At 43.1% G+C, this 126,694-nt stretch overlaps 2 protein-coding genes across 5 annotated transcripts; both read left to right on the top strand.

The window, feature by feature from the left end:
- Positions 1 to 11,681: 11,681 nt before the first annotated feature.
- Positions 11,682 to 64,140, top strand: TAF1B (TATA-box binding protein associated factor, RNA polymerase I subunit B). Of its 4 annotated transcripts, none has more exons than XM_030489571.1 (15): positions 11,682 to 12,938; positions 13,756 to 13,854; positions 14,352 to 14,439; positions 16,293 to 16,390; positions 16,681 to 16,776; positions 17,394 to 17,526; positions 21,780 to 21,936; positions 28,510 to 28,609; positions 50,665 to 50,812; positions 52,957 to 53,134; positions 53,453 to 53,499; positions 56,280 to 56,370; positions 56,801 to 56,871; positions 59,108 to 59,333; positions 63,466 to 64,140. In XM_030489571.1, exons 1-15 carry the CDS (start codon positions 12,921 to 12,923, stop codon positions 63,695 to 63,697), a joined length of 1,782 nt encoding a protein of 593 aa, XP_030345431.1. In that variant the 5' UTR covers positions 11,682 to 12,920; the 3' UTR covers positions 63,698 to 64,140. The 4 variants fall into 4 exon arrangements, with proteins under 4 accessions (XP_030345431.1, XP_030345430.1, XP_032775899.1 ...); XM_030489570.1 differs by having other exon boundaries at positions 11,683 to 12,938; positions 17,388 to 17,526; XM_032920008.1 differs by lacking the exon at positions 11,682 to 12,938 and adding an exon at positions 13,089 to 13,321 and having other exon boundaries at positions 17,388 to 17,526.
- Positions 64,141 to 72,026: 7,886 nt separating this feature from the next.
- On the top strand, positions 72,027 to 113,576 carry GRHL1 (grainyhead like transcription factor 1). Its single transcript, XM_030490832.1, has 16 exons — positions 72,027 to 72,046; positions 75,764 to 75,950; positions 78,773 to 78,843; positions 80,389 to 80,779; positions 81,592 to 81,668; positions 82,501 to 82,657; positions 83,180 to 83,291; positions 84,263 to 84,357; positions 96,871 to 97,029; positions 101,466 to 101,553; positions 103,807 to 103,946; positions 105,352 to 105,389; positions 105,491 to 105,576; positions 107,360 to 107,445; positions 109,204 to 109,268; positions 110,482 to 113,576. The coding sequence occupies exons 1-16, from the start codon at positions 72,027 to 72,029 to the stop codon at positions 110,594 to 110,596; spliced, it is 1,887 nt and encodes a 628-aa protein (XP_030346692.1). The 3' UTR covers positions 110,597 to 113,576.
- Positions 113,577 to 126,694: the final 13,118 nt, after the last annotated feature.

Genomic DNA, 126,694 nt, shown 5'->3' on the forward strand with positions numbered 1-126,694 from the left:
AAGGAACTGTATCCTGTCCCAGGCAGTCTGGTTTGTTTGCCATCCTTACCACCCAAACCACCCAAAGGAAGCTGTGAAGAGAAGAGCTGAAGCCCTCCTCCTGAGGCACATCTTACGCCTCTTCTCCAAATGCTGCTTCTGCCCACCATCCCATATCATCCAGCTGAGATGCTGGAATCTTGCCTTAACAAGACAGCACAATTTTCTATCTAACTCACTGTCTCACCACAACACAAAGGTGGCTGTCTACAGACTGTGAGATGACGCTGTGAGATGTGCTGTGAGATGAGCACAGTAACTGTAGGAGCTGTTGCATGCACATGGCTTAGTCACTCCCATCAATATTTCAGCAGGATGCATGTTTCTACATAGTGGTAAAATGCTGAAGTCACAGGTTCCACCATCGCTATTAGTCCTGGGGCTGCACCTTTTTTCCAGCATGAAGAGAATGATTTATGCATCTTATTTTGCTCGTAGGAGTGAAACTAGCAGTAGGTGCGCACATACTGACACTTTTTTACTGCTTCCCATTCTCTGAATTACTTATTTTTCTTTTTTTTTTAAGGCAAGCCCTCTGATCTCTGTGAAGCTTTTGCTTCAAGAATATCATCACCGAACTCCCCATAGCTGTTATTTATAGAGGATCCAGAAAACACTGGTTGTATTGATGGCTCTGCAGCAGCTGATGGCCAACAGCCAGCCTTGCAGCTCTGCTCCAGGGCTGCGTACAGCTGCACGACTTGTGCAAACCAGGGCTACATTTGAAAGCTTGAATACTCCTTTGTGCTGTTGTATTTGTTTCACCATATTTACTTGTTTCTAGTTTGGCAATCAAGCAAACAAATGTGTAGAAGTATAAATTGTATTGGAAGGCAATCTGTGTTAAACAAGGCAACATAATGATACCAGCCTCAGTGCAACACAGCAGCCAAATCAAACTTCTGTCACAGCATAGAAAGCTTCCTAGTTGTTTTCCCTTGAGAGCATTGAAAAGTGATTTAAAAGTATACAGTGTGTATCCATACTGATGCTTTAGAAACTGTAATATGCAAAGAGAAACTACCAGTGTAGGAGATGGGAAGGGCAGAACAGGGTTTCCTCGGGGCAGGTTTAACAGCAGTCACTGCAGCAAGGCAGATGGGGAACTACAAGAGCAACACTGTGTGCTGCAGCAAACCTCCACAAAAACCAAGTCTCCTCCCCAGGATTAAGGGTGTTTAGAAAAGGAAATGGGAACAGATATGATTTTTTTTTTTTTTCTACTTTCTCAGACAGGCATCTGAGAAATATTTTCTTTTTTGAACTATCATACACCTTTCAGTATGAGCAGGAAGGCAGGCAATTATGGAAATATGGGTATACTGTTTCAGCAGCTCCTATCACTTTGGGAGCAGGGCATGTTTATCACATTGCCTACTTTAGGCATCTAACCCAAATATGATACAAATGATTGAAATTAGGAGCTTGACTTTATTATAGATGTTCCTGATGAGCTGAAATGAGAGGACAGGGTGCACTTGCTGAGTGAGGGTGCTGATGGCAACACCAAAAACCTACACTGCAGAAACCCAAATATGAGTGAGTTTGGATAGAGCCATATCAGTAAGATCCTAAATACATCTGACACCTGAATGCAGATGGCAAGACAGTTTTGAGCCTCAGCAGCCTCCTGCCATCCACACCAAAGCACTCCACCAGGTCTTCCCCAGCACTAGGACGCTGGTGGCTGTCACCACTGCTTCTTAGCCACAGATGGCTTTTCCATGCAGCAATACCTGGGAAAAGAAGGCAAGAGATAAGAGTAAATAGGAAACTTTGCAAGGGGTTGTCAGTCGTTCCCAAAGGGTCCTTATAGTGAAAATCCTGAGAGCTAAGAAATTCCCTCCTTTGGGTGCTCCACTTTATCTTTGGGGTTGAAAAGCTACTTATAAGAGTGACCAGGAGAGAAAAGGAGTGAACACCCTTCTCTGAGGACAACAGGGAAGGTGAACAGTAAAGAGGAACCAGTTTAGCATACGCATGCCACAGATGACAGGTTCCTGCCCAATTGCTGTGTACTGAGCACAGTGACCACATCTCTAATGAACCTCAGGCTTTCCTGATGATAAGCACTCCAGACAGAGAGAACATGACAGACCCTGGGGTTCAGTGACAATCAATTCACAATTCATGAATAGACAGTTGCAAAAATAAGTAGCAAACATGAATTTTTCTGTATCTTTCTGGCTCAGACAAAGACTTATAAAAATATTCTGCGTTTTCTGGTTCTAGGAATGTTCTTCTGAGTTAGCCCTGGAGAATATTTAAATTGTGTGTTAATCCATCCTCAAGCCCTGCTTCTTAATACAAGACATTCCCAGAAAGTGATGGTTGAGTAAAGAGCAATGAGAATTGCAGCTACATATTAAATATATATACATATATATAAAAAAAAAAGTTAACTTTGCTTCTCCTCAGTCTCCTCACGTATTACTTTAGCTTCCTTGATGATGGAGTCTTTGGAGCAAGGAGTGCATAACCATATTTGCCTGGAAAGTGCCTGGCAAAGCCAGGGAGCAGGAACATTGCAGCTCTGCCAGCCCAGCACACCCCAGCAGCATCTCCCCAGACACTGGTGTGTGCTCTGCAGCAGCTGATCAGCATCTGCATGGGACACATAGACTGCCGACATCAGGGGAAGCTGTAAAAACCTGGACCATATTTTCCGTCTTTTATCGTAGACAGATTGTGTATATGTTTGCGCCATTCTTTTTCTCGATGGTTACACCCTACCCAAAGAATGATGGAGACACATGGATGGAGCATTCAGACCTGACTGCAGGTCTCTGATCTGTTTGCCGGGTCAGAAACTCTCTGCTACCCACCAGAGCGTACTTTTTCCTTCACAGGGATAATTCTGGGCTAGACTGTTTTGTTTCCCTGTGTGCTGCTACAGAGCTACTCAGCCATGTATGTTTTCCTGTGTGGGTGGAGATAATCTCTGTGCCTTTGCCAGCACTTTAACTCTTTTGAAGCTAAGGGTCACATACAAGTACTTTCTGCTGTCAGCCTGTGCTTCAAAGTTATTTCAGACTTGCTTTGAGAATGGATTATTTTAACACACTTTATTACATAATCTTGTTTAAAGAACCTTCCTGCAAGTTTAGAAATACAAAGTTAGCTAATAAACCATGTGCTGTTTTTTCTCATGACTTTGTGAATGAATAAGGGTGGAAGGTGGACAGATTTTCACTTCAGATGTTAATTCTGCACCAATTTCATGTATTTCCCTTGTATGTGCAAACCTTTTGTTTGCCAGGCAAAAGAATGCACTGGTTTACAGTAGAGAGGCAAATACAGAGAATTTCTCACTACCTTGCCAGAGTTTGAGGTGTCTCGAGGACCATCACCCCAAAGTTCAAAGCTCATGCACTGGTCCTAAGTGTCAGGCAACTAGCCCAAATTTCTTTGGAGAAGAAGGTGTGGATTTTGATCTGTCTCTTGGTATTTCCAAGACTTTCTTGTCTTTGGATGTTAGATAGGGGAGAACTGTGGTACCCCCCACATTTCTGGAATGCAGTCCCTGATGCAGAAGTTCTCATCCTATATCTGTTTCCCCTTTCCATTTCCAGCCTGTACACCAGTCCTTCTCTGCACACCCATCCAGTCCCAGGTGTGCTCCTCTGCCTACTCAGGGAGTCCATGAGACTTCAGACAGGGGAAACCACCAAGGGCTCCTTTATTCCATCCTCATAGGTCTGGTGTTGCACAGAAAGACAAGAACGAAGACAGATGAAGGCAAGCTGGAGTGAATGGGCTTTTACTACTGAATTCTCATACCCAAAAGGTTAACCAAGTTACAACTAAGTAAGGACTGACAGTAAGTGTGGCCTCCAACATCGAGGCCAGCAGCATCACAAGAGCTGAGCTATTGCCTAATCATACCGCATGTTTTCACAGGAAAGTGGAAAAGACTGAAATGTGTATGAGCTACAGAAAAACATTTTGACAACTGGAAATGCCTGTAATTTTCAACTTTTTAGCCTAGCAATTATTTCATTGTGGATTTAAAAAAATATTTCACGCAAAAGCTTTTATTAACTTTTCCCTCAACATTTCAATTTTTCAGCAGCAGAAATTTTATAAAAAGGGGGAAAAAATTCCCCTGCCACCATCCCTCAATTTATTTTTTCAAACCTTTTTACTTCTTACTTATGCCTTATCTCTCCTTCCTCATTCCCTGCCTCTTGAGACATAAATGCTGATCAGATGGGGTTTCCCTTCCAGACTGAGGAAGCTTTGTAGGGCTTCTCTCATTTCAGAGATCAGCTCCAGTCCCAGCAAAATGCTATGAGCTATAGGAAAAAAAAAAACAACCAACCAACAAATGTTGGCAAGACTGCAAAATAGAGTGTGTCTGTAGGAGGAATATATTCTCAGGCTGGGGAAATACTGAATTTTCACAACATTGAAGCAGATAATCTGGAGGAGGATGGAATTTTTTCCCTAGCACTCCCTAGTACAAATAAACACTGCTGAGAAAACAAACTTGTTTAGGTGAGAGCGGGTTGAATTAAACAGCAGTATCCATTTGTGGTCACCTAAAGCTGCTTCTATGCAGATCACTTATCTTTGTTTACTGCTCTAAATTGCCTAAATGGTGTGAGCAATTCTGGGGATGGGTGTATGCCGTTTATGCCTTTGTTTGGGTTTGCTTGCCCTTGTCATATGGCCAGGGATAAGATGAAAATAAGATTCCTGGCCTGACTTTCAGATCTCCTTTTTCTTCCTTTCCAACGATTGTGAAGGAATACTTAGAGTACATTAGAATTTTTAAATCAGTAAATTATCCCTTCCCTATCTTGGGTATATTCTTGAATTAGCGCATAGTGTCTTATGTGCATGGCTAAAAAGAAGAAATGGAAAAAAGATTGTGAAGGCAGCAGCAATTCGGGCACGTGGCCTTTTCACCACACATTATATTCATGTGAGAAAGCAAACATCTACTTGGCTACCATCAAAAAAATGCCTGAGTAAAATGAAGCTCCAAATCCCTGCTCCATGAGGCCACATGATTTCACATGCTACCTTCAGAGCATGATCAGACCACTAAGCAAAGGTGACTTTATTTCACAGGTATGTGCTGGATTTTCCTTGGGGCAAGGGTGGGATTCCCAGAGCATTCCATGTGTTGGGGATTTGCATCCCACCTTCCAGGTTCCAAAGTCTCTTCTGAGGAAAGCTCATTTGACGAGGTGCTCTAGGTAGGCTGCAGGGATAGGGAAAAATAATTACTACCTTTTTAAACCTCTATAGCAAATGTGAAATGTTTTCCGTGTGCAGACTGACCCAAGAAGTGGGGGCTGTAAGAAAATTACTTACTTATAAGTTTTTCACATGCCAGGAAGAGAAAAGAAGGTATAAATAAATAAACAAACAAATAAGTAAATATCACCACCACAGCAGGGAAAGAAATCCCTGATGCAAGAGTAACCTATAGCTCCAGAATTACATGCTGCAGGATTGTGTGCTGATCTGACTAAGAGAACTCGTTCTGTGTAGATCTACAGATCCATCTGCAAGTGGTGACAGCGATAGTTCTATTTCCCAAGGGTGAGCTAAGGCTAAATACATTCTTCCGTGATAATTGCTACAGTATGAATACATACACCAAGCCCGAGTCAGTGTCCAAGAGGGCATGATCAAAATCCACTGAAATGAGTGGAAGTTTTTCCACTGTCTTTAATGGGCTTTGGATGGGATCTTGAATCTTATAATATAACAATCATCCAAATGGCTTTATATTTAAAATCAGGAAAGCAAGAAGTACTTTTAATGGCACTAAAAGGCCACCAGATGGACAATTTCCAATCATAATCACTGTCCTCAAGTAAAAACTCCATTGTTTAAAAACTAAAAAGTCTTAAGATGAAATGTATCAATAAGCTGAAGAAAATGTGACCCATCCCTTGCTTTCCTCTTCTCATCCTCATTGCACAAAAGCTCTTAAAAATTGGTTTAAGTGTTTTTCTCCTGATTATAAACCCTTTGTCACCACTAAAAATGCATCCTCATGCCAAAAATTAGCTAAAACTGCACTGATAAAATGGGGCTGCAATTCAATTTGCTATACTGAAACAGGTTGTCACAGAGTCTCAGGTGCATCTCAGTCCTGGCCAGATTATTTGATGTCCCCATCCTATATTCGATACCTGGAACAAAGACTTGAGCAGTCCTCAGCATCGCAGAAGAAAAGCTTTCCTCTGTGACGCTTCTGTGTATCTATAGAAATAAGTTCTTTTAAGGATGCATTGTAGAGCTGAGATAAAAAGGAACCATCATGGCTCTGTCCCCTTGTTATTATGGTCTGCTTAGTAGCACCACCACCACATATGCCCCAGTGCACACAAGCTCAAAACAGCACTGGACCTTGCTGAAGCAAAATACACTGACGCTAGTGTGAAGCTGTCTAGGTCCCATAGCATGCTGTAACTTACAGGCTTAATCAAGTTTCGAATAGGGTTAGTGACCTCTTCTTTCTTCAGAAAGGAAGGACAGAAAAATAGATGGTGAGAAAAGGAGGGCAAAAGCCACTGGGGAAACAAGATTCTAAGTCAAAGCAAACCTATGCCTCTACTGCACTATATTTTCATTTTTATTATTATAAAAGCAATCACAACTTTTTATAGCTTCCCCCTTTAAAAACTAGTTCATAAACTGCGGGGGGTCTTAGAAATTTAAGTGCAATTTTTAAAAATGTAGTAGTTAGTTAGAAAATATATGTTTCTAAACTCCCCTTTTAAACTCTACAATCCTGCGTAAGTATTTACAATAAAACTACCATAAAAGCTGTGTGTTGTGGGTGGGGAATAGAAATTAAGAAAGAGATGTTTTTTCTTTACTTAATGGTGTATTAAATACTATTTTCAGTTTAATTTTCTTTGCAGAACATTCAATTTGCCAGGATCATGTCTAGTTCAGAACGGCATTTTTCAACCAAGCTTTTCAACCTTGAACACACATGTTGGTTTTAAAGAGCACAGCACCACGGCTAGGGTGATCCTACTGGTTCTTCTGGATTCTCCTGAACGCTATTGTGTTCTCCCGACAGAGACAACTTGGAAATTCAGACTTGAGTCCAAAGCTTGGGAACATTCTGAAGATAGGGGTTTGCATTCTCTTCATTTCTATTTCTTCTAGATTTAGCTGTCCTTCACCCCTAGGTATTCTAATGTGGAATCATCTATCATGGTTTTTTGGGAACAAACATTGGAAACCCCCTCTCAGTGCTCTATGGATCAATGTACTATGGCCTCTTGGAAGCATGATGGAATAAAGTATGGTAGAAAAAGATGCAGGGTTTTTCTGAGATTTCTATATTTTTGAAACCAGAATATGACTCCTTGCCATAGCCTTGTTGTGTCTTTTTATGAATTTTCTCCTACTGCCACACGTCACTATATATATATATATATATAATGGCTTCAAGGTGAAAGAAGGTAAATTTATACTAGATACTAGGAAAAAAAATCTTCACTATGAGGGTGGTGAGGCGCTGGCACAGGTTGCCCAGAGAAGCAGTGTTCAAGGCCAGTTTGGATGGGGCTTTGAGCAACCTGATCTAGTGGAAAGTCCCTTCCAACCCAAACCATTCTATGATTCTATGATATGGTTACATTTCACACGCTGCTTGCTTTGTAGCATGCTTTGGGATATTAATGGCTGTTTGACTAACAAGGATTTTGAAAGTAGTATGTTTTGAAATTTAATTTAACTTAGAGCTCTGCTAGTGTATAACCTATTATAAAAGCTCACTAGAAGATGGGTAAAAGCAGGTAAAACTGCTCAGTGTTCAAGTCCTTCTCTGGACTTGGTTCTGTCATGATTCAATAATCAGACTGACTACCAGCAGATTACCAAACATTTACCTCAGCAAAGGCTCTCTAGCACCTGCAGAATTACTCCAGCATCATAGTCCCTTCTTTTTTGTGTGAGTTTCTTTAGATATTTAAGATCTACCACTTAAAGACACTTCAAAAAAATTGTGTTTAGGTAAAATACATTTTAAAGACATCATCTAATGACAGTATGTGCTGAAGATAAAGTTGCTGCTGCATATAGGTACTAAACAATCAAACACCTCTTTTTTGTTAAGACCATATACTGGTATCCACATATTGGTACTGACAAGCAGCTGAGAGTTCATAGTGGGAAATGATGGGAGAGGATGCTAAAGGAGCCATTATATAGCCCTTATTGCAACCCCAGAACCCCAGACTACTCTTTACTTCTATGCAGGAACAATGACTGGTGAATACTTCCAGTTATGGATTATGTCCATCATTGATCCCGTCTTCGGTATTTCTCTGGTTGCAGAGCATGGGCCTGTATTTAGGCTCTGGCAATCCTAATTCTTGATGTTAATGAATGGCTGCAGAAGAAAATAAATGTGTGACAGAAACTTGCACATAATGATTCCAAAACTTATCAGCACTTTTGAGGACTTAATTAATTATATGGTGAAAAATGCCCCATGAGCACCACCAACCCTCCACCAAGGCTGTGTAGGATGTAATGAGTACATTTCTTTGCTTCCCTGATTCTGCTGCTTTCTGCATTTTTCTGACAGTTTTACATTCCTGCCTGCCACTGCCCACAAGTGTATTTCTTTGCTGCCCAGTTTTAGTCAGCAGAGGAGCTGTGTGATGCACTGTGCACCCACTGAATATGTGCAGACATGTGCACGTTTACGAGATTAACAGCCTCCAGGATCCCATTGGATCTGAATTCCTAGCAGTGAGTAGCTGTTCCCAGCAGTACTATTTGGAGCCCCTTCATGAATCCCAGCTCCACAAGATGGCTCTCGATTCCTTTAAAAATACCACTGCGCTTCTGGTTTAAACACATCCAAGAGTGATCTCAATCTTCAGGGCTCTACAGATGCACAACACTACAGTGGAACCCAAGATCCCCTTTAGTATGGTCTGTATTTTTCTTTCAGTAAAGCTGGAAACTAGACGAAGTTTGACATTATTGAAGTATTATAATTTGAAGGAATGTTTCATGTTAGCTGCTCAGTAAAGCAAAAAGGAGAAAATAAAAGCATTATACATGCCTGGAATGTGAAATGGGACATTCGGACACCTACTCCCTGCTCTGTTCCTTTTTGGCTGCAAAGATCACCTTCTTTCCTAGAATTCTCCTTCACCTACTCTGTATCTCTGTATGGTCAGGTTAACATAGTCACCAGGTACTGAAGCGTGCAACCTCTGCTAGTATGGACAATGAGATAGCAGCTTGGTGCTCCTCAGGAAAGAGATCCTGCCTTTGAAGGCCGGGACCCACAACGAGGTCTTCACTTGATTCCAGCCAGGATTTCAGCATCCTCAAATCACTTCATTACTGACCACATGTTAGCGTGGCTTCATATCAGATGAGGATGTTGAAGCCAAAGAGTTTTACCTCCTAAAGCAGCTCATCTGAATGTGAGGTCTCCCCTGTGGTCTGTGTCTCCAAACACCCCTGGGTGGGTGATACCACAGACGATTACCAGCTCTCTGTGGCTCAGAGAATCACAGGCAAAACTGGAATGAGACTGTGGCACTGCAGTGTGCCTGTGTGAGACAGGCTGGGCTGCAGCGTATGTGCAAAGCAGAAGCTGATGGTGCAAACCCCACCTTGATGTGTCAGACTGGATGAGTCTGCCCCCCATCCTGGGTGCATTATTGCTGCTTTTGGTAGTCAAAGTTTCAAATGCACGCTGCTCACATCCTAAGAACAGCTTAAGAAAACCTGAGTAAACTTTGGGAAAAGAAGTTTTCTGCTTTCTGTTGTTTTGGATATTTGAGGTAGTATTTTCAGGTTTTCCACAGCAGGTGTAGATATGGATTTAAAAAAAGTAAAGTTTGAGAGCTGAAGCTGTATAATAAACAGTATCACAAGGCAATGCTGGGTGTGTCAAAGCTGTAACGTTAAATTCATTCTTCTTGTTGCTTCCTTCAAAGCTCCACCGGGCTCAGCCGCTCCCTGGTTATCCTCCCCTGCCGATCTTGCTGCAACCCCTACGCTTCACTGCTGTTCTCACCTCCTCCTGCCCCTTCTCCTGCTGGCTCCTTATACAATTGTCTCTTTGCGCCTTCGCCTCCACTGCACATCTGCTTGGCACAGCTTTTCCCTTTGACCCTTCTTAGTGTGGTCTGTTCCCAAGATCGGTTAGAGCAAAGCCATCTGCTTCTTGGTTTCCTAATGTCCCCTTTGTTTTCTGTCTTTAAACATGATTTCTTCCATGGAGAGATGGTGCAAACATGAAATTGTGGGTGCTAATAACTGTGTATAGTTTCTATCAACTCGAATCTGGTAGATCTGCCCTGTGTTCATCTGCACAATCTCTGGAGTAGCTGAGGTTGGTTTTCTGCTCTCTTTGTAGTAGGTGTCTGACAATGGGTAAGGACTCTGGGGAGAATCTCTGCTATGGAAGTTCATATCCTGAAGCCAGCACAATTTCATGAGCAATGTCCCAAAGGATAGGCCAAGGGACATGTCTTTCAGTCCAATATGTAGTTTTTACATTTTCACATGTAGAAAATGTGGCATCAGCAATGGAACTCAGTTCATTAAAAATTCAAATCAATGGAAACAACAGGACATATTATTTATCTAAGCCTCGAATCAATCTGACTACTATGCATAATGATCTTAATTAGAAAAGTGAGCCCAAGCAGGAAGACAGTCTGTCTCCTGGCTTTGAAATTATCATACCCCTATCAGTATGCTTGGGTAACTTGTAATTAGGGACAAAGGTTACCCATAATTTTATATGCTGAAAAACCGGTTCTACACATGTCATTTAAAAAAATATTTAAGAAATAGATATAAGACTTGCTACCCCTATTATGCTTTGATTTTTTGATACTAGATTACTAGTCTGCACTAATTAGCTGATGGTCTTAAGAAATACTGATAGAAGTTTTGCGTTTATACAGAGCCTGATAATAATAAGTAACTAGTAAAATCAGTGTTAGTCTTTGTACAACTTCCCTTTCAAAGTTCAGTAACTTTTCCTATCTCTGTTTCACCTGCATGTAAAATGCACCTCAGAGAAGCAGCATGGGTTGTCCGGAGACTAAGTGCTTGCCTGTTCTAAAACTTCACTGGCATGTTACACCAGTATGCCCAGAACCACACCAATATAGTTACCTGTGCAGTCACCTGCACTTTTCTTCTTTTCTTGCTTATCTTCAACTGCTGCCACCGAATATGAAGTGTTCTGGTTTTGATAAATTGGCAGAATCCTGTGATTACACTTTCTTTCACATTTTTTCACCAGCTGTAATTAGGAAACAGAAGACCTAACTCTGAGGTCCATCCTTATCAAAGCAGTTTCTTCCATGCTTAATTTAAACAAGTTCTTTGATTTAGTTAAACCTGCTGAGCACTGAGCACCCTTGCCTGCTGACAGCATTGAGCCACGCACAAACCCTACTCTCAGTAGCAGCAATGCCTTATCTTCTGAACTGGAACTCAACTCTTTCTGTTTCATCACAGATACAGCTACCCTGATTTTCTTCAAGGTAGTATTTCATCTTAGAAATTCATTAGAAGATCAGACTCTTTCTGTCACACGAAATGGCCCTGCTTTCCCAGAACAACATTTCCACAAACAAAAAATATGGAAATTAAAATCACAGGTAGGATCTGTCTCATCAAAGTATTAGCTACATTTCTGTGAGGTTGACAATCACCTTTTTAACATGTCAGGAATTATATGTGTAATTCTCTTTAATGGGTGTTACAAATGTTCATCCCACACTGAAAAAAGATCACAGTCGGTATGAGTAATAACTTTTTTCTTGAACATAAATAGTTCCCCTCTAGCTCTGTACATATCCTCCAACATCAATGTAACCACAGCTGTCAAGGCAGCCTCACCTCCTTCTACGTATATTTTAGCTTTAATTTTTTTCCCATGCTTTCACTTAGTGGACTTTTTTTTTTTTTTTTTTAAGGGGCCTAAACCTGTTCTCCAATTTTGTGGGCAAATTCACTGCAATAACAGATCTCCGTGTTTAGACATCTTTAAACATTATTATTAGCATGCAAGAAATTAGAGACCTACATCAAGATCTGGAGGTTTGGGTTTTCTAATTGCAAGTGAATTTCAGACGATAGTTTCTCTCATTTAAGGATCATTGTTAAGTCCTCCTTTTGCACAGGCAGTAGCAGTCCGCCTTCCACCAGCTTCGGCACAGGCTCAGCAGTCGCCTGCTATGTGTACCTGGCCAGGGCGACCAAGGGCGAGGATGCAAGAGCTCAGTGCCCAGGCATGGCAATGGGCTGGAGCGGCATGTGTCCCTTCTGGTCCCCAGTGGGGATATGGGATATAGGGATATGTCTTTCTGGGACCCAGCGGGGATGTGTTCCATGTTTCCTCAGAGGTGAAGCACACGTCTCCTCCATAAGCACTCCACCTCCCCTCGAAGCACCCGTGTCTCTCCCGTTAAGTCTGCAATGTCCTCTGAGGTGAAGCGCCTCTGTCCCATCAGAGGCTTAACACCCAATGTCCCCTCAGAGGCGAACCACTCCAAGTGCCCTCAGAGACAAGCACCCATGTGCCCCGGAGCCACGGCGACGGGCGCAGCCACGCAGCCCCCCCCCCCCCCCGCCGCGCCACCTCAGGCAGAGACTCCCCAGCGCCTCTGAGCCGCCCCGCCGAGAGCTCTCGGGGCGGGGAGAGGGGAGACGGGACGGGACCCCGGGGTGCCGGAGCGGGCGGCAGATGGCGGTTCGCCAGCCGGCGGCAGGCCTAACGAACTGAGAGGCCGCGGTGCCCAGCCCCGCGGCGGGCCCGGAACGCAAGTGCCAGGGCTGCCGTTTCCAGGCCGGGCCGCTGCGTCGGCGCTCGGCGCGGCTGCCATGGTGTGGGCACTGGAGCGCCTGCCGGCATGGACGAGGAGGCCACGGTGGGGGTCGGGCGGCTCCGCGGCGCAGGGAACGGTGGGGGCGGCTGGTTTCGCTGGGCCGGAGGCGGTTGGCGGAGCGCGGCGGCTGTAGCCGCGTGGGAGGCGCTTCCCCGCCGGGCGTTCAGCGGCTGCGGGCGGGGGGGGGGGGGAGAGGTCCGGCGGCGCTTGGCGGCTCCGGCGGCAGAGCGGAGGCGCCGCTGGGCGCTGCCTGCCCCGGCCCCGCCTGGCCCTGTCCCGCCCCGCCGCCGGGCACGGCCGGGGCCCGGAGCGGCGGGCGGGGCCCTGCTCGGACCGCTCGGCATGGCGGCGGCAGGGCCGGTGCTTTGCCCGGCCGAGGCTCGGAGAGGGGTCCGGGGAGAGCTGCCCGTACGCAGAAGGCTCGTGTGGGTGCTTCTGAAGTGTCTCCCGGCATGTCTCCTTACCCCTTGTGCAGGCTTTCTTCACTGCTTGTGTTTCCTGACAGTTGCAGAAATGTATTTTCCCTTTCATGTCCCACTCTCTACTTTCTTGCTTCTGCTTCCGTTTCAGATGGTTGGCTTTTTTCAAGCCATGTCATGTGTGTGCTGGGTGTGATTGTTACTCCCGTTGTTCTAACGCTCACATGCGCGAGAGCTGGTGCTTGCCAGCTATAAAATTATTTGTTCACAGTTATTTATGACTGATAGCAAATGCTATGATTACTTGTTATCAACCAGAGCTAACACAAAGGGCATAAATATTCTGTATGAATAATTTCCAAAACTGTGCAGTATCCTAGTAATAACACCATTTGTTTTACTTGAACACATGTGAAACTGTTTGTGTTTTTCCCTTTTAGAGAGATTTTAATGAACGCTGTGCCCAGTGTTCAGAAGTGAACTGGGGTCTCACTGATGGAGGCAGATTTTATTGCAGATCTTGCCACAATGTTACTGAGGTAAAAAACCTAAACTACTGGTCTTGAAAAAGGTTTATTTTGATTGCTTCTGGGTTTTATATTAAGAAAATGTTAGATTTTTCTCCTTGGCATTAGGCGTTGAAAGCAGTATTGCAATTCTTCCTTTTCATGCTTTACTTGACACTTTTTTAAACTAATGTTCCTTGTAATCACAAAATTTAAAATGAGCCATCTTCAGGTGCTGTGTTGCTGTAGCCATAGTGCCAGCATGCTGTCTAGATGCCTTGGATGTGTTGCCTGGGTACTGCTGCACTTCAGTACAGTACCAGGGTAGGCCAACGCTGATGTATGCCCCTGTATGTCCAGGATAGTAATTTTCTATTTTTGCAGTTTCTGAATGAGAAGTTCAGAATGTTCTGTCTCCCTTTACTTTAGGAAATTTGGACAAGTTCCTCCATTATGTTTTATGATGGGGCAATCTATGCTAGTTAGGCCTGGGCTTGGTTTTTTTGCTAAGGTATATTCCTGTTTTGCAGAGAACTAGAGAAGTTGTAAACACTGATTTTATTACTAACACGCGAGTCCAAACAATCTCCAAAGGTTCAAGAAAGCAGGAAAAAACTGGTACGTATGAATTTATCTTTGTATTTTACGTAAGAGTAGCTGCTCAGCCAGGGTTCACCTAGCCCATTACGTCTTTGATGGTGACCAAGAGCAGATAGCTAGGAAAGACTGTAAGAGCGGGAACAAAATACAAACCCCAGATGCCGTCACATCCTTCAGTGGTCACATTTTGGTAACTTCATGAGCCACAGGCGACCTCTGTGAGCCTGATGCTGGATTTTGGGGGTTTTTTTTGATACAACAGAGCTCTATGTTTCTTATTGTCACTTTGATGTGTGGAAGCAAAGATACTCAGCAAAGATAATGGTGGTATGCATTCAGATGTGGTCATCCCTTTGTTCCTTCCTTGTGATGGCTATCACAAAACCAGAAGAGTTGTCTGTCATCATAAGTGAGATGTGACGGTGGTCCAGCTCTGAGAATGTCTGTTAGTCTGGCTTCTGGTACAGGTAACCTGTACACAAACCTACATGGAAGAGATTTCATGCAGTTACAATAGCTAAACCGATATTACATCTTTTATCCAGAGTAATCTCTATACTTTTATTTTAATGATTCAGAAGAATAGTAGTCATTATGTATGATGATATATGCCATAAGGACAAGTTACGGTAAGGCTGTTGCTGGAGCTAGATATGTGTCCTGTGGTGGCTGGGTAGATGTTTTACTGTTGTGGCCACTTTCAGAAAGCAAAAATGCATTACAATGCTAAATGAAGCACGAGGTTATCTTTGTCTCTGATATGCTGATCTATCTTCCCTCTGCTGTGGTGACAGTGGGTTACTACATTCATTCGAAAAGAACAATTGTGTGTAAGTGAAGAGTGAAAAGCAGAACAATCATAACACCTCCACTTGTCTTTATCCTGTATTACTCCTGAAGTCTGAGCTGTGCACCATTTCATTAGCCATCCCCCAAGCTTCTTAAGAAAAATCCTTAGCTTCGCACACTCCTTTCTGTGGGCGCAGTTACATTATGCTGTGGCACCTTATTTTCATGCATTTATAGGAGTCAGCTGTATCTGTGGTTAACAGTTGAAGCCAACATCATTAAAGCAGAGCAGAAGCTTTGGGTAGTTAACTTCTAAGATGGTGAGATGCAAGGCATGATTGGAAGGAAGAATAATGAAAAAGAGGCATGGAAGGAATGAAAAGGAAGTTGAGAAATGCAGAGAAATTTTCTAAAACCAAAAGCCTGTAGAAAAGGAGTTTGTAAATATAGAGAGGTAAGGATGAAAAGTAAATGTAATGCAGTCTAAGGGAACAGTGAATAGATTGGAGCAGGCCTGCCCCTTATGAAACTCATGTTGTGCTAGAAGCTCAGAATATCTGAAAAGGTTTCTTTCATTTAAATGTGTATGATTGGGTGGGAGGGAATGGTGAAGACTGTGGTGATATTGGTTGTATTTTTGCCTGACTCACCACTGTAATGTGTTGCAGCTTTCTGTGCCCAGGGATGAGAAAGAAGTTGTATTTCACTTTAATGGCAGGTTCTCGGTTACTTTAAAACTGGTCACTTAACCACTCTCCACTTGATTTCAAATGCCACACTAGAAGTTATAGTGAAATATGTTGTTCTTGGGAAATGTGTGGAGAACAGTGCTTGTTCAGTAGCTTTTCTTCTTGATTAAGACTGGGAATAAATGGAAGTTAATGGAGTATATTCAGTGTGGCTGGTCTATGCTCTAGGATCTGAAATAAATTATTAAATAGAGAGACATGTCTCTGTCCTGATACCAAGAGAACAGGATATGAAGTGGAACTAAGTGTGCCTAAGGTTAAAAAACCCCACAAAACAGTACAAACAGTAAAAATAAAACAATTTTTTTAATTTAATTTTTATTTTTAACTTAGATGGAGGCTGTGAATGGTATGTTTGTGAAGGCTTTCAGCTTGTACTCAAGAAACAAGCTGAAGCTTTAGAAGCATTAGGAGTATGTCCACAAATGAAGGTATGTAGGTGCTGGTGTGAGTTGTACACACCAGGTGTGTGTTACAGGAGGTGTTGTTTTAAAAGATTGTAATTTTTAAAGTGAATAGAGCAACTCCCTGTTTAAAAACATTGAGCATATGAAAACAAACTTTGCTTCTCTGGTAATTTTAAAACAGTTTATAAATCACAGTTATAAAATTAAAGCTGGAACATTATCCAGATCTCTGAGTTAGAAATTATGCTCTGTTCTCTCAGCAGTCAAGGACCTTGTAAACTTTGTATTAATCGCTATCCATTTGTATTTATCAGGATGAAGTTCTATGGAATTTTTGGAGGTGTTACCTTCAGAGGAGCAAACAGGCATACTGCATCCGACCAGCTGGGGAGACTGTCAAAGCATTATCAGTAAGTGAAAAGCTCAAATCCCATGAGATGTTTGGTACCTTTTTGAAAAGCAACAACAGAATCCTTGTTTGTTCAAGCTACATATCTAGCTGGCATTCATGTCACTTCAGTATGAGGGACGTCTTCTAAACAGGGTTCCATGTGCCCATTTTGTTGTTAGGTTTGGTTTGGGTTTTCTGTCTTTTGAGAGACAGATACTTGTCTAAGTACGGAAAACTGCTTATTTAAAAATACTGCTTTGTCTTGGCATAGAGAGTCAGTAGGTAGAGCAGAAATTACAATACAAAATAGATCAGCTACCATCCTTTCCTGCCTGCTCTCTTGAAGTCACTTGTTTCGTGAAGCTTTGATTCCATGTACTGCCAAGTTTTTGGTCATTGTACCAGACGGAAATGTAATGTCATCACTAGAAATCTTTTTATCTTGAGAAATCCTTTAAAAATAAGGTTTTTTGTAGGGTTTCTTTACACACTGCTGATGCATAGAAAATTAAAAATGTGAGCTGTTGGAGTTTAAACTTCATTTACGGTTGAACTTGCATCTATCATGTTTTATTTGGTTTCTTCAGATTGAAATGGTAACTGACAATAATACAATGACTTATTTACAAGCCACAGGTATGTGATAGCAGTACTGATGTGGACAGTGATCCAGAGAGGCCTAGCCTTCTTCACGTGCTGTCCCTCTCTGAAAGTGAGGGGGATCTGCAGACCGATAACAGCTTTGCCTCGTCAACTAGCAAGGTCTCAGGTAGGAGCAAGGAACTCAACTATCTGGAAGCAATTTTTGTGTAGTTTTTTAATAGAAATAAATATATATAAAGTATATTCATGTAGAATGAATTGGAGGAACTGGTTGGAAATGGTAGAGTTTTCAGTCCTGTTTGCCACTGGAGGACTTTATATCCTACCAGAAATAGAAGACTTTGCCTCCTCTCAAAGCCCACCCAAGGAGATGAAAGTTGAACAGGACCTGGAAATACAATGGGAAATGCAGGAGGAAGTTCTGTTTTGTAACAAGTTTGTGCCATGCCTCCTGTTTGCAGTGGGGAAAAAATTGCTATTGTATTTGCAAATCTAGATGTACACAAACACAGCAGCTTTGTCAGTCATGACTTTGATGTTAAAAAACCATGATTTGGTTCTTGAGGGGGGGGTGTTGTTTGGGGTTTTCTGTTTATTTGTTGCTTGGTTGGGATTCTTTTTTTCTATCGCATAGATATATTTAGCTTCCTAATTTTTTGCCTTACAGTATATTTTGGTACTTCTGTGTCTTCTGTCTCTGTATTCATAGAATCATAGAATGGGTTGGGTTGGAAAGAGCCTTTAGATCATCTAGTTCCAACCCCCCTGCCATGGGCAGGGGCACCTTGCACTAGACCATGTTGCCCAAGGCTCTGTCCAACCTGGCCTTGAACACTGCCAGGGATGGGGCATTTGCCACTTCTCTGGGCAGCCGGTTCCAGTGCCTCACCACCCTCACAGTAAAGAACTTCTTCCTTATACCTAACCTGAACTTCCCCGGTTTAGTTTGAAGCCATTCCCCCTTGTCCTACCACTACAGTCCCTAAGGAAGAGTCCCTCCCCAGCATCCTTATAGACCCCCTTCAGATACTGGAAGGCTGCTATGAGGTCTCCACGCAGCCTTCTCTTCTCCAGGCTGAGCAGCCCCAACTCTCTCAGCCTGTCTTCATATGGGAGGTGCTCCAGCCCTCTTATCCTCCTCGTGGCCCTCCTCTGGACTTGCTCCAACAGTTCCATGTCCTTCTTTGTCTTTGTTGTTGTTGTCTTTGTTGGTGTCCATGTCTTTCAACATGGTTGAGGACACCAGAACTGTATGCAGTACTCCAAGTGGGGTCTCACAAGAGCAGAGTAGAGGGGCAGGATCACCTCCTCCTGCTGGTCACGCTTCTTTTGACAGAGCCCAGGATACGGTTGGCTTTCTGGGCTGCGAGCGCACACCGAAGCCGGCTCATGTTCACTTTCTCATCAACCAACACCCCCAAGTCCTTCTCTGCAGGGCTGCTCTGAATCTCTTCTCTGCCCAACCTGTAGCTGTGCCTGGGATTGCCCCGACCCAGGTGTAGGACCTTGCACTTGAACTTCATGAGGTTGGCATTGGCCCACCTCACAAGTGTGTCAAGGTCCCTCTGGATGGGACCTTGACTTTTTACTACTTTATTTTTACTTTTTTCCTTATAACCCCTTCTATTTCGTCAGTTTCTCCTTTCTGTTCACAATATCAACTAGAAAATATTTATAGAATGCTAAACACTTTAATTAAAAAGTGTTCTAGAAAATTGGAGTGTTTTGGTACTACTGAGCAAGTGTAATGCCAGACAAAGCTGCAATGTCTGATATTGGAAATACATTTCAAGGCACATTTGAAACCTTTTGTTTGCTTTTTAAACTTCTGATGGTTTTTCTTTTTTGCTTTATTCTTTGCTTGCCTTTTCCTTCTTTGTCTGTTTCAGTGTTTGTTTTTCCCCTGTTATGCACTATCTATCCTCTTTATGTCCCATTTCTGTTCTTCTATGATACTGCCTGTCTACCCTCAGAAGACTGCAATCTTGTTGTTTAATACTCTCTTCATTTGTAAAGGCCAGAAATGGTAATAGAATAAACTTAATCTGGAGCAAATAAAATTAATAAACTTTTAAAAATCCAAAGGGGGGAAAAAAGTGGGAAAATGATGATACAAATTTTTGTGAATATAATGCAAGCACCTCTCAGCCTTATATATTAAAACAACACAATTTTCAGATAGTCACTGTTTGTACACGTAGCAGATCTTGGGTTTTACATGAATATTATATAAAGAGGAAAGAATTGAGTGAAAAATTTCTAGTGAAAATATTCCATTGAGTTTTCTTACCTTTTAGATGCCTAGAGGGACTCCTTTCTTCCTTGGTGCTTGTGCCTTGTCTAGTTACGCTGGTTAGCATTCCAGAATCGCTGGACAGTGTTAAGAAAGGCCGTAATTTAATGTGTTCTTGGTCTGTTGTTTCAGGGATTGGATTCAGCTGTTAAGTAGTCATACCAATAAAAGCACTTGAAATGAATTAAGACTTCAGCACATTCAGTGACACTAAAAGTACATTTTGGTGAAATCAAACGAACATAGAAATTGTTTTGTATATTCAAATTTAACACAAGTAATACTAAATGTGTTCTAGTCAATTATAAATTCTTGTGAAGATTCATAAGTTTCCTTTTCTGTGCTGTTTCTACTGAGCTGGTATTGCTACAGACTGGAAACCTCAACAGCTTTTTTTCCCCTAAGAGGCTTGTCCAACTAGCAAGTCTTTTTGTTATTTTTGTGTAGGGATAATAGCAAATTCCACTGAGTGTAGCACTGAGATGTTGCTAGAGAAGCCTATTAAACTCTTAAATTATTAGCTGTGTGTAACTGTGTGTTGTCATGCCTTGCATAAGCTGGAAGAAATAAAAGGAAATTGTGTTCCATCATTAAGGCCACAAATATAATGAGGATTATTTTCAATTGAGTTGAATGTGAAATTAATAATGAAGCTTCAGCCGTGAAGCTGCCTTTAAGCACAAAGTGTCCATGTAAAAGGTGAAACTGTTGACTAAAAGGATTAACTGATGTTCTTGCTTTTGTTCTCTGACGCACCTACGTGATAGACCTCATAAGATGCTCTCATCTAGACCTTGTCTCAGTCCGTACAAGTTGTACGTTTGCACTGGTTCTTTTAACCTGGTGCCATGTCCATTGTGCTACTGGCCGCCGTTTTAAGAGCCGGTAGGTGGCATCAAAGACCAGTTCTGCCTCAGGATCACGGTGTTTGCTGTGGCTTCATGCTGCACGTCGGTGGGCGCTGGACCTCTACTGCTGACCACGGGCACCGTACGGGCTTGGCTGTCACCTGCCAGCATGACCACGGAGCTGCCAGCCTCTCCGAAGCGTTAAGCTGTTTTTTGCAGGCTGCTTGTCATGGCCCTGCAGCTCCAGCCGGGGAGCTGTAGATCCAGCCCTCGCGTTCCTGCCTGAACAGGTGAACGGTCTGTGGGGAAACAGTGAGGAAATCTGTACAGAATCAATGCTGATGTTTTGTGCTGGTGTGCTTTAAATTAATTTTCCTTCGTCCTGGCTGGGTAATGCTGTAGGGAAGAGAGGCTTTTCTTTTTTATTCTTACTCCTTCCCCGACCTCCCAGGTTTTGCTGCTGAAAAGGTTTCCAACTCACAAGTCACTCTATTAAATTAAATTTCCTATTGCTGCTTCACTTAAATTTTAGTGATTCATATCAGTAATGAAATAGGGAGGTTTTGTTGTTGGTTGGTTGGGGTTTTTTTTCCAACCCTCTTCACCATTTGCTACGTTTTTGTTCTGATGGTGTTTCTTTTTTGCTGGATTTAGGTACGTTTTTTTAAAAGAATATCTACGTTTCCACAGTTAGGGATTACATGGCAGATGGATACACACCTTAACCTCAGTAAAATTTCTGCAATGTAAATAATTCTCTTGTTAGTCCTGACTGTGCTGAAGTTTAAAATTCTGTGCTTTAATCCCCAACTCTGAGGTATTGATTTAAGTACATAAAATTTTCCCTTGTTTCCCCACTGTTCCCTTATTGCTCGAATGGAAAATAGTATTTCCAGCTCCTAAATACTGTTAGTTATATGTTGTGTAGGTTAATATCCTTCTAGAACTCCAGGTTTAAGTGTAGCTCCCCAAAAAAGGTCCGTTTTCATGGGTACCAGAGGGAGTTTTGTCTCTGCATATAATCCAGTGTCTTAATCAAATGAATAGTGGTTTATGAAACGGGTTGTCATCTCATATTGTGGTAGACAGAGTTAAACTGTTTAGTAGAAAAATACACAAACTACCCAACTACGCAAAGTAGTGATTTCAAAATGTTACTAGTTTGCTGAACAAGGGTCCTTGTATGTGCTTTGTATCTTGTTTTCTGTATACTGTGAATCGTGTACATCACATCAATTCTTTTTTTTTTTTTCCTTTTCTTTTTAACATAAACCCAAGAATGCACCTCTTTGTGCTCTGGATCAGTAGATGGTAGCTTGTATTTAAAGAAGAACCAAAAGGAGAAACTGAGGATGACAATGCCAATGACCCTTTCATTCTGTTACATGGCATTACTCTGGCTGAGAGAACCAGTGACATTATCTGACCTCTTAAGGTATGAATAGTCTCTAGTGAAATATTTGTTGCTTTTATAAATATATTTTTTTATAATTTAAAAAAATCAGATCTGTACTATTTCTCACTAATTTGCTCAGTAATAGTGAAAAGTTCTCTGTGTTTAGTTGTCTTTTCATTGACATAACAATTCACACAGGTGCTTTTGGAGAACATTCTCCTCTGTTGATTGCAATGAATATCAAAGAGCTGTAAGGGAGAAGGGTTTGGAGCTAAAGAAGGTTTTTCTCCTTCTCCTTCAAAATTTCTTAAGATTCACCAGCACTAGATGTGCTGTTGTCAGCATGCCAGAATTAAATGAGTAAACATTCTCCAGGGCTTGCATCAGTGGCATCATACAAACAATAGCACTAGCATATAGTGATCTGAAAGGCAGCTAAGTAACTTCATGCAGTGGAGCTTGGACACAGAAATTAATATAGGAAGTCCTTTTTTGTCTTCATATCTTTTAATCTGTAATTATTAGAGTTCAGAATAACACACCTTTTAATGTAGTAGAAATAAAATCTTCTAATAATAGGGTTTGATGCTAAAGGGAGACCGCCAAACTGTTGCTGACAATGCAGTTCCATTCTCCCCCCTACAACAAGGCTGTGAACACTCTCCTTATTTACTTAAAGAATGAAAAATTGTTCATTAACTTTTCTTGTTAGCCATAAATATTTTAAATCGAGCCCAAATAGATTAAATTCAGGAATTCTTAGATTTTCCTTGCAAGATCTTTTGTATACTGATACTCCTTTTCAACAAGTGCTGAAATAGTATGTATTTCTAAAAAGATAGTAGAAAAAATGTTACTTTGCCAAAATTTAAGGAACAGAAAGACTCAAGTGACTGTATGTTGGCAAATCAAATTGAAAACTCAGGCAAAATAAAGGAAAAACTGATTAAAAATTCAGTTCAGTTCTTTAGTTTTTATTTTTGAAATATATAACCCGTGAGCTAAAAGGCAAGGCAATGAGTACATCATCCCCCACCTGTGGTGCATGTAACTCATATTGCTGCTGAAAGTGTGATGAATGTAAGGGAAGTGTACACCAGAGCCTGATACTCTACTGTGGCCTCTCTCCCCTTGAAGTGCCAACTTCCACCAGCAGTTTCCTACCTTTGTATGAGCTTTCCAATAAGGATGGGTATTGAAGAATGCTATTCTGCAAGTACTTTTAAAAGGGGAGGTTTGTATGTGCTCGAGTAGTTAATAGTAGCTAATTTATTTCTATGCAAAACAATGTTTAACCCTTTGACTTAACTTTAGGGGCTGGCTGTTGCCTTCATTGATCAGAATTGCACAAAATCATACCTGCATAACTAGATAGGCTGTTACATAAAAGAGACTTGTTAAATTTTCAGCAAAATGCCACAGTATTCAGAATTCACACTAGCACCCTGCCATACAGAAGTATTTATCGAATAGATTAAAAACTAGTAGAACTCAAAAGTAGTTTTCAATAACAAGATGTATTACTGACTACTGTCTTCCTAAGGAAGTTCAGGAGGAGTCAGAACAACCATAGCATACTCTGTATTTTTGTCACCGATTGAAAAACTAAATATATAAATCCTGTCTGATACAATGTTTGTATATGGCAAAAAATCCAAGTAGTAAATTACAATTACTGGCATGGATAAAATGGTTCATAGTAAAGAATTATTACTTAGCCCATCCTGTTTGGGGAGAAAAATAAATTATTATATATCTATTATTTGGTTACTTTATCTTGGAAACTGTCTCTCTAAAGCATGTGGAGTCATACGAGGCAAATACATCCTCACAAGTTTCTGTCTTAGGATGATTTGAAAAATCTGGTTTGAAAAAAAAAACAACCAACAAAATCAGCTGCCAAAGTCAACTATTTAGGGGAAAGGCAGATTGTGTTGTTTGTATATTAATGGTATATTGTGGTATTTGGCACTTTAAAAACTGGCAACTGCAGAAAAGATATAGGGAAATAATTCAGAACCTGGAGAACATCCTTTGTACTGAGGTCCTCAAGAGATGAGCACATTTGCTTGAAAGGATTTAGGGGAAACATGAAAACAGTAAAAAAAGCTGGAAAATGAGAGGAAAAAACAATCAAGTGCCAAAAATAGCAGAGAAAGGCATAATCAGAAACTAGTAATTGGAAATTGAAATAAGATGATTTGAATGAGAAGGTATCATTTCATTAGATAAAATTTGTGGGTGTAATACTTTTAAAAGTGGATAAAATGTTTCGGTGACTTTAAATGCACTGAACATAGGAACTGGATTAAATGCAGAAAGTGATGTTTAAAAGAATATAATTTGTATTGCAAAGTTTTACCATGATACGATAGTTATATAAGACCGTAATTACATTATCATGCTTCCCTCCCTACCCTTAAGGTCTCTTTCACAAGCTTCACGAAAAAGGGAAAAGAATTTTAAATTGCATGAACCATGATAAAATACTTGTTTGCTAACTTATGAATATTTAAGTTTAAAAAATCAGACATTTTTTCATGCATTAAGATACACAGATGAAAATAGTGACAGACCAGAGATGAAAACTGTGCAGAGAAAACATTAAGTATTCAGCATTACCTTTTAAATCTGTGTAGGCATTTTATTTTTTTTCTAATTTAAACCAGCTGAATTACAGTTGGGCTTAAAGTTCTGCCTTGTTTTTTCCTTAGTTTGGTTTTCTCCCTACCTTGAAGTCAGCTGACTACTGCTCCTCCCTTGTGATACATGCTTAGGCACTATGGTAGGGCAATCTGCCAGCTTTTAAAGGATTTACAACACCAAAAATACACTCCTCCTTGCTACTTGACACACTTAGCAGAAAAACACTACAATTACTTCCTCTGACAGGGACATTTTGGTTTAAAAATAACATTTTTAACAACCTGCTGCTCAAGTCTATGCAACACATTAAATCCTTTTTCACTGTGAATAGTCCCACAATACTCCATACAGTGTACATTATTTATCTAATTAATAAAATTGTTGGCTTGTGGGAGAAGTTTCAAGATGCTAGACTTTGAGATTCTGAGAACTAATGCTTTTCAAATGAGGTTATACCTAGCTGTACTGGCAAGACTAAACTTGTAATCGGTTTGTGGCATTACTCTGTGGCTTTAACAGATGCATCATTTCCTTGTAGCATGCAGAGGACCTGGGATTTTTTTCATACTTGGTCCTTAGTACACTGCTGCTGTAATTAAAGGAACATGGACTGTGTACTGCTAGTATCTGCTAGTCAGGTTTCCAAGCACTTCACTGGTAGAGCATAGGCCTGCAAGTGTTTTGATCGTCTGCCTGTAATGGTTTGGAAGAACAGCAGACAGAAGAAACTGTTCTGAAGAGCTATTCCAAATCTGGGCTTTTGGAGTAAGTGTTAAAAACCTGAATCATCAGCACATTGTATTCATAACAGGGTATTTACACTCTTTCATGTATTTTTAGAATGTAAAACCAACTCTTAACCTGTGAAAGAATAGCAGTCTTTTGTATGGAGACAGTAATTTCAAGCTGGGAAAGATGTCATTATTTTTTAAACAGTTGCAGTGCTTTGAATTAGTACAGCCAAGTTAGTGAAAAACAACCCACAACATTTAGATGGACACTGCTATTGTCTCTTGCGGTGTAAGGATGTGGTTCCAGCATCAGTTTAGGATGATCAACGTTTCTGTTGCTGTGGTCCTGCATAAACATCCCTGCTCTTTCTCTTGCCGTGGGTACCAGCATTCATCCTGTTTATGGTATATTAGTTGAAAGAAGTAGATCTGGAGAAAACTAATTGTGCAAAATAAAGTTTCACCAGACATTTTAGTGCAGGTTAATTTGCTTCATTGCAGTCCCTTTCTGCTTTGTGCTGGCAGTAATGCTTCTGCAGTCAGCTGAGTTTGGAAATCTGTCTGGTTGGAATCAAACCCTGGAAAACAAAAGACTAGTTCTCAATCTAATCCTCTGTCTGAGAAGTCACGCAAGTGCTTTTGTCAGCAGGGAGGAGTGTGAGGCAGAGGACTGGAGGGTCGGATTTCCCATCTCAGAGGCAGCAAGCTGTTAGGGTGGTTCGGCAGCAATCACCACTACACCACACCCGAAGGAAGGTCCTGATTGTTTGTCCTTTCCAGCTGCTACTGTGCTGGCTCAGGAGGTTGCAGCTTGCTGTGTCTTGGTACCAGCTCTTCAGATCTGACAACTAATTGTGTGATTGCACCTTAACACGTGTCAGCCAAAGCTTATCATAAGCTGAGCCTGTAATGGGTCACTCTTGCTGAAAGAGGAAGGTCTCACTTCCCTTTCTTCTTTCTTCTTTCCTCCTCCTGTGTGATGCATTCCCTTTCCCTCTGCCAACTCTTGCACTTGTTGGAGCCATCTGTGAGCCTCCTCAGCTGGTCAGGTGATGTTAAAGAAACTCATATTTCTGGCAGTAGGGTAAATGGGTAGTGTTTTGCTGCTGTTACAAGTTACATTTGTGGAAGAGGATGATGAACAACAGGAGCACACAGTCAGATGGGAAGGAGGGAAGTACTGCTAGTTATGTCGAGCTTTTAGGACAGCTCAGGGCATTTTGTGAAACCATACCTCAAGTTGAAGTTCTTCAGTTTAGTGCATATGACCTGCATATGGCTAAAATGAGCTAAGGAACTGACATGCAAGCTGCTTGGCAGATCAGGTGGGCTGGCAAGGACAAGCAACCAGTGCTGGGTTTGGATGATACCCTCACCGAGTGTGTGGACCAGTGCACATCGCCACTCAGGGTGGGGAAATGCTACTGACCCTGGTTGAGGAAAGCTACTGAAATTTTGTTACACCCCGCAATTTGATTAGAAAGGATTGTGCAATGACTTTTACTGCTTCATTTAAGAGACCAACACATAGAGCCTCAGAATAAATGTATTGGGAAATGTGATTTTTCAGATTGCTATTATTTTTCAGAAATCATAATATAAATGATGGGTTAATTCTAACTAAAAGAGAGAGTTTCGATTAAGAAATGCACTTTTCATTTGAATCTGGTTTGAATTCAATTTTCTAATTAAACTGAAAATTCAGTTAATGTTTAAAAAAATTAGCATGTGATTGTAAAGTTTGCAGCCTTCCAATAGAATTTTAGTCAACTTCAGTAGACATACACAACATAACATGCAACAAGTGGTGATGAGGGCACTGCACTGGGAGAGGGAAGGTGAGCTTGTGAATTGCTATGGGCTCGGGAGGGAGGTGAATCCTCCTCAACAGTGGCTGCTCTGTCTGTGAAGGCATTGTTCTGCCTTGCTTCTGTTCTTTTGTTTGTTTGTGGGGGGTTTTTTTGGTTTGTTTTGTTGGGTTTTTTTTCCCCTCCAGATTAATTTTGAATGGAAGTGGCAGATTGCTGTGCTTCACGAAACTTAGTGTTTCAGTGCGGGGGATTGGATCTAGCTAGCAATTGAAGTGTTTAGGTACTGCCCTGCATTGGGAGCAGTTGCAGACCCTAGCCTTGCAACCACTGTAGGAACCCGGAAGGGACTTGCAGATTTTGTAGACCCAAGAAGTGACTAATCTATGTAGCAAAATCAGGGTGATAACGCGCAAGGAACACAGCCAGCAGGAGAGAAAATAGTTATCAAATCTCTAATATCATTTAAAGAACAGGGTTTGCTCTGTTTGAAATGTTAACTTATTCAAGTTTAATATCCTCTTTTAACAAAATTGTCTTGGAGAAGAGACAGGAGGCAGTTCTAGTTTAGTCCTGTGGGAGACCATTAATCTGCTTTAATCTGGAATGAGAGTAGCATTAGTACCTTGTGAGGATTCATGGGTGTTCAGTGCTTGCTTTGCCTAGTGTGAATGGCAGCTAAGATGTTAGATAAGAGCAGGGGTTTGGTGTGGTGGTGGCTTTTTATTGGTACCTATGGTTAAGTCTTCATATATATATATGAAAAAGTCAAGAAAAATCCTAAATAACACTGCCAACCAGTTTTTAACAGCAAAAACAAAAAAAAGGCATTATTTAGATGAAAATAGAAAATAATAATTTTGTAGTTATTAGTATACAAAATAATTTCTATTCATACACAAAATAATACTTTTAAAGAATTAGAATACAGATGTAATTAATGGGATTTCAGTTCTGCATACCTGCTCATCATTCGATTACTTTCCTCCCTCCCGACTCAAGCTCCTCCAGCAGAAAGTGTGTGTTTTAAAAGTAAAATTTGCGTAAAGCTTTAGAATTTGGAAAAAAAAAAAAAAAATTCCATGCCATTCAGAGGAGGCTTAAGGCAGTTTCAGAAATGCAGTAGCTGAAGAATGTGCAGAACAAACTCCATATAAGCGTGTTGATTGTAAGCTTTCTGCCATAACATTACCATTTGTCCATCATATCCAAGCTTGAACTTAAAGGCCTGTTAAATGATTGAGCTGGTTTTTGATTGATGGAACATTTAAGGGTGTGTTGCTTCAGATAGAATTGCTTAGGCAGTACCATATCAATGTTACTTCAAATCAGAAGTTGATGTGTATATTAATTTTAGAATAAATGTATGGGGTTTTCATGCTAAATACTATTTTGTTTTGGACTTAATTTTTTTTTTTTTAATGCAGGTTTGTTGTTGAAGGTCATATTCCATATTTGAATGTTTTCCAGCATTTTCCGGAGAAGATGAAATTATGTGGAGTTGATCTTAAGATCTTTTGTGTAGAGGTAACTTTTTTTCTTCAAGGGAAAGATTAAAAAAAAATACTAAAATTTAGTTATCTTATGGTATTTTAATTTTTTCTTTTGTCACTGTACTAATAAGTTGATTAAATCTGTTCTGTGGTACAGTTGATGTTTCACGTTATTGGAGCCTGTGCAGAAACCAGTGCCCTCTGTGACTTGGAATGCTTTAATCTTTAACCAGTCTTATTAAGCTGATTACCTAAGTTAAAATAAAATCAATAAATACTTTTGGAGGAAAAGGTATTCAGAACTTCTCTTGGAACACTCAGAAATAGGACTTGGCTTCACATGTAGGGACAATATATTATCCTTTTTGGTGCTTCTTTAAAATATTTCTTGAATTTGTAATTCCATATTCTTTTCATAAAATATAGTTTAGATGCTATCAAAATTGTTTTTGTTCTTCCTGTACTGGTTTAAATATATCAAACCTAAAATCTAAATCTACTTAAGGGTTATGGCCCTATTAGAAGCTGAATAGTGATGGACAGTCTTGAGTAAAATGTAAATTTCCCTTATTTAAGGTTATTATGTATTATGGTAAAGATTGCCCACTGGTGTTTGTGTTGCAGAAAAGAAGTTTATTATGGATATTTGAAGTGTTCAAATAAAAACTTAGGTTTTAAGAGAAGAAAGCAGCAATTCTGCTAACAGGAAAAGCTAGGTTTTGGTCTGCTATAAGGTGTTTGTAGCCCAAGCCCTCAGTGATGATGTTGCAAGTAATGTTACCATTCTCCAATAAGTGGTATTTTTAATACCACTGCTTTCCTGTCTGGATAAATAATAATTATACCTCAACTGTTAAAAATCAGGGCATAATTTTAATCTAAAACCTCTTGATTTCTTTTTCTGTCTTGTATTTTTTCTGTTAAGGAAAGATCTATTAAAACGTGAGTGTAAACTTTAAAAACAAAACATAACTCTTAATTTGCAATATCTCTGTCCTTCTTTACCTCCCTCCTTTGGAGGAGTTTTTGTCTCTCAAAAATGGTTACATAGAACTTGTATTCTGGCCAGATCAAATAAAATACGCCCCCCCCCCATCCTACACATCACACAATTCATATGAATTGCAGCTCTAAAAGTTGTACCACACCTCCAAGTGGAAGATCTGGTTTGCAGAGAGGAGATGACAGTTGCCTCTGGAGGATCCTAGTGCTTTCCTTTGGGATAGAGCTGTTTCTGGCATGCAAGATGATCTGATGCCAATCCTGAAGGTGATGTCATAGAATGGTCATAGAATCATAGAATGGTTTGGCTTGGAAAGGACCTTAAGATCATCTAGCTCCAACCCCCCTGCCATGGGCAGGGATGCCTCACACTCGACCATGTGGCCCAAGGCTCTGTCCAACCTGGCCTTGAACACCGCCAGGGATGGAGCATTCACAACTTCCTTGTGCAACCCATTCCAGTGCTTCACCACCCTCACTGTAAAGAACTTCTTCCTTATATCTAACCTGAACTTCCCCTGTTTAAGTTTAAACCCATTACCCCTTGTCCTATCACTACAGTCCCTGATGAAGCTTTGCTCTCTGGCATCCTTCTGTCAGCAGTCTTTATGAGCTTACTTTCTCCCAGAGCTGTTGGTTCTGATCATTCTACTGTCCCTCCAGAAGCACATTTCCACTGTGGATTGTAGCATGTCCTGATGTGGGAGTGGGACTTCCCAACTCGAGAGCCACAAGCTGGTCAATTTAATCTCTTTCCACCTTTACATAAAAGAGGCAGTCTTGCCACTTCACTCTCTGTCTTAAACACTTATATAGCATATATGCACTTTCCTTTTTTCACAAACTGGTATAAAAACTCCCAGATCATACTGCTTATGATGAATCTGTATCTAGTGTGGTCTGTTGTTTAGGTTACAGGACATTGCTGATCTAAAGGCTGAATTCATGTAACTTTTGACTTCCATCTTGTTTGTGATACTGACACCTGCACCCTTCACTTCCGAAGTATAAAGTAAATACATGTACTAATCAAGTCATCTCTTAACTTTGTTTTCATTGAGATTGTATAGTTTCTTTTCTAGCCACTCCAGTATTACTATGGCTTCCTCTTTCTAGGAATATCTGCTCCCTGCAGATACTCAGTGTTCCTTTAGTAATGCATCCTCAGGTTTATTTAGTTTTAACATCTTTTACTACATCATTGGGCTGATAATTGCAATAACCTTACTGGCTGTTTCCTACATCTTATGTTTCAGAACTGATCTTGCTGCTCATTGCAGCTCTGAGATTACGAGTAGTTTGCCGTATCTAGTTTTGACATCTGAGTTTTGAGAAATTCAAGAGATGAGGTTATTGTCCTGGAGCAGGAAGTCAGATTGTGTAATAACTTCATCCTGAAAATGCAGCCTGCATTCTTTTCTCCTTGGTGTTCTGAATATAATGATCTATAGACAATTATCTTCAAAACCTTTGTGGGATTATGACTGTTAAGAATCAGGCGGGTAAGATGCCCTAATGCCATGCTGTGCTTCGAGTCTGGTGAATATGAGCTACAAAAATGTTCAAAAATCTTGATAACTGACAGGACTAGTCAACATGTCTCCTTTATTTTTATTTTGAACAGATTTTTAGTGCATTTAGTTGTGTCCTGTGCTAATACCCTGCAGCTCTAATTTGAGTTGAGAAGTAGTTATTTCGTAGTAGCTTGAAGGATTTAAAGTCATACAAAGTATCATTCTAAGTATCCATTAAGTACAGGTGAACTTGGTAAGTATCCATTAAGTACAAGTTTAACTTGGTAAGGCTCAGCTTGTATAAAAACGTTCTCAGTGGCTTAAAGTTGATTTTTTTTTTTTTAAGTGCCAATTTCCCAGATGCTGAAAATATACTGAATTTGTACAAGTTTGAGTTGTTATAGGTTGAAAAAAATAAATGCAATAATTATTACAAGGTGAGTCACGTCTACTGTCTATCTTTCCATGTAGTGACATGTGTATGTGTACATGCACAAGGGGTTTTTTATGCCTCGTCATCCATATGTGACTAGTCTCAGGCTTTCCAGCTGATGAACTTCTGTGCTGTGTAATACAAGAACTGAGTCCATATCACTGACAATTTTTCCCTGTCCTGTGTACAGTTTGGCAATTAGAGGTGATTGCAGCACCAGTCATACAAGGAGAGGCGGGGAGAGCTGGGTTTTTTATCACTGAGAAGATTGGAGGGGATTTCAGTAATGAGTATAAATACCTGGACAGAAAGGAGTGGGGATGGAGTCAGGCTCTCTTCTCAGTGGTGCGCAATGGAAGGACAGGAGTCAATGGGCAATTCCATTTAAACATAATGTTTTTTTACTGTAAGGGTGATTGAATGCTGAAACAGGCAGCCCTGAACCACTGTGCATCTCCATATTGTTGGAGATGCACAAAACCTGACTGGACACAATCCTGAGCAACTTGCTGTAGTTGACCCTGCTTTGAGCAGAGGCGTTGGACGCTCCAGAGGTCCCTTCCAACCTCAAGTATGCTATGAGTCAAATGGTATAGTATGCCTTGTATTCTATTTCACATTTTCAGTGTAGGTGGCAGATAAGCCTTTCATATTTTAGTAATTGAACAGCTAATAAGAAGGGCATAATTCTTCACTCTGCCAAACTGAATTCAAAATACTTGCCACAAGTATTATGGTATCTGGACACCTCTGTCCAGTAGCCTGGGAGCTCTGGGTGTGACTGCCTCATAAATAAAAAGGAGCCTCCACCTCTCATCTTTATCATGATGCATAACTGTTAGACACGTTTTAGGTCCTAGCTGGAGGTAAGTACTACCTCACAAGTAACTTATGAAAGATAAAAGTACTTTACAAAGATCTTTGTGTAAAGCGAATAGTTTATCTTCCATATGTGTTTTATCATTCCATTGCTCCAAGTGTCTTTTCTAAGCCTTCACTTGATTAGTCATCCTATTTATCCCTTCCTCTATTAAAATCGTGTTAGAAGTTAGCCTTTGGTAAATGAGTTTTACCTAAATGCACCATCAGAGGGTTCACAGGGCAAACAGCAGCAGTAGCAGGATGCTCCTGCTTAGTTCTTAGTTCAGAAGTTGAAAGTTCCCAATACAAAAGAAGAAAAGCAAGTTTTCATCTTACTCTGCAAAATTTCCTTTTCCTAAAACAAGTATTCTTATTCCATTTCATTAAAACCTTTTTTTACACCTCAAGAAAAAATAAGATACTTAAGTTTTGGGTTTTGTTCTGTGCAGCGTACCAAGGTTTGTTTGGTTTTGTGGGGTTTTTTTGCTATTTGCAATTTGTTTAACTACAGTAAATCTCTGCTGACCTTGAGGTTTGTGCCAGTAGCCAGTGGTCTTTGATGAGCGCGGTCATCTTTTCTCTTTGAGTGGAGGCCGTCTTTGTTTCCTTTTTATTGCACGGGATACCTATTTCTTTAAAAGCCTGCTGGTGCGGGAGTTAAAATGAATTTGTAAATTAGTAGTGGTATATATAAAGTTTCATGGCTAATTTGCTTTCAGCTTGTTTTATTTTTATTGATAGTATCTGTCATCTAGTGGAGCTACACACAAATTCTGTCTTCCATTTCTGCTTGAAGTAGGGATACATCCTTAAGATACACATCCTCTAGTTCGCTTTTGGGGATTTATCTTTATCGTCATACAAAATTAATTCAAGCATCCCTTTTCTCTTGAGCTAGCAACAGCTTGTCCTTGCCATAGATCTGTTTTTCCTTACATTTTTGTCTCAGGACTGTATACCCACTTATCTTTTATGTAATTATTTTGGTTTTTATTCTTACATTCTTAACATGCACATGCAAACTTAAATTTATGTGTATATATAGGTAAGCAGGTCACTCCCATGGCTGTTGGGCAACATGATTTACTAAAGTATCGAAGATAACAAACACGTCACTTTGGAGTATGTGCTGTGTGCAACAGGATAGGTGTAGTCTCATAAATATTTTTCAGATCCTGTTGTTCTCAAGAGCTTTGGGAATGGTCATCTATTTTGGTGCACAAGTATCTGGGCTTGGCGAGGAGCCCCGTGTGTGACCTCCATGGAGTTCCTTTCTCTCGATCTCTCCTCCAGCTTTAAAAATAACTCCTTCATAAAGTTACTAAAAATCTCTATTTTTTTTTTTTTTGCTCAGGAATGAGGGGCTAGGAGAAAGTTGAGCTTGGTAGGTGTGAGATCAATTCTGTTCAAAGTTGTCCGCCAATCTGCCCTCGAAGACAAAAGAAACGGTTATTTACCAAATTATCACTGCCATGTTGTCTGCCCTGGAGTGTGGTCATGGAAAGGCTTCTCCATATAGTCCTTTGTTTCTTCTTGGATTTTTTTCAGTCTTAGACAGAAGTAACTGCACAATTCTGTCTGTAACCTTTTGTCTTCTACAAGGCCACTGGATGCTTCAGTGTTGACGTTGTTGTTGATATACCTTGCTCTCTAGGAACCTGTATCTTAAAAATGCTTCCTTTTTTGTTTTACAGTTTAATTCCATTCATCTCTGTCTTCCTCTGTGGTTCTTTCATTGTAGTTTTGTTTTTTGTTTGGTATTTTTAATAATCCATTGAGTATTGATTCCTATAACAAGAAATGTACTTATGTAGGCACCTTTAACCTTACAATGTGAGAAAATTAATACCCAGGTTACTTTTTGGTTGGCTAAGTATACATCATAATTTTTTTTTTATTCCTCTTTACATATCCTGCCTCCAACTTAGCCATATTAACAGAAGCTCTGTTTAGTTTGAATGCTGCGCTATATAATTCACGTATTTCCATCCCTAGATGTCTTGATTCTTAAATAACTCCTAGTGTTACTCTAAAGATTTTTCTGTGATACAGAAATGCTTTCTGAACTTCCAGCTGAGAGGGATGTTAGCATCCTCCTTGCCTTTGCATGTGCAAATTCTTGAATGCATTCTGGTAAAGCAAGCAATATGTGGTGCTTGTCAGAAATCAGTGTTGTGGAGAAGAATCATGAAACTAAAAAGCATGTGTCAGGATTTTCTCCCACCTATTCTCCTTTCACCTAACTGAAAGGCTTCTTATTTCTTTCTTCTCCCTGATATATAATTTTTTTTTTTCAGGCTTAATAGCCTATTATTCTAGCTTAAAATTATGTCTATTTTTGTCTGTGTCGGATTAAGGCAGTAGCTCTGGGCAGCTCTGCATTGTGTTCAGTTTAATAAGAATTTTAATTCATGGTCCAGTATGAACTGATGTTGGCTTTGATGGGAAGAATTTGGAAAGAAATATTTGCTGCCCTAAGAAAAGGTCTACTTCATCCAAAGCCACCTTTTTCTTTAAACTAAGCTGGGATAGGTGTTGAAGTCAGTATAATGTATTTCTGAAGTAGACTGGAAAACTTCAGCTCTTTTGAGAATGTGCCACTTCAGTGCAGAGTGTTTTATTCTATTTGATGTTTTGGATTTATTGTATTTGAGCTGGAGGAGTTATATACTTCGCACTCATGCATTCAGACACACCCCCTCCCTAGCCTGGATTATTAAATTTCTTTCCTCTTTTATTTGGGAATGAAAGGCTTGCTTTAAACATTGAGAGACGATCATCTCTACACTGTCTGGAAACTTTCCAATTCTTTGCTTTCTTCTTTTACAGTATTCCATAGCTTGTATTTTCTTTTGTTCTTCTCTTCCGTTTCTTTCTTTACAATTTTTTTTTTTTTTTTTAATTTTGCTTAGTTTGACTCTTGGCAGCACTTTCATATCCGTATTTCCCTGCCACTAATCCTTCTGCCACCCATCTTTCGATGTCAGCTTCAATCAAATCTCACTTCTGCTGAGGATTTGAGAGATCTGATTTCTGAGGTGAATTTGCCAAGATACTCCTCTGCTATGAAGGATGCTTCTGTTTCGCTCCTTTGTTCTGCATGCTTTGCTTTCCAGCAGAGCAGCTCTTGAGTTTTGAGTACATTTATGAGTTACAGTCTTCTCTCTCTGCTGAGACTTTGTGTTAAGTTGATTTGGGTCCCCTTTAGCTATCCCGTAAAGAAGGAAAAAGGTTTTTCAGAGCAGCTCCTTGTGGGAGCTGGAGCTTCAGTCAGCTCTCTCCTCTCCTGACCTTTGCTTGACTGACAGGATATTTTTAGCTTCCCTTTTTTCCCATTACCATTGTATTATTTTGTTCAGGATCCATGCCAAGCTAATAATTCTAGAGTTACTGAATCTCCCCTTTTACATTTTTTAAAATACTGCATATTAATGTGGATTGTCCTTTGATGTTTAGAGTTTCTTAAGATTATTTGAAAACCAACATTTGTGTTTCTGAGAGCTCCTCAGTTACTTCCTTGAAGCTTCTTGTGTGTAAATTATCTGGGCCTCTCCTTTGTAAAACACTCAGTTTTATCAGATACTGCTTTGCTTCTTTTCAGACATAATTTTTCTTCTCCTTGCATATAATTGTAACGAGATGGGTTCATATTATTTTTCTAGTTACAGAGCAATTTTCCCTTGTCTTCACATTTGTTTCATGACTTACCTGTTTACCTGTGACATTGAAATTCAAGGGTTTGGGTGGGTTTTTTTAGTTTCCCTGCTGCTTAGTCTTCTTTCATTTCAGAATATCCGTAGTGCTGTTTTTCGGCTGGTTTTTATGCAGGAGAATGTCCCAGAGCACTATACAATCAAATCCCCCCTCTGCTTCAGAAGAGGGTTCTTCTATTTGTGATTTTCCCTTTAGTCCATTATCCCACAATAAAAAGTGTAGTGACCTACCAGGATTGTATTTGGAGAGGTCTAAAGTGTGTGCTTTCATATCTAGGAGCTACACATTTTTGTATCCTACTCGAGAACAAGGTTTAAACTCAGAACTTGTGTCCTTGTGCAGTGTTACTGAGTGTGGGACTTGTCTTCCAGGTTCAAAATGTTGATGTAGTGTTAATCATTTATGTTACAATCTGGCTGAATGTTGCTGAGTTTTACTATGGTAGGAAGGTTAAATATATCAAACCTCAGATTTAGGTGTCTGATTCTCTTCGTTACAGGCAATATTACAATTGGAATATGGTTATTAATACTTGAGCTGTACAAATATTTTGTGCCTTGTGACCATCTAACAACTCAGTTGCTCTGTAAAAACTGGTTTGAATTAATTGGGGATGTGCCACAAAAATGTACTTGAATCAATTCAGCATTGTTCAAGCATAGTAAAAGCCATTTTGTTTTGTAAATTTAGCTGACAAGTTTAAGTAGTTTAAGACACCTCCTGATTTTGATTTCCCTGTGAATGTTGGGGGCAGAAGAACTGTCAGGTAGCCTGGAGGAAAACATCAAACCAGAGGGTTTCTCATGGATTAAGAAAAGGCTGTTGCTCAGTATTCTTACGATTACCTGCTGTATACAACCACAATTAGGATTTGGTTGTAGTCTTCAGCTTTTGAGGCTAATGGCTCTATTTTAGAAGTAATTTGACTCTCAATCCTCATTAATTTCTAATAATTTCTGCCAGTTTGTTATAAAGTGTGAGGGGGTTCATGTAATTTGTGCTGCTAGGATTGGTTGAGTAGTTTGGCTATGTTCTGACCAGAAGTAGCATTAGTATTACAGGTTTCTTGAAAACTAATTCTTTGAATTTACAGTACTGAATAACACATGGAAACTGTCTATCACTTTTCTGTCTAGGTGTATTGCTTGGCTTATTCATGTTGGAAACACCTGTTTGCATTTTCTTGTTAGATACTTTTAAGCTGCTTCTGTTTTGTTTCCTGCAGTCAGGACATATCACAAATTCATGAAGATATTTTACTGTGTTTGAAGTGCCTAAACTTAGACAGATAGGAAGCTTTGAAAAGCAGCTTCCAGGGCTTCCTTGGGAGGCTTTGAAGAGCAGCTATCTCTCTCACTGAGAACATTTTCATTAACTTACATGTAGATAGTAAGAAGGATAGATGGAGATTAGCGGAGGAACTGTTATTAGAGTATTGATGCTTCTCTCTTCTTGCCTACGCTCAGTTCTTTTCCTGTAGGGCTGGGCAAGCTTGTAGAGTTTGCATGTTGCTTTCACTCACTGCGGTAATTCTTCTCACCTTGCACCAGGGACAAAGCCTGAGTACTTTTTCATCATTCTTTCGAATACAGAAAACATGAGTAGCTTCTCACACAGTAAGATAGATGAGCAGTGAACTTTGCTGCAGCACAGGAAAGAGTAAGGTCTGTACTCAAACCAGGGAAGAGCTTTGGAATGGCTATAGCAGTGGCTAGAGCACACTGCTCATGCCTGCCTTTCTCCAGATGGTAGAGCCAGGGGCTAGATATTCTGGGTAAACTCTTAAGCTTACATAGCATAAGCTTGTATGCAGCTCTAATATTGATCACTGAAAATCCTTAGAAATCTCATGATGACTGTTCTTAACGTCACTAAAAATACAGGTATTTGTCCAACTCTTCAGGCTAATTCCTCCCTTAGATTTGCTGATATCATTCCTTGACTTGTACCGTAAATCAGATGCAATGTGGCTGAGTGCTTTCATACAGCAAATGATATTTCATTCTTTGTGATTGTTTTATATCAACGATTCTGTTTATGGTACTATAATTTCACCAACTGAAAAGCACAAGGATTAGCATTTGCTTCATTACAGAGTTTGGGTATGTGAATAGAAGTTTATGAACTTGACAGTATTTCTCAAGTGCTGGTGTTTCTTTAGTTGAGGGTGTGGATTTAGTCTCCTAATTATAGTACTCTTCTAGGAGGGGCAGATGAAGTGAATCACTGTTCTAGAGCTTTATGCTTTTTGTCCCACTGTCTAAGGAGGAGTGAAATTCCTCTGTACACCTTTGTATTCCGAATATTGTATGAGGGAGGTCACTGTACTGACATTCTTACGGTGGAAATGATTTATACCATTTGGTGACTGCTTTGGTATTGCTAGTTTGATAGATGACAACAATGCATTCTCTAAACTGACACTATTGTTTTGAATGCTGCTATGCTAAATCATTTTCTAGGCTGAAGATGGTTTTTAAAATAAAATGGTCTGCTGACCATTTTTGATGAGTAAACCTTATAAGAAGGTTAAATGTATATCATTGATGCAAGTAAAGACTACCTACGCTTGCAGAAGTGACTTTTAAAGATGAATGATAATTTAAATAAAAAATCCCAGTGTAAACAAAAGTATACCACAAGTTGCTCAGTCATCTTCATTCTATTTAGTCTTGTTTTTTTTCACTTTTATTCTCTTCTTTCCTGATAAAATTCTTAATCTTATGATATGAGCAGTGTGGAACAAATCTTGAAAAAATGCTTTAGTGTGGAGGAAGAACAAAAAAAAGGGCACACTTTCCCCATTCTCCATCTACTGAAATGTATAATCTCTGAGCTTCACAGTTATGAGAATACAAATGGAGCAAATACAGCTTGAAATTTATGACATTGAAGTTTATGACATTTTCTTCCTGTCCAACAGTTGACTTAAAAAAACCCCTGAAGTCTATCTGGAGAAAATAATAGTAATTAAAGAAAAATTCAGTGGAAAGAAGACAACCTTAAAAGACAGATACAGTGCAAGTTTGGGTTGGTTTTTTTTTTTCTGGCATTGTTACAGTGGGTAACATGTATCTGAAGGGGGCCTATAGGGCTGCTGGGGAGGGACTCTTCCTTAGGGACTGTAGTGGTAGGACAAGGGGTAATGGGTTCAAACTTAAACAGGGGAAGTTCAGGTTAGATATAAGGAAGAAGTTCTTTATAGTGAGGGTGGTGAAGCACTGGAATGAGTTGCCCAGGGAGGCTGTGGATGCTCCATCCCTGGCGGTGTTCAAGGCCAGGTTGGACAGAGCCTTGGACCACATGGTCTAGGGTGAGGTGTCCCTGCCCGTGGCAGGGGGGTTGGAACTAAATGATCTTAAGGTCCTTTCCAACCCTTACTATTCTATGATTCTATGTTCATTTTTTGTTTTCTTTATTTAAAGATTATAATTCATTGACCCATGAGCTGCTATTAAAACAGAGATACACTTTTTTTCCCCACTCATGTCTGTTTTGTGCCCAAGCACACCCATGAAGTACATGTCTATCAACAGATTTGTCCATGCTATTACATTTGTGAAATTGGAAGTGAATTTATTTTTTAAAGAATACCATTTGTATCGTTCTCTGAAAGCTGGTGTTATCAATGCTATTATGTTCATGTACCAGCCCTCATTTAAATATCTGTGTGATCTTAATTATACAGGTTTCTGTAATCCCTTCATGATGCTGTTTTCAAATATGCAGTTGTTGTAGCCCAGCTACACTGGAATTATTTTCTAAAACTCCTGACTTCTAATAAAGGAATGGAGATCAAATCTGCTTTATGTTAATGTATAAATCTATCATGCATCCATATCTTAAACACTATGTGGAATTCTGGTTGAGTTTTTTGCTTTTTTTACTTTCCCTCTTCTCAAAGTTGCAGAAGAACTAGGAGGCTCAGTGTCATAAGAAGGATCATCAGATGTAGGGACAATTAATATTAACTACTTACCTTTCAACCTGTGAAGAAGAGGTGACTAAGAGGAGGATGTGGCGATAGTTTGTAGAATGTGTTTAGGCGGCAACTGTTCAATGTCTCTTCCAATAGAAGGACTGGGAGGTGTCAGAAAAGGTCAGAACTGGTCTGCAGGTTCAGAATCAAGCAGCAGGAAATGTGGTTTCATATGTTTTGTGGGTGACTGGTGAAACTTCTTGCGTTAGGATGTTCTGGACATTAAAAGGGCCAGATAATGACAGGATAAATGCTATAAAGGAAAAGGGGATCTGGAACTGAAAAATGCAGAGATCTCACTGCTGAGTGAGCCATAAATGGAGTGAAGCTGGACAGATGTCTGGTAGCGTCATTGTGGCTTAGTTGGTTCATGATAAATTCCTCCCTACGCATCTCTCCTGCTCGCTGCTGGATGCAAGGCTAAAGAGATCTTTGGGAGTGATGTGGTATAGCCACTTTTTTGTTTGGTTTTTTTTTTCTCTGGGATTTCAGTTAGGGTTTCAGTTCGTGGGTTTTGTGTTCTGGGAAGACTTTTTTTTAAGGTCGTAAAACTTCATGTTTCATTAACTAGTTATCTCACAACAGCTCTTTTTTTTAAAGTCATAGTTCAAGCTTTTAAGTTAGGTGAACTAAATACCGTCCTTTAAAGTTTTAGATTTAGAGATCTAGGGATGTTTCTCATTGAACTTGAAAAATGTTGAAGAATGATTAAATGGTAAAAGTATACAAAATTGATGATTAAAAAGGGTATCTTTAGCCTATGGCAAAGAATCCTAAGCAATGAAAACTACACAGTTTTCTTAAGCAAAACCTGTGCTTTTGAAAAGAGATTTTTCACAGTTGCAATTTTTATAGTGACTCTTTAGTTTGTTTTGATGGAGGAACTAAACTAATTGCATGTTTAAAAACTCACAATGCAGAATTTCTCACTGTTGGGTAGTAGTGATGATCCCAACACCAGGACGAAGAAAGAGTGCTTGCGAGAAGTCTGGCCTAGAAATGTGGCAAGAGGAGAAATGTGAACAGCCATGTAAGAGTAGATAATTTCTAGGTCATAGGGGAGCCATCCTGGAATGGCAGAGATGGCAGCTTAAGGGGCTTTGCACTTTACCCGTAATATTTCTAAACAGCCTTCAGTTCTGTGCGATTCTCTTTTGGCCCTAAAAGCAAGCACAGGGCTTGGATTTGTGACTAGATTAAGCTAATGCTATCTTCTTTTCATGTCTTTGAATAGCGATTAAGGTTTTAAAGTTAAGCGTATGGAATTTACAAATTACTGGAATGAATTTGCTTTTAGCTGAGACTGGTGTATAAGGTGATAGGATGTAATCATTAATTATTTCATCTCATGTTGCTTCTAAACCAAGATAGCGTTTAGGTTAGCATGCGGAAAAGTAGTGAGCTGCTCCATGTATCTTTTCCTTCTCTTTATTTGATATGGGAGTTTAAGCCTGCATTAGTGCACCCCACATGAAGCCAGCACAGTTGCAAGATATTTGGGTCTTTCTCTTCTTTTGGTGCTGGTCATTCCCTGTCGTCATGCAACCGAGAGTACCTGGTGGCTGCTCCTCCAGGGCTGGGCTCCCGGGGGTGGTGGTGTGCTGCTCTATCACTAGGTGGAAAACTGGGACAAAGAGACTTGCCTGAGGCAAGGGGTGGGTTTGTGGAACCATCATGAGGAAACCTGAAGATTTCCTAAATCCTGTCAAGTTGTCCCTGTGGTTTTTTTTTTCACACTGGCTTTTCAAAAGAGTTTCATATCACTTTATAATCTTCTTCTGGCTAATTCCAATGTCTTCAAGTCATCATGCAGCTTATAGGAAACTGCTGCCATTTGGATTGTCTCACACTCTAGGTTTGGTGGATTGCATATTTATATTTTAGTTTGGGTTTGATCAAAACAAAGTAATTCCTGACTAAATCTATTCATAAACTCATGAATGCAGGTCAGCATGTTTGCTCTGTTTTCTCCCAGAGTGTTCAGACTGGAACAATGCCTTTCTGCTTCCCTGGAAAGTGTATCCACCAGCCTGGCTTTTAGGCACGTTCTTCTGTTTGCTGAGATCCTTTTCTCAAAACATTCAAGGTCTGATGTGTAGGAGCCTCTTTTCCTGATGAAAATTTGAATGAGCTTAATTGTCATGTGATTTATTTGGGTTTTAGTGGTAACTATTTAAAGAATTCAAATTAAGACAGAAGCTGGTCATTCTTGTTTCATTTAAAAAAAAAAAATCTCCTAAAAGGTATAAAATTCTAGCCATACAAATTCTGCGAATCAGCTATGCTGCTTTTACTTTCCAAAACAAGCAGTGATCCTTGCTCTGGGTGCTGGTGTTTTAAGGTACCTTGTAATCTTAGTTTTGTGGCGTGGCTGCCTTTCTATCTGTGGGACCTTTTTTTTCTGTCTAACTCTGTAATTTTTAGTGCATTTTAACAGGTGCATGCAGTACTTGTCCAGGACAGAAAGTAGTGCAGAATGAAAAGAAGCATGGGTGAGGCTTTTATTTGAAAGAAAAAAAAAAACAGCTGAGGAGGAAGTTCACTGCTGAAAGGGTTATTGTAATCAAGTTTATCATGGGAGCTTGCTGTTGTGTAACAGAAACTCTAGCTTGTCCATACCTGTCTTTAAGCATTACTTAATGAAGAAAGAAAACAAACTACCAAAATATTTATGAAATTCAATAAAATTAGTTCCCAAACTCGTAAATCTTAACACATCGTGACAGTTCAGCTCCCTGCTGAGTGACTCTCTCCATTTTTTGAAAGACTACATTTTTCAGAAAAGTGCTATTTGTCAGAGAGTATGAGCAGTCTAATGCTCAAGCACATGTCTCTTGATTTAATAATATTGAATCTCATTTATTGAAAAACCACCTTAGTCAGGAATCATGTAATGAAAAAGATGTCTTCCTCTGAAAGTAGCCTGCTAGAAGGTCTGCGGAGCATCTAATGAAAATGTCTTATCTTTTTTTTTTTCTTTTATCTTTTTTAATTTTCCTACCTAGTAAAGAAGTAGATCTGGACTAGATGATCAGTTTTTCTCTTAGGTTTTTCTCTTGTGTTTGGGTTGCTGGCTCATCCACATGCCATCTTGAATTCTTCAGTAAAACCTGCCTGTGACAATTTAATGCAATCTAGTCTCCCAGCACACCTGGATTTTTTTCTCTCAAAATTGCATATACATTGTTTATTGAGTCATCTTCTAAAATTAATCTTTTATTTTTTTCTATACAAAGGTCCTTTTTACTCCCTTGCAACAATGATCTGGAGTAATTTGGGGTTTTAAGATGTAGGAGGTGTTTTAGCTGAAACGGTTATCAATGGAGAGAGGAAGAGAGAGGCTGCCAGTGTGAATTCTTCTATGATTTTCTAATTTTATCTTGACTTTTTTATTTCCTTATTTTCCTCTGTCCATCTGCTGCCAGGCAGATAACTTGGGCAACCTCTTTGCCTGTCTTCAGGGTGGACAAATTGATTTCATTCTCCTGTCTTAACCTTTCAGTTATCCTTTCTGCTCGATGGCAGGCCTGTAAAGTGGCAACTTTAATCGTGCACTTGGCCTTTTTGTGTCTTTTCTAGTGGAAGAAGTCTCACAAGCTGCGTATTTCTTAGCAGTTATCTATATGGAGTTGAAGCAGTTTCACCCGTCTTTGTTCTTTTTGTCATTTGGTTACCTTTTAATAATTCCAGGCACACCCTCTCGCAGTTACATCAGCATCTGTATGTGATTCATGGATATCAGGGTTTGAAGAAATGTATCCACTCGTTTAGTCCACATAAAAATGGCTGTGCCAAGTCAGACTCGAGGCTCATTGAATCTGGTCTCTTGTTTCTGATAGTGACCTAGGATAGGATGAGGAGCAGAGTGCTGTGGTTCTCCCCAGTATACTTTCACACTCTCCAGCAATCCACAGGTCTGGGACATTTCTGTACAGCAGTCATAACAGTGCTTATGATGTCATAGAATCATAGAATGGTTTGGGTTGGAAGGGACTCCTGAAGATTCTGAAGATTCCCTTTAAACATTCTTATGTCTTTTTTGTGTACCCTGTCCTCTGGCGAAGAAAACATTCATGAAGAGACTACACAGGATCAAACTGTCCAACAGCGTCGAGTACGTTGGTTTTTTTTCCAGCTAAGTTTAGTGAGTGTTGCTTATTTTTTAAAGTTTGTATTCATAGTAATACACAGTGTTAAAGCTCACTTAATTTGTGTGTGATGGCTGTTGCATTAATTTGCTGCTATTCCAGCAGGTGATGGTCCCTGAGAGGTAGATGGAGGTTAAGCAAAGGAGGGGAAAAAATGTTGTTTAAAAAATATCCATCAGCAATGTTTATTGGTGTGTATTTGTATGGGAGGTAGCAAGATTGGTAGTACCATGAGAGTACACACAAAACATGAAAAAAAAACCCATGTCTTTAGTAATGTAGGTGTTTAGGCTTGCTGACCACATTAAGGATGTAGTTCGTAACAACTGATTCACAAGGTCATTTCATTAAGGTTTAAATACTAATTTGGGTGTAAATTTCACAGCTGATACAGTTATTGTCTTTACTGTCAATTCTTTTATGTAGCCTGCATGCACGGTGGCTGGCATCATCCCAGCCACTGTTACACTGCAGACAACCAGATGTATCTGAACCAGTTGAGCAGCAGAAGCAAAGCGAGGTGAACCAGGCTCCACAGAGCACTTGACTGCTGTGCTCGCTGTTGGTACTTAATTTTACCTTAAGTGAATTTAAAGCTATCTTGGGTTCCTGGGAATGTGTATTTCAATGCAAGCTGCGTTCAGAGATGTTTACACACATTAGGGCAGCCATTTGGTTTATTGCTTTTACAATCAATATCTTTTGGTTTATGGATATGACTTGCTTTATGGAAGGATTGAACCAAATTCTGCATTGTGATGCAAAAAACCCTTCTCCAACCCTAATAACTTGATGTTTGCCAAACCTTCAAGTTAAATTGCTTTCTTAGTCCATTTCCTGACATGTTTGGTAGACTCTTTTTCAAACTTAACCTAGGTTGAATTTGTTATCTTGAAAATGGTGAAGCCTTACTTGGGTTTTGGAGAATTGCAAGCATATCCAAACTCTAAATGTCAAAGATTCCCAGAGACCTATGAAAAGCCAAAAATGAAAAAAATCAAGTTGGACCTTATTAGATTCCAGTATTAAATGGCCATTAAAAGAATCACTTGGGAAAGATGTCCACTGCTGAACATGAGCAGCACAGGTGAAGGCCAAGCCTTAGAGAATGTGCAGACATGGGAAGAAAGGGTTCTCAGGGTGGAAATTCACAGGTAGAAGGATTAAGACAAAGGGAACTGTGCTGCAACAAGTGCTGAACAGGAGAGGAGGATGGAGGTAGGGGAAATACGAAAGAGAGAATTTATAACAACTCTGTAATTAATTATTTTCAGAAAGGATAGCACAGTATCATCATAAAATAAACTGAACTGTGAATATTTAAGCAACGCTTGCTGAGATATTATCCTGATACAGGAGAAGGAAATGGCCTGTACAGTCATCTAAGAAGAGAGTCAGTCAGACCACATGTAAAACAAGAAGCTATGAAGCCTGCAAATTAACCTAGACAGCCATCCAATACATAGTGTTTTCTGCTTGTTGACCAGCAACATTCTGATATTGTCCAAACAAGTAGGAGAGGCTGCAATCATGGCTTACCTAGAACAATTACCTGTTACTCTGATCTGATTATCATGCTAATAGTCTGGCTCGTCTGCTTCTGAAAACCAGCTTGTTCTTTTCTAATACATGTGAAAAATGCCATGTAACTTTGAAAGATAAAGGCAACCAATTTAAATAGTCTAATGAATATTTATCATAATGGAAATCTTGTTCTAGACGCTTCTTTACCGACTCAACAGTGTGTATTTTGTTCTCCTATGTTCAGCTGAAGTTGGTGGGGGTGAGGAAGGGAAGAAAAGAAAAAAGTATTCTCTAGTACAAATCTTCTGTACAGCTTTCTGGAGAAGACCTGCAGCTACCTTATTTGTCACATGTGGCTATAAGATGCAAAGATTTTAAAGACAAAGCTGTTAAGAAAAGTTCTCAGTAACCTCTGTACCCAATTTAGAGAAGTTATAGACTCTGTCAGCGTTGTTGATCAGGCTTGAAGAAATCCCAGCTTGCGAAACACCTGAAAAGACTAGCAGGTGGCATAACTTTAAAAGGTTTTTCTGTCAGTCTTCCTGAAATTATTAAGTGCCCTCAAGGGTTTGTAACTGAGTTTTATATGTGGAGTGTTTCCCAGGTTCTCGAAACAAGGTGAGAGCTCAGTAACACTATGTGCTGACGGACAGGGGAGTTGTCCTAATATTTAGCACAGAAATACAACTTGAATTTTTTAATTTATTATTGGATAAGTGAAAGTTATACTTGGAGAGCATGTGGCATATGATCTAACACTGTCCTCTCTTGTCCGAGTACTCCTCCCTTGGGGTTTAATCATGGGGTGCTGGAGGCAGAGTTTTTTCACCTGAAGGAAGGAGGCCACAGCTCTGGATCTTGCTTTCCGAGTTGATTTGCTGGTTGACTTTCAATGCAACTTGTTTTATCAGGTTCTTTTCTTTTGGCAGAGATACAGAGCTAGGTGGAAGGTGATAATTTTTATTGATTTTGAGGTTGCTTGTTTGCTGTATCTTGCTTTTTCTTACTGTTGTCCTAACGTGCTATGCTGGTTGTGTGGAATTTGGGTGTTCTTCTTTTTTAACCCTCCCAGTATCTGTGACACTTTGCAGAATAAGAGATTTGCTCTGTGAACTCACAGCTCTTTCAGAATTAAAAGAGAGTACGAACAGGCTATGTAGTGACTGGGGAAAATTACCAGTGCTTGATTATTGACGTAAGTCTCCTCAGTCCTCAAACTTTCAGCGTTCAGCCCTTTGCTATGGTGTATCTGACCGAGATGTGATCTTGTGCTGGATCCAGCTTATGCTTGCAGTTTACAGTTCAAGAGATTACTGCATACTCCTGGAAGCATGGTGTTCGGTTCAACTTGCAATGTCATGACTCAGCTCTGTGTTGTAGAAACATGAGTACTATAGAGAATGTTTTTGAGCTTAGGGAGGTAAGCCCTGGAAAGCAGCAATTGATTTGGTGGATCTTTATGGTGGATTAGTATCCCCTGCCTGGATCTGCACATCCCAGTTGTGTTTATATCTTTGTGTAAACACACATCCATGAAGAACAGTTTTTGTCTGTTAACACTTCTTTTAAAATAAGCCAAGTGATAGCTCTTGGTATTTTATTTGTAGTTTTTACACCACTTGTGTTTGCTCTTCAAAAAGAGAAGCTGTGGCTGCCCCATCCCTGGCAGTGTTCAAGGCCAGGTTGGACGAGGCTTGGAGCAACCTGGTCTAGTGGAAGGTGTCCCTGTCTGTGGCAGGGGAGTTCAGCTAGATGAGCTTTAAGGTCCCTTCCAGCCCAAACCATTCTATGATTCTATATAAAGAAAAGACATCAGTTGTCATTTTAAAGCAGAAGCATTTTCTAGCTATTTTGAAAAAGAACTGTATTTGCCTTTTTTAAATTCCAAACCAAAGCTTTGAAACAACAGTCAGTGCTGGGCATGCGGAAGAAAGGATGATTCACTAGTGTCTATGATAGGACAGCTGTCTACCTCCCCTGACACAGTGAGAGAAGCTCAGGTAGAAGGTGATATAGGTGTCTACCATGAGTTCTCCAATTAAGAGCTATATTCCTTAAAGTAACTCTGTGCTAAATTAGACTGTTCAGATAACTTCACTGGTGATAGTTTAACATTTGAGAATGGGAATGCTTCAAATGACTGAATTCCCAGTGTCTTAATTTATTTTTGTCTGTGATATATTATTAAGAAGCTACTAATTCAACTGCTTTTCATTAAAGGGAAAAACATATTTCCTTTATATCTAATTAGAAATAGTATTTATGTAATGCTTTTGTTTGAATTATCTGGGACTTTAATTTTTCTCCAAATATGCTCAAGAGGAGTTACATATGATTCAGGTTTTGTTCCAAGATTGTTTTGTTATTCAATTTAGCACTGCTTTTTAAGAGGAATGGAAAGTACTGTGGGCCTGGTCTTCTGTAGAAGTCTGGTAATGCGTGTTTTTCTTGTTTCTCAAGATAGTCCTGCAGCAGTCTGAGCCAATTTTTAGTACTGTTTAGAACAACATATAATGAACATGATACAACTTCCTCACTGTTACAAGAAGTTGCATGTGTAATAGTAAGTAGTGACAGCAGAATTATTCATTTGCTTAAGCATGTGTTCACACAGTTAAGCAAGTCTGAGCTGCAGTCTGAGGGGAGATCATTTAGAAAAAGAAAAGGAAATGCTGGGAATCATTCAAAACAATAAAACTTGAGCATTCGCTACACAGCTTATGTTAAAGTAGATAAAACCAAATGATTGAGTAAAAACACATTATTTCAGTCCTCTTGTTGTAAACGTGATTGTTCTGGTTTTAATCAGGTCTAGGAAAAAACCCCCAACCAAACAAACAGAAGCCTGAATCCACTCTTGTTCAGGAAAGTTTTGAACCTGTGTACAAAGTGTTAACCCCTGCTAAAATCCTATTAAAGTGCCTTATGCACAAACTGACTTGATAAAATATGAATACATGATAAAGTGCTCTGCTGAATTAGAACCACCAGCTAGAGCAGAAGAAGCGTTGAAAATGGTGAAGTAGTCTGAACAACTAAAAGTTACCCCTACAAGAGGTAAATTAAGTAATGATTTAAAATACGGAGAATTAAGAATGTTTAATAAAACCGTTTAGGTATTAAGAAATGAGGGTCAAATCTTACAGTCCATACTTACGCAAACTGCAGGTCCTGCTGAGTTCATTCTGAATAAGCATGTCAAAATCTGTCTGTCAATTATATTCCTCTCTAGCAGGAAAACCTCAGTAGAAATTGAGAGAACTTTCTTCATGCAGTCAATAGTTTTGAAAAGAGAATCACAGATCTGTTGTCATGAATAAATGTTCAAACATGAAAGGTTCTAGAGAATGTGGGCCTGCTGCTGAATGGGAATGGGGACATGGTCGCAATGACCAAGGAGAAGGCTAAGGTGATGAATGGGGTTTTTGTCCTAGTCTTTGATAAGAGCAGCCTTCAGCAATCCCAGGTCCTTGAAACTGATGGGAAAGCCTAGGGAAAGGCAGAGTTACGCTTGGTGGAGAAGGAGCAGGTTATGGAATATATAAACTGACTGGATGTATGGAGGTTCATGGGCCACGATAGGATGCTGCCACAAGTGCTGAGGGAGCTGGCTGGTGCCATCACAAGGCCACTGTCAATAATTTTTGAAAAGTCATGGTGACTGGGGGAGTGTCTTGAGGACTGGAAGAAAGCAAACATCATTCCTGTCTTCAAGAAGGGTAGGAAGGAGGATCTGGGGCACTAAAGGCCTGTCAGCCTCGTGTTGATCACATTCTTGTTGATAAATATGATAAATGAATAAATAAAGATGCATTGCAGAATAACCACAGACACCAGTACATGCCGGGCGTCTGACTGGCTGGAAAGCAGCTTTTCAGAGAAGGCCCTGGGAGTTCTGGTGGACAAAATGCTGTGAAGATGAATCGGGGGCCAGCAGTGTGCTCTTGTGACAAAGACCAGCAGCATCATCTTGGGCTGCATTAGGCAGGTGCTTAGTGGCCCAAGGGAGCTGATCCTCTCTATGTGGTTCTGGTGAGGCACATCTGGAGTGCTGGGCCCTCTCCTGGGCTCTCCAGTACAATGGAGATATGGACATGGTGGACTGGGTCCAGTAAAAGGCCATGAAGATGATGAAGGGAGTGGAGCATCTGATAAATGAGGGGAGGCTGAGAAAGCTGGGACTGTTCAGCCTGGAGATGGAGAAGATTCATGTGGGGTACTGTGTGATACCTGCAGGAGAATGCAAAGGAGGAAAACCAGATCCCCCTTAGTGGTATCCAGTGACAGGATGAGAGGAAGTGGGCACAAACTGAAATACAAGAATCCATTTAAATATAAGGAAAAACAAAACATTTTTTCTTTTGTACAGTGAGGGTGGTGAAACATTGGAGCAGATTTCCCATAGACCTTGTGGAGCTGCCATCCACGGAGGTGTTCAAAATCCGACTGGACATGGTCCTGGGTAGCCTGCTTTAGCTGACCCAAGCAGGGGCTTGGACGCGATGATCTCAAGCAGTCCCTGCCAACTTCCACCCTTCTGTGGTTCCGTGATCTCTGAGCTCTTTAGAGAGTTCAGTCCCAATTGCTCTTGGTTTTTATCTTTGTTTTTTGGTTTTTTTCCAATGCTTTCTCAATTTGGGAGCATCTGGAGACATACTGATCTCTTCACGAAAAAAAATAGTGGGTTGGTTTCAGGTCTGAAGCAACTTCCTGTTTGTTCCTTATTGTTTCCTGGGCTTTAAAACTAGCACACGTTTTGCTTTTGCAGTACTGCAGTCTTGCTCTGTTCCTGCATGAGTGCTTAGTCAGAGTGCTAAAAGAGCCTGTATCGTCAATAACTTAATAATAATTTAAAATCATTAACAAATACGGTAATAAAGCAAATATATAACATCCTCTAACCCTTTCTTTCAGTCATGGCCTGCATATGAAGAAGTATACAACAAAATGCTTGAGCTTGCAGTGTTTTTAGAACTGCCTCGTTTTCCAGATATAACAGACAGCTGCTTTCTTCATCCAGACATGTTGTGCATGAAGTACTTGATGGAAGCTAATTTACCTGGTAAATATTTTCCCAAACCCAAACTGATAAAATTTTTCTTTGGTTTATTAAACTCTAGCAAAAAGACTTGAATTACTACTTTAAAAGTGCCTGCTCTTTTCCTTCTAGTTTATACCCATTTAAGCTTGAACTGAGACATAATTTCTGTAGAAAGCACCTTCATCAGACATTTAGAGTATGTATTACAGGCCCAGATATGCAGGGGCACTCTGGTGCTGGCTCTCCAAGGCTGTGGAGTGGATACTTAATTTCAAATCTTTTAGTATCCATGTGAACTAAGAGGCACTAGTTGAATTCATGTGGTTTATCAACTGTAGCTAAATGATTCATGAAGTTGGGACCTGATTGCTTGGTACTGGAATTGTCTGATATACAATATTGACTGTATATTCTATAATATTACATATTAGCATTCATTTAAACATTAACAAGCGATGCTGTGTGGCAGATCAGCTGTGCTCTCACTTGATTTCTGATTTAGTTTTGAAATCGTATATTGCATAAATATTGAATGGTTTTGCTTATCCCAAAATTGTCTTGAATGTTGAATTGCCAAAGGAAGACCAGTCAGTCCTAGTATGTGAACTGTCTCTTGAGCTACCATACTTCAAATACCACTGTCACTGAAGATGAGTTATACAGAGAAATAGCTTGTAAATTGTCATTACTTTTTTCCCCTCAACAGCATTCCAAAAATTAGTAGTCTTGGGGGGGGGGGGGGGTATTGTCTTATTTTGCAGTTAGTTATGTTGAGTAAAGCTACTTGGCTTTTCTGTTTACTGACAGTTGAATGAAGAGAAGATAACCAACAGATTTAGGGCTAAAATCCCATAGTAGAAATTCTGATTTTGAAGTTTTACACCAGTGGTCTGATCATATAGAAGATCACATTATTTTCCAGATTTTGAAGTACCAGTTGAATCAAAGAAAAAGCTAGGAAATTTGCCTTTTCAGATTTATTACAGAAAAATCCAAAGCTTAGTACTATTGGAAAATTACTATAGAAGAAGAATATATTGTCCTTTGCTTTTTCCTTGCACCTAAGCTTTTTATCATGTAGAAGGTTTTTTTTTTTACGAGTTGAAAAAAGACTATTGTTGGTGTCTAGCAACTCGTAAAAAAATAAAGCAAGCCATAAATTGGCAGTGTTTCTTAGGACAGTAAGTACTAATGAAAAGGCCATTTTACGTATCTGAAATGAAAGAAAACATACTGACAGTGTTTGTAAGAAAAATTGGTTTCCAGATTTTGTTTAGCTTTTACTGTTATGTACAAAAGGATTAAAAATGAGTGCCTACTGAACTCTCTGTAAGCAGCAAGAGAGTATAAAGTATAGCTGGATTAAGGTTGTACTTACTCATACATTGCTAACCTTTGTGGAATCTGATGGTGATGTAATCAACTCCTGTATTTCTTGCTGAACAGGAAAGGTGAGAAATTTGGGGGATTTGTATCTGTGAAAAATAAGCATAGAGTAATAAGAGACTGTATAGACACCTTACTGCTGCTTTTGGAGCTGTATTTGTATCTTTCTGACATAACCCACGCCAGCGGGTGCGATGAGGCTCTACAGTGTAAAGCCAGCTTTAACCTAGGCTGGGACTGTTTGTACATCAGCCAGGTTTTGTTGGGGTAACAGCAAGTGCTGCCCTGCCATGATGAGGCTGCTGTTCATACTCAACTAGCTTCCTTCAAACTAGCCCCTGTTCCTCTTTGCAGTACTGAATCCATCTTTACCTGAGTGTTTAGTCAACGTACAGGGAAAAGTTTTTGGCTTTTGGGTGTTTTTGAAACTCTATTTATGCTGACTTAAGATTTGCTTCCCCCCAAGAATGTTCATGATGGTCTAACAACATCATTTGAGTAACATCAAAATACTATTACAAATTTGATATTTTTTCCCCCTCCATGTGACTATGTAATAAATTACGACTGTTTTCTGTGCAAACACAGTGAAGGTTGGCTAGTATTTTTAAAAATACCCAAAATACTTCTCAGCCTGAAAAAATGCTGTCTAATGCTGTCTAATGGTCCTAAAAGACCTAAGCATTCTTTTCCTCACATGACCAACATATATGCACTTGTAGAAGTATTTCTAGCTTGTCTCAACTTACTAATTTTATGTTTTTATTTACATGAATCAGATGAATTGCATAATTGGACTTGTCGAGTGGTGAAAAAGATCGGTATTGGAGATGTGGATTTCCTGACTCTTGTGCCTGGAAATAAGTCAACAGCAAAAGTGAAATACGACATTCTTGCTGCAGCAGTTATTGTAGTTGTGCTCAAATTATTGTTTTTATTAGATGATAAGTATGAATGGTAAGTGTGCAGGCAAATCCATAGCAAAGCCCAGGCTTCAAGTAGTGCAAATGATTGTCTTGGATCGTTCTTTAGTAATATTATTTAGTAATATTAATTTATTTAGTAATATTAAGTTTACAGTATTTGAATTTCCATTAAGTTCAGTAGCATAAAACATACACCTGAAGGCATTTGAGACAGTAAATATTACTTATTTTTAAAAATCATCAGTTTGAATCTGAAACTTGGAATAAAATTAGGATGTGATTTTTGTCGGTTGTATTTGAACTTCATGTGAAAAGTGCAGTATTTGGATCTGATTTTTTTTTTTTCCAGGTTACTTTCAGACTTTGCTGAAGAAAGAAATAAAAACAACAAAGAAGGTACATAAATATTCTAGTAGAAGCAGTCTTATGATTTTGTAAATGAAATAAATTTGTAATCAGGCTTAGGAAGACTTGTCTTATTGATCATTAAAATGTGTTTTTGTCATTTATTCTTTTAGGGCAAATCTTTATTCAAAGAAAACAGTAGATCCTGTTCATGTAAAATCACCCCAGTTTACCTGCATAATTCTTGTGGTACTGATAGGGGCATTTGGTACACATTTCGCTTGGTGCCTTTCTGCTTCTCCTTGTGCATGTTTGCCTCTTGTTTTAGAATTTTTGTGCGTGCTAGGTGAAGATGAATGGATATGCAGTAAAGAGGGAGCACACTTTGATCGTAAATAGCAGATACTTATTAGGGGCACCAAACCATGTTTATGATAAAATCCAAACCTGTTTAGTCTTGTTAAATAAAATGTCTTAGTGTGTAACATATTTCAGATGTAATCTATTTTCTTAGTCCAAATAATCCTGAGAGAGTGCGGAAAAGCTAGCAGCAATTAAGATAGAGAAGATAATGGTGTGAACATGGTTCTTGGAGGGCAGGAAGACCAAATCAAAGATTAGAAATCCTCAGGAAGATGTTCCGTGGCCTGATCCAGATCACAGTTGAAGATAAGGTCAAAGATATGTTACAGTGGTTTATCTTTTAAGCCTTCCATCCAGGTTTGGGTCCATTTCGACCCTTCTGTTACTTTTAAAAGTTTAAGTCAATCATAAAAGCGGTGTTAGCCATGCGTGAGCACAATTACTGCTGTATCTAGAGATAGGCATCACTGTTAACTAAACCCAGTAATTCTCATTTTCTAATGGATACACAAACTTAATTTGGTTTTGTTCCCTCCCCTCCCCTTCATTTCCCTTGAAAACTTGAAGTACGTAATAGTGACACGAGTAGAAGTTGTGCAACTGCTTACAAGCTGAGGCTCAGAGCCATTAATGTCTTAATGGGGCTTCTCCTTTAATAACGTCTCGTTGCCCTTGGGAATTAACAGCTTAGTCTTTGCCCATTTTTTTACTTTAAAGTCTGCTGGTGCAAAATGATCCATATGCTCTGTTATGTTGCCCCTATCCTTAAAATGTTGGGGTGATAGTGAGCAGCGGCGCAGAGGAGCTGAGGTGAGAATTTCTGTTAGAGCTGTGGTTAGTGCCAGAGCTCAAAACTGCCTCTGGCATTTTCCTAAAGTTAGCGTGCCGAAACGACTAATGGTTAATACTGAGTTTTAAAGATCCAATTTATGTTGGCTCCATTCTCAATTTAACTATCCTTTCCCTAGTCTTTTTTTTTTTAATTAAAAAAATAGTGTTTCAGTTCCTACAGTTTTTCAAGACAGGCTGGAAGCTGTGCAGTAGATAGTTGTAGTTACCTAGTGTGTTTGTGTATGTTTTATGAACTCCATGCATACACAATACAATTTATGTTCAAATAAAACACGTGATTGAGATGTATGTAAGTATGTGTGTATCACAGAGCTGTGCAATTTCCACTCAGCTCTATGAACATCAGATTAGCAATACTGGCTAGGCAAACAGTTGTTATAGTGTAGCATCACATCTCCGATAATGGTTTTGTTTGAAACAGATGCTTAATAATTCATATGAATTTTAATAAAATTTTTCACCACCACCCCCCAGACTGCACTCCCAGCACTTTAGGAGTACTTACTGTAACCTCTGGGTTTAAGGAGTTCCTAAAAGAAGTTGCATCCACACCTTTGAATTTTAAGAACTTCTGAAGGGTCTTTCTTCCCTTCATTTGTCTGTTATTTTTTGAGTTCATCTATATTTTTAGCATCTTAGACATCCTTTGGCAGGATAACCCAAACAGCAAAAATGCAGACAATACAAAACATCTATAAGCTTGATTATAAGAACAGTGTATTCACCTTTAAAACAGTTCAAACAGCTAGCTGGCAAAGCTAAGCATGATGCAAGCATCACATGCAGTGCAGCTGGGGTGATGGGGAAATGCAAAACCCAGTTAATTCACAATGCAGATAATCCACCCACAGGTAATAAGAGTTGATTATATTTTAAATATATAAATCTACACCATAGTTCTATTTGGAATTCTTATACTTACTGTACCCAGTTGGTCTACTTCAGCCCTGTGCCTCTTTGGGCCATCGATGATAAATATGCTGCTAGAATGCCATATGCCTTAATGGTTTTGCATGTGCTGGTGAATGTTTGTTCACCTATCAATGGGTGACTTTCCTGTGCTCAAAAACATGGGAGGCTGACACAAAGTGAATACAGTTGTTCAGTTTATCTTTCCAGCCCTGTACGGTGTCACGGATAGCAGAAGAGACAGTGGAGAGATGATGTTGGAAATTTTACATCTGATCTTTACATTTTAAAGATCTTATTTCTTTAAACCTAAGCTTGATGTATAGTTTCATTAATCCCTTCAAGTCAGCTTTCAAACAGGTGAAGGCAACTTCACACTGTGGAGTTCTAGTTCATTTGATAGAAATGAGGTAGTTTCTAGGCTTAATTTTCAGAAAGGAGGGAAAAGGCTTGAGTTATACTAAACCTATGATATCTATTCTAAGCTAAGGGGCTTCTTTACACTTCTTATGACAAGTTGTTCTTTCACTGCATTTCTCTTTCTTACAGAATTGTTAGATCAATGATGTTTTCTTTAAGCACCTTGAATTCAGGATAGGTTTGTTAACAGGTGAAAAACGCACAGTCTAGCTGCGTGGAGACCACCTTCTGCGAACTACACATTTCTTTCACTTCTTCCCAACATAAAATGTGTGTGTTTTATTCAGGTGACCCATATTTTGAGTTCCAAAAGTGGTACAAGGTGATAAAATGTTCCTTGGATGCGAAGCAAAAGAAATTAGATGAAGAAAGAGCCAAGTAAGAGGTTTTTAAGTACTTTGTCTTCTTTAAGGTAGACAGTTCTACATTAAACCCTGACCCCCACAGAAATTAAAAAGGTTAGGGCTTTGCTCCACCTTTTCATCCACCAAGCTTGGGTGAATAGAGTGATTAATCCTTATCTTAAATTTCTGTTTACACTCGTAGTGTTTATCCAGCATATTAATTAAATGCTCACTTTCTGTGACACGTAGTTTATACAGCTGAACAATCAACATACCTCCGTTTGTCTACTCTGAAAAAAAAGACTTTCTAGATGTGCTGGGGGGCAGCAGCTTTTAATAGCACTAACCATTAGATTTTTTTTATTTAAATTTAATAGCTGTAGCAGTATTTGTACGAAATTACTATTCTTTTACTTATTTGCTCTGCTTTCTTTCTTAACAATTCTTATGTCTCTTACTGGTAGGTATTTGTGGAGATGTGAAAAGCCACTGTTTTATTCAGCCAAGATGAAATCAAAAGTTCTTAAGAGAAGACGTGAGTAAATTTTGCTTCTTCCCAGCAATGCAGAAATCTGCTCTAACTTTTCCCACCATAGAAAAACTGCAGCCCTGAGTGATAACATTTACATCTTAAAATACTTTCTCTTCTCTCTTTCATCTCTGGGTACAATTACTGTACTACTGTTTACAACCTGTGGCTGGAATTCTTCAAACAGACTTTTTCCTCATGCTTAACTGAAACTGCCTTTGCCAGTCTTCCTAATGAGCTACTGAACGACATCTCAAAATGAGTAGCCTGTCCCCATCTTCACTGGTTTGTCAGCTGCCCTTTTATAGCTGTGAGCTTTGTGAATTGTTATTGCTATTCTGTAGCTTTCCTGTCCCTTTTCTCCTTTACTTTCTCATATCCATTAGTATGGATACCCCAGTATGTCCTTTGGTAGACCTTGCATGTCCCTCTTCTCTCCCACTCCTTCTTGCAGTCTTCTATAGAAAGTGAGGAAGACTTGTCTGAGCATGACTTCACTTGAATAGCTAGCGATATGTGGTGAGGATGCAAGTACATCTACTTTATTTTAGTAGCTCTAGAAGTACTTAGGAGAAATTACTGGGGTTTACTCTGACATAAAAGCAAGCAGAAAAAATGACAAAACCCCTGCTTATCTGTGGAAATATGGAAAACCAGAATTTTACTCAACCAAATCAGTTCCGAAGTTCTTCATTCTATATTTAACAGTATCTAGTAAGCAGCAGCTATCTGGGGAGATATGTTAAGTGTGGCAAATGATATTTTTCCCTTTATCCCTTTATACTCTTCCATTTTCTGGAAGTGACTTGCTAAGGGACTTCTAAATAAGTTGTGTAATCCTATTTGGTTTGAATAACTCATGTTGGATTTTTCTTTCAAGAATGCAGTTGGGGTTTTTTGAATGTTCTTACTCTTCGAAATTTGATGGGTGTCAAGTTCAAGTCATGGTCCATGGAAAAATGTGTTTAGGTTTGTGTATTTCAAGCTGATCATTTATTTAGATGCCCCTTAATTCATGCATTTGTAAGAAAAAGTGAATAATGATTCATCATTAATCATTTCTGTGGCACTCTAGATTCCTCTTCTGGCTCTGCTTCTCTCAGGCTAGAAGAGGACCACTTAGATTATGGAGTTTTACTACTGGCTGTTGTGAGGAGGAATATCACATAATGCCACTGTAAATGGGCAAGACTCATCTTAAAACAAATTTCAGATAATAGAAACAAAGAGTGCTCTAGAAAGAACACTTATGTGCCAGATACAGGTTTTTGGAAACAATCCTCAGCCTTTGTTTTTGATGGGAGATTTTAGTATCCTCTTGAAAGGTAAGCTTACAAGTCCTTGGAATACTTTAGGATGTCTTTTCTGCCTTTTTTATTTTTTCAGTTTATCAGTGAGTTTATTCAGATACAAGTCATAAAAAGAAGTTCCAATAACAGTGGGTTTTAACCTGCTTTTTATCCTAGGGAAACAAGGCTTAGGCAATCATACTTGTGTGTGCTGATCTATCATCGTAACTTCTTTCCCTTCTTAGCCTCAGTGCCTTAGGAAAGTTTGTCACTCTTTCACTAGCAGCAGGGAAAGGTGGAGTGGGGTGTGTTGGTTTTGGGTTTTTGTTTGGTTGGGGGTTTTTTTTATTTTGTTTTTTTGTTTGGTAGGTTGGTTTTTTGTGGTTGGTTTGTTCGTTCTGGTTTTGGTTTTTTTTTCCCCAGTTAAAAATTGCACTATGAAAAGTTTAACCGTAAATCTGTATGTGTATGAAACCAGGCTTCCTTAATTCTGATACACAGAAAACTACTCAAACAACCTTAGCCAGTCTGAGAGACAGCATACAACCAAGTAAATACAGCAAAAGGCATCCTGGTGCCTATCAGCATAAAAATACCAGCAGTATCAACTAGATTTTACAGGTTTTAATTGGGGGAATGCTTTTGGAGTGCCCCAGTATTAATATCATTATGTATGAAAGACATGGCATTTTGAATCATCTTCCACAATCTTTTGCTAAAACATGTGACAGAGTTGAATTTTAAATAGAATGGGGAGAGAACATACAGACCTTCAAGGTTTCTCAGTATTCCACACAGAGGTTTAAAGAAAAAAAGAAATCAAAAGGAAAACAAAGCACAAATACCCTCTTTATTTTCTTTGTGTATTAATCGCATCTCAGCAGTACTCTAATACTTAATACTTTTGCCTTGGTGTGTTGTTTGTTTTTTTTTTTTTGTTTCTCTTTGTACAGAAATGGTTGTGAACTTACAAAATCAGTTTGGCAAGCTGGCTGGTTCCGTGCGACCTGCTGAAAAGCCAAATCCTTCAAGTTTTCAGTTAAGTTGGTCAGAAGAAAACACAGATGGGAGTTGTTTTCACGGGCATAGCCTGAAGGGAATTTTGCAAGAAAAATGTGGTTTACTTAAACCCATGAACCCTGACTATTGGCTGTGTACAGTTAAACTATGCACTGAGAGGTAAGTATTCAGATTTTTGTTAAATACACTTTGGAAAGTTCTCCTGAAAATAAAGTGGCGTGTATGGTATTTTTTTACAAATGACAAATACGGGGTGTGTACGCAGCTATGTATGTATTCATATATAGCTAAAATCATTTGTAGAAAGGGTTGTGTGGGGAATGGTTAGTCTCAGATTGGGAATAGACAAATTGTAATATGAAGAGTGATCAAAGTGAGCTTTTGATAAGAGAGATGAGACAAAACCAGCAACAAGAGTCACATGGCAAGAGTAGCAGCTAGATACAAGTACTCACTTTGCTTCCTTCTTCATAGTATTTTAGACAAAACTTGTGCCACAGCCCTCCAGAGAATGGGAAGACGGCTCCCTTCCTCTCCTCCCTGGTCCCCAAAAAGGCATAGGAAGTTAATTTCCTAAATCACTATGCTGCTGTTGTGGTGGCCTTAATCAACATGAAAGTTCAAATAAGCAATTAATGCCTCCAGAATATATTTTTTAAAAGTAATTGCAAGTGAAAAGGACTTTACCACTATTTCACCTAAGCATAGCAGCAATCAACAGTTGTATTTCTTGGAAGCACAAAAGTAAAAGATGAAATTTCTTTCACCAGAAAAGTAAAAGAAGAAACATGGGGAAATAAACCATTTTGTGCTATTAAGGAAGTTTAGTGTTTGTCTTTAGTAAAGAACTGTTCCCAAATCCTGCCTTCTCAAGTGAAAGGGATTTTTTTTTTTTCAATTAAGGTTATATCAAAACCGTCATTCTATTTGTTACTAAAATTGTTGTCTTTAAAGGAGAATGATATCCCTGCTAATCCAGCCTTGTACAAAGTTACATGGATATTTAAGCATCTGTCTGGTTTGTGTTGAACTTCTTGTTCTTCCTTTAATACCTTCTCCTCTTGTGATAAATCTGCAAAAATTGGTGAGTTTTCTACTTGGTGGGTGCTGGCAGAGGACCATCCCTGGCAGTGTTCAAGGCCAGGCTGGACGGGGCTTCGAGCAACCTGGTCTAGTGAAAGGTGTCCCTGCCCATGGCTGGGGGATTGGAACTAGATGATCTTTAAGGTCCCTTCCAACCCAAACCATTCTGTGATTCTGTGACCATGGCCAGAGACAGAGGGTAAAAGCCCTGCTGAGTGAGTGTAGGAGTTCAGCAGTGTTTACTCCAAGGAACAGGAACTATCTGAACTCCCTGGATAGTGTAGATATGGCTTCTGGATCGTGCACCAGAGTTCGGTTGTGCCATTGGTTGTATCATGAAAGTCTAATCCAGATGAGGAGTGTACCGTTGAGTATCGGTGAAAGAGATGAACTTGGCTTGGATTCTCCTGAATTTCTCATGTATGCAGTTGGAGGGTGTTTTCTGGAGAGGAGGTCAAGTTGCATTAACGTGAAATGAGATTTCATTAGTGCATTGAATAACATCTTAAATCTTTATCTGTTTATACTTCTAAATGGTATGCTCAAGAGAGCAATAGCCCCTACAGAGGCTTAGCAGTACGTTCCTGATTTTTAAAACATTAAATATTCCCCTTGAAAATAACTGGGTTTACATTTATGCAGTCTTTTCTGTCTTTCAGTGGATTTATTTGCTTATCTTTATTTTCCTTTTCACATTACCTTTCCCATATCCACTGTGACAGAAATGGGTTGGAATAATGTAAGCACAGTGTTATGTTACAAGAGCTTTGGTTGTATGGACTCATTCTTTTGTATGAATAAGAACTTTTTTTTTCTGAAGGGAGGAGAGGTAATAATCCTTTTACCACAAATTTGCGTAAATCTTATGCACACACTGAATGAGTGGATATTTCGGTGTATGTTTGTGTGAATAATCTTTCATGCAAAGTCTGTTTTTAAGCCTACATTTTCATATGTAATATATTAAAATGTTAATGGCAAACTGTCATAGCCTTCATGAAACAAGATTTGAATTAAAATTCTTACCGGTTAAATTTCCCATTATATCATTTGCAATGCAAGTAGCTAATTATACATCTGACACTTACTTAACTTTGGAAAACAACATCTACTCCCGTAAATATGAGGGTTTATTCTATACATGTGTATGTATAATAGAACTGAAAACAAAACTTACAAATTCTCTTTCTCTAAAAATCAGCGTGGTATAACTGGGACTACTGAAATGCTTTAATCCTGAGACTAAAGTATGATTTCAGTGTGGGCAAACCTGAGATCAGTCAAATGGTTGGTGAAATGCTTTTACATTTTCTTTTATTTTAAAACTTTCAGCTTTAAACTGGATTCTAAATTGATGTGTTGAGAAAAATGGATTTCCTTTATTACATCTAAATTTAAAATCACCTGGGTTTTTTTTTTTTTTAGCTCTTCAGAGATGCTTTTAGTGTAAATAGCATGAAAATAGCACAAAATGGGGCAGAAAGGCTTAGGTACTCTTGTGAAAAGTATAACTCCAGTTAATAAGTGCTTTACAATGTCAATGTAATTATGCATTTGCCTCAGAATACACAATATCACTAATCTGCCCCCCAATGAAAACTGAGATTTGACACCTAAATTGCCATAAGACCTGTAATTTTGAATCTCAGGGTTGATTAGGGCATAGCAAAATATCTTAATTCATATTAGCCAAAAAAAGCAGATTTGGTTCAACCCAACATTTCTCAATGAAGCTTGAATTCAGCCAATGCATTGAGTTGAGGGGACAGCTGGTTTGTTCTGATGCTGCTGAAATGTCTCATTTAATTTAGTTTCTATAATAAGTCGCTGGCAGCTTTCAGGGATTGTGAGGTAGGGCAGAGGATGGGATCTGCAGCACGAGAGACCTAGTTTCAGATGTCCAATCTGCCAGACTTCAGGAGGCTTCAAACAAAGACTCCGTTCCCCGAAGTGCAGCTCGCATGGCACTGCAGGATGGGTCTGTCTGTTCCTCCAGTTTGAGGTAAAATGTAAATGCATGTTGGGCCAGAGGGAGCGAGCAAATGACTCTATAGTCTGGTAATTAGCACACTTGCTCATAAATTGGGACAGAGAGATTCCAGTCCTTGTTCTGGTGAATATTTAAGACCGCTGCTCTGAATCAGACAGAGGGGAAATTTTAAACCCTGCTTCTCCACATCCCAGGGCAATACAATACCTAGTAAGCTAAAAGATGCATAGGACTTATGGGGAATAACAACTGATTCCCTATATCAATGTAAAAGACTTTAAAACAAAATTGAAGCAGCTGGATTTTACACTATTTTAAACTTACCACTTTTAACAAAAACAAATTTGAGGCTAACCCGGAACAGGATATTTTTGCAACCTAAGTTGCTGAACTTAACATTTACAGAGCTCTCCCTGCAGTCTGTCTTCTGTGGCATCATTTGTGCAGTCTGACACTTGTTACCAGCAAGTTCAGTCCGCTATTACCATTATATACTTCATCAATAAAATCACCTCATCATTTTCATTAACATTTTCACCATGAAAGCTACAAAATAATTAAGCAGAAGGCTGCTATAGCACTTACTACTTCCTGTTGATCTGGTCAACGTTTGCCCCAGTGTTTCCTATGTTACTCCATTGACTTGAATTTCGCTTTTCTTTCTTGTTCTAGACAGGTAATTTACATTTAGGACAAAAAGGAAATGGACAAGAAATGATGGGTTATAAACCCATGGCATAGTGTCAGCAAGAGGAGAGAGGACCCTACAGAGGGTGTGGGCAAGGAGTAGAGAACAGAGCCTGGGGGGTCTGCATTGGATAGTCTTACAAATTTTAAAAATAGGGTAATGGAACCATTTTTCACACTTTGCTGCGTTTGCTAAAAGCTGGTAGGATGAACAGTGGTTCAATTTAGTCCTGAAAGACAAAGAATGTATTGGTTATGATACTGTTTCACAGTGCAAGAAGCTATACAGGTTTTTCCTTCTTACCATGTCTGCACCATCTCTGAACATGTCTTAGTCTGGTCCTGTCCTTCAGGGTTTTGCAAGAGTGGGTCCCACCACAGAATTGATGTTGAAGACCAGAATTGTGATTTATGCTGTTGGTAAAATGTAGTTTTCCTCTAATTAAAATCGAATATATAAATGCTAGCTAAATACTAACTAAATGTACTTGTAATTTAGGGAGCTTTCTTTTTTTTCCCCTTTCTTTTCAGATCATGTGGTCATCTGGCTCATTACTCCAGAGAAGAGGACTTTCCCCAGAGTTACCATTTTGTACTAAGGTTATTCTCCTTTCTTCTGAGGATACAGCCTTCTTATATCCATGACGAGGTGTGTGTGATAGAACAGAAACTTTTTAATAAAAAATTCTATAAAAAAGCCAAAATACAGCACAGGTCTAAGGAAATAAAAAGGCCTAAAAATAACATTATTAAAACCATGTAAACTAGTTGGTTCGATCCCAAACCATGATATTACATCTAAGGTGGAACTGATCCTTTTGCCTGCCTGCAAATTTTCTGTTAAGATTGTACTGCTGAGACCTACTACTGTACTTTAGTTGTAGTGACATTTTATCTATAATTGAAGTCACTGGTTTCCAGCTGGGAAAGTTACTAAGGAAACTGTTTATTGCAATTTATTTCCTCACTTTGCATCAGAGCCAACAGGAAGCTATGAAATTACCATGTTTTTTGGCATAGTTATACATGCTTCGAGTGTACTGGACAGCACATTGGCATCTAATTACATTGCGAGACTTTGCAATTAAGATATTTATTTTTTTACCTACTATTGTATGACAGCAAATATATTTCTAGAAAGTAATGTTTACTTTGTTTTGAAATAGTGTGTTAACAAATAAAAGGAGCAGTTGGTTGATGTTTTCACTGCAGTGAGTTTTTTTAGTCATTGTTTCTAAACATGCTATTCTGGAGCAACTCTGGCACTGCTTTCTACATTTCCATGCATCCTGTATGTCTCCCAGGCTCTTGATATGCCCAAGCCTCTCATTCAGGTTCATGTTTCACTCCAGGCTTCACAGATTTTGCAGCTGCTTTTATGCCTGGCACTGCCCATCCTGTTTCTTGTGCAACGGTATCTGCCAGGTCCTCCTGTCATTCTTCTTTTGCAAAGCTATTGTCATTTAAATTTCTTCTGACCGCTTTGTAATTCAGCATCTTCAGCAGCTTGCACCTTAGACATTCTACCAGTTTCTCATGCTCAGTATTATTTATGCGCTGTGCTTTTAAACTGTCCCAGACAATGTGTAAATGAAGTTGGGTGCTGCCACTACATTAAAGACACCATAACGTATGTATATGTTGAACAGAGATGTTGAGTAGATACCCAGATGAATAATGCTGCTTTCAGTTGAATGAAATAAAATTCAGTAACTCCAGCCATCAGTATGGACAGAGTACAGAAGTTGCCAAATGCATTTGATCAAAACCAAAATCAGTAACTGTTTCTAAGCGTTATTATAGAAAAGAAAAATGGTGCCTGCAGACTTTACAAAGAGTAATGTCTTCCTTCCTGAGCAAGGGCTTCAGTGAGATGCACTGTGGGAAGGTAATCAGTTCAGTGAGTAGACTCTGAGTATAATGGAAGTGTTCAAAATCTATTGCAGTTCAATCCATGAAGCCATTGTCTAAAAATTTTGAACAGGTGAATGATAGAGATGTGCTGCTCAGCCTGTCTGGAGCAAAGTGATAAAGTAGTATGCCAAGCACAGGCAGAGCAGACAGGACTATTAAAGGTAAGTTGTCGTAGTTACTTCAAAATGCTGGCAAACCAGGAGGCTTTTCCTGCTCAGTAGAGGCAGGAGGTAAGTAAGCATGGTGTCCTGATTTAAGGTCACAGAAAAGACAATTTGGGTGAAAGTTTTTACTTTTTCAGATCTTTTATATAGTTATTGTAGAACAGGGATTTAGAGCAATGTTCCTAAAAAGTGATTATAACATGCAGATGAGAAGTTATAGTTTTATCCATACGAGCTAAACTGTGTTTGATGATGGAAAAAGAAAGAGCAGACTGGGTTGCTGCTTGTTGGATGTGTTAGGGATTTCATAAGTGGGTACAGTTTAGTAAAATCTATTGCCACGTTGTGCCTACATACCTCAGACTTCTGAGGAGACATGTCTTGAACTGATGTTTACATTAATGGACTCGGAATATACCATTTGAAGCTCATGTTGTGTCTGGTGTTTGTGTTTTAAAATTAGCCATTATCTATTATGTTTGACCTCACCTGAGTGAATTGCTAAACTTTGTAAATATTTGGCAAAATTACTCATTGTTCTTGTTCTAGATGGGTGTTTGACTTAAAAATATACAGAAGGGTAATACACATTGTCACAGTGCTTGCTCAAGCGACTGAAAGTGTCTCATTCTTTTTACTGTAATATCTGTTAAAGGTTTGAATTAACTATCTGAAAGACACCTTGTTATTCTTAAAGGATTCATTTAATTCAAAAGTCTTTATTTGAAAGACTTATGCACTTAATTATAGGTATACCTTTCTTTTAAAACTACTGTAGTAGTAAAATCTGAGCTTCATAAATTAAAAATACTGTGCTCATTGTTACATTGTTACAAAAGTAACAAAGTTCCCTTAGATGTTAGAGTAAATTAAGGCTGTACTTTAATAAACTGGAATAAAGCTTGCAGTTAATCATCAAGAGCCGTGTGCCTTCTGGACACATAGGTTAAGAGTCAGATTTAAAAGTAAAGGGTGTGCCCCTAAAATACTTAATGTTAGTTCTATCCAGTTTAATCAATCAACACTTATGTTGGAGTAATGATGTTGAAGAAGCTGACAAGCCACAAGAGTGCCTTATCTTCAGTGAAGTGTAGTTGAGCTCTCTTGGGACAACTACTTTGAGTCCAGTTAATATAACCCTGAGGTGGAGCTGCGCTGGTTGAACAGACAGCTACTGGTGGATAGCTGAAGGGTAGGGTGTCTGCCACAGCCCAGCCCTTCCAACCACCTCCTCTATCTACTTCTAATTTACAGCTCCTTTCTGTAACTATTTGCTAAGAATGTCCAGGTAAAGCTCAGCTTTCTGACTGATAGCTACTTTTTTGTACTTCTTCCCATGGAAATTTTAAGTAAAGAGACTCAGTTTGTTTTGTTTCTTACTCAAAAGTTGAATGAGTTCTTAAGTAAAGAACAAGTAAAGGCAAGTGGGTTATTTTAAATTAAACTTTTAAAGCAATATATGTTGAGAAGACTTAGAATAGTTTTATTAACTTGGACAATAGGAAATCAGTTATTCTGAGACCTAGATGTGCCTTCTGAAGTGAATTTAGGCTTTTTTTCTAGTTTGTATGCTATATTTTAACACACTGCTTTTTTCTATCTTTCAGAGTGCAAAAGTAACCTTGCTTTATGAATTCTCCCAAATAATGCAACCTTTCTGTTGTTTCAGTGGAGAAATCATAGAATCACAGAAGAGTTTGGGTTGGAAGGGACCTTAAAGCTCATCTAGTTCCAACCCCCTGACATGGGCAGGGAACTTTCCGCTAGACCAGGTTGCTCAAAGCCCCGTCCAACCTGGCCATGAATATATATATATGGAAATATGACAGATGTCTGCTTTTTTTTTTGTCTTTTGAAAGGTACAGCCTTCAGCAGAATATTTTACCTTACTGGTTCTTCGCTACCTCAGTGTGTCTGCATTCTCAATGGCAACTTAGTCTCAGTAGAGTATATTTTTCTTTTTAAGGCTTTTACAATTTTCCAGACATGAAGGAGAGGTGTTTGACTTTCTCCTTAACCTCTTACACAGAGGGGGGGCCCTGAACCTGATTTAACCAGAGAATGAGAATCAGCAAAGTCCAATGCCTGCAAGCAATGCTAGTCTAATTTATTGGGCATACTGTGTTGTATGGGCTTCACTGCAGTTACATATTTCCTAACCCATTTTTAGCATGACCTCTGAAACAATCATGTTTAGAAGATTTGAGAAAGCTTCATGCAATGTTACAGGCAACACAATGAGTAACTCACTTTCTCACAACTTCTTGGAAAGCTCAAAAACCCTTCCTCAAAATTACTTTTCTCCCCTTACGGACAAACAAGACTTTTGCTGATGTCCTGAAAAATTATTTTGGGGTATTTATGGTAAGTTGTCAAGAGGATGCTTTTGCCACGACGGGAGCAAAAGAGCCAGAACCCACTGAGCTTTTGGGAGAGGTGAGGTCTGAAAATGTTAAGTCCCTGAGGAAGGTGTCTGCTCCCTGGTTCATTTGCCCTTTCCCTGTGTCCTTTCCCCACTTCGCTGCATTTGTCCTTGCACTCAATGCAGAATGCTTGCTTTACGGTATTTCCTCTGCAGTTACTGGTCTTTTTGCTTCTCACCTGTGAAGCTCCTTTGTTCCTGGTCAATTAGATGAAGGAGAGAGAGCATAAAGAGGATGCCAGGATGTCGAAACAGGTGCATAAAAGAGCTTTCCTCAGTGCTGCTTGTGCTAGAAACAGTGAACAAGAGAGTGAGTAAGGATTGGCAGAACAGGAGATGATGAATGCTTGTGTCCTCATGTGAGGTTATAGCTGCCCTTGTACAACTGCTAATGGCAGCATTTCCAGAGCCAGAACACTCCTTGCCAATCCTCAGCACCTACATTCTGCCTCCGGCAGTACGTCAGGGAGTCCTAAAAGAAAATATAAGCACATTCCACTTGATAATCTCATATGGCTGCTCTGTATTGTAGAAGTATTCAGTGCTTATAGACCACCCTGTTGTACTAGTAGTGGCTATGCTCATTAGTTGCAGACCCCACCATTGCCTCATGAGAGTGCCACCTCATGTGTTTAGTGTCTGTGTTGCGATCTGATAGCTTGCTCTGGATCCTGGGATGCTTCTGGGCCACCTTTCCATGGAGGACACCTGCAATAGCTGCCTGATGGAGCATTGCATGCCTCTGACAGGGCTACTCTAGTGGTGCAGTATAGAGGCTGGTGGAAGAGAGAAGGGTGAAGATGCTGCCACTTTACAAGCCCAGGGAAGAAAAGAGTGTTCTAAAACGATATCCAAGCGCCCCAGCTCTCAAAGTCAAGACATCAGACTGCAGGGCTAGTGAGATCCTGGTGAGCCATCAGCTCCTCACCAGCTAAGGCAGGCTTCACTTCTGCAGGCAGGCTGGTTCCTGTGCTGCTGAGCAGGACCTTGACAGTGGCCCTGTGACCACCATTTGCAGTTTGCTCTGATGCTAGGATGTGAAGCCGTTCACCTGGCCCTGGATCTCACCTGCACAGTACATCATGCTGCTTCGGTATGAGCTCCGTGGTCCTGCTAACTCCTAACTGGGCAATGGGGTGGTTTCCGTGCTGCGGAGCAAAGCAGATTAGGTGGAGAACAGCATGCAGTGAAAAAGCTGCACACGCTGTCCCCTTGCTACACCTCTGTCAGCCTGTGTGGCAGGACCTGCGTGCACACAAGTCAAACCAGGGGAAGCACAATATTGAGCAGAGACAACAAATGTTCAGCGAGACTGGATAACCTGCTAAAGATCTTGTCGATAGAATTCCAGGCTTCAGGATAACTTTAACATATAGGCTGCTGCAAGATTGATTAATTTACACTGTAGTGATTTCAGAGGGTACCCAGGCTGATGGAGCTGCATCTCCCGCCCCTGAATAGTCTGTATGCTCTCAACAATGTCTACATTATCTTTAGGACTAAATACAGAATCAAAAGGGAATTTTAAAGAATGCCTGCAAGATTACATATGACTGAAGTGAAAAGCAAATTGTTTCTTTAACTTTTCCATATTTCACATGTTGTGCTTTCATTTATTTCTTCACCTCCCCTCCCAGCTTTTTCCATCTTCTCTTTCCAGCTTCCTTTCCCACTGTCACTTGTCTGTCTTTCCACTGTGCCTGCTTTCACCTCACTTCCTGTAGTGAGTTCATGAACATTTTCATGGGCTTTTCTCTGGTTTTCCACCCCTTTGATGCCTTCGGGCTTATTCTGTGAGGGTCAGTGATCAGCTTCGCGCTTACTTTTCTAGCTCTGTCGTTAGTGACCATGGGCCTGTTGGAGAAGAGCAAAGCTTGCCTGGTGTGCTGCGTAAGGGAGAATACAGAAGATTCACTGCTCCTTACAGCAAGCTCTGCTGCATGGCCCTTGCATCTTAGGGGTTCAGGTTAGGTAGAAACTATCTTGTTTTGACTCCCTGCTGCGTTTTGTGAAATCAAAAGTGCTGCTACAAACTTGATGCAACTTGTTTATTGCACAGGCATGAATGGCCGGTGCGTGTAGATGATAAGACGTATGAGATTTTAAAGCCTTATTTGTTAGGTAAGTCATCACAGTAGCTAATCCTTGTCCAGAATAAATCCCAGTTTCTCTAGATAGCGATGTCAAAAGATAAGACTAGGAAGAGGTGCAAGCATGTTGAGACAGCGCTTGGCCACATGGTTGCAAATGGCATGTAGCTTCAGTGTGGTTCCTAGTGTATTTTGGGAGGGAGACAAGTAAGTGAAGAAGGTAAGGAGAGAACACTGACAGCAGGACCAAGGCAGAGGCAAAAGTAAAGGGAAGGGCATGGGAGGTGGAGGGGAGCAGCGAGACTGAGGCAAAAGGGCCGAGCGAAGGAAGAAGTTGGAGGGAATGCCAGTCAGCGCAGGGCAAGGGGAGTCCTGCCAGGGCGCTGCCGCACCAGGCTGGCATGGCTTTATGCCCAAGCCAAAGCTCTGCTAAATCCTTTTGTGCTTCTTGCCTGATTTTATTCAGCAATGATGCAACCCAGTTGGTGACATCACAGAAATACACCTACCAGTGGTGTTATAGAGTCTAGATTGTGACCGGCAGATTAGTCAGTGGTGTCACAATCCGGTGTTTATATCATTGTCTCCTGAATGTGGAAGCGATTGTTATGTCGATAACTTAAGTTTTCATCAGCAGATCAGGCTATTAGGAAAAGCCATCCCTTTTGCAGAGGCAACAGCCTTGATTTACTTGGAACAAAATCATGGCAAATTCTAGTTAAGTGGAAGTACCAAGTGTGGCACATCATTAAGATGTAAGTTTGGGTAAACATGTGACTGAGCTGCTGCATCTGGGTCACTTACAGCTACAGGGGAGTATTATATTTTATTGTTAATGGAAAGTATGCACATGTGCCAAAAAGCAGCGATTGTGTCTGCACATCCCGGGATTCTACAAACAGCAGCAGGGAGTGTGAAGCACAGTGAATAACACCCAAGAATGCTACCAGTCCTTCCCACTGCTTGGGATTTTGAGCTGGTTTTATAATTTGTATTGGAAACAGAGCAAGTTATACTTGTTTGGAAAAATGATATGTTAATCAGATGACAGTATTTTTTCATATGTGAGAGCAGATAAGAAATTTTCTTCTATGTAATATCAAATTAGATTTTTTGAAAAGGGTTAAAAATACAGAATACCTTTCATTGCATGTCATAAACAACAGTTTACATCAGTTTGTTTCACATTGTAGGGCAGGATCCTACTTCAGTAATGATATTTATCTTTTGCCATCCTGGTGGCAATGTCTGCAGATCCAAACAAACATTTTGTTTCTAGAATGCTAGTTGAAATCCAGCCAGAGGATATTAAGCAACTTTCAGGATTAGACCCTTAGTGAAAGTTTGTTCCCTTCAGTTTCATATTTCCTTCGGTTGGCTGCTTGAATTGTCCTTCTATAATTTTGCATTGGAATATATCCTGTACAAATAGGGAAGAGATTCTGACCTAGAAGGAGAGACCTCTTATTAGTCTGCATACTTCTAAATTACAGTAGCTATCTGAAGCATCTTGACATATGATAGATAGCATTGTTGCTATATGGGTTGGATTCAACTTGTTACTTAAACAAGCAACCTCCCACTCTTATTTCTCAAGGAGAAACTTAACAGCTTTCCGATTCAAACTCATCCATGCCACTTTGGATAGATCTGGTGTATTTGTAATGTTGCTGCTGTTAAATCAGAGGATTTAGATGCATTTCCAGCAGTAACTCCGTTGTAAACCTCCCTTTCTCTGCAAACCTAGGTTCACCTGTGAGGCATGTAACGATGCTAGTATCTACTGTACTATGGCAGCCAGTGCAGTGTAAATTCGTGTGCCTTGTTTCGTTTTCCTAAAAATGGGGTTAGTATAGGAGATATAAGGTGGTATGAGATGGGAGAGGGAGAAGGGAAACTCTTTTTTAGTGTGAAAAAGCTGCCCGGGCGCTTCCCGCGTATCCCACCTGGGGCCTTAGCCTTAGTCCCGTGAACACGTGCCGGGGGATGGGTGAAACCGGACGGAAAAGGTGTTTTGTGTTGGTTTTTTACCCCAGGAAAGCGGCCTTTTGACAGCGGGGCGCGCTGCCGCCTCAGAGAGCCCCCAACGGCGGGTGAGCACCTTCCCCGCTCAGTTTTACTCGCCCCTTACTTGCGCTGTGCCCGGTCCCCCGCGTTGTAAGGAAGGGACAGCGAGCAGCGCTGCCGGGGCCGGCCTTGGCTCGGCTCTGTCCGGCCCGCTCCCTGTGGGCGCCTCAGCCGGCCCCCGTCCCTCTCGGAGCGCCCGCCCTCCCCGCTCGGCCTCCCAATGGGGGCGCGGCGGTGCCGCCCCGCGGTCCGCGGCAGCCAATGGGAGGCGTAGCGCGGCGCTCGTCCACCTGCGGCTGCGGGAGCCACCTGAGCGGGCGAGAAAAGCCGACAAAACCCGTTGGTGCGGCGGGTTGCGCGCTGCTCTCTGCGCTCCCCCCGCCTCGCCCTCCCGACCAGCCGGGCCAGTTCTGCCGCCCGCTGCCTCCGCCAGACATGACACAAGACTACGACAAGTGAGTGAGCCGGGCGGGGAGGGGGACAGCCGGGTCCGGTCCGACCGGTGCTGCCGCCCCTCAGGGGGGCTGCAGCGAGAGGGGCTCGCCGCCCGGGGCTCGCCGCTCTCGCTGGGGGCCCGCCCCCCTTCATCTTCTCAGGGGAGTGACCGAGGGCTGCGGCAGGGCGGTGCGGAATGGCGGGGGGGGGGGCAGGAGGTGGGAGTTGCGGGGGGGTGTCGGGGGGGATGAGCCCCACGGGGGTCCCGGCGGCGCAGCGGGACGACCCCGGCGGGGACCCCACCCACCCCGCGCGGCGCGGCGCAGCGAGCGGCGAGGCAGGGCCGGCTTTGAAACCCGACACCGGCAGCGAGGCGTGGGTCAGCGCCGCCGCCGCCGACCGCCCCCCGCCGCGCCGCGCCTTAAAAGCGGGCGGCGGCGGCGGCGAGCGGGCCGCGCCGTCGGGAGGAGCGGGCGCCTCCGCAGCGCCGGGCTGCCCCTCTCCCGGGGCTGAGGGAGGCGGGCGGAGCCGCAGCGGCGCGCTGTGTCCCCCGCCCCGCCAGAGCGCCGCGCCGCTGCCCCCATGGACTTCTACGAGGCGCACCCCTCCGGCAAGGTGGATTTCGGCAGGTAAGGGGTCGGCCGCCGGCCCGCAGCCGAGCCCCGAGGGACGCTCTCGGTGAGCTCGGCTGCAGCCGCCTCGTACTGCGCGAAAAGAGTTAAAACTGAGCTCGAGGTGTGTTTGCTGTAACTTCACGGTGTTGAACGCCGAGGTGTCTTCTGTCTTCTTCAAACGGATCCCTTGCCGTGTTCAACGACTTGGGTTTGTTGCCACACTTGTCACCGTGTCCCTCTGGCGACAGTGGCCGTGGACGCTGCAAGTGAATGGAAAATGAGATAACTCCGAAGTGAGTTGAGGAACCGATTATAAAACTACTATGTTTTGAATGATCGGTGATTCACATCCGCTCTTTTTTTAGGGAGAGTGTAGGATTTTTTACCAAAGGTTTGTGTTTGTTTGTTTTTAATACATTGCTGTCTGGAAAGAGGACTCTTAATGCAGCAACTCAGGAACTTCACCCTGTGATTAGGATTTTTCATATGTACTTCTACCTCTGATGACACTTAATAGATGAGGCCATAGCAATTTAGGTGCGTGCGCTTCACTTCTGGCACGTAGAAGCCGGCGGAAGAAATCCTGTGTGCTGCCTCAGCATTAAAGGTGTGCTCTGTGCAAGAGCAGGTATAAAAGCACTGTGCGGCTGAGGATCGGTTACTGACTGGAGTTAAACTGCACGGTGAGGGAGAGGCACGATGGGGTTTGGGCGGTGAAGTAAGTAGGAGTAGTTTCTGTGATCTGAACACAGAACATTTGCGGGCTGTGGGATCCTCACTGGCAAAGAGAGAGTCTGCTTTATGTAATACTGCTTCCACTTTGGTCACAGAGAAAATAAAATTCAGAAGTTACTAAAACTGCAGTAGGAAATTTATTTCCAGCCTTTGCTGGACTTGTCTATTTGTGAGCAGACCCATGCACCAGTAATCTTGAAACATAAAACTTAGGATGTTTGTTTTCTCTTATTAGTATGTTCTCATTTCCCTGAGAGAAGCTGTGGTTCTGTTAAGGGATTGAGTTGCTGCCAAACCTTATGTTTCTCCGGATAATTCTGTAGATAATTCTTTCTACGCTGCTTTTAGGGGGGGTAAGGTTACCAGTAGGGCGATACGCGTTATATTTAGGTGTTGCAATGGCAAAGAAATCACACGAAAAAATATGTAGGTTTTGCATTTGCTACATTTGTGGTTAGTGGCTGCTTTATTTCTTGGTGGTTTTGGTCCTCCCTTGTCTCTTTCCTTGTGATCCTTGCGCTGGCTGGAAGGGATCAGTTTAGTGGTTGTAGGAGTTCCAGCAAGGCAGGCTTAGCTCTTCACCTGGCCAGGGATGGATCAAGTGAACTGCACCCACGGTACTTTGCCGTTTTATGAGTGACTTTAACTGGATGATTTACCCATTTCCTAGATACTTGAGGCTTCTTTTATCACACTGTTTAAGAACTGGAGCTTGTACCAAGTCCCTAAAGAAAATTCTGCTTTGTCTTCTGCTTTGTTAGAGAGTGGATGTCCTCAATACCAGAGTTGTCTGTAATTTGCATTTCGGTATCTGTGTCAATGTGTACATGTGAAGACCTAACCCAAAGGGCTTGGTGCAAGAGCTTGTCGTCTTTTTGTCGTCCTTGTTTGCTTTTTTCCAACTGTATAATACTGATTGATAGCCACAAAGTGCTCTTGCAAGTCCTGGAAACTCCCACGTTTTAAGTGTCTTCAACTCAGCCGAGCTGTCCTGTTGAAGCTCAGCGAAGCTACTTGTGTAACTGATAAAGGATCGAATGTGTGATTTCCAAAGTGCTTTGCAATCTTTTTGGTAGAAGGTGGTGATAAATGTAGGATACTGTTAAGGTGATTATAGTGATTAGAGTATTTCACAACTTTTATATTTCACAACTTTTTGTATTTGTAGTATATTTCAATCTGAATGCATATGGGTAAATACATTAAAAGAAAACTATGGGGGAAGGGGTGTGACGGTGGGGAACTGCTTTTTGTGGGGCTTTTCTTAAAAATAAAATTATTTGTTTGTTTTAAACTATTACCAATTCATTACAAAATGAGTTTGGGGTTATTTAAGAAAGCATAAAGCCTCCCTTCTCTCTGCACCAATATGCAGTGTGTGAGTGTTGCACTCGCACTGGAAAGAAAATTGAGCTGCTTTACAAGGCAGATTTAAACAACGTTAGCTTGAACTGACTTGAAAGATGAAGCATATATTTTACCAATACAACCAAAACATATTAAGTTGTCTAAGCTGGGAGGACAGCATTTTCTGCAAGTGTCCCACTTTCGCCTGTGGGCAGAAGTCCGGGTCATCTTGGAGCTTTCCTGTTCCCAGCAATTTCAAAATGCTCAGAGTAAATATTGTAATTTCTTTTTTTGTACACTACAACATAAAGGGAAAACTGATTTCCCTCCATCACTCCTATTTGGTTTTTTTCTTTTTTTTCTCCCCAGTCATCTGTTGAGGGTGTTTCAAACTAGTGTCACAGGTTATTTCAGCAGTAACCAGGCTTTGGGCTTCCCTTCTCAGGAAAAAATTCACTGTGATTTGAAGATCCTTTGACCAGTTTCCCTGTGTAGTATATAATGAATCGGCAGCTTTTGGGTGGTGTTTTCAGGTATACTCTGAGAACAAAGACACCTTCTGAAAGCTCTGGGCGAAAGAGGTGCTTCCTTAAGTCACATTTTCTAGTTCCACGTGGGGACTGGAACTAGAGACAACTACTAGAAACAGCAACTGGAGCAGGTTGCGGCTTGGTAGTATTACATAGGATGTGCTGGAGGTTTTGTAGGTGGTAGCCTAGCAAGCGCATGTAACTCTTCCTGGGTTGGATTCAGAGCATGAGCAGGTCAGTGCTCTTAAACAGCTTTGCCTTTTTGTATAGGCTGGTGTAATCCAGCTGAGTTTGGTCAAATTAATCCTGATTTACACTGAGCATGAATGAGATCAGAATTAGGTTTCTGGGCTTTTGTGTTGACTAATCCTTGCAGCGCACTGAATCAGAATATGAACCCCGTGAAACTGGGGCAGCTAATTTTGAAGAACTTTAGGAATGTTTTTCATGTGTTCTAACAGGTGGCTTTTTTATTTATTTTTTTTTTTTCCTTTTTTTTTTATGATTCAAGTAAAAGACCCGTGTTGGTTCTTCAGAATGACTCTCTCTACTCTCAGAGACGTCCTTACACCAGTGAAGATGAGGCCTGGAAAACCTTTCTTGAAAATCCCCTTACAGCAGCTACCAAAGCTATGATGAGCATCAATGGTGATGAAGACAGCGCAGCTGCCCTGGGACTGCTGTATGATTACTACAAGGTAGATTGGCGTGGGTACGCTCCGGCAGCCAGCGGAGCTCTTGTTCCGCCTCTCATTTGCTAGAGGATTTTACGGAAGCTGTGAATAGATCATGAGGACTTTAAACTATGTGGGCTTTAAAGGGAAAAGAAATCCACCTCCCTTTTTCTGAAAATTGGTTTATTTTTAGGTCAGTAAAATAAGATCCACTGGATCTTAATGTGGTGTGTCAAGAGCTTCAGTAGAGCTTTGCCTGTCAAGTCCAGGTTGTGCAGGTGGCAGTATATTAATAGAAATAGTGATGAAGAATGAGCCTCTGGGAGCATGTCCCTGTGTGAATGTAAATACGCATCGAGAAGAAAACTCCTCTCCTTTTGCTCATCTGATCCCTGTTCTGGTGGGACTGTTTGCTTTTGCTGGAGCTTTGATGTGCTAGCTTAGTCTCAGCTGATACTAAGCTATAACTACAGATCTTTGGTGGTGTGCGGGGCAGAAGTGTCTGCTTGAAGGAGTTGCTGTCTGCATCCTTCTAACCTTCAGCTGCTGTGATCTGTTAATCCTTTGACAGTTGTGGTTGTCTTCCCCAGCATTCACAGTCTTCTCGGAGACATGTGCCTTCCTAGATGCTCAGAGGTGAATTGAACACAAGTCAAACAGATAACCTGTGGGTTTGTGTGGCATACATTTTGCCGAGCTTTCTTTACCAAATACCAGCAGTCTGAGCCAGGGTAGTTATCTCCAGTCCACGTCCAAGTCAGTGGAGACCAGCGGGCATTTCTAGGCAGGCAGGCGTCCTGCTCGTGTGAGGTGCTTGCATTAACGGTGGCCTGGCGCACTGGGTGGAGATACCTGTTTTTCCTTTGCTGAGTGAGCAGGGAGGCCACGAGGCTGACTTGGCTTGTGTGCCTGACACTTTAGTTGGTGTCTTCTAACAGTAGTGAGTGCAGTTGCCAACCACAGTATGTTCTTTACGCGGTAAGAGAGGTTGCCTTGTGCATCTAAAATCCTTGCCTTGCACTTTTAAGAGTTGTACGTGTCTTAAGTATTGAAATATTCTTGTAATGCTTAATATAGGGATTAGCACTCCACACACACAGCAGAATGCCACGGACCCACTGATGTGGATGTTATTCAGCTAGTTTTGTGAGAAAACTGGCTTTCTGCTTTGTGCCTGTGCCTGCTACCATTTTTTGGGAGAGGGTTGGGGGGGGTAAGGAAGGGGGGAACCAGCAACAAACCCCAGCCACTTTCACCAGAATAATTTTAATCCACAAAATCAATTTTGATTTCTAAGCAGGTAGATTACAAAGAGAACGTTGATGTTGATCCTTCATGCTCAGCAAAGCAGAAGGGATTTGCTGTACATTATTGTCTAATTTGGGGTTTCCTCTTCTGTTTGGGTATCAGTGGGTGTACAGAAAAATCAGCGTAAGAACAGGTATGCTGCATGCTTCAGTGAGGCAAAATGGTTCGAGGTTGAAAGATTTATTGAGGGCTGTTATGAAGTAATGCTATAGGGATGATGTCTAGGCATTTCTAATACGCCCCCTCTGCAATACAAAAGGCAGCTGATGAGATCACCTTTGTATTAAATAAAACAAAACACAGACAACAACAAAAAAAACCCAACCCAAAACCAAACAACTCAAGGTTTTTTTTCTGTTTGACTAATGGGCTGCCCTGATAGCTCAGCTGTGGTTAACCAGGCCTTGCAGGAAACACACTTCCGATCAAATTCTGGAGTTTAGGAGTGTTGGCCAAATGCAGTGGGGAAGACCCTTATTTTTCAGCGACTAGTTAGCCTCCTAGCAGTCTCCAGCTAGAGGTTCTCCATATTTTGCTGGTTACCGTGGAAAATCCAACAATTCTGATGTTATTGGAGATTCCAAGTTACGTGGAAGAGCCAGGACTTGGGTTTTAGTCGTGGACTGTTTAGAGAAATGTGCTGTTCATGCAAGTATGCCATCAGCATTGGAATTAGCAGTAAAGTGGTGGCTCCCCACGTTGCACCCAGGCTACCTAACAAGGGCAGTATCTGAGCAGGCTTCAGCAAAGGAAGGTGGTTGGAGTTTAGTCCTCCTTACACCAGAAGGTGTTTGCTTTGCTCATTCAGGAGGTGTGTTGAGGGTGACAAAAGTCGTGGGCACTATGTGTGGGTTTGCAGAGGAGCTTGCATGTATTGCTGTAGGGTCAAGGTGGACCTGAGCACCATGGGCATTTGCCAGTGGTGGCAAGAGCCGTTTGGGTTGCTGGAGCGCTGGCTGTGTGCTCCGGTGAAGCAAGCTGCCACAGGTCAAAAAGCTCATCATCTTCTGTGTGGCTTCTGAATGCAGTGTGCATGTGTCTGTGTGTGGATGAGGTGGCTTGTGTTGTCGGTGTTGTGGTATGTGGTGTTTTCAGGGCAAATCCTATCCATGGTGTAAAATACAAAGAGCAGTATTGAGCAGTCTAAAATCCAGAGCGGTGGCGGTGACCTTTTGTTCATAAAAGATTTAATACAGTTTGGGCCAGTGTGTTGTACATAGACATGCACAAAAATGAACTGTAGCATCCCAATGCACTTACTGAACCTGCCTTGAGTGGTCTTTGAGGAAGTGGCCTAGAGAGCGCATGTTCTTGGGGAAGGGGCCATGGAGCAGCCTTGAGCTACACAGGAATTCATGGGGCATTGCCTGGCATCCCAGAGTGTGTGAGCATCTGTAATGCAAATAATGATGGGTATCAGGCAGCAATGCTTTCTTAGTTTGATCAGATGGCTCTGTTTAGAGGAGGTAGTTTTTTTGGTTTTTGGTTTTTTTGTATGGGAGGTAGAATGCAATTACAGTATGACTTGTATTTCCCAGGTTCCAAGGGAGAGGAGATCTTCGACAGCTAAACCAGAGGTCGAACATCCTGACCAAGATCATAGCAAAAGGTATTAGTTTTTATTATTGCGTGTCTCCCTTCCCTCCTAAACCACCAAAGCTGCTGAAGGAAAGTAACTTGCTGCATTGCAGTGTTGTGCTGGAAGAGAGGAATTGTTTGCTTTTACTCTGTGCCCCTTTTACTTTGTGCCCTTTGCTTCTACTCTTGTGCTGCCCCAGGAACAGGATGGGGATTAGACCGTAATGTGGAGAGCTGAGGCCCAAACTGCTTCTCGTTGCCATCCACCTGTTTTCTATGTACTGGTGTCATACAGTCAATGTAGCAAAATCTGCTCTCTTCAACAGCGGGCTCTGCCTGGTAGCACAGGCACCCCTCCTGAAGGCTGTAGAGGTGACTGGCTGACCCTTTTTTTTTTTTTTGCATGTGGTTGCCTCAGTTGCTCACTGCTGCTTTTGTTCTCGGGCACCAGCAGCATTGCTTCTTCATGCATGGGCTGATAGGGAAGGACTTCAAAGTGCTTATGATTTAGTTTTGGTTTTGTATTGTTTGGGGACTTCTTTTGTATGCTCTAGAACTCCTTTCTTTCTTCCTTTTCCTGCCTTCCGTCTTTTGTGCCTCCTCAGCAGAAGATGATACTGCTTAGGTAAATATTACAAATGTGAGGTTCATTCAAGCCAGGCTTCCATTCCTACCATCCTCTTCCTTTGGACGGACTAGAATGCTTGAAGGACTCAAAGTGAGGTTTTGTGGCCTGGCTGAGCCGATTAAATGACTTGTTTTGAAGAGCAGTCTGGTTCTCAGTCATGTGTTCACACTGCTCCCTTGTACCAGCTGTGGTCTTGCACTGCCCATCACCCAGCAGGTAAAAAAAGAAGTGGCTAGCTTTCTGCCAGTGGAACAAGCCAAACTGGCTCACCAAGGAGATTGGGGGAGCGTCAGAATTGGTGCAAAGGAGAGGGCAGGACCACGTTGTGGGGAGAGAGAAAGGGAGGGCAGGCTTTCTTAGTGGCTACTGGCTGTGAGGTCAGCTTAGCCACAGATGTCGGTGTTGTCCTGGCAGAAATGAGTGTGGTGGGCTGGCGAGTGGCAAGTTATGCAAAGCACTCCAGGAGTGTCAGTGTGGATTTTCTCAGAGGTTTGTGCATGAAAGAGGGGTGCAGTTTCCCTATTAGTGGTTCCCGGGTGGCGTGCCGTCCCAGGGCAGAGGAGCAGCAGCAGCCTTGCTCTCAGTGCTTCTCCATCAGCTACAGAGCAGTTTTATGGAGTGTGCCAATGCATGGTGGGAAGGGCCTTGAAGTGCTTAGTTTTAGACGACTGCTTTCCAAGCAGTGAGGATCTGGGCTGTGAACCCTCACCCTTTGCTCTAGAGTAACTGATCTCCAAGATGGGGTTGTTAGCAGTGGGTGAGGTGGGGGGGTTTTTTTAATGAGTTTCTCAGCTTTTCAGGTTAGGATGGAGCTGTTCCGCACAAGCAGGAGAGTTGGTGTCAGCTGTCCTTGTCCAAAAGGCTGAGAAGTATTTCTAGGTCTTGTTTAATGAGAAAATGAGCTGTGTAATTTATGCACTGTTATTTTTTTTTCTTTGCTCTTTAAAGGAACAGCATCCCAAATGTGACAGAACAGTCACTCATTTCTGCTGGAGAAAACAGAGTCCAGGTTCTGAAAAATGTGCCTTTCAATATTGTCCTTCCACACACGCCCCAGATGGGCATGGATAAGAGAGGCCACCTTACAACCCCGGACACGACGGTCACTGTTTCAATTGCCACGATGCCCACCCATTCCATCAAGACGGAGACACAGCCCCATGGCTTTGCAGTGGGCATCCCACCAAGTGTCTACCATCCTGAGCCCCCTGAGCGGGTGGTGGTCTTTGACAGGAACCTCAACCCCGACCAGTTCAGTTCCAACACCCAGCCTCAAAACTCCCAGAGGCGAACGCCAGACTCCACCTTCTCAGAGACTTTCAAGGAGGGCGTGCAAGAGGTACCAAGAGAGGCAGTCACTGGGTGTTTGTGTGTGTGCGTGTCTTGATCTGGATGGAGAGATCCAGTTCCATCTTTAATCGTTCTTGTTATGTGGGCCGGAAATCTGCCCAGTGATTGAGGAATAGAAGACTTTCTCAAAAAGATGCATAGGAATAACTGATTAAATAAAACCTTCACAACATGAAATAGTTATCAAAAGCAAATGACTAATCTCACTAGTGACAGGGCCTTTGGTCTGCAGAGTGTGGAAATAGTTATCTCAATCCTCAGTGCTGCACCAGGTTTTGCAAGAGTTCAGCACTCTGGGTGCCTTTGCGGGTACCGAAATGAAGTGACTATGTCTGTAAGCTTCCTTACTGCCAGTTTCTAGGCGTGGTGTGTGTCAGTGAGAAATAGTTGGTTTATTTGGGGGCCTTGAGTGAGAGTTAAACCTGGATGAAAATCTATAGTTTTTGTGTTACGGTACCAACTGGAAACAAAAACGTAAGCGTGTTTTGATTTTTAAGCCAGACCTCGAGGAGCTGTGTTGCTGTGCCCTTTCTTTGAGACTTGGGAGAGCTTTAAAATGTTGTCCTAAGCTGACTCGGAAGGTTTGTGAGATGTTTTGCTTAGGGTGCTTAGTTAACACCCAGAAGTTTTGGATTAAAACCCTGCTCAAGTGTCCTGTTTGTACAGACCAAAATATCAGTTGTTATTGGATGGTCAGTTTGCCTGCCATAAGTTCTGTGGTAGCGAATATCTGTTTAATCTTGACTTCTCTTGTTGCTGCTGTGTTAATTGATGTGTTGCTTTGTTTTGTGTCTATGCCAGGTGTTCTTTCCTACTGAACTGAATCTCCGGATGGCCAACATGAATTCAGAAGATTATGTTTTTGACAGCATTTCTGGGTAATGCTTTAAGGCCCCTGTTCACCCGTACCCTCCTGTTCTTTTATAGTTGTCCATGAGCCAGCAGTACAGCTCATGCCTTACTGTACTCAGTCTGTATCAGGCACTGGAGAGGCTGTGGATCTCAAAACCACAACAGTGTCTGCTTATTTGAATTTCACAGTTGAAAAATCCTACCTGTATCTTTAAGGAAAACTACTTTCAGGAAAACTACCTGCACGGTTGGAAATGCCACCCGGTTTTAGTTGATGTGCTGTACCAATTCCTTGTCCCATGGGAAGATGTAGTGCTGTCTGTCAGCTCCGCAATGATCTTGGGGCTGGATTTCATCTGTGTCCCTCTCCCTGGCCTGCTTGCCTTGCGTTCTCCCTGCTGGTAATCCACTGCAGAAATAGGAAGCATGAAACTCATCTGAACTCCTGAGAGAGGGGAATAAACTAGTTGTTCAGTTAGTTGCAACTGACCAAGAGGGAAGAAAAGACCTTGGCTACTGAATGGCTTATTAGCTTGTGAATTTAATTTAATTTAATTGCTAATAGATACTTTTCCATGAGAGCAGCTTGCTGCTCTCAGCCTGAATAGGGAGCTTCCAGTCTTGCCTCCTGTATCCCAAGATACATCTTGGGATTTAGCTTGCCAAGAACTTCTCTTAAATGTTCATTCATAAAGGAAATGGTTGAAAAAGGGGCTCATCCTGTTTTCCAACTTCCATGCCTGATAATGGCTTAGTGAGTCAACTAATAACTTTGGAATTTCTCCAAATTAAATGTGGAACATTTAATTGGCTTTCCAGGAAGATGCCTTAGCAATCGGTGCCCTCTTTGCTTCGTAGGAATAACTTTGAATACACTCTGGAAGCCTCCAAGTCCCTCCGACAGAAGCCTGGGGACAGCACGATGACTTACCTGAATAAAGGTCAATTTTACCCCATCACACTGAAAGAAGTCAGCAGCAGTGAAGGAATCCATCACCCCATCAGTAAAGTCCGAGTGAGTGGCAGCTCTCGTGGTTTCTTAGGAAAGAGGGTGTGTACAATGGTAACCTTAAACTCTCCCAAAGCGCAGTAATCTAAACCAGAGCATCAGCACTAAGGCCAGCTTACCCACTCTCTTACGTCAATGTTCATTCCTTTGCTGTCCACCTACTTCCAGACCAACCCATCCTGGCTCAGTCTGTAAAGAAGTGGTGTCAGCACTTGTGTAAGGTGATGCAACACCTGGAATGAGGTCCTTGAACTGCAGTTAGGAGAGCAGTTCTGCTCATCTCTGTTTATGACCCAGAAAGTGCTGCTGTCCGCCTTCCGGTTTGGCAGCAGCGTGTCAGGTACACTGTGGTGCATCAAGTTGAAATGCTTAAAGCAGAAAACCTGACACCAACGAGAACTTCCAAAACAAATGTACTCTCTGGCCTTTTCTTTCACATGTTTGTGTGTTTGGTTTGGGTTTCTTGTTTGCTTGGTGGCTTTAGTTTGGTTGGTTGCTTTTTTTTATCTTACCCTTTCCCCCTTTCAGAGTGTCATCATGGTCGTGTTTGCTGAAGACAAAACGAGGGAAGATCAGCTCCGGCACTGGAAGTACTGGCACTCAAGACAGCACACAGCCAAACAAAGATGCATTGACATAGGTAAGGAACACTGTCATTGCTGATGTCAAACTTCAAACTTAATTCTTTGGCAAGGTTTGGGTTTTGGCTAATTCTTTGTTATTTTAAGGAGCCTGTGGATCACACTCTCTGCTGTCCATAGCTTTGCTGAAAGCTCAGAGCTTTTGATTGCTTAAAACTAATGCTGTAGTTTTCAGAACTCCTTAGAGAGGCTGATTCTGGGAGGATTTTGGTTGGTGAGCAGTCTGAGTTTGGGTTTTGCATTGGGAGATCTAACACTCCCCTCCAAACCACGGTTGCTTTGGCATATCCTGGTGCTTATAGCGAAATCACAGCTTATAGACTCTGTGGCTCTCCCGAATACTGTGTTTCTTCAAAGGAAAAGATCCTTGTAGAAATACCTGGACACTAGTGATCCTCCTTACCACAGCTTCACTCCCAACTGGCCTTTGGTACATGTGAAAAAGGAAAACACTGCAAATCTCCACTTGCCTCCAGACAAGGCTGGGGCTGGCTGGCTTCCAGCCTTCTGGGGCTGAAGGCTGGGTTGTACTCCTCGTTCCCTTCCTTTTGTGAATAAGAGCAGGGATTAATCACTTGGCGCTTAAAGCAGACGCGCATGCAAATCTTTGTTTGTTATTAAAGGAGTTTTATTGAGAGTTTATGCCCCTGCCATACAGGGTAGAGTTTCCCCAACATAGCTGGTTTATGGCACAGGACATGCGGTATTTGGTATATCTGCCTTTCTCACTGGAGTTTCTAGTTTGGAATTTTTGCTGGGACCCATTTTTGTCCTCCCTCCTGTTTGTTGGTGTTTTTTGGTTCTTGTACAAGAATAATTTCCAGCCTTTTTAATGATCCAGTTTTAAGTATAGTTCAGCTTCCTTTACCCCCGAGGGGTTGCTGAGGAGTTGCAGTTTCTGGCTGTGCTGTGTGACTTGAAGGACTCTGGATGGTATTGCCTCTCCCTCATGCATCTTTCTTTCTAACAGCTGACTACAAGGAGAGCTTCAACACCATCAGTAACATTGAGGAGATCGCGTACAATGCCATATCCTTCACTTGGGACATCAATGAGGAAGCCAAGGTATGTGACCACGATTCAATTTCCTGTCCTTTTAGCAGATTCGGGGGCTGGAGGAGGGGAAGGGTGTGTGGCCTACCTGGTGATTAGCATGTAACAAGTTTGTTTACGCTCTGACGTTGGGCAAAACCTTCTGGCTATTTCTTAAGAGGGTTTGCATGTGCAACTGCGGAGAGCTCAGCAACTGCTTTAAGGTTCTTGGCAGAGCTGCCTACCTGACAGACAAGTACTGACAAAAGGAAGCGCAGAGCGTTTCCAGAGCAGATGAAGTGGTGCGGGAGGTGTGATGGAGCGTAGCTGGGCTTGGCAGTGAGCACAGTCTGCTGGAGGATCCCTGTGGGAGACTGGTGGCAGCTTCTGAGAGAGTTAAGGCTGTGGCAATGAGCTCACCTTTAGCAGAAGAGGGAGTAGCTGCTGCTGTTGAGCTTCCAAAGCATGTGTTGCTGGAACTGCAGATCCCAACACCCAGTGTTGACCTCTTTTAAGCTGGAGCAGCCTCCTGGTGAACTCTGGTTTGATGTGTTTTTCAGAACTGTGGGCACTGTGGTAGGTGTGTAAGTATGGACAGCTTCCCTAACTAGCAGCTAACTGCAGCTGTTTGAAGCCACTCCAGCTTTTGAAAAAGGCCCATGCATCTTGTGGGTGCAAGGACAGCAGGTCAGAGAGTGCAGTCGCCTCAGTTCCAAAGCATTTCCCACCAGTTTTTTGCTGGAGTCAAAATGCAGGAGTTCTCTTTAGAGGGTTTCATTACTGCCTGGGTTTTTGTTAAAAATTGGGAATGGTTTCCTCCAAGTTTTGGAGATTTGCAGGAGGCGCAAGGGATCATGTCACTGCACAAAGCTCACTGTCACCACAGGCTTTGCTCTGTGCTGCACAGGGGCTATGCAGAAAAGAGAGGGAGAGGTTGTACGGGGACTGCTGTCAGGTTTCAGCTCTGTGGGAGAAGTTTGGGATGCTTGGCAGGTAGCAGCGAGGAGCCGTGTGTGCTGCTGCTGAAGGTGCTGCCTTGCAACATGTGTGACACTACTTGTGAAGCTGGTGTTGGGTCCCAGGCTTCCCTGTTCTCCAGATTTGGGTTCAGCTGGGTTGAGAGGGGTGGCAGGAAGGCCCTACCTGCTGGAGGATGCTAAAAGGCTGAAGACTTTCGAAGCATGAAGCACTTCTGCTATGCGAACAAATAGATGAAGCTTCAAAGGGCTGTCAAAAGGAGGCACTGAATATTCCCAAAATGTTATTCTGCTGCCATAGTTAGCCTAAAATTAAAGGAACCCAGGTAATCAGTGTCTGCAAGGTACTTGAGGGCTTAGGAATTGCACACAGGGAAGAATCATGCAGACAGGGTGATGATTTCGGGTCCCTAGGAGTTGGAAGCACTTTGCAGCTCTGCAGCTGCCTCTGATGGCTGAGCCACCCAGTAGCGGTAGGGACAGGGCTTAGAGCTGGTGCTGAGGAGCCTGTGGCTGCCCCAAAGAAAACCATCCCTTCCCACAAGGTGACAGAGCCCAGCCCTGTGAAGCAGGTAGTTACTGCCCAGATACTCCACAGACCCCTCAATGAGTAGTTCAGTCTATAGTGAAATTGCCAATTGCAGCTTGAAAAGATCTAAGGACTCTCATGGTGATATTTCAGCTCGGGGCTGAACTTGGTGGGATGAGCTGGTGTGGGGAGGCGTGAGCCAGGCTGGTTTTGTAGCTACAGAGGCAAACTTGCTTCCAGATTCTCAGTCTTAGTATGCGAGGTCCATATACTTTGAGTACTGGTTTGTATGAACCTGCAGAGTGAACTGCTGATGCCAGGAGTGCAAGCCTTGGCTCCTGGGATCAGAATCATGTTAAGACAAAAATACTCTGGACTTCAGTGTTCAAAAAATTGGCATTTTTAGCAAGTGCTCTGTGTGTTTAAGTGTCTGTTTAACTTCTTTTTTTCCCTGAGTGGATGTGTTTTGTCACTGGTTGGCTTTCTCACCAGTAGAGCTGCAGTTCTTTCTCAACTCCTGTGATCTTATCAGGAGATGCCTGAGCCAATTTCAACAATTTTTATTGCATGGTTCATTTACCTTGCATGCTCTCTCTTTTATTTTCCTTTTCATTTTTTCCTTTGTGTGTTTCTCCCTCCCCCAACAAAAAAAACCCAAACCCAGTAGTCTTAAAGCATATGAGGAGAGCAGGGAATAAAGAGAGCTGAGTTTCTGGTGCTACAGAAAGTCCTTCACAGTAATAAATAGTGTCTTACGTTTAATAACAGCAGCGGTGCTGCATACATGGTATGTTTAGCCAGCCAACAAGCCTTGATTATTAGAAGTTTGCTTCCTGAGCCCTGGAGTTACCTGGTCCAGAGCCAGGTGATTCTTCTGGGGTTGCTGCTTCTCCCGTTTCCCTCTTGCTTCCAGTTTGCTGTGGGAATGATTTGATCCTGTGCTGCAGTGTCACATGGAAAGTGATGAGGCTCTGTGTCTGGGGTTGCTGATGGAATTGTTCATTTAGGCACCCAGGGCTCTGAGTGTGTGTTGTATTTAAGGTAGAAATAGCATATTATCAGAAGAAGCTGCCCCTTGCAGCTCTGGGACCAGGTACTTGCCCTCCTTGTGCTAGCCCTCATCATGGGAATGTGCAGGAATATCATACCTCTGCTGCCTTGTCTGTGCAGGAGGGTGTCACCTGCCTGAGAGAGTGCTTTGCCAGTCCCCTTGGAGCGCTTGGGGATTTCGTAAAATACACGTTTTGGGAGAAGAAACACTGTTTTCAGGCGATACAAGTTGTACTCGCTCTGTAGCAAGGAAAATGGGCGTATTTTGCAGCTGCAGGGTTGGGGGATGAAAAGGAGGTTTCAGGTGCCCTCAGCAACTGGTATTTCCCAGCTCTCCCTGGGAGAGCTGAGGGCAGTGCTGGGGCTTTGGGCGCTGGATGCAGCAGGCAGGCCTGGCTCTGCGCGGATGGAGTTGGCTCTGTTGCTGTGCTCTTCGTGAGCACGTGTCTGTAGAAGCCGGGAGTATTTCATGTGTGACAGACACTTCCCACTCTGGGATCAGCCAGTGTCCGTGGGTTTCAAAGCAAATGCTGTGTGCTGCTTTCTGGCAGCTCCTCTCTGCCCTCTTCTGTTGCTTTGGGACATCACAGGAGCTTCTAGAAGCGGCTGCCTTATGGAAGAGTAGTGGGTTAAGTGCTCTATGACCTTTGCAAGAGTTCAAGCTGGAAGAGAGCCCAGGAGCCAAAGCCTCTCTGCTCTGAGACAGTGAAGGGAGCTGAAGATGGGGAGGAAGGCCAGGCTTCGAGAGGGAAATAAAGACTGCTCTGAAGTGGTCCTTCTGAGATTGGAAGGAGAGTGAAGTCAGGATTGGAAAGATTGACAGGAGACACTGCAGAGTGAGGAAGCAGTGATTCAGATGGGCTTCCAGGTGCCTGTGTTAGAGGTGAGGTCTGACCCCATCACCTGAGAGACCAGGGGAGGGGAGTAATTGGATGAGGAGACAGTCATGCTTTGGAGAAGGGAAGATGGTGAACTGGGAAGTCAGTTGGTGAACTGGTGAGTTGTGAATGGGATATTTAGGAAAGCCAACATAGCTACTCGGTCAGGAGCCATCCTGGTTGGATGGAAGCATGGTCTGATGAGTGTGACAAAGATGTGTAACTGATACTCGCTTGCATGCAACAGGTAATGCTAGAGTTACCCTGAGGCTTGTGGAGACTTCAAACACTTTCCCACCCCGTCCTGGTCGTCTGCTGTGTTGGGCAGACAGCTGAGGTGGGGTTCCTCAGCAAAGAAGCTTTTAGATGTCTGAACACAAGCTCGTCATCTTTTGTTTCTATGACTTCATCAGGGATGGGGTGTCTAGAGCTGGGATGGAGCTTTCTCTGGAGGTGGCTGCTCCTCCTTGTTGGCTGAGCAGGCTTGGCCATCTTTAAAATCAGGGGATTTTAAACCTGGGGAAGAGGAGTCCTGTCCTTGCAGCCTTTCTTGTGTCTTTGACCTCCATATGTCAATCAGGAGAAGTGTTTGTAGGTTCAGGTCATGAGTTTTTGAGGCTGGGAACCATCTCTTCCCCGGTCTGTGCAGCATGCCTGGTTCTCCTTCTCTTGGCTGGTATCCATTAAGGATCGTCTAATGAAAGTTGCCAGTATGTGCATGGTTAAATGCACATTTCTTCTGAGGGATTCCTGCTACTCTTCATGGTGTTGGCTGTTGTCCTGTTGTCCTGTTACCTCCATTGCATTACCCGTTAGGCTGTGAAGCAAATTCTCTATCCCTTAACTCTGTCCTGAGGACATGGCCCGCTCTTAGGTCAGTGGCAGTTGGACAATCTGGACAGATTGGTTTCCCCAGGGTTAACTGGCTTTGCTGGATCTCGCTTTGCTCAGATCCTGTCTGAGCTCATGCCCTGTGGAGCAGGAGGGTTGGGGCCTTATGTCTAAACAGGGCAAGTTTTTGTCTGCATGGTGATTGCAAGAGCCTCCTTGCCCTGTTTTTGTGGTCCTAACAGTTGCAATGACTCTGCTGTTGTGCTGCAGCACCCGTCCACGTTTGCCAAGTGTCCCTTCTGAAACCTCATGTTGCTTCCAGCAGCAACCACAGAGGGGGCCCCAGTGGAGGTCTTCTGTCTGGCTTGCTTTAGGCTGGATGGTGGGACTTTGGCCAAAAATGATGTCACTGCACATTAAGGGCTCTATTGTCCTCCCACTCCTTCCCTCCAAAAAAAAAAAAAAAAAGGGCATTGTAAGCCAGATGCTCCGTGTGAAAAATCCTTTGTACTAAAAAGGGATACTTGGTAACGGGTGCTTCAAGCTGGAGAATGTCACAGTAGTTTTTTGCTGTCTTTCCACCAAAGGGAAGGTGCTGTGGTATCTCTTCAGTGACACCCTGAATGACAGAGCAATTAAACAATGGTTTGTTTTTCTTCCTCCCCCCCCCCCCCCCCTTTTGTTTTGGTCTCTTTTGTCCAAGAAAGGTGCAAAAATACTGTGTTAAGGTAATTTGCAGCCATTTTGGGTTGCCCTTTTGAAATAGCAGATTGGACAACAAAGGTGGTCAGTTGGCAGATCGTTGCGTGTTGACTGAACTTCTGGGGCAGGATTTTTTGTTCACAAGAGCTCAATTTTTGCAGAGGGTGGATCCCTTGCTACAACTTGAAGTAAGGCTGGGTGTACACCACTGATTTATTTTAGGAGTTTATTCTAGCATAATCCTCATTTGGTGTTCACTGTAGGAAGAAGTTCATCTTTTTTGATTGATGAATATTGCATGCATTTATATGAATGCCATTGTAATGAAGCAGCAGTCATATGCCTCATTAAAGAAGGTGTTGCCACCTTCAGCAGCATTGACTAGGTACAGGTTTGGCTAGTTGGAAATGAAACTATGAAATGTGATGAGTCAAACATACTTAAAGGAAAGAGATTGGTTTGAAGCCAAGGCTGCAGACCACAAGTACTTTGAGGCACAAGTACACACAGCCTTTGGAGCAGTGACATAGGAAAGGCATAGCAAGTATTGCTTACCTGCCTCTTAGTGTAGACCTCTCCCTATTCTGTCCTGGGTTTTCTTAAAAACAAGCATGCATTGCCCTCGATATTAAGCACTGCAAATTAGAAGCAAGTTTTCAACTCAGTTTTTCTTCAGAACTTGGTGTCCTAAATGCCACCGTCCCGTCTGGTCCCCCAACCAACAGTGGCGATCACAATCTGTTTCTTAAAGAAGCTAAAAGAAAAATCTTCCTGACATTAATTTTGCTATAGAGAAAACTGGGAGATTATTTCCCCTTCCCCCCCCCCCCCCTTCCTCCATTCCTTCTAAACCCAATGGCAACGTTTCCTTTTCAGCTACTTTTGTGCCTTTGTAGGCTTAATTCTTTCAGGTTTGTATGGGGTTTTTGTTGGTTTGTTTAGGGGGGTTGGTTCATTTGTTTGCTTGGGGGCGTGTTGAGTTTTTGGGTGGGTGGTTTTTTCTGTTTGTTTGTTTGTTTTTCTACATATTGCCACTTTTTGCCAAACTGCTGCTTTTCCTTGTTCTCCAACCAGCATAACAAAAGCTGACACCTGGCCCTGCACCTTTATCTTATCAGTGTTCGGGGTTGGAGGAAGGAGAAGCATCAGTAGGACTGGGAACCTCTATCCACAGGTTTCCCACGTGTTGTGAGCGGAGACGTTTCTGTATTTCCTTGCCTCAGAACAGGTTGGAATAACAATGAGTGTTGCTCTTTGAGCAGGAATATGTATTTTCCTTTCATTACCATTCATTTTTGTTTTGTTGATGGAATGAACTTGCTAGGAGGATGTTCTTCTATCCGGGGCTGGGTCCTATTTCCCACCCAGCATTCCTTGGTGTGGCGTGGGGCCCATGATGTGCTTTGTGTCAGTCACCCAAATTTGGTTTGGTTTGAATGCAAACTGACTCCCCTGGGCTGGAGCAGGACGGTGCTGGGGCTGGAACGGATGCGGCCCTATCGTACATCTGCCAGACGAGCCTTATTTGGAGCATCCGATCCCGAAGGCAGGAGGCAGCTCAGGAGCCCACAGGTGCATGAGTTGCCCAATTTTATCATCTCTGTTTCCTGGCTCGCCTCCTGCTGATGCAAAACCTGTGGTGCATGTGGGAGGTGAAGAAATGAATGTGAGAGCAGTAAGATCAGCCACCTCTCAGGTGATCTGTACCAAAGTGTGGGGTTTTTCTTCCTCCTCCTTTTCAAGACAGAGCTGTCTTCCCAGCGCTGCTTTCTTAGGACGTGCCTTTGCGGATGTGTGCGGGCAGACCTGTGCTTGCCCTGCCTGCACTCCAAGCTGCCTGGCCCTGACCCAGGGCCAATCCTGGAAGCCACATAGCTGCATTAGCACAGTACAGTGCGCAGGCTGACAGCTCTGCCTCTCAGAAGGGCTTGGGTCTGCGCTGGTGTGATTTATAAGGTTTTGGGGCTGGAGGTGGTTTGCATCCAGGCAGCTCACAGAATAGATGAAGCACATGTGGACAAATCTTTAGAATAAAGACCCTTAATTTTTCGCTTTTATGACTGTATTTGCCCAAGTCTTTAGAGCAACTATGTGCTTTCAGCCATCAGCATTGGAATAATAACCTTTGAGCTTCCGGCTATTTTTAATTTCACGGAGGGCTGATAGATGGGTTGTTTGTGGAATTTGGGTTTAGGGCTGCTTCTTCAGCTAGCCAGCAAGGAGTGCTGTGACCACATGGCTACATCCTCTGATCTGCACAGGCATCTGCAGAAGACCAAGCAACCTGTTGGCTGCTGGGATTTGCACTGACATTCCCAGAACTCCTGCTGGCAGTGAGGTTGGGCTGCTCTCTAGTGTTGGTGCATGCTTTTGTTCTCCAAGGAGCTCTGTGCAGGCAGAGGAGGACGGAGTTGGTTTGTGTCCTCTGGTCTATACCCAAGTTCTTTTACTTAGGTCTGATGGATCCTTTACTTTATTTGTTCCTCTGGTTTTTAATCGGCTCTAGTGTAGCCTCAGAGGCTCCTCCTCACATCACATTGGTTGAGGGTTTCTATGATCCCTCGTCCTGCAAAAAGTGAAAATAACTTGTAGATCAAGTCAGCTGTGCAGTGACTGCTGCCCTCCCAGCCAGAGACCACAGGAATGGCCTTACTGCTCTGAAGGAAAGCAAAATAAGAGGCAGTGCAGGTCCAGTGGGTCCAGTTGTGCAAGGGCTATGCATAGCCTCAGGCTGATCTTTCGTGTGCGGGAAATGGTCCCAGGACCCAGTGGAATCCCTTTGCCTACCGTGTCCTGGGTAGAACGTTGAAATTATTTAGCCAAGGTTAAGAAAAACCATATCCAGCTGCATTCCCTGGGAAAAACTGCATCCAACTGCATTCCCTTGTCCCTGGTTGTTGTGTTGTAGGCTCCAAGCTCTGTATTCTATACAAACACAGTAATCCAAAAGCATCCTGTATTCAACTTAAAAGACAGTTTTAAGTTGAATGTGACGTTAAAATGAGAGGCTTTTGCCTACTAGTGCTAGAAAAGAGCTGAAGTTTTTTGTTGGTTTTTTTTTTTTTTTTTTTTAATTGGAATTCTCAATAGAGAAAGAAGTATCCAGTAGACTTGGGTTATTGAGTGACGTCTTCATCCTCTGGGTACAAAAATGTAATGGAGCAAAAATAGGAGGTGAATTCAATTTACCTGTCTTCTATTGAAATGAAAACCATGTGGAGCAAGGTGGTCAGGCTGGAATAGTCCCAAGTCTGTCTGTACAGGGTCTTATCCAGGAGGATGTACAAGACTGCATGACGGGGAGATCTGTTACATGGCCACTGCGGTGTCACCCGTACCTGTGTTTGCTGGGGACTGGCCAGAGCTTATGGTGTGCTAGTAGCCACCCGAGTTGCTTGCCATTACCTATGGCAACTCCAGGCATTGCTGATGTGTACCTATCGTTCCTTTTCAACTTTGCTTTGCAGTGAGTCAGAAGAGGCTGTACAAGGTGACATTTCATATGCTGCTGCATATGTAGCCTTTGGCCTAATGAAAATTGCTGGTGCTTTTTGTGTGACAGAAAGAGCAGAGCATCCAAGATAAACTGAGGAGAAGAGATCTGGGTATGCAAGCCTTCATTTAGAAAAGGCATCTTTCATCTCACTGACAGCGAGGTTCCTGCAGCGCTTTGATTGCCCTTTAATTATGTCTGTTTTTCCTGGTTTGTTTGAAAGGCAGATCTTGTTAGAAAAAGGTGCTGTGTGGAAAGAACTTGGCTGTCTCTGCTGCCCTTCCTTGAGGGCACGCAGCAGAGCTGCTGCGTTAATATTTTTTTCCTGCATTATTAAAATGGAAGATTGTTTCTTGTAGATGTGGATGTGGCACGGTGTGTTCCTCCCGAGTTGGGCAAGGAGGGGCACGAGTGGTCGGGTGGTTAAAGCAAACCGGGAAGTCATGAGGTCTGGCTTCTTCCCACACCGACTTCCAGTGAGATCCCAAAGGAGGTGCTTTAACCCTTCTGCCTTTGGTCTTTCGTTGTGTGCGGCTGGACTGCTGCTTGTCTGCCCCAAAGGCTGCAGGAAGCCCAACCTGGTGTTGGCTGGAGGAGGCTCTGTAGCCTGGTGGGGTGAATGTAATAATGGGGGGGATGGTTAACAGCTCATAACAACTCACAGGTTTCATGCTGTTTGGTGTTTTATGAGAAGCCTTGCCATTGTGTAGTCATTTGTCTTGATGAGAATCTCAGCTTTCAATAATAATAATAGCAACAATTAAAAGGCATGGAAAAAAAATCAACAAAGAAGAAAAGGAAAATAAAGCCTGGCTTTGGTTGGAGAGAAAAGCCTGGAAATATGATTCAAATACAGACTAAAGGCTTAACTGCCAAAGAAGCAAAATAACTCAAGAACAGGTTTCTAATCCTTTTAGAGATCTTGGTTTTAAAGAAAATCTGCGTAACTTCTGAGGGCTTGACTCGCGTTTGATAGTGCTGGGGCTTGACAGTGCTCTATTTTAAGTGCTGTCTTCATGTCAAATCTTGGGAGGCGAGATGAAATTTTTTTTTAAAAGTAACAACAAATCTTAATATAGCTGAGAATGCGGAACTGCCCTTAGAAAAATAGGTTGGACACATGAAAAGGAATCTTGCTCAGCAGGCTGAAGACGCAGAGCAACTTTTGCGGTTACGTTTTTCTTTCTTCTGGCAATTTTGGGGTGGGGATGTAGCTGGCGCTGTCACTGGGCCTTACGCTTCTTTTCAAGCACAAGTCGTATCTTCCTGAACAAAAAAGCACCTGGCTGAAACTGCTGTGGCCCAAACTGGAGAAGCTGTTCACTAAGACTCCAGTTTTGCAGAACTTGAGGCAACCAGAAGTTGCTCAAAAGTAGGAGTTACAGGATAGGCAGGGAGAAGCAGATGGTCCTTTTGAACTGAAATGGCTTTGTATGAATGGGAGAAGACAAGCTGGCTCTCTGTTGCTTCAGAGAGGTGATTAGGTTTTAGTTGTCATCTCCTGCCTGGGGTCCTGAAGACTTAAATGGCATGAAAATGAAGTCAGCTGTTTAAAGCCAAAGCTAATCAAATGAGGAGACTCTAAAGTAGGAGGATAATCTTTGTTATCTGTCAGGCAATCCCAAATTCCCATGGGATGCCTGCGCAGCTCCACGGTAGTACAATGTGTCTTGTCATGCTGAGACCAATCCTTCTATGTTCAGCCCAGTGTGCTGCGTGGGCTTTGCAAGGCTCATAAGCCATGAAAACTGAAAACCTGCATTCCCAGAAGAGAAATGATGCTGCTTGTGAGGGAACTGCGAGGTGGTTGGTGCTGCACATTGCATCCAGTGGTGTGAAACTCAAACGAGGGATTTCATAGAAGTTGGGAGGCCGTGGTGGACCTGCTGGCATGGCTGCTCGGGCATGTTTGCTCAAAGAATGCAGTCATTTCTTAATGCAGAAGTGAGGGTTGGGTGTGAATATTCAGTATGGGCAAATCTAAAATTAAAACGTAACATGTAAAAATATGCAAACACTGGAGTTGAGGCTCTTTTAAAAAACAAAACCCCTGCTCAGGGAACAGAATTATTCAGGCTGTGCATACATCTGATTACCTAGCTCCAAAGCGGGTGGAAGCAGCTCCTCAAAATCCTTGAAGCTTTCCCCCTGGTGTGTCCAAGCGCTGCAAGCAAAATGCCCTTGTAAAGTTGAAGGCAGCAAAAAGGGAAGGGGAGTGGATAAAAGCTAGCAAAGCCATCATTTGGGTTAGTCTGGGCAAGATTGAGAAGAGCTTGTTGGAAAATCATTTTCCTGGCTGTGATTTGTGATGTACTTCATGTTTTCAAAAATGTCATCTTGGCACAGCACGGGTTTGGGATGCTGCGACACAGGCTGGGGGGTCAGCAGGCATTGAGCACCTTTGGCACCGATGTCCTGGCAAGTTGTCCTGGCTTGGGCCACTGCAGGATGAGCAGCGCAGGTCAGGGTGGCCGGGGATGGGGCTCTGCCCACATGCCATGCTGGCACAAGTTAGATGTTTCTTCATGCATCTCCATGTCTCTTTGCACAAGCAGGACTCTGGGGGCATTGCCAGAGCTGTGAGGCTGTTTGCTGAGCTGGTGTGTGGGCAGCCGGTGCTCACAGGGGCTGTGAGAAATTGCATGTGAATCTCAAATGTTCAGACAAGTTATTACAAGAGAAGACACCTATACTGTTCTTCCCCACCCCCCTCAGGCTTTTCATACTACTGCGTTATATATGGGGGGAAAAAAAGTTACTACACTTCCATTTCCCCTCTTTTGTTAAAACTAATAAAGGATGTTGCAGAACCTGTGTGAAGAAGCCCATGGTACACACTCTGCAAAACCACAAACCCATAAGCTTTTCAAAACCTACCTTGAGTCTTTGCAACACCGGGACGGCTCCGGGAGGTGGCACTAACTCACTATAGAGACTGTCAAATGGGTGCTTCGTGGTAGTAGCACAGTGAGTGATCAGGTAGTGATCCTGCGAAATCTCTGGCAAGGTGCTTCTGGCTCCCAAGGCTTTGGTTATTCTTTGGAGCAGTGGCTTCCCAGCCTTTGTTCATGAGGCAGAGAGGAGAGGAGCCGTTGCAGGTCTTGGTAGGTCATAAATTCCTGGAAATTAGTCACCGTAGCTTCTTCTGGGACGTGCCAGTAATGAGGGCTGTGTCTGGGGAAAAGCCTGGCGTGCAGCAAGCCCGTGTTGTGGATACAAAGTACACTGGTCTATCTGTTCATATTCACACAAGGATACTTCCTCCTTCTGTTAAGCAGCATTAGTCTTGTTCTCTGGTTGTGTTTGGGGTTTTTTTAAAGCAGTTATGGAAATAAAATCAGCTATGTTCAAAGTCAGTCTAAATTAATTTTCCCTATAATTCAGTTTTTTGTAAGAATAATGAAATTTTTTCTCTTTTTTGATATGAACATCAACAGGATCTTGTAGGTCTCACTGGGGAATATTTGAAATAGTGTTCATCTTTCTAGGTGTAAAGCCCAAAAACTCTCTCACTGAACTAATGGCATTATTCTTGTGCTTAAAGGTAATATGTTGCCTAATACATTTTTAAAAGGTTTTAATATTACTTACAAACAACACCCAACAAAAACCACCCAAGTAGTTTCACGCATAAGCTGTGCTCACAGCAGCTCATGTAAAACTCGTGGAAAGCTTTGTTACAACTTGCCCAAAGTAACATAATTTTTTTGAAGCATGGCTGTGTTCTTATGGTAAAACACTGGGCAGTGAGAATTGGGTGTGAGAGGATTCCTGTTGCTAAAAGTTTGATTGGAGGTCTCTTGGGCAGAATATTCTGGGAAAGATGGGTGGACTTTTCATGAAGTTTGAAGAGTTCATTGAAATTCCTTCTGGAAAAAGTGGCTTTGTCCCCTGTGGTGGCTTTATATAAAGAATTAAGGATGTTGTACTGCTGCTTGGGGATTTTACCTGATTGCTCAGAAGATCTTGCTTGCTGTGCAAGGACCAGCAGTTAGATCTTGGCACTCACCGAGTAGTCTCTTGCGCAGCAGCCAGCCAGGACTCTTGTGTGTCACTACTGATGGGTGCTGCTCTCCTCTTCTGCAGGTTTTCATTTCTGTGAACTGCCTCAGCACAGATTTCTCTTCTCAGAAGGGAGTTAAAGGCCTGCCCCTGAATCTTCAGATCGACACCTATAGCTACAACAACAGGAGTAACAAACCTGTCCATAGAGCCTACTGCCAGATTAAAGTCTTCTGTGACAAGGTAAGGTTGAATCAGTGTGCTAGTGACCCTTTGGGAGAGGCTGGTCAACAGCTTAGCAGCGTTTTTTCCTTAATTTTACTTTTCTTCCCCCAATTCTGCCACTTGCTGTTTTGGCTTCCTGAAAACTCTCAGCTGTGTTCAGCCTTGATGATGTTTTCAGCAACATTTTTATACCCTTCTGGGGTACAGCAGTATAATGAAGCCCACTTACAAGTTGGGTGGGTGCTGTAATTTGATTGCTTTGTCTAATGGATTTAGCACACAGAGAATTAACACCTTTCCCAAAACCACTGCTCACCAGAAGCTGTGAAAGAAACATAGCAGGAGCTGAGCTGAAAACAGTTGTAAAAGTGTGAGTTTGCAAAAGAAAGGATATTTCCCAATCTTTGTAACATGTTCCTGCCTGAACAGTCTTTTGGAGGATCAGAGCAAGTAATGTGCCGTGCTGCTATTTCCAGAGTGACCAAGATCGTTCTAGGCTGGGATAAATGCTGTCTGGACTTCTCCAGTCCTTTTGATTGATGTTAATCACACCAACTTCCCATTTTGCTGGCATGCTACTTGATTAGGGCCTCTGGTTCTTTGCATCCAGACTGTCTTCACAGCACAGACTCCTTGTGACATCTCAGATCCATCTCTGTGCAGCTGCAGGTCTGAGGCGGGCTCATAAACCTCACTCTTGAGTCCTATGCTACCTTTGCACAGGTCCCATACTATGCCTTGTCATCCCTCAGAGCACTGCCACAAAGACTCATCTCACGTGCTGTTACCACTGAACTCCCAATATAGATGGGACCCTGTACAGTCTGCCTCTGCTGTAGCATCCCATTGACCCATCCTCCTGTGTTTTATTGTCCATCTGTATGCTTTTAAATAGACCCCTCTGCTTTTCTGCATGGCTGGGAGAAGCTGCCTGTAGCCACCTGAATTGAATCAAACTCTGCTACTTGGGCATCTTCCTTCAAGTGCCTCCTGAGATGGCTTCTGTTGTGATGATTTCTGCAAAGAATTTACTAGGGAGTTAATGAATGCTCTCCAGAGCTATCTTAAAGACTTGCCAGTAAGCCTGATCAGCTTGGGTCTTACGGGTTTTTTCAGGCCTTCCCCCTATGCCCCTTCTATTTTTCTTTTATTTTTCCTCTTCTAAAATGAAACTGAGACAAGTGTGTTATCTAAAGCTCTTTCATTATCTGGGACTCTGGTGTGTTATCAGCCTGGGTTCTCTACAATACCAGTGAGTATAGACTTGCTGCAGGGAAGGGGAGGATCTTTTACTCGTAAGTTGTCTGATCAATTACTGACACTGTGCTAAAATTACTGACAGGCTTGTGCCACTGCTAGTAAGGCATATTGGTTAATAAAAGAGCAGATGTGTAGTCAGTAGGTAGCTTAAAGGAAACCATTTCAGTCTACCATAAATTTCAGCAAATCTAGTACTACAGAAATACTGTGTACACTAATACTGTAATACAGTGATACAGTATTATTAATACAGTAATGAGTGTGTGTCTTTGATTTTTATTTGGGATTTTGACCTTTTCTCCTGCTTTATTCCTCCAGATACTTTGCAAGTTGAATTAAAAGAGGGAGGGAAGGAGAATAGATTATTTTTCTGTACTTAATCTGACCGTTGTTCTGTGAACATGCAGCCAGTGTGAGATTGGTGCCTGAAGATTCTGCAATTTGCGTTTGTAGAAATGGTGTTGAAGTTTGCTGCCTTTCAGATCCCGTTCAGGTCTGGCAGTGGGAGCTGGGGACAGAGGCCAACAAGCCGAGTACTATTTGTCACCACATTGAATCAAACTCTGTACTCAAACACTTGTTTGAGGCACAGGGCAAATGCTCCTGTGAGCAGACCTGGGTCCTTACAGCTGCAGGTACTGACTCATGGTGCTGGATTGACCCTGGCTGGACACGAGGTGCCCACCAGAGCTGGTGGTGTCCTCTAGGACCTGCTGGTTCTCTTGTAGTGATGGGCAGTGCTGTGGGAAGGTTTTTATGGGATGGTAGGAACAAGCAAGTGAGATGCTGTTGGAAGGAGAGAGACGGTGCAAAGCAGCTAGAGGCAGCATTGACATGGAAGGACAGCAACACTAAGACTGTTCCTTCTGTTGCATGATCATAAAATGGTTTGGGTTGGAAGGGACCTTAAGGATCATCCAGTTCCAACCCCCTGCCACGGGCAGGGACAGCTTCCACCAGACCAGGTTGCTCCAAGCCCCGTCCAACCTGGCCTTGAACACTGCCAGGGATGGGGCAGCCACAACTTCTCTGGGCAACCTGTGCCGGTGTCTCACCGCCCTCATTGTAAAAGAAAAGGGATGTTGCATCCTCCCTTTGCATCTCTGTTGCTTATCAGATACATCATGTGTCCTTCCATGGGAGAGAAGCAGGAAGGAATGGCAGGTCTCTCCAGAATGCCGATTCCCTTTCTCAGACCAAGAGTCCATTACACAACTGGAGTCTCTGAGGGGAAGAAAACCACAAAAAAAAACCCCAAACCCCTGCAACCTTCAGCACCTAGACCAGACTATGAAATCTGCTTTTTAGGCTGTAGGCTGTTCTCTAGGTGAAGTTGGGAAAACCTCTTTCTTAATAGTTCATTTATTCCATAATTATGGAATTACAGGATTGCCACTCTCTTTTCCTCAAAAGTATCTGATCCTGGCTGTCACTGAGCTCCCCCTGGTAAGGCTTTTCAGCCTGTTAAAAGGCATGACTTTCTTTTTTATGTGGGATTAGAGATGTGTTTACCTGGGCCTCTGTAGCCTGGATCAAGTTGACTTTCAAGCAGAACTCTGGCTGTAGGTATGGGAGGGCAGAGGTTTTCTCACGGTGTGTGTTCGTGATGGATTAGCACGTTCTCCACGAGGAAGCAGGTGCTGCTCTGTATGTAGCACAGTGTTTGAGCAGCAGAACTTTATTATTTCCTCATGAAAGGTAAAAACCAGATCTGGAGCCAAATCTGATCTTGCTGCTGTCGAGCTGAGGTGTTGTGACCCTTCTGGTAAGGGAAGTTGCAGAGGGCTGCAGGTTCAGCTGTGCTGAGGTTCAAGTCTTCACTGTAGTGGGCTGTATCAGCTCTGTGGGGTCAGTCAAAGCTGGCAGTGCCTGTGCCTTCATTACTGCTTTTTTTTTCTCTTTTTCAAGCAGCTGCCTGAAGCTGCTTGTGTCCCTTCTGCTGTGTGGGAGAAAAGGTGATATATGTTAATGCGCATTAAATATCTAGGCTAATTTTCCTTTTTGATGCTGGTGCAGATGTGCCCACTGCTACCTACTAGGCATAGACATCCTGTCACATACAGGGTGTTGATTTACTGGGAGTTTAGGAGGGCTGTTGCCCTTCTCTGGTGCTGCGCAGCGTTAGACATTGCTTCCCACCCCATTGCCACATGCTGCTTTGACATCTTGTTTGCCATAGCTAACCCAGTCTTCCTCCAGCACCATGCAAGGATGTGGGTGTGTTTTGGCAGCTTTGTAGGGGTGGGAATGAGAAATAATGGCTTCCTGAGTCCAGGTAACTGTTACCTTTTACCCTGCTTTGCCAGAGGGGTTTTGGGAGACAGGTAGAACTTGTGTGTACCAGTTTGGGCAGTGATCTGGTGGTAGCACTAAGATTGAGTGTTGGGGATCTACTGTGGGCTTATTGCCTCATGAAACTGACAACATGACATCTGTGTCTTAACCTGCAGTCATGTGTGGGATCTGGGCAGAGCGGGAGGAATGAACACGACTCCAATACAAATCATCTTCCTTCCTTCTGTCTCCATCATAGCTGCCTGTACCTTGCAGAAGATATGTCTCTCTCTCCACGGCCGCTTGGTTTGGAGGGCCCGGACCTGTGCAGGCGTGAACCTAGTTAGGTGTCTGTGGGTGCCCCATAGTCTGGCCCCGATACAAGGAGAAGAAATAATGCCTGCTTTAAAATGCTGCATGTCTACAGCTTGAGAGCAGTGAAGGCTGGTGTAACTGCTGCCAGCTCAACGTGCAGCAAGGATTCTTGCACTTGGTGATCTAGGTGTGGCATGGCTTTTATGGATCTGGATTTAATAATGATCTAGTGAACTCTTAAACTGAGGGAACTTGTAATTTTTTTGTTGTTCTAAATACTTCAAATATATATATATTTATGTAATGCTTTATAAAGTTGTTATAGCTGTGTGTATCTTTTGTCATCTTATCCTCATCTGACTTGAAAGAAAAGCAAGTGTTTGCATCTTGGAAATGGTGTTGGATTTCATTAGATGACAGGACTCAAAAGTAAACAGATCCCCAAAGTTGGCACACTTTGGCAAACCTGCAGCTTGGGTGCCGTGGAGCTGACCTCCACAAACACAGCTCTGAAGAATCGGTGTTCCTGCCCCTGCAACTGAAAAAGACAGAAAAGCCTAAAAAGACCTTCTCTCTCTCCCCTTCCCTTTTATCTCATTTGGCAGGGAGCAGAGAGGAAGATCAGGGATGAAGAGCGAAAGCAAAGCAAAAGAAAAGGCAAGTGCACTGACCCCAGCTCTCAGTTGAATGCCTGTAAGTAGAAAATATTCCATTGGTGTTTTAAATATTAGATCTCATTTTGGCTACAAATAACTCATGCAGTAGAACTCCTCGTAGGTGAATTTTTATCGCCTATGGAATAGGGCTTGTTTTAAGCAGTGTGTCATCGAGTCATTAATTGTGTTTTTGCAACATACTGGGTCAGTTAGGACTTCACTTCTACATAGCCTTCCTGTCCAAGACAGGGTCCTGCTGCATATTCAGTCGGGTATGGGTTTTAGCAGTTGAAGTGACAGGGTGAGAGTGGGATTTCTGGGCATTTGTGGACCCCCTGCAGCTCTAAGTGGCAGACAGAACTGGAGCTGTTACAAATGTTTCCAGCTTGATCCTGAACTTGGGGTTTAACTGAAGTTAAAGATGTGTTTACAACTCTGTACCGAGGCAGTGGCAGCCTTGGGACTGAGCTTTCAGCCTTCCAGCCCTAAGCTCACTCTTGTAGAGAGCAGAGTGCTCCTTAGTAAATAATTTCAGCAGAAGTTGTTTCTGCACATGTGAAAGCCTCAGCACCATAGTATATAAAGGCTGTGGAGCCTCTTCTTGCTGAGCATCCTTCAACTGCTGAATGTGGCTGCAACAGATCCTGTGTTTGGATCACTTAGTTATTCACCAGCAGAGCTACTTAGAGGGTAATGTATCTCCCTGTTCCTGCTGTGCACGGGGCAGGTGCGTGCTGTCACTTTCTCTGCTCAGTGCTCTTGTCAGAGCTGTGCTATTAACAGTCCAACTGGTTCAACAAGCATGCACCTCACAGCTTGCTGGGCAGGATTTTCCTGACGCAGCAGGTACAGGCTGCTGGAGCGGCTTCAGAAGAAGATAAATGCTGTAAGGGAACGCATTTGCTTAAGGGCACTTGTGGCAGGGGCTGGGTTTTGAGTTTGTTTTTCCCCAAAGAAAGATAGGTTTAGCACTCTGTTAGCATTTCACACATGGAGCAGCCCCCGCGGCTCCCAGCAGATGACAGCATGCAGCTCTTGTGTCACAGCAGGAGAAGTGCAAACAGCTTCAGTACAGGCTTCCAGGATTGTATGATTTTACAAAAGCTGCTTTCCAAACTGAATTCCCTGGGCTTGGGCTTAGCCTGATATGACCTTTATTTTCCTGGAAAGTATAATCCGTTGCTGTTCAGTTCTTGTGTGGGAAGTTTTTGATTGCTTTAAGCCATAAGCTGTTATACCCACCTCCAGGATCACAAATGCCACGTGCACATGGACTCATCAACAGCACACATAGTTGGTGGCTTTTGGTCAAAGTTATTTTTACAGGGATTGAGCAATCTTTAAAAAATAAGTTTTTCAAGGAGAAAAAGAAGGGTATTTTCCACTGGGGACATAAGAAGTGGAGTGTTTGCAGCTTGTTTGACCCAAAATTGAAATGTTTCCACTTGGTAAAACAAAGTCTTCAGTTGTGGTCAGTTTGACATGAGTATATCTGAAGCGCAGTTTAAGGCACCTCCTGCCTCACTCTCACCCATCCTTTGTGGGTGAAGCCTGTCCACTTGGTGGCTTGTTCACATCAGTTGGTGCGTCGTGAGAGCCCAAGTGCTCTGTGAGAGACAGAACTAGAGTCTGGGGGGGATGAACCAGGGTCTGGCAGCTTGACTGACCAGGATGAACAATGAGGTGAAGAACAATGTAAAACTGGAAGTGTGGAATCAAAGTGTAACTCTAAATGTATCATCTTGCAAGAATCAGTACTTGTACTACATCTGTGGTGTGACAGTGCTTCTGTGGTGCTGTCTTTTTGAGAGGCTCCCAACTGGAACCATGTGGGTTGCAAGTTGTCTGTTTGTTGTTTTTCTGCTTTCCTTATAGAGGAAACACAGCAACCTTTTGAGGGAATCAGTAGGGAGGAGGGAGAGGCAGAGGCTTGGACTAGCTTTTGCCCTCTGTGTGATTTGCTCAGTACCTGGAAGCCCTAGGTTCCTCCGTTGGGGTGAGTGGTCAGACCATTCTCCAGCCCAGTTTAATATCAGAATAAAGTAAAGCAGCTCATAGGAGACGTGGGAAAAACTGTTGGTCTGTGAAACAAGCTCTTTCCTCGGGGTCCAGGCCCTCATCTGAGAGGTAGACAACCCAGGTTCGAACTCCTCTACCACAGGAGCTTTTCCCTTTGACACTGGCTAGAGTACCCTTGTCCAACAGTGGATGTGCTTTTTAAATGATGTAGGAAAGCCACAGCCCTGTCAGTGCCTTCACTGTCCTCTATTTGAATCTTTGGTCTCTGCAGTTTCTGATGTCAAAGTGCCCATGCTTCCCTCGCACAAACGTACGGACATCACCATCTTCAAGCCCTTCATGGATCTGGACACTCAGCCTGTCCTTTTCATTCCTGATGTTCACTTTGCAAATCTTCAGCGTGGGGCTCATGTAAGTAAAGCTCATGGGTGTGGGGATGAGGAGGGTATGGGATGTGTTTGGAAAAAGCCTGGGGTGCTGTATGTATGTATATACGTGTGAGGTGCCATACTGTCTGCATTGATGCTGTAAACACAGGGTCAGTCTCATGTGAGCAAGAGATGTTGCTTCTAGACACGTTGGCTGGGCTTAACTGGGGATGTTTCCTGATTAAATTATTTTTCTATGAACTCCTGTTCCCATGAACCTGAAAGGATTTTACCACAGCATCTCCAACTGAGAGTTCATTGAACGAGCTGCAGGCTGGTTTCCTCTTGTGGAGGCTGTTGGGTTCCTGGTGCAGTGCTGTAGACCGCAGGCTCCTCCAGCCTGCTGCTGCAGGGTGAAAATCCTTTCTGTGGAACTGGCAAGGGTGTCTGTGGCTCTGTGATCTGCTGCCAGAGCGCCCTGCCTCAGCGTTCCTGGAAAGTCCCAGCTGACAGGAAACTGGAAGGGAAAAAATGAGACTGCAACCAAGTTTTAAAATCTTGGACTTTCCTGTGCTGAGAGTTCTGGCACGCTCTAACATAATCCAATCCTCAGTGTTTAAGAGTACTGCCTAAAGTCTTAGCAGGGATGGAGAATAAACTTGTGTCCATAAGGCTGACTTTTCTGCATGTGTTCCTGCAAAGGCTCTAGTGCTGAGGTCTGTTACAAGACTGCGCCAGTCCAGGTGGAAAGCTGGTTAGCTCTCCTATGTTACTGTCTCTCTCACTTGAGATCCTTTAATGTGCCTTTGTGAAAAAAGGTAAAGATGATGCTTATTGGCTTTTGGAAGGTTGAGCCAAAGTGTCATTTTTTACAGGGTTGAAAGATAAGAAGTGAAATCTAGTTCTGGATAAAATTTTTACTACCCTAGGTGGAAGTATTATCTGCGTATTAAAATGAAGGCCAATGTTTATTGCTTGGATCAGAGCATCTTGCTTCTAGTAGTGTGGTTGTGGCTGGCTCCCTATTCAACAGCCTTGGTTTCGCCTATGTCCTGTACTGATGTGCTTACAAGTGATTTGGGTGGCTGAGCCATCTGCCTATCCCTGCCATGGGCTCAGGGGTTCCCTCTCCTTTAACTTGATGCTGTTAAACCTCTGCTCATGCTGGGTGCAGCAAGGTGATTGTTTTATGCCAGTGACTCTTCAATGCAAACAAACCTAATGCTATGTTGCTATATTGACAGGTAGCACTTAGAGGGATGGGGAGAGTGTTGCTGACAAGACCGTGTTACACCAGCTAATGGGTCTGTCCTTAGGCAACTTTGTTTTGTAGCATTCAGAGCCTGTTGTGTTTTCTGAGGACTGGGTACCACATCAGGTACTCACTAGCTAATTCACCACGTGTTTCTCTGCATATGTCAATAAACATCTCCCCTTTGTTTTAAAAGGTCCTTCCTGTTGCTTCAGAAGAACTGGAGGGTGAAAGGTAAGAGCTGTGCTACTTCAGCCTGCTGATGTCTTGCCCTCAGACAGAGGGGTAAGCCCCTGTAATTGTACCACTAACTTTTTTTCCCCTGTCAATGACAGCTCCAACCTGAAGAGAGGAGCCTATATTGAAGAGGACTTTATCGCTGCTCCAAATAAGATGGCCAGAATAGAAGAACCCAAAAGAGGTATTATTTTCTTCTTTCAGAGCCTGAATTACTGGAATATTTGACCATCATGATAGAAAGATAAAGCTCATGTTAAAGAATTTTTTTGTTGTTGTTGTTGTTTTGTTTTGTTTATTTTGGAGTATACTTCAGCCTGATTATTCTGGCTTTGACTAGTAATAGGGTTTGTATATCAGGATGTAGCTCAGCTCCACAAATCTTCTACAGTGTCAGAATTTCTGGGGTTTTCTGCCAACTCAGACACTAATTGGCTCTGAACCTGTAAGCAAAGAGGCTCAGAGGAGGTGAGCAGTTTACCAATTTCCTTGGTGGATTGGGTGAGAGAATTCATCACGTAATCTGCTACAAAATACTTTGGAAACCTCCTCTAGGACTTTAAGCAATGAATGCCAAGAACTGGTCTGGGTATAAAACCTGCAAAACTGGTACTGGGAAATGGGCTGCTCGCTGCTGAGAGCCAAACTGAGAGAACATCCTGCTTATTTTTAACGTGTTGTTGATCTTTGCAATTTGATGTGGAACTGGATGTTGCTGTGGTGTTGTGGAAGGAGATGAGAGATGGTGTGGAGGATTACCTGCCTGATGACAATTACGTGTAGAAGAACCAGGACAAAGCTTAAAGAATTGAAAGAGGAGGTTTAAACTTGTGATGTTGTGAAGGTTTGACCTTAATGGGGCTGCACTTCTGTAGCCGGGATAAACTAGTAAGGAAGGATGGATTTTATAAAAGGAAATTAGACTTCATTATTCGTGTTGCTGTATGCCATAAAATGAGACCCATGGGATTCTCTCCCCTTTGGCTTCTGTGTCATCTGGCCTGTGTTGTAACCAAGAGTGTGTGTGCTGCCTTCATTTTTCAAACCTACAGTCCTTTTTTAAACCTGCCTTTAGCAGAGGAAATCCATCGAGGTGCTGTGCTGCCCTGAGTTCACTTTGGTCAATTAGAAATGCCAGCAATTGTTCCATGTTGCAGGTGTGTCAAAGCTGTGCCTGATGAACCTTGTAAACAATCCCGGTTGTAATACCTAGTCATTAGAAGATGGATTAAAGACAGCAAAGCTGTTTAAGTCCAAGTTTTCTTGCTCTCTTGGCTTATTCCTCAGCCTTAATGCAGTTTTTAATGAGGCTGATGCTACATACAGTGACTCTCTGCTAGCTTGAGAACGCTAGGGATGCTTACCTCATTGGGTTCCTTATTCTGTCATTCCCCTCCTAGCAGGAGGCTAAGTCTGCACTGCGTGTCAGCTGTGGTGGTATGAGTATTGCTGAAACATGGCAAGGGGGAGGAAGGGAGATGAGGCAGCACAGGAGCAGCAGAGGATTGTACAAAGAAGTTATTTAAAAATGAGGAGGTGGCCAGGATGGCTTCGCCTGCTGTGGCAGCATCTGTCAAATCATTTTATTGTGCAGAGCCTTAAGGCAAGTGACCTCTGAGATATGGAGTGACAGGAGACTCTCAAAGCTGTGTTTTGTATTTCTCCTTTCTGTGTTTCAAATATGACCTTTTTTTTCCCAAATAATAGAGAAAATATAAAATAGAAAATGTAAATTATTTTGACAGTTAAGGTGCTTGAGCATGCAGTATTTCTGTGTGCAGAAGTATGTTTCGAGCTAACCTAGCTATGCATGTTCATGGTAGGATCTTCAATGTATGTTGAATGTACGTATGTGTATCTCTTCATAAGATCCTCAACGTATGTTACTGTGTGCTTAGCCACTGTCGTACAGATCTTTTCTGAGAAGCAGTTATGCAGTTAATTCCTCTCTCCAATTTGCTTTTCAGTGTTGCTGTATGTCCGAAAAGAGTCGGAGGAAGTCTTTGATGCACTGATGTTAAAGACACCATCTCTGAAAGGTCTAATGGAAGCGGTAAGTAACAAGGCTGGTTTACAGCCCTTGCCTTCAGTTTGAGAAAAAGCAAGTGTAGTCCCTGGCTATCTAGTCCTCATACACTGGACAGTCACAGGAGCTGGACTCTCAATTGCGGCTTGTATCCACATATTCCTGCTCTTCTGGATAAGAAGCATAAGGCTGATTTCCTTTCAATAACAAGGAAATTAATGTGAATAATGCATTAATTCATTATTAAAGGACTTGAGGAAGCTTCCATTTTAAGTACTTTATCCCACGTCTGTGGGGTCTGGGTGTAAGAAGGTGTTTCTCAGGCTTCCTGAAAATCCAGGTGTGTCAAGCTTGTTGACTTGGTACCTGAGATAGTCCCAAAATGACAGGAGCTGCTGGAGAGGGAGCCTTTTAGGCTCGCTTCTTATGCAAGCTCTGCTTTAGCCAAGCTGCAGAAGCAGCTGTGTGGGTATTTTCCTAGCTGCATCAAAAAACTGTCAACAGACTCCCACTGTGGATGTCCCTCACGTCAGAGGGAATATTCATCAGAAGATGGAGTGATACGCAGAATGGGTTCAGCGGCTTGGGTTGTCTGGGGGGGGGCTCCCCTCCCCTTTCATAACCTGCTTATGAAAAGCTGCCATCCCAGCTTCTGAGAGTGCCTGAAGACTTTTATATATCTGTGCACGTGTGTGAAATTGCTGTCTGTTACTTGGCTTCCAAAATAGCCTCCCACTGTCCCTGCTGCTGCAGCGCTGCAGAGGAAACAGCTTAACGCTGAGGAATGGTGTAATGTTTGGCGCAAGCTCAAGGCTGACGTTTCTGGCTGTCTCTTTCTGTGACTAATGCCTTGTCGATGCTCAGAGGATGGAGGCTTTGGGGCTGTGTGGCCAGGTTTTGGCAGTAGCTTTGGGACCCAGAGATGGCTCTGTGACCTGAGGCTGTCTCTTCCTGGCTGTGGGAGTTTTGCCAGCACAGGCAGGCTTGAGGTGGGGGCTAATTGGGGGGGGATTGAAGGCTACAAAGTCCTCCTTTACCTTATGCTCTTGAAGGGTAAATTGTTTCACTTGGGATTTCTTAAAGCAGGGAACCAATAGCTCAGAAGTGCAGCTTGGAGGAAACCCCCTGTGCTTTTGCATCCCAAAACAGTGTATTGGTTTGGTACTTGTTGTGTTGATTTGATAGAGCCATTTGGGAAAGTAAACCAGGCCTGGGTTACTGACCTCCTGAGTTTCTGGAGGTTTGTATGGTGAAGCGCCATGGTGAGTGGCTCTGGTTTCTCGCTCTGAGATTACCCTGCTGGGTAGGGAGGATGTTTCTGATCAGCTTGTGTCCTTAGCTGCACAGGTTTTCACTCTGTTGCTGTTTTCTTTCACAGCCGCTCTGGTGGCTAGTTTTCATTTGATCCCTCTGGCACTTGATTATAAATGGCTTTTGGTATGCTGAGAGAACAGAGAACCAAGAGAGGAGGAGAACCAGCACATGGGGAGTTTTTTAGTGTGTGGGCTTTTTGGTGTGAGGATGGGGTTGCTGTATGAGAAGTCAGTGGCCAGGTTTAGAACATGGTTAAATGTTTTGCAGAGAAGTTGGCAAACTGCAGAGGAGGGATTCTCATCTCTAAGGTTATGCTATAGTTCAGGATTTAGTATTGCCTTTATAGCGCAGAGCAGTTGCTTTCATCTGCAGACCTGTGGGGGGGGGTTTGTTCCTTTCTGTAAAATAGGAAGTGGAAGACAATGGCAGCAGCCTCCTTGCTTCACCAGTGCTCGCTTTCTTTTGTTCCAGATATCTGACAAGTATGACGTGCCTTTTGATAAAATAGGAAAAATCTTCAAAAAATGTAAGAAAGGGTGAGTACGTACCTGCACAGCAGCTGGCTGAGAACGCGAACTCCTCTATTTCAAACCTGTAGGCAAAGCTGCTTCAGAATTCCTCCATGCACTGCACGTATGCAAATGCTGTTTGCGGTAGGTGTATGTGCGTGCCATGTACGCACATTCCAACCTCATTCATAGAGCTGAAGACCGGAAGGGTCCCATAGAATCATAGGAACAAGCAGTTTGACTTCCTGGGTAAATACAAGTCACGGAACCTCTCTGAGTTAATTGCTATTTGAACCAGACTTGATCATGTTGGAGGAAGAAGAGTTCTGTTTGTTTAAAGACTCCTGGTGATGAGGAACCTACTTCAACCCATGTTAAATTGTTCCAGTGGTTAACTGAACTTGCTATGTCTGCGTTTGGCTACGATTGCTAAACCTGTTTGTCTTTTTGTGGGCTAAATTGAAGAGAACTTTATTGTGAAGCACCCATTCCCCACAGAGGCCACCCTCTACCATCTTTTTATTTTTAAGTATAAATAGTTGAGTTCCTGAACATTGTCCATTTCTGGTTTTCCTTTTAGTCTCAGTAATTTTCTTGGTTTTCTTTTTCTCTAAAGTCACTTGGGTGCCTCAGCCCCTTCCCCAACGCCCCTCTGGCCAGAAAATTACATCCTTTAATCACCTTTGGAACGTAGTTTCAAGGGTTGTGCTTTCATAGCAGAATAACTGCAAAAGTTTGAATTGATGGTGGCTAAACCACTGCTAAGGACAGCTGTGTGTGTGTGCATGCACACCTGCACACTCATGCATGTGTGCACACAAACACACAGGTATTTGCCCTTCTGGCATATGAAAAAGTGGCCAAGCATCAGCGATTTCTTCGTGGCGAGCTCTGCAGTGTTTTGTGCTGATGGTAACTGTCACACAAACCAGTGCAGAGCCCCAGGGCTGCCCGCATCTGCAGATTCAGGAGGGTTTCTGCCACCTCCAAGGTGTCTCTCCCTGGTCCAGGAGCCAGATCCAACCCTTTTGTTCAGATCCCAGAAGGGGGGCTGTGGGCATTGATGGCAGGTTTGGGAAATGACAGCTAGACCTACTATAGGAAGCGATGAGGCAGAGAGAGGTGAGCAGGGATCTTGTGTTACCCCTGGACAGTCCAGGCTCTCTGAGGTTTCAGGGCACCTTTGCTGTCTTTTACATTCAGATCTATAATATATCCCTGATGTATTTTATTTTTCCAGAATTCTGGTCAACATGGACGATAACATCGTGAAACACTATTCTAATGAAGATACCTTCCAGTTGCAGATTGAAGAAGTTGGAGGATCTTACAAGCTCACTCTGACCGAGATCTAAGATCACAGATCCTCTGTGGATTTTAAACAAAGGTCTCAAGTGAACATTTTCCCATAATTTAGTATGTTGGGCAAAACACTAATCACCTTCTCCAGAAGAAAGCCAGGTGTTGACTTGTTCTGGGGAGCAGAGCAGCGGTTTTGCTTAATATATTTGTGTTTGTTCTTTCCAAAGAACATTGTCGTGCTCATGACCTTATTTGCACTTGAAATGAGCGAGCAAAGATCAGCAATTAAATAAGAGAGCATGTATAAAACACTAGTAAATACAGGAGGGGAAATCTCCTGGAAGGTGGCCTTTTAGAGTGGTGATATCTTATTTATCCATTTGGTAGCCATGTTTGAGCCCGTTATCAGCTAAGACCATTTTATTGGAGTGTTTTCTGCTAGGTAGAACTGCAAAACTACTAATTGATACTAGTAGGAATTGCATGCAGGTTGGAGAAAAGTCTTTCTAATGTTTACTCGTGAACAGGGCAGACTGTTGAAATCACTTGTGTCATTGGGGGGAATGTAAAACTGCCTTGCTTATGAAGAACTCGCCTTAGTAACTGTGTGAACTCTCATCAGATGAAGCTATATTGTATATAAGTGCAATATATTTTTGAAGGTCTGTAAATGTGTACATACAACTGATATATAATATATATAAAATATGGTGTTCTGTATATACCGTGAATATATGCAATGAAGCCCATCTAAAGGATGCCATATACAGAGAAAACAGATATTTAACATATCTATTTAAAAATGGACAAACCTTTAACACGCACCAAAGGTGAGCACACGTTTGTACGTTCATAGAAGGCACAAGAGACCTGCTTGTTCAACATGGATCTCCCTGTGTGGAAGGAAAAGGTACTGGTTCTTTCCCAAACCCTCCTGCGCAGCCAGGCAATGGCAGTCCTGGCTTCTCATGGGACCTTTAGCCTTGGAACCACTGTGTACTGCTGCCCTGGGAGGTCATTTGGGCTGAGTTCGAGAGCTGGGTTCCAAGAAGAGCTGAGCAGATGCAGTTTCCTGGAAATCTCACATCTCGGGGTCAGGAAGAAGGTCTCCTGGAGGGTGGATGCTTTTTTCTGTAGCAGTGTAGTGCCCGCAACAGCAGCTCGAGCTGGATGAACCCATGGCTTGGAGCCAGCTTGCAAGGTCTAGGATGTCGACAGCTGGAAGTTCACAGGCAAGGCTTTTGACAGAGGAGGGTGGCATCCCAGCGCAGCAGGCCAAGTCTTAGCAGGGAATGGGGGCTTGTAACTGCTTCCTCTGATGTACCTGCATTGCATTGACCCGTTGTTGAGGTGGAGAAATCAAAAGGGCAGGTGGTAGCAGGCACTCTGAGCATAGCCCCAGATACTGCTCACCATTAGAGCGTACAGTATTTACTCATCATGTGCATGTGCTTATGAAGAAAGGCACCCTCTGGATAGCAGCAAGTGAGAGAGAAACATTTAAACAGCAGCACTTGGCTGCAAGGCAGAAACCTGCATTACAGGGCAAGCAGATGAGCATGAGTACCAGGTTCAGTGTCAATGCTTTTGTTAGGGATCTGGATAATAAGAGAGGTTTATAACGTCTTCAGGCAGCACAAAGCTGCGTGTGCCTCACCTAGGATGTGAAGGTCAATCTGGATAGGCTGGATAAATAGTCTGAAAAGTGGGATATGATTCTACTTCATGGTTAATGATTCTACTTAATAGTTAACATATCGTAAGTGAATGTTGTTCAGCTGCATCATGTTGCTGTTTGGAAGAGGGAGGCAAATGCCAGGTTGAGTTGATAAATGGGAGCATGGCCTGCAAGAAATGGGAGAGCCGCCTTTTGCTCTACCTGGTGTTGCTGAGGCCTCTGCTGGAGCGCTGTGCCCTTCCAGCAGAGCCACCTCCTGTCCGGTGTCCCAGCGAGGCCAGAGCACGGGCTTCCAAGGAGGAGGGGCTGGGTGAGGTGCCGGGAGAGGAGTCATCTCCAGAAGGGAGGATGCAGGTGAGAGGAGCAGCCTCCCAGCACGTGGAAGTGTTCTCCCGGTCCATCACAAGCGCAATGAGAAGTATTGGGTGTAAACTGCAGAGGTTCAGGGTAGGTGTAGAAGTGGTTTTCTCTGGTGAGCAGTGCAGGTTGCGCAGGGAGGCATCAGGGGTCTTCACAGCCAGGCTGGGCAAAGCTGTCTGCACTGTCACAGTGTAATTGATCCTCCCTTGGTGCTGTGACCAGGTGCCCACTTGAAGTCCCTCCCCACCGTATTTTTTTAACGATTTATATGGAATACAGTATTTTGGGATTTGTGTTCAGACCACTCCTGAGCTGGTTCATAGACCACTCCATTCCCCCCTCCTCCTCCGCTGACGGGCCCCACAGAGGCATGCCAACGCTCTGGGCACCGTGTGCTCCCTTCTTTGCTCTGTGGCGGGAGTTAAGCAGACTCCACATGGATGCATCCACGACTGTGGGCTTGAAGGTGAAGCAGAGAAGCCAGCGTGCAGCACGGCGCTGAAGAGACTGGCCAACAGATGCCACTCCGTACAGGAATCCACCAGCAGAGCAGCCACAGGACTTGCACCCAGCCAACACCAACCCCACTGCTTGGGCTCCCCGTCATCAGCCACGGGAACACTGTTACTACGGCAAGGGAATTTTTTTAAAACCTGATATATAGAATACTTATATATATTTACACATTTTTATTGAAAATGGAAGTTTTATTACAGAAACTCAGTCTAGGGTCAGGGAAGTAGATTTAGAGTCTCTATAGAGGTAAGATTGACATGAATGTTATTTCTTTTTACTGCTTAATGAAGTATGTGAACTAAATCTGACGATTGTTTTCCACTCTAAGATATTCTGGGACACGGGTCTTGTAACAGTAGCAGCAATGTCATGTATGTGTTATGAAACTGATTTTTTTTTTTTTGTTTGTTTTGCCTGCTGTTTTTTAATTGAAAATGTATTTTAAACCAAGCTATTAAATTTTATATGTTCATTTCTAATGAGGAGTCTTCTGTATATTAAACCCATCTGCTCTTACCCCTTTACTTTTCCTTTGACTTGGGATCTATAAAACAAAACCCAGACAGTGATCATTTTCTAGTTTCTCTTCTTTACAGAAGAAAATCAATCCCAATGCCAGCCCTGCTGTAATTCCCACATAAGGAATGGATAGCCCTGTTCTCATTCCCAGCTTGTTCTCAACTGACCTCGTTCACTTCTGAGCGCCGGGAAGCTCTGAAGCATTTTGTTTCTGTAGGACCCTTTCTTTTGGCAGTAACAGAAGAGAACAGCCATGGGTGAACTTGGGTGTATAGTGGGCTGATGGTGATGCCTGATCGTCTCTGCTGGAGGGTCAACAGCATCAGGGCATTGCTGCCTGTGCAGCAGGGATGGGGTCCCCATCAGCTGCTGGATGAGCTTTAAGGCCCCTTCCAGCCCAAGCCATTAAGATTCTCCAGAGTAATCCTAATGCCGCTGTTGCTCTAGTGTCTGGAGAGGGGTTCACCTCTTGTTCACCATTGGAAAATGTCTCAACAAGCTTTTGCTTCACCTGGCTCCCCAACCCCTGCTGTGGGGCAGCTTTTTGTACCTTCTCAACCGCTGGACTTGTGTCAGTGTGCCTGAGGCTTGGTGGGGAGCAATGGGGGTGACAGAAGACTTCTGGGCTGCAAAAAGGCCAGTACCAATTACTTACTTCTAGTTCTTGTACAGGCTGTGTTTGTGCCCCAGATGTAGGAAGATGCTGCAGGATGTCACGCAATGAGTCATGGTGTGCCCTGCCTGGGTGATGCCAAAGTGCTGGGGTTTTCCCAGTGACATCTCCACTTGAGTTGGTGCCAGTGACCGGCTGAAGGGGGTTACCCCCATACAGTCAGTCTGCAGCTTGGTGGCCCTCTTGCAGCAAACCTCAGCGTGGGACTGGCTGTGAAACAGCTGCCTCTCAGCTGGATGTGTGGTACCTTCATCTTCCAAAGGGTGTACGTGGTGTGTGTGTGTGCCTGCGCCAGCCTCCCTCCTCCTCCTGCCACCCCACTGGCCCTTTTCCACCCAAGTGCAGGTGGACTCCTGAAAGATGCAGCTCTGAGCTCCCAACCGAGGCAGCCAGCTTCCCTGGGATGTGAGTTGGGGTTCCAGTATCACAAACATTTACACCTTTTAAAATCTGATCCCTTTCTGTATGGGAAAGCTTGAGTTCTGCAGCAGTCTCCAGCTTCTCTATGGCTCTTTTGTCTATTAATTGCAAGAGCTTTTTCTTGAGGCTTTGCAAGCGCATGGAGCTTACCTGCTCCTCTCTTTGGTTTGCTTGGTATTTTAGATCATTTGATTTAATGGCATCATAGAATCAGCTACGTTGGAACAGATATTTAAGATTATCAAGTCCAACCTTTATCCCAGGGCTGCCAAGGCCATCACTAAACCATGTCACTGAGGGCCTCATCTACACGGTTTCTGAACACTTCCAGGGGCAGTGATTCCACCCCAGCCCTGGGCAGCCTGTTCCAATACCTGACCACGCTCTCTGTGAAGAAATTTTTCCCAATATCCAACCTAAACCTCCCCGGTGCAGCTTGAGGCCGTTACCTCTTGTCCTATCGCTTGTTTCTTGGCAGAAGAGAGTGACCCCCACCTTGCTCCATCCTCCTTTCAGGTAGTTGTAGAGAGTGATAAGGTCCCCCCTGAGCCTTCTCTTCTCCAGACTAAACAACCCCAGTTCCCTCATTTATTATTATTAAATATTGGATAACATTGAGATGACACCTCAACTAGATGAATTGGTCTAATATAAAACCAGGAGCTTTTACAACTAGTTTTGCTGTTTGTCCTTGGAATACCCTACCACCCTGCTCTTTGTTGGATACCTTTGCACAGCTCACACTACCACGGAAGGGATATTTTGGCTTTTGTCCTCCTCTTGGCTGCTTTCAGTAGCTGCCGTGGCTGTGGGGGTTTTGGTGCATCTTGCAGTTTCTTGTTTGCACAGGGCAATGCTCCATTACCCATTGCTGTGTTTGCCTGCACACACAGCCTGTGGATGGGGATGCCCGCTGCCTGAAGTGTTGTTTATTTTACCATCTCTCCAGCACGGCCACCCTGCAGGCTGCAGATGCATCAGCAAATACCAGCTGGTGACCAGTGTCAACAGTGTTGAACTTAGGTGCTCCCACTGCAGCGCTGGCTGTCTTGGGCGGCATCCCAGGCCGCTGCTGGACTGCAGGTCAGTCACCTCCACTGCAGCGTGATGGGTGGGAAGCACACCCCGGGCAGAGGAAACGTTCATTCCTTGTTTACAACATTTGTCTTCTGGAGCAACTATTATAGATACTGAAGCCCTGATTCTTGGGAAGTGGCTGGGCCTTATCCTGCTGATGGGAAGTAGAGAATGAAATCTTTTGTTTTCCTTTGCTTCTCTGCATGACCTTTGCTTTTGCTTTATTGAACTACCTTTATCTTGACCCATGAGGTTTTTTCCATCTTATTTTCTGCCCCAATCCTGCTGAGGAGGACTGTGATAGAGCAGCTTGGTGGGCACATGGCATCCAGCCAGGGTCAACTCACAGCAGGGTGTGAAGTGACAATGGAAAAGGCACGTGAACCAAGTCCTGTGTTTCCCCAGCACCATGGAAATCCAGCCCAGCAGGCACGGGGAGCTGGATGGAGCTCCAGCTGGGCAGCATTTGCCCTGTCAGTTTCTGGGCTCAATGGTTTGGGCACAGTCCTGCTGCCACTGCCTGGCAGCGTGGCTTGAACCAGCTTGCCCGCTCCAGCCATCAGCACGTGCTGGGGCAGAGCCTGGCCTCCTGCCAAGAGAGGCAGGTTGGCTGGAGCATCCACAGGGATGGCCAGCCCTGCTCGGAGGGGTGGCGTGTGCAAGAGGACAAGCGCACAGGAGCACAGGGATCACCACCGGCTCTGCTGGCAGCTGTGCCAGTGGCACCAGGGCTGTTGCCAGCAGTTGGCTTGATGCTGCCTTAAATTCTGGCATGATAAGGTTTGCTTGGGTTGGTTTGTTTGGGTGTTTTTAAAGTAAATAATTACCTGAGGTTTGCAAACATTGATAAGTAAATAAGCAAAATTGATCACTCAGTGGTCAGCTCTGCAGCTCGTGTCTCCACAGTCTGCTCCATGACTCTTTTCTCTTGAAATGCTTTGCTTTGAGCCTGTCAGCGCTGGCCAAGGGCTTTCAGAGGCAGCAGTCCTGGGTCACCCATCTTGTGATGCACTAAACCAGCCCTTGCTCACCCGCCTGCTTCTGCTCTGCGTGCTTAAAAAAGAGCCCAGGCTGCAGGTCGAGACCTGCTGTGTACAAAGCCCAAGGTCAGGATAATGGCTGAGACAGGAGGAGACAGTTATAAAGTCAGCAATGGCAAAAAAAGATCTGTTGCTGCTTAAATCACCTCCTGCTGTGTCATGTGGCTGTCCCCAAATGAGGTGGCATCTCATGGCCATCCTGTGCAGAGCTCCACCTGTGAGTGAGCCCCACCTGCCCTGGGGAAGGGTCTGAGCCATGCCCGGGGGGATGCCGCATGCCTCCGGGCTCCCCAGGCTCAGCAGCGGTGATAGCTCCAGTGACAGGGGCCCCCATCTGCCACATCTCTGCAGAGGAACAGCTTGTCCCTGATTGTCATGGGGTGTGGGGCCTCCGACCTCGCGCTGACTTCCATCGCTTTTTCAAAGCAAACGTTTGAGCCCTCCTCCAGGACTGCAGAGGGTATTTGGAAGACAACTCCAGAGGAAAATAAATGAAGATGATTATGACCATACTTTTCTTTTTTCTTCATGTCCATCTTCCAGTTCCTAAGTGCTTGGGGTGAATGATGCTCTTCAACAGCATCAAATTTGGCAATATTTACTTTCTTGGCAGAATTTCAGCCCATTTCCCTGCTTTGAAAACCCTCTCTTCCTGATCCTCAAGGTTTTTTCACACTGCATTACATCTATCCATTACCCCGCTGATATTTAGCTCCAAAGGTACGTCTCGAGGCTTCTGTGAAGCATATTTGAGCTCCCTGACGACAGCGCTCGGGCGGATGTAATTCAGCGTGACAGCCTGTGTGAATGCCACAAAGTGCAGAGATAGCAGGTGGAGATCTGCCCAGTGAGCGAGGACCTGGCTGGTTGCAGTGGCACTGGGATTTCATACCCAGGCAAAGGGGAAAAAAGGACCTGGCCTGAGACTGATAGAGCTGGGGAAAAAATAAGGTGGGCAAGTCTGTCTTTGGCACTGCAATGGAAGCACAAACCTTCAGGTGAAGTTGTTCAGGCAAGGTATTCACAGCTCAGCTTTTGGTCTCTTGGCATGGGAGAAAAGGAAGGATGGTGCTTGTGGAGGAGGAGTTGTTGTGGCCAGGGCTCAGTTCAACCATGAGGTTGGGAGTTACACCCCAGGTGCTTAGAGAAGGTTTAGGGATGAATGCAGTGTTTCTCCCCAGCCCTTGGCCTTTCACATCCAGGAGAACTGTGAATGTTCATCTTCAGGCTGCTCTTCACCGGGTCACTGCATGGCTGAGGTTGGGAGGGATCTCCAGACTTTATCTGGTCCAACCCCCTGCTCAAGCAGGGCCACCAAGAGCAGGTTGTCCAGGACTGTGTCCAGATGGCTTTTGTGTATCTCCAAGGATGGAGGCTCCACAACGTCCCTGGGCAGCCTGTGCCGGTGCTGGTTCACCCTCACAGTGAAAAAGTCTTTCCTGATGTTCAGAAACTCCTCCTGCATTTCAGTTTGTGAAAGCATGCAGTGGGTCTCCTGGAGGAAGCAGTACCAAGAGATCAGAGAGAAGAAGTGGTGACTGTGTTATAAATATGAAAATAAAATGGTACGTAGTGGTACTGGGGTGTCCCAGTGAGGACAGCAGAGACTCAGAGAGTGGGATGGTGAGAGCAGCTACGACTGACGACTGAGCCTATGCAGAAGGTGAGATGACGAAGGGGTGCACCATTCCTTATGGGTGATACAGAAGGCTTGAATGTGGGATGCAAGGAGAGGACGAGCAGCCTGATGGTGATGCTAGTTATTGGTGTCCTTAAGTCCTGTGCAGCCCATCTGTACATCTTTACTGAGATGTAGCTGAGTGCCAGGCATTCCCTTGCTGACAGCCTGGAGCTTAACGAGAGATGAGATCCATGTCACAGGCATCACAGAGATCACAAGATCAAGCTCTCCTGGAGGTGAGAAGATCCTGGATCTTGAGGCTTTGCTCTGGGCAAGTCTTTTATGCTACTTTCCTCTTCCCTTTCCAGCTTTCCGTTTCCTAGGCTAAAACACTGAGTGCTGAGGAAAGAGCTATCCTGTAGTCGAAACAGCCAAAGTAACTGTTTTGAGTGTTCAACATCATATGCTAAACAGCTTATTTCATTACCAGGAACTCAACCAAAGCCAGTGCGGTTCCTCCTGGGCAGCGCCCCAGCAGCACGGGATGCCCATGAGCAGTGAGGAGGTCTTGCTGTGCCCAGGAGCAGTAGGTTATTTCTACTGGAAAGTGCAATCAGATTTTGCAGGGAAGGACAGATACTGTGTGAAAACCTGCATGGGAAGAAGGTGGCTGAGCTCCTCAAGCTTGAAATCCCTGGGAAAACATTGACTGGCAAAACCCTGCAATAGTCCAGTAGAGCAGGAAAGCATCAAGTATTTCACCTACTCATCAGGGAGTAGCCTGGTACCCACAGCACGTACCTGGCTGCTGCCCTTTACTCCCCACAACAGCCCAAAGCGGAGTGTGCAGAGGGGGCATCCTCAGACAACAGCCACAGCCTGGCAAAGCTCCGCAACGCGTGGCACCGGCTCATTGCTCTGCTCTGCTGGCACCATGGGAGGATGCCCAAGGGGAAAGAAATCCAGTGTAAACAGTGTGGTCTGTACTCGGGAAGGGGAAATAGCAGAGCCTTGAACCAGAAGAGCCACAGCCCAGAATTAGAGCCTGGGTTTAACTCACATTAGTTGTCTTGTTGCATCTTAAGCACTGAAGTAGTGGAGGGAAGTGCACACCCGAGGCTGACGTAAGGATTTACCCATGTTGTGACAAAAATGGGGACTCCTTGTCCTTTTTATGTAAACAGTGTAAAGTGGGAAGGCGGGCATTAGGATCTCCACTGTGCAAAGGGAATAACAGCAAGGAAGTCCAAGCAAGCACCAGCTATGAGAAAAAGCATCAGGTCATACTCAGCAGCCCAGCAGGCGGGATACTTTATCCAAGCAGCAAGCAGAGTATGTTCTGCTTCTGAGCAAGTGGGTGGAGGAGGCTGAGTCATCTGTGACCAGCAAAACTGCTCAGGAAGTACCACAAGAGCAGGAATTTCAGTTTTCCAGCTCCTTAGCCAGGGCAGGGATGTGATGTAGACATCGCTGGGGTGAGACACATCCCTTAGATGCTAGGACAGGGCTTTAGAGAGGCTCAGCTGCTGCTGGCTTTCCCCCCCAAAACCCCAAATGCTCAGAAGAACATAGGTGGCTTTTATGTATTCAGTCTTTAATGGAAAATGTATGTCAGTAGTAAAATCCTACACTTAGAATTACAGGATGGTTTGGATGAGAAGGGACCTTAAAGATATTTCGGTTCCAACCCCCTGTCATGGGCAGGGACACCTTCCACTAGACCAGGTTGCTCAAAGCCCCGTCCAACCTGGCCTTGAATATACTTGATTGTCTCCACTTAATATATACAGCTAATTGTAAAGCACAGTGTTAATTCAACATCATATGAGGGCACTCAGGGCATACAACCATTAGTTGTACAAGTGCAAGTATTGGGAGGGATATTGCCCTTACAAACAAGCTCATCCTCAGCTCGTGCCCTCCTTTGCTTTGGCTGCTGTTAGATAAGGATGTGCCCTTGTCCCTGTGCTTGCCACCCATCTTGCTGCATGCATCTGTGCTCAGGCTCCCCAGCAGGAGAGTGGCACTGGAAGGGGGCACAGAAACCCCCTCACCACGAGGAAGCATGGGCTGACTCAGCTGGAGACAACAGGGTTTTAAAAGTGCCAAGGGGCACTTGGCTTGTCTGCCAGACAGCCTTTGGGGAGGCAAAGGAAGGTGTCAGGCAAGTGCAGGTGGAGACCCTGTGACAAGGAGCAAAGACAGGAGTGAGCACAGCGCAGTCCAAGGAAGCTAGAAGAAGGTGATGTGTGTAGCTGTCAGGGTTGAACTGGAGAAAACCTCAGTGTTGGACCCATTTCGTTCATGATCCCAAGAGTGAAATTAAGATGCAAACGAGGTCAAGTACCATAATCGATCAGTTTGTTTATTACAAAAAGATAAGTATTATAAAAAAGGAAATTAATGTAAAAAAAAGAGATAGCAATAGGACATATTGGAAAAAAAGAGAAATGAAGCAAGAATTCAGGGTGCAGAGAGAGAGTCACCACCGTGGATCCAGCGGTGTCCCGGGGGTCTGTAGTTGTTGTCCTCAGTGGTGGGAGTCCTCTGGGGTCCATAGTCCGTATCGGAGCAGAGCATCCCCAAGAGTCCACAGTAGTCATCAGAGGTGGGTGTCCTTGTGGAGGGTGTCTCATGGAGGTGTCCTAGTGGAGCTGTCCCTGTGGAGGGTGTCCTCGCTGGCAATTACTTTTTCCCCCTTTTATTATGAGTTGGGGGGAGTACCTCTGTTACTGCATGTTCCTGGTGGACCAGTTTCGCTGGTCTTGTAGCCAGCTCTTCAACTGCACATGTCTGCAGCAATTCTTGGGATAATGGGCAGCAATTCCTCACACCAATCCTTGAGATAATGGAAGAGTCTTAGCTCCTCCCACCCATCTCTCAGACAATGGACCATGGAGTCCCATCTCAGTTCCTCACACCCTTCTCTCAGGCATTGGGGGTCTTATCTCAACTCCTCCCACCCATCTCTGAGACCATGGTTGGTGGAATCCCATCTCAGCTTCTCATACCAATCTTCGAGACAATGGACAGTGGAGTCTGATTTCATTCAGTCTCTCATAGTAGCCACACTGGCTGGTGAGGAGTTTATAAATATAATGGGTTAGTGATCGCATCTCAGTGTGGATGCCAGTGCAGTGTGACAGCTAGCTGTCATGGGGAGGATTTTACACAGCAAAAAATTCAGGGTGGCACTCACTCAGACATTATTTCAGGCATTTATGTTCTTACAGGAAGCAGCAAGCGAAGCTGAGTGTGCAGAGCAGGGTAACTCAGCTTTTGTCTCTTGCTCATCTGCTCCTGCAGACCCCGTCCACCCAGGAGCGGCGAGGTGGGGAGGACCATGCTCCTGCCATGGTGGTGGCCCCACAGCCATGTTCTTCAGCCCTTCCTCCGTGCCCTCATCTGTCTCATTTTCAGTGATTAACAGAAACGCAAGATATTTTTTTTTACATGGATGTTCCTTATTCTTAACATTTTGCCAGGAGATGGCCAAGAAGGTAGAGGGAGAGGCTCTTTCTGCAGGGCTGGGGAAGGGGAATGGGAAAAAGTGCCAGGATCTTAAACAAACCCCATCTTGTGTCAAAACAGATGACCATTAGTGAGCTGCCCACAGCGGCCACACAGGAAGACTGCATCAACCATCTCTTCTGACCACACGTGGCCGGGAGCCAGTGAAGAGGTAACTAAACATGTATGACAAGATAGGTGGATGCCCAAAAGCAGTCAAATCCTCCTACCCACAGACTTCCCTTGGGCTTGTCACTGCACAAGTACTCAGGTGCGTATGGACAACAACCTAGAGAAGATGTCAGTGTTGGTACTGGAGGACCTTCTTTCCGACTGCAAGGATACCATTGCTAACCCCATGTGCAAGACTGCTCCTGCCTGGTGCAGGTCTTTGGTACCAGTCACACATGGCTGTGAGCATGGATGATGCTGGTGGTCCAGCAGTTGGTGTCTGGTCACACGAGACAACTTCCCAGCATCCAAGTGCTGCATGAAAACACTTTGGCACTAATAAAATGTCAAAGATGATTTGGGATGAAACACAAGTTTGCACATAGGCTTGATACCTGCCCAAGCAAGTTGTGAAATGACCAAAACAGGGGAACATCTGTCAGCATTGCTAATGCTTTAATACACTGTGTGTCAGAAAACATGCGTGGGTTTAGCTAACAGTAATATTGAGGTCAAGAGAATGGTGGAAACAATGAAGGCATCCAGTTAAGCAGAACAATAAATAAATAACATGTAATTTTTATTTTTGCTGGCATTTGAATCCATCTGCTGGTGCCACTAAAATAAGATCAGGGCACGAATAGCAGCAGTAGAAAAACCAGATGGTGCACTCAAGCAAGCAGATGGCGCACTAGTGTGTCATGCTTATTACTGTTACTTACTTTATTATTTGTATTACGGTGTCTCTCTGGACGGTCCTCACCTGTAATCAATATTTGTAGATTGGATTTTCTTAATTCAGTAAACATTATGTTTCACATACCCAGAAGAAACCTGGTTGAGCACTGATTTCTCTCCATAGTACTGCCAGGTCTCAGCAAGTGATGATTGATGCAGTTGGTATTTTTTCAGGTAGAAACATGTATTTAGGAGTGGAGGAAAAAAAAAATATAATAACTGGCAGAGCGTGTTTATTCTATAAGCACCCCAGGTCTAAAATAAAGTGGGAAGCAGTCTGTATGGCTCTTCCCTTAAACCCACTCCTTTTGCTGTAACCTGGCTGTTTCCTTATGCTGTGCTGGCTGCTTACCCACTCCTTGGATGCTTATCCACGTACTGAAAGCTCAATCTATTTCAGAAAGTGAATACGAAAGATGCGGGCAAGGAAGAAGGTGCCTTTTGACTCACCCCAGTTGAGGATGGCATGCCAGGACCGTGTTTTTACGTCCTCCCTTTGGGCAAAGGCTGCTGTGTCACAGCCTGTCCCTGCAGGCAGACACGTAGGCAGTTTGCTGGGGAGGGCTGGGGCTCCTTTCCCAGCAGCGGGGGGATTTGCTGTGCTATTCGATAGCCCACAGCGATAAAGGAGATCTCCCTTTCAGCAGCTGGCCCACACGCGGCATGACAGCGCGGAGGGGCTGCACGTTTGCTCTCTCCTTCCCTAGCGGTGCACCCGCCTCTGTCGGAAAAGGAAATTAGGAAAATTCGGAATTTTATTAGGAAAGAGGCAATCCATTCGAACATCACTCACACGGACCCACACTGTCAGCCAAAGTCTGCTTAAAAGCCCCTGGATTTATCATGGCTTTTGCATTTAGAAATTATTCCAGCAAGAAATATTCCTTGCTGTTCTGTCTGCTTTTTTTCCTTCTCTTTTTCTTCCTTTTCCTCCCCCTGTTCTTCATGGTTATCCCTTTCCCCCTCTCTTCTTCACAGATATCCTGTACATAAGTCTGATTATAAATCCTTTCTATGACTCTGCTATTCCAACTGAGGTTGGTGTGTTCACCCTCTGGGTGAATCCCCCCGCTCCTGCTCCTGCTCTTCGCCGGGGGCTGCTGCAGCTGTTTCCATCAGAACTGCTTTGTTTGCTGCATGGTGGGGAGTTTCTCCTTTGGCTGCTGCTGTCGGCCCAGCAAGCCTGCTTTGGGGCAACGTGTGGCTGTGGCAGCTCCAACTGCCCCATCCTTCAAGTGCACAACAGAGAGGGGAGACGGGGACAGAGAGACGCATCTCACACGAGCATCAGTCTCTCATTTTTCCAGATGTATCTTCTCACGTCTCCTGTATGGGAGCTCTGAATGTAATTCTCCATATATATTTAATCCCGCCCTGCTTGTCGGGCTCTATGTTTGCTACAGTAGCCTGCTGCTGTATTCAGCCAGACCAGACGCCACTGCCAAATTGCACTAACTCTAAAGCTGCACCCCAGACAACTGCTTTGGTCTATTTTTAACTGCTGGTAAACATTAGGAAAACTGTCTGAGCCCATAATATTCTTTCTCTGGTCTCTTTTGAATCATTTATTGTATAATTATCTGCAAAAAAGGCATGGGGGACAGCTGCCTGTGTGCCCTTTTGTTGTTTTCAGTCTACAGTATTAAATATTTTCCCTCCTGCTCACACGCAATGTTTGATTCTTTTCTTGTCTTCCCAGCCAAAAGGATAAGATATCCCGAGCAGCCTCTTTCCAACCCTTTGCTGAAGCAACTTACATCTGCTCCTTCCTACATCGGAACAAAGACATTGTCTATCTTTGACAAAGAAAGCTTTTCTCTGAAGTGTTTGCCAACAGTCTGAGTCAAATAGGCCTCTATAAAACCAAACAGTGCTCAGAAAGGCAGATCCGGAGGATACTGGATCTGGAGGATAGCGGAGCAGCAGCAGCACTGGATGGTGGTGGAGGATGGCTCTGCCGAGCACCGCCACAGCCAGGCAGGGCAGGGACACCAGCATCCTGCAGTCGCTGGCATGGGCAGGCTCCTCCAAGCTCTTTGGAAAGGAGTATTGGGGATACTTAGGCCCTGTTCCAGGTTGGTAGCTTCAGGAGGGAACCACAGCCAGCATGGGTTGTCCTGATGAGCATGCTCATCGGGAAGCTGTGCTGCTGGTTGAAACCCACAGGGAAGTTGGTGGGTGTAGGCAGAAGTACAAAGAAGCAAGATAATATTAGCTACTTTAATATTCCACTTCGTGCAGCCTTGGGAAAGGGGGGGAGCAAGAGGGGGGAGAGGCGGAGAAGCACTAGGCTGCTGGGGCTGTGGGCTCAGGCTCCAGGGGGTTCAGACATGTGCTCTGCCACTGACACCCGATGAGAGGAGGAAGAAGATGCTCCTTCCTTATCTAACACTGCCTCAGAACACTGCAGCAGAACAAGGCAGACCAGGTGATCTCGATAAGAGCTCTGAGAACTTATGTTAAAAACCTTAGTTGCCATTTTTAGCCCAGCAAAGGGAACACAATCACATTTCCCCTATGGCGCAAGCTGGAGCACAGACACGTAACATAACTTCTTCTAACTGGTCTTGCATCCATGCAGTGTAGCGAGGACCTCTGGATCAGTGATTTCCACCTGGGGACTCAGAACATGTAGGCAAAGTCTGTGGTACATGACATGGGAAAACATCCTGCTGGGAGTCGGGAGGAGTAGTGATCCACTCTGCTTCCCTGTGACTGCTGCTTCCCTGGTGAGGCTGCTGTGCTGCTTTCAGATGCTATTATTCAATTAAAAATGTGTGCTGTAAATGACTAAGGCTGTGTGTGTGTAAGCGCTTTCAGCAGAAACTGCATGTGTTCCAACAAGCAGCAAAGAGACAAACACAATCGCTTCTTGACTGCAGCGGAACTGGAGAAAATGCAAAATAGAATGGCGTGGTGTTTTCCTAGTTTTACAATTCCCTAAAGGTTTCCATCGAAACAGGACCGTGCGAGTGGCTCTGGTCTTACAGGGAACAGCCAGTGATCGATAGAAGAGGCACATACCCTGTGCCCCCACTGTGACACCCCCCCCCATCGTGCTTTTTAGTCACTGTTTCATTCTTTGTCACACAACTGATTTCCTACCCCTGACATAAGAAGGACGTGGACCTGCCTGAGTGAGTCCAGAAGAGGCCGTGAAGGTGATCAGAGCGCTGGAGCACCTCTCCTGTGGAGACAGGCTGAGAGAGCTGGACTCGTTCAGCCTGGAGAAGAGAAGGCTCTGGGGAGACCTCAGAGCAGCTCCAGTGCCTAAAGGGGCCTACAAGAAATCTGGAGAAGGACTTTTTACAAGGGCATGTGAAAAGGACAAGGGGCAGAGGGGAGATTGAGATGAGCTCTTAGGCAGAAGTTCTTCCCTGTGAGGGTGCTGAGGTGCTGGCACAGGGTGCCCGGAGAAGCTGTGGCTGCCCCATCCCTGGCAGTATTCAAGGCCAGGTTGGATTTTGAGCAACCTGATCTAGTGTGAGGCATCCCTGCCCATGGCAGGGGGTTGGAACTGGATGATCTTAATGTCCCTTCCAACCCAAACCGTTCTGTGATTCTACGATTCTATGAATTCAGTGTTTGATGAGCTGGAAGTAGTGCTGAGGAAGCTGGAGCACACGAAATGTGCAGTAATGGAGACCGGAGAAGAGCACAGGACAGCGAAGCTTTAGAAACTGCACGGACAGCAGGGAAGGACCAGGCTTCAGAAGAGCTGTAGCGGAAAACACGAGCCTCAGTGCTCCAGTGAAGCTAACAGCAAGAGATGAAACATCGCAGATGAACCCTCCCATGTCCTCCGCATGGACAGGGAGGATGTCACGT

This window comes from Strigops habroptila, chromosome 6 (genome assembly GCF_004027225.2).
Source record: "Strigops habroptila isolate Jane chromosome 6, bStrHab1.2.pri, whole genome shotgun sequence".
NCBI classification, from domain to species: Eukaryota; Metazoa; Chordata; class Aves; order Psittaciformes; family Psittacidae; genus Strigops; species Strigops habroptila.

Bases quoted from the DNA above. Each gene is read 5' to 3' on its own strand.
- TAF1B (XM_030489570.1), top strand. The intron at 13,855-14,351 runs GTAAAAAACCTA...CCTGTTTTGCAG, and splicing joins CTTGCCACAATGTTACTGAG to AGAACTAGAGAAGTTGTAAA. The intron at 53,135-53,452 runs GTAAGTGTGCAG...TTTTTTTTCCAG, and splicing joins TTAGATGATAAGTATGAATG to GTTACTTTCAGACTTTGCTG.
- GRHL1 (XM_030490832.1), top strand. From the start codon at position 72,027: ATGACACAAGACTACGACAA. The intron at 105,577-107,359 runs GTATTATTTTCT...TTTGCTTTTCAG, and splicing joins AATAGAAGAACCCAAAAGAG to TGTTGCTGTATGTCCGAAAA. The intron at 109,269-110,481 runs GTGAGTACGTAC...TTATTTTTCCAG, and splicing joins TTCAAAAAATGTAAGAAAGG to AATTCTGGTCAACATGGACG.